Source organism: Adiantum capillus-veneris, chromosome 14 (assembly GCF_014529385.1).
Source record: "Adiantum capillus-veneris isolate H3 chromosome 14, ASM1452938v2, whole genome shotgun sequence".
NCBI lineage: Eukaryota > Viridiplantae > Streptophyta > Polypodiopsida > Polypodiales > Pteridaceae > Adiantum > Adiantum capillus-veneris.
The window spans coordinates 66452475-66587797 of record NC_140944.1 but is presented as its reverse complement, the minus strand read 5'-3'; the positions used below and the strand labels follow the sequence as shown (position 1 = coordinate 66587797).

The 135323-nt window shown below is 42.7% G+C and overlaps 1 protein-coding gene and 2 pseudogenes across 1 annotated transcript; 2 read left to right on the top strand and 1 right to left on the bottom strand.

The window, feature by feature from the left end:
- Window positions 1-15112: 15112 nt before the first annotated feature.
- On the bottom strand, window positions 15113-79828 carry LOC147442541 (acetylornithine aminotransferase, mitochondrial-like). Its single transcript, XM_086528697.1, has 3 exons — window positions 79221-79828; window positions 54817-55281; window positions 15113-15736 (listed from the first exon to the last, which is right to left on the bottom strand). The coding sequence occupies exons 1-3, from the start codon at window positions 79722-79724 to the stop codon at window positions 15212-15214; spliced, it is 1494 nt and encodes a 497-aa protein (XP_086384823.1). The 5' UTR covers window positions 79725-79828; the 3' UTR covers window positions 15113-15211.
- A 14648-nt stretch (window positions 79829-94476) lies between these two features.
- Window positions 94477-100214, top strand: LOC147442540 (uncharacterized; annotated as a pseudogene).
- Window positions 100215-104475: 4261 nt separating this feature from the next.
- On the top strand, window positions 104476-107113 carry LOC147442539 (uncharacterized; annotated as a pseudogene).
- Window positions 107114-135323: the final 28210 nt, after the last annotated feature.

Genomic DNA, 135323 nt, shown 5'->3' with positions numbered 1-135323 from the left:
TCTTTCTCTTCCCTACCCTCATTCCCTGCTAGCTCTCTCCACATTTGAAGGTGTTTGAGGCCTTGGGACTGAGGCTTGGGATATTTAATGCTTTTTGCAAAGTTTATGTTGAGCTCGTGATGCATGAAGCTTTCCATCTTCATAGCATCACCAAGGTCACAAGGAACACAAAGATTGTATTGTAACAAGTCTCTCTTGATGGGAGAATCTATAATACAACGTCTTTTGGAGGGGGGACCGGCTCCAAGTAAATTCGGTCCTCAACTATTGTCATGTTCTCTAATATTCTCTCTCTTGCAAAAGTATTATTCATGCCAAGTTAATTAAGTACTATGTTCATGTTGCTACCATCAATTAAGTTCACCCTCTATGTTCTTGATGTAATCTCACAAAAATGCTCACTCTAATGCTCTTAATTCCGCTATTCTCAAAGCTCATAGGCCATTTTCATTACATTGGTATCAGAGCATTTGGTTTCTCTTTCCTTGCTTAAGAAGAGAGGTCCTTAAGTAGCTGATTAATGGTTGATTTTGTTAATTATATTAGGGTAAGTGGGACTGGGATCTATTATTTGTTTTGTTGAGCCTACTATGTGGGATATGGTGTACACCTCGAGAGCTTTGGTCTTAATAATGGGGTCTTTTTAGACTTGCCTATGGCTTTACCATTATTGAGCCATAAGAAGTTCGACGGGAGCTATCCCTCGACAATTTTGCTATGTTAGACCCACCCCACTACTCTCTATAATTAACCAATTCGAGCCTTGGGTGTAGATACTTAAGTGCTTATTTTCAAAGGCTAAGAGGAGTAGCAACTAAGGTTTTTAGTTGCCAAAGAATACACTAAGTAAATACATAAGTATAATTAGCATGGCTGACAATAACCAACATAGTAGAATGAACATTGAAAACTTTGATTTTGCACATGAAGGTGCTAATGATGATGCCCCTATGTTTATCAATTATCTTGTTACTAGGTTGCATCAAGCTATGGGCAACCCTACTTTGCAAACGGAAGTTACTCAACAACTTTGTGCCTATGGAAATTTCCCTTCCTCTCAAAGGGGAGAGAGAGCTTAGGAGGCCTCTTGATGAGACCCCCAAAAGAAGACTCTCTCCCATACAAGAGGAGGAATCCAAAGAACAAGAAAGTAATGAATCCCTAAGTTCCTCTGATGATGTGGCTCCACGAAGACGGCGGTCTAGACGATCGCCAACTCCTCCCATGAGGAAATGGTCAATACACAGTCCTTCTCCTCCTCGTCACTCCGAAAGGGAAGAGAGGAAACAAAGGAAGAAAAGGTCAAGAAAGAGGTCACCCTCTTCTCCTTCTTCATCACCTTAGGTGACCTCTTTCTCCTTCTTCTTCACCTTCTGCCTCCCGTGACAAAAGCTATGGCTATTCCCCTATAGAATACAAGAGGGGAGGACATCACAAATCATACCCTGCATGGGTAAGATCACAAAAGATCAAGAAGTTCAAAGAGGGAGGAAAGAGTATCTCTTTTCTCACCTATGATGGCACCTTTGGTGCCATCCACAAAGTATTGGCCTTCATACAACAATTTGATGCGGCCTTTGGAGACGAGGGCTTCACGGAGTCCTCCAAGCTACTCCATGTAGCTATGCCTTTCCAAAAATCGGCTCGTCAATGGTGGGCTAGCCTTAGTGGAAACGGTGAAGCTCCAAAGACATGGAAAAATCTACAAGTTTCCATCATGAAGCAATTCCTTGCAAGCGATGCAAAGGATAAAGTACTTATTGAATGGCAAAGTTTGAAGCTTCTCTCACATGAGTCTATTCACAAATATGTGGACAAGTTTTGGGGTTTACATCTCAAGACTACTGTCTTCCAAAAGATAGACTTCGCCAAGCAAAAGGAACAATTTTGTGCAGGATTACCAGAAGAGGTCAACTCCAACGACTTGGTTCTATCACCGAAGTAATCATCCATGCCATGGTTGCTAATTCCCGCATCAATTTCCAACAAGGGGTTAGGCGGAATGTCAAATCCATAAAAAACAAAGACAAGAATGATGCAAAGGGGAAAACCAATGCCCAAAATTCTTCCCAAGGCACTTCCTACAACAACAACAATAGGTCCAAGGAGAACGAAGTTTCAAACATAAAAACAAACTCTCTCATGAAGAGCTTGAAGCTTTTCGCAAGGACCATAGTGTTTTAAGTGTGGGGTGCAAGGACATGGCTATCGTTCTTACCCCAAGAAAAATGCTCGCAATGAGATTCCTAGGGCTTCCACCATCGAAGCTCCAAAAGAATATGCTCATTGCAAAGGATCATCTCTCTCCTATGCTTGGGGAAAGGTAAGGGAGCATGATGCCTTCATCTTGTTTAACCCTGGCTCTACTCACAACTTCATATCAATGGAGTTGGCCACCAAGGTGGGCATTCAAGCTTTCGAGATGGAAGATATTGTAACGGCTGCCACAACCTTCAAAGGGACAGCAAGCCTCCATTATTCCCTTGATTGGGAAGTTGAGGCTTCATGTCCAAAGCTGTGTTGACAAAGAAAAATTTTTCATCTCTCCTCTCCAACATGAGGATGCTATCCTAGGGGTGCCATGGTTTGATCGCATGACTGCCAACATGAAGTTCCTTGAAAGGAGAATCTACGTCACCTACAGGGGAAAGAACATGTATATAGATGCTAATGAGTCTAGTCGTACTATACCACTTGTAAATTCACCAGCTTTTGATAAGTCAATAAAAAGCTCAATTTTTGCGTACATGATTCTTGTCAAAGAATCCACTAATGATGCTAATGGTTTATCAAATGAAAATGGCAAGAATCAAGAAGAGTTAGACTTGTCTACTTTTCTAAATGGATTCCAAGATGTTTTCATCGATGATATCCCTATGGACTTACTTCCAAAATGAGGAGATGATGACCATCGAATTGAGCTCCTACCAAGAAGCTCACCCCTTAACAAGCCTCCTTATCGAGTTTCCAAGCTCAACAAGAGGAGGTCATGAGGCAAGTACAAGAATTGGTAGACAAAAGGATGGTGAGGCCTAGCTCCTCTCCCTTTTGTTCTCCAGTCCTTTAGTGCAAAAGAAAGATGGTACATACTGTATGTGTGTGGACTATCAAGCACTAAACCATATCACTATCAAATTTTTTTTTTCATGTGCCTCGGATAGAAGATCTATTTGATAAGATACAAGGCTCTACCTAATTCAATAGGATTGACCTTAAAAGTGGCTATCATCAAATAAGGATAGTGGATGAAGATAACCTAAAGACCGCGTTTCGTACAACGTTTGGTCTTTATGAATATCTAGTCATGCCTTTTGGCTTGACCAATGCACCACCCACATTCAATCGTTTGATGTAGAAAATATTTAGACCCTCACAAGTTCACTGGAGTGTTCTTTGATGATATCATCATCTACTCCAAGTCTTTGGAGGAACACAAGCAACATCTCCAAGTGATTTTTCAAGCATTGAGGGAGAACAAACTTTTTCTCAACCAAAAGAAAAGCGAATTTTTCCTTCAAGAGATTCAATACTTAGGTCATATTTTTTCTCAAGATGGTATTTGTATGGATCCATCAAAGTTAGAGGTAATAAAAGCATGGCCTAATCCAAGGAATCTACATGGGCTAAGAAGCTTTATTGATATGTTTGCATACTATAGATGCTTCATAGCAAAATTTTCTCAAATAGCAGGACCATTACATGACTTAACAAAGAAGAAAGTTAAGTATTCATGGACTACTAAGGAGCAAAAAGCTTTTGAAAAGCTCAAAGAGAAGCTTACCTCCCAACCAGTCCTCATGCTTTCGGATCTCTCAAAGCCATTTAAGGTCCAATGTGATGCTTGTGGTGATTGCCTTGGCGCAGTCTTGCTTCAAGAAGGGCATGCCATAGCATATGAGAGGCGAAGGCTCAATACGGATGAAAAGGTCTTGGGCATTTATGAGAAAAAGCTTTTAGCTATTCTACATGCCCTAAACACATGGAAGCACTATTTATTGGGGACTCCATTCATTAACAGACCACCAAAGTCTCAAGTACTTTATGACGCAAACCAAGCTTTCCGACAAACAAATGAGGTGGACAAATTTTCTTTCGCAATTTTATTTTCATATTGCTCACTTTGCTGGTAAGCACAATCAAGTGGCCGATGCACTTTCACGACGACCAAAAGTCAATGCGGTGTCTATAGCAACTCCCAATGATCTATCTTCCATGAAAGATGAGTATACTATTGACCCTGACTTCAAAGATTTAATGTCAGCCCTTGCTTTGGGAAAGAAAGAGGGACCATTCACATTGCAAGATGGTTATCTTCTCCAGGGAATGGCCTATGAACTTTGAGAATAGCGGAATTAAGAGCATTAGAGTGAGCATTTTTGAGAGATCACTTTGAGAACATTAAGGGTGAACTTCATTGATGGTAGCAACACAAACATAGCACTTAATTAACTTGGCATGAACAATAATTTTTCAAGAGAGAGAGAGTATTAGAGAACACGACAATAGTTGAGGACCGGATTTAGTTGGAGCAGGTCCCCCCTCCAAAAGGCGTTTGTATTATAGATTCTTCCATCAAGAGAGACTTGGTACAATACAATCTTTGTGTTCCTTGTGACCTTGGTGATGCTATGAAGATGGAAAGCTTCATGCATTATGAGCATAACATAAACTTTGAAAAAAGCATTAACTATCCCAAGCCTCAGTCCCAAGGCCTCAAACACCTTCAAAGGTGGAGAGAGCTAGCGGGGAATGAGGGTAGGAAAGAGGAAGAAGAATCGTTCATAGGAGAAAGAAATAGTTCCTCACTTATCATCACTCTTCTTGCTTAGCATAGCATAATAGCATAGTAATGAAGATAAAGAAGATGGCAAGCTTAAGCATTGAAGCATGGATCTTGGTGGGATTTGCATTCCATAGCCAAGAGTGTTGGTGTAGACTCTCCACTTCTCAACAAGCTTGGAGAAGGAGATGGAGCTCTTGAACTTTGCACTCCACACAATGAGAGAATGTATGTGTGTGTGTGTGGGAGAGTATACCCCACTCTCATGCTTGGTCCACACCTCTCTCCCTCTCTCTCTTGTATTATTTAATTATTTCATTTGGACATGTGTCCTCTTTTTTCTCTTTGAGAGAAAGAACTTAATTATTTATTTTTATGTATTTAAATTGTCATTGGAGCCCTTTAAAACTTATCCAATAGCATTCAAACATATCATGAGGGCCACATGTGGAGGATCATTTGAACATGTGACTTCTATGCTCCTCCCTATGCGGGGCATAGAGGCATTCAACTTACTCTTCGAGGAGTAGACATACTTCTATTGGCCTACCATGAAAGTGGACATACAAGAGTATGTTTCAAAATGTGTGGTATGCCAAAAGACTAACTATGATAGAGGGAAAGAAACCTGGATTACTCCGGCCATTGCCAATCCCTAATTTACCATGGGAGAGTATATCCATGGATTTTATCTTTGGATTATCCAAGTCTATTGATGGGAATACGGAAATATGGACAATAGTCGACAGGTTTAGCAAGCAAGTACACTTTATTCCTGTCAAAAAGACTATTAAGGCACACCAAATGGCAACCATCTTCATATCTCGAATTTTCAAACACCATGGATTACCAACATCCTTCGTGTCAGATAGAGATCCTAGAATGACCAGTGACTTTTGGAAAGGTTTCTTTGAAAATCTAGGTACAAGAATGAATTTCTCTTCAGACTACCACACAAACGGATGGCCAAAGTTAGATAGCCAATCCTACGATACTCGATCTACTAAAGAATTATGTTACATAAGTAGATCAACGATCACAATGGGAGAAGTAATTACCCCTTGTAGAGTATGCGTACAATAATACTGTCCATACTACTACAAGAAAAGCATATTTTGAGATCATAGAGGGAAGACCTAAAAGTCCCTTGCTACTTAAAGTACATGGAAAGATCTTTGCTGTTGATGAGTATAGCCGTGACCCACAAGAATCTTTTCAAAAGGTTAAGGAGGTTATATCCATCTCTCAACAAAGGCAAAAAGTTGCTGCTGACAAGCACAGAAGGACCTTAACGTTCAAAGAAAATGATTGGGTCTTACTTACATTTTCCAAGGCTCGATTGAGGCAACCGACGGGCAAAAATCCTACGGGCCATCAAAAGTATTATGCTAAATTAGCAAAAAGATACTATGGTCCTTTTCAAATCTTGAAACCAATCAATGACATGGCTTATCAACTCAAGTTGCCCAACCATTGGCTCATAAAAAATGCTTTTCATGTGAGCCTACTTAAGCCCTACAAAGGAGAGCCACCAATAGAACCAATTATTGAAGACCCTCCAGAAATCGAAGACCAAGAAGAGGTGCTACAACCCGAAGCTATTCTTCGGAATGAAGACAAGGTACTACGGCACGGTAAGATTATCCGCGACGATATCTTATTAATTTAAAAAATTATCCATTTGAAGATGCTAGATGGATGCAAGGAATACAACTTAAGGATAGTATTAACCTTGTCAATGCTTACAATGCTGCACTAGAGTAAGCAAATGTAAATGCTTTCTAAATGAACAATGTTTTTGTCTTACAAGACTAATCCTCTTTTGTGCACAAATTTAAATAGTATGCATGCTTACAATCATGTTTGTGATGACGACATCACTCAAAAACCAAGTAGAATTTATCACTCTACTTTGGGAGTATGATATGGACTAAAGAGCAGACATGCTTACAGTAGCTATGTCTCCCAAGCACCAAATTGACTAGTCATCCATTCTGAAATGATGTCGCAGGGTGAAAAGGGATCCTCTATCCGCTAAGAAACGTAGACTAATGACTAAGAGTTTATCTCTTCTACCTCATAGTCAGGACGACTATGATTTCAAGAGAGAGGTAATGTCATAAAATCTAATATCTAACCAACCCAAATGAATTTCTCATATTAAACTGGTCATTTAATGTGGGAGAATAAATGGGAACAAGGGTTAGAATATAGACATGTGCTTATGGATCTATCTCAACAGGGGGTCAAGGTTAAAAGGGGTCCAAATGAGAGATGTTATGTTAAAGAGCAGTGCTACTGAATGGAGTTTAAAGACCGTAGGGTTAGCTTCATTAAAGACCTCCAAAAGTTAGTGTTCAAAAATCTTTTAACCTTAGGTAAGCTATGGATGACTTTGAGGTGGGAATCCTATCCAAGCATGAGGTGCTTGTTGGCTTGCTAAGTGTTAGTGGGAACTTTACCCAAAAGCTTAAGGTGTTTCTCACATGCTTAAATGAATAAGGTTCTTGAAGTATTCAATTCAAAGATAACTCTCAAAAGCATCAACGTTTCCATGCTTGATTGATCAAGTCTTTGAAGTATTCAATTCAACCAAATGACTTAATAAGCATAAAAGACACATGTTCAAATGATCCTCTTGTGGCCCTCATGATGTGCTTGACTGCTATTGGATAGGTTCTAAAGGGCTCCATTGAGAATTTAGATACATAAAAATAAATAATTAATTTCTCTCTCTCAAAGAGAAAAAAGATGACACATGTCCAAATGAAATAATAAAATAATACGAGAGAGAGAGAGAGAGAGAGAGAGAGAGAGAGAGAGAGAGAGAGAGAGGTGTGGACCAAGTATGAGAGGGGGGGTATACTCTCCCACACACACACACACACATTCTCTCATTGTGTGGAGTGCAAAGTGCATGAGCTCTATCTCCTTCTCCAAGCTTGTTGAGAAGTGGAGAGCCTGGCTATGGAATGCAAATCCAACCAAGAGCCATGCTTCAATGCTTAAGCTTGCCATCTTCTTCATCTTCATTACTATGCTATTATGCTATGCTAAGCAAGAAGAGTGATGATAAGTGAGGGACTATTCTTTCTACTATGTTCTCAAAGTAATTTCACAAAAATGCTCACTCTAATTCTCTTAATTTTCTGTTCTCAATGTTCATAGGCGTCTCTCTCTCTCTCTCTCTCTCTCTCTCTCTCTCTCTCTCTCTCTCTCTGCCACCTTGCGTTAATTTGCTTCCCACCTTTTGAAACCGGCCTTGAATTGGACAACTTCGAGGAAAAGTAAAGCTATATATTTTACTTTGAATAGGAAAGCGGGAGTTGTGGGCACGTGTGCTTTGGGTGGAGGGGGAGGAGAGACAAGGTAGGGAGATTGGAAAAGTAGGAGGGGATGGGAACTATATGTTTTGTTGAAACTATGAAGGTTGCGATACAGAAAGAAGCCCAGTAGGGCAATATAGCTAACGTGAACAATTCTTGCCCATTTGGACACACGAGGCCGGATCCCGTCAATGCATTGGAGATTTTAGTGCCTGGTCTTAACAATGCAGAAGATCGGCGGGAGGAAATCTACTAAGGTTCCACATAATGAAAGTGGAGCGTGTGCCATTTTTTGGCATGTCATAAGGGTATGAGCTAGTGTTGAGTACTCTTTTTGCTACTAACTGAAATTCCTAATTTTCAATCCTATCTCCAAAAATTCTCTCACTGGTAGAGCAACGAACTTGTTATTGCTACGATTGTGCACAATCTATGTTGATTTTTTTAATGGTGGTAGGAGCTGCTTGCCAAGTGGAAAAATCTCTGACCTAAAGGACACACTCCAAATAACGTCAATGAAATGAATTGAGACGTCGACGTCCGACCCTCTATTGCCTTTAAGATTGTTGGCGTCTACTAGACTCTTACCCATGCAATTCCTAGCAAGTGTAATTCTTTTGGGTTGCTAATATAATCCACTCACGATTTGAGTTACATTTAAAAAAAGATTGTTGGTGTCTAGTTCAACGAACTTATTCATTGCACCTTTATTCTTGCTCGCTCCTGAGTCCTGAATTTGATAGAAAGAGGGAGAGCGAGGCATGAAACTCTCGCTACTTCTAGGCTACATGGTCATGGATTACCTCCTTCGCCTGTCCTTGCATGGTCGTGGTTGAGCTCCATAACTAGTATTAGGATTGGACATGCACCTTCGTAGAATTTCAATGGACACTCGTATTTGAGGATTGCCAGTCCACATGGAATGGTAAATTTTCTAACAACCCAATGGGTTGTTCCCACTAATCTACCACGTGAAGACTCATGGAATCTCTCCCTAGCCTGCAGACTTGTTGTCATGAGCCAAACCTCCCCTTTTCTCTACCTGCACCCATTGGCCCATTTTCGTCTCCCCCTCCTGCGCCGCTAGCAATCGCCCTGAAATACACACAACCCTCCTCGCCACCTCCCCCAATGCCCCCATTTCGTTGCTTGCAAGGGGACAAAACAAACACACACACACACACACACACACACACACACACACACACACACACACACCTGCACTGGGAAAACGAGAGAGAGAGAGAGAGAGAGAGAGAGAGAGAGAGAGAGAGAGAGAGAGAGAGAGAGAGAGAGAGAGAGAGAGAGACCAATGTTGATCTCCGTCTCCTCCATTGCTTGCAAGCGAACAGTCGCCTTGTGCTGGAGCTTGCCGACCTCGATGTGCTTCTTCCCCGAATTAGTCACTATCTCTCTGTCCCCGTACTCCTCACCATCCATTGTAGAGCCAAAAGATCTCTCCCCGCCCTTGTCTCGATACATGGCACGTCTCTCTCTCTCTCTCTCTCTCTCTCTCTCTCTCTTCCACGCCCCTCTTCTCCCATGCAGCTTTCAAACATACAAAATGCCTTTCCTTGCATTTGCCAAGAGGAAATTAAGTTACTTTTTTTGGGTTTTTACACTATTTTTCTCTATTTTGGCACGGAATTTCTCTTTTTCCCTTGGCATTGAAAACGACATGATATTAGGGTAAAGGGGCCAATATAAGGCCACCTGAAACATGGGGGCCAATAGAAGGACATTCAATCTTGAATGATATGATTTATTTAATGGGATTAATAGATTTCAATGAAATTGATACAAAAGATGGCTCATATTAAGCTCTTGTCATTCCCAATGCCATCCCAATCATAGTTCTCATATTTTCTGGTGGTATTTTCCATTTACTTTGAAGGTGACCTTGTTTGAGACCCTGATTCGTTATTGGCCCCTTTACCCTAAGCTGTGAAACATTTTTCTCGAACACTGGCCCCATGGGGCCAACATACTCTCCATCCTTGCTTGGCTCCTTGCGACGTCCACATCAAACCTCACTTTCCCTTACAGGGTCCAACTATGAATCCATTGATTAATTAAACCCGAAGATTCCCACCCTAGCTTCGGTTGTTCCCACGGAGTCCCCCAAGTGCTCGATTTTTTTTTTCCCAAAAACTTGGGAAACCTACATATGTGAAACAACAGAGGTAAATTGACAAAAATCGAAGGTTTTTGCACCAAATTACACTAATTTTTTAAAATTTTGTAGGTTTTTCCACCTTCAAATATAAAATTTAGAGGTAAATTTCAAAATTTGTTGGTGTTTTTTTCGAGCACTGAGCCCCCCTCCTGCTCGGTCCACTTTCTGTAAAAGTTTATTAAATTGTCGGATTCCCATCCAATCTCAGAATTTGAAGGTAAAAAACCTTCAAGCCGTCGCCATCACTCCCCCTTGATCGTCGCTCCCTAGCCATGCGCTCCACCGTCCATCTTGTTCGCACGCATAGAAAACCTCTCCCTCACCTTCGCCTCCCCATCAGCTGCGTTAGCATGCAGACAAACGCGTTCTGCACATACTCCTGCTCCCCTCGTCTCCCCATCAACTCCACGAGCCTCTGCTTTTGGAGCCTGCCATTGCCCCCCATCTGCCCTCCAACCACCATCGTCGACTGCACCTGCCATATTATCCCCCTCTCGCTTCGTCTGAGGCCCATGTCCCTTTTTCTCTCGCTGTCTCTCTCTTGCAAGTAGGTCATGACGATAGTGAACACACAAAGGCATCTCTTTCTGCACCTTCGGCCTCACCTTGTTCGAATTTTCCTGTGGGCTGCAGGTTTGATAGCATTAAAAAATCTCTCTATCTCCATTCGCCTTGGGGGCTTGGCCAAAGAACCTGCCTCTGAACTCTCTCTCTCTCTCTCTCTCTCTCTCTCTCTCTCTCTCTCTCCACGTCTTCCGCCACAAGCCCTCACCTGCCTCCTTCTCTCTCTCTCTTTCTTTGACTACCCTTGCAACCACACATGGCGCCATCGCCCCGTCTGCACGGCCCTGGTCCACTTCAGTGACCCTGTCATATCTGCGAGTTCACAAAGCCTTGATCTCCTAGCAACATCACCTACCTCAGCTCATCATCGATAGTCTCTTGCGAAGACGCTGCAGCTCATCAAACACACGCATCGAAGGGCACCACCTGTGTCCACAACTACTGCCTGCACAATGCAAGAGCACTCTTTCCCTCCCGCCTTGATCGCTCTCATGCTCCTTCAACAGCAATTCTGCTCCTATTGCTAGTGCCATTTTACCTACAGTTGAGCAAGCTCATTGGGATAGTGAAGATGCACAGGTGCATGCATTGATCATGCTCTCTGTCAAGCACACCTTTACTCTTCACATTTATTTAGCCAAAAAAATAGAACAAGCTTGGGATATTCTAGCTGGAATGTATGCAGGTTGCAATGAGACATCATTTGTGTGCAAACAGCTAGAATCAAAGAGCATTCATAAGGAAGATGAAATGGACCTTTTTTTCTTGTTAAAATAAAAGATATCAAGCATTGCAGGTGAAGTCATTCCTAGCCATGCACTTGTGCATACTATCTTAGATGCATTATCAGATACATATCAGACTTTTGCTTCTACTTTGAGGTTTGTTGTACATTGCAATGATAATGCAATTAAATTTGTTTTGTTAGTCACTTTGTTGTTACAAGAGGCTATGCCACGAAAAAATAGGGCAAAGCAACCTGTTGTTGGTGAAGCTTTTGTTTTCGCACAAAGAAAATGTAGCGATCAAAATGATGCTACTTCCAATGTTCTTTCTTCAAATAGCAAACCATCTGTGATAAATACCTCTCATAACAGCAATGCATCTTTTCAATTTGATGAAAGAGGAAAGAAAAAGTTGTGTTGCAACCAATTGTTGGAGTTAGGGTTGCAAGGATGCACATACAGCTTGGAGATGGAGAAGAAGCTAAAGGCACACAATTGAGAATGTATTAGTAAGCGTGTCATTACAATATAAGATAGCCCTAGAGTATAAGTGTATATACAAATTAGCACGGAAAAAAACCTTGTAGTGAGGGAAAAAAGTGCCTTGGCGTTCATAAGTGTGTTCTTACTCATCACTACCATATACATGGTAACATATTATCCAACATACAAATTTATACAGCGACTAATCTTTGGCAAAACAAGACAGAGAATCGTCACCTACATCCATACAAACAAGCAAAACAATGTGTTAAGCTTGGATATGTTTTACAGATGTCAATATAACCCCTCTAGTTGTTATCCAAGTCTCCTTTTAAACCAAAAGATTGACCATATAATGAGGAAATGATTCTTTAAATAAGATTGTCAACATAATACCCATAAGACCAAAGGTTAGAATCAAGACAAAGCGTACATTTCCAAGGATTTTGTCTTAGTCCTCTTTTCTTTTTACCAAAAATAATACTCATGGTAGGTCTTATTCTCCATTAGTCCTATAGAGGAGTTTATGCACTTTGGTTCTCCAAGATTCCAAAAGTAATAATACCAAACCATAACTCACAAGAGAGTGGGTCAAGAATACACCAACCTCAACAAACACCTCATTCCCAAGTTTAGTAAAATATATACCAGTACATATTCCCTCACTAAATCACCACAACCAGAAAACCATGGTGAGCCAATGCACTGCTTTACTTAAACTTACATCCACCCAGTAGGAAAAAACAGTAAACCAAGAATTATTGGAGCATAGTGAGTCATATGTTTCGTTAAAAGTGGAATATTAAAAAGGTTCGTTGTATTGTAGGGTTACATTATATATCCTATAGTTCTCTTATTTTTCAAAGAATGGCATCTGCAAGCCACAAGTATTAATGAACAACAAGAAAGCAAGGAGATGCCCATTCATTAACTTACATGAATTTCTTTTTCCTTTTCTTGCCAGATGATTCCCTTACCCATATGGTGTCAAGAACCCAAAAACCAGAATACTTGCGCAACCAATCATCCCATTCAATCAATAGGAATCAAGACTGTAGCCATCTACAAAGTACATCGATCCCGTATTTAAGAATTATAAGTCAATACAATGTCATTAGAGGAGTACTCAATTAGTTAATTGATGCATTGGGGAGACATTACATATCCTAGTGCCATAAATTTCCAGGGAAAGCCAACTACAAGCCAGTAGAAGAAAAAGGCACGAGACCAACAAAAATAACGAAGCTTCAAAAACATCCAGCAATACAATGTCATTAGAGGAGTACTCAATTAGTTAATTGATGCATTGGGGAGACATTATATATCCTAGAGCCATAAATTTCCAGGGAAAGCCAACTACAAGCCATTAGAAGAAAGGCACGAGACCAACAAAAATAATGAAGCTGCAAAAACATCCAGCAAGGAAAAAAAATTGCTACGAAGATTTTCTTAACTGTATTCTGTCAAGAAACTATCAAAACTAGAAGATCTTGATAAGTAGTCAACTACATCAATCATCATAGTCAATTAGAAGGTATAACAATTTTGCCTTCCAAGAAATATCAGTGCAAAGAGAAGTGCCTAAATGATTCTAATTACTCATCAAAGAGGTGCATCTACCGGTCAACGACTTCAACAGGCCGGAGTCATAACAATTCATTAGTTATAGCATCCCTACAATGCAAGCTTTTATTGGACCAGCAAGTCATTCCGATACATTGCCATTAGAGGAGTAACAAAACCAAAAAAATAAGTTTTCTGGTGATTCTCTTACCCATATGGTGTCAGGAACCTACAAAAACCAGAAACACTTGCTAAGCAACATGAATTATGACAAAAACCAATTAAAAGCTAGAGCAGTCTTCAATACCAAGACTTAATGGAGCAAAAAGGAGAAGGAAAGAAGGTACTCATTGTAAGTACTCATTGTAATACAAATGCTTATTATCTTCATTTTATTTCAAGCAGCCTATTTTTCAATATTATGACCATATCCCCATGAATATTAGAGTTTATGTGAAGATTACCATCTGCAACTCTTCTATAGGTCCTTTTTTGGAAAATTTAAAATAAGGCCAACTCCAAGTACCATTAAGCTAAGGTTTATTCTTTAGAGAGAAAGATTAAGTGGAAAATGTTGTCCACACGATACATTCAAGATGTTTTAGCATTTATTTCACAGAATGAGAGAGGCAAAAGAAGCAAGAGTTGGGAGCTCTCCACCATTTCTCGCAACCTTGCACGATGATCCACAGGAGCCTGTCGATAGTGCAGAGTAACAAATGGTTTGATTTTTGTCAAGGAGGTAGGAGGCAATAAGTCCCCAATTGAGGATTGTCCCAAAATTTGATAGGGTATTCACTCTACCCAACAATGAGGGACAACAATTTGTGTTCCCGCGGTGACAGAGTGGGGAACCATGATAGAGAAATCCTACGAAAAGGAAAGAAGTGAGTAATATATACCAAAGCCAGATAGTGAACAACTTTTTGAGTACTTTTTCAAAGACTTTTTGGAGTGGGGATAGGAGTATTCATTTCCCGTGTTGTCCAGTTTACATTCCCGAGAGAGAGAGAGAGAGAGAGAGAGAGAGAGAGAGAGAGAGAGAAGAAGAAGAAGAAGAAGAAGAAGAAGAGAATTTTAACATCCTAGGAAACTATCCCAAGAGACCTTAAAGATCTATTCGACGAGGAGAGTTGAACTCAAGACTTGTTGTGTGTGAGAGAGAGAGAGAGAGAGAGAGAGAGAGAGAGAGAGAGAGAGAGAGAGAGTGCATGTGTGTGTGTCCTATCTTGTAGGTTCCTAATAGATCACTTAATTGGATGAGGATGGCAATACAAAAGTCCATCCACAGATAAGGTCGGAGCTCTCATGGTAGCTTACTACAAATAGATAAGAGGCTATGCCACAAACAAATTGTTGCAAGCCTCTACAAATCGGTGGTCCCATTTGTGGGTGTAAAGAGACTGTTAAATTGAAATGATGTGCGGTATTGTTCCACACATGGCCCCCCATGCAATACCTTCAGCTCAGAAAACAATTGTGCCACACCAAGTAATTGCCAAAAGTCTTGCTTATGCAGTTTCCATCATAGCAATTCAAGGTGAGCATTAAAAACTCAGCCAAACTCTCATTTTCCAAAATCTCTTTACATTGTCTACTGAAGGACAAACATACATTGTGTCAAAATCTCCACACCATCCTTGATTTCCTGTTCTGATATAATTAGAGGTGGCACAAGCCTCACCACATTCCCTTTACCTGCTGTTAAAACCAAGAGCCCCTTCTGAAGAGCAGCTTTCACCAACGGTGGAGCTGGCACATCAAGTTCCACACCAACAAGCAGGCCCGTGCCCCGAACTTCCTTAACATGCGGGTTATTGCCAAGCCTTTCCCTTAGTAAGCTTTGCAAAAGATGCCCTTTTGCAGCAACGTGCTTGAGGAATCCAGGCTCTTGTATTCTATCCAAGACGGCTAGCGCAGCATGACAAACAAGGGGCCCACCAGCAAATGTACTTCCATGATCACCGTACTCGATGGTTGTCGCCACGTTCTCCGACACTAAGACAGCGCCAATTGGAAGGCCACCAGCAAGAGGCTTAGCCACAGTCAACATGTCAGGTTGAACTCCATATGCCTCATGGGCCCATAACCGACCCGTACGACCCAGTCCACATTGCACCTGAACATTAGGGTGAGTAACAGCAGCAAGAAAAGTAAGGGAATCTGTGGTACTATTTTGAGAAAGATGACACCACTCAACAAAAAGAAAGAGCTGCATAATATGTTCTTTGAAACACCGATAGACAAAGAGAACAGTTGAGTACTAGTTTCCAAGTCTCAATAAAGCAAGCTTCTCTAGCTTACTTTGCCTATGCCTTTTCTAAAAGCATTTTAATTTGTGTACTCTTTTAAAACAAATAAGGGAATTTAGGTTTTTTCTTTTTTAACTCCTTTTCTTGTATACCTTGTTTTTTGTGTTTTTGTGAGCGTTTTAGATTCTCTTATAATTCGTAAGTTCAAACTTTTCCAAACTTACGAAGGTATATAAATCTATTCAAAAGCATAAGAAGTTACAAAATTACAAAGAACCATAGATCTTCAACCAAAGACATCTCATACACAAACATACCCTCTTTTCCCTATACGGACTTTAACCTCTGTCTTTTTTACTCATGACTGTGCTGGAGGGTTTTCGCTTCTTTACCTTTTACAATCTTCTTCTTTTGTGAGTCCTATTTGGGCCTTTTAAGTTTTTCTTGCACTAATCATTGTAATGCTCATTCCTTTCCCCTGTTGCAAGGGGTTCCAATAGTTTTCTCTATCTTTCATGGGTTGTGCACAGGAATTCAACAGATCATATGAGGAAGAGGCTATACTCCCAAGGAACCTGGGGCTGCTTGCAGAATTTCAACCAATTGACTTTGAAGGCACTGGCTCAGTGTTGGAGCGCAAAAACATGGAACTAACTTCTCATCTCATCAATTTTCTTGAGACCAGGACATCTCAAAATAGAGTGCCCCTTTGCTGTACGTGGGCAGGAGCAAAGGCTCCCAAGACCATCTAAGATCTCTTGTGTGGGCACAAGCAGAAGAGAGGATGCAACAAGGAAATTGTGCCGTACCTCCTCATTAATGTGCCCCCAGTAATTATAGATACTCTTTGAGGGAACCGACCCATCTTCTCGTTGTAGCAGGCTACAATGTCACTTTCACAAGACACACAGTTAGTACAGTTGATCTTTGGTCTGGTCTGGTTCACACTGGACGGACTTACTAGGCAGTGACATGTGGTAGGGATACCGACGGTGGTCTAGTGGACATTGTGGCCAGGTCACCACCACCACTCAGTTTGGAGATAGACTTAGGCGGCTGACATTTATGAGCCATTGGTGGCTCTTTATGGTTGTACATATGAGTAGTAGTGGTTGGGTCATCATTGATCTTCTTCATATATGGTCCAGCGTCGTCGTTTAGAGTAGCGAGTCTATAAACACAGCACATACCCACAGCACGTCTGCACCATTCTTGCACATCCTAGCGCTAATAAGCTACGCAGGGCTGAAAACAGCGAGCTCTCTCTCTCCTCTCTCTAGAAGCGCCAGAAACAACGAGCTCTCTCTCTCCTCTCTCTAGAAGCGCCAGAGCTTCTGCTTTTTATGCCCTATTTCCGCCAGGTGCCTGGGCCTACAAAAAGGCAGCAAGCGTTCCAGTTTTGGACACACGCCAAGAGCAGCAGAAGGAGTTAGCGCTGAGGATTCTGGAGCAAGTGCTCGCGACGGAAATCTACAAGTGTTCGTGTGACGACGGAGTACGGAGGTCACTTTTCCGAGCAAGGAGCGACAGGTATAATGTGTTGATACGCATTGAGAGTTGTTGCTTTGTGTGGTTTGTTTTGCAGGAATCTCCCTTCTTACGGGAAAGCCCCTCACGAGAAGTACGGCTTCACGCCTAAGTCCCTTACGGGAAAGTACGGCTTCGCGCCTAAGTCCCTTACGGGAAAGAACGGCCTTGTGCCCAAGCCCTTTACGGGAAAGCACGACCTTCGGGTCTAAGATTACAAAACGGAGGGGTTTCCTCGGGTTCTCGTGCTTGTATATGAATTCTCCCTGAATAAAGAATACTCTTGACAGGGGGGACCAGCCCATCTTCTGGTCCCCAATACTGTGTCGATCTTCTCCCTTCTCTCACATTTGCAAAGTATTTTATTTTCAGATTTCTAAGTGCTCGTGTACGCTCCCGTTTTGTGACAGCGGTATCAAAGCTTGGACTCCTCTCTTTCTCTGCAAAGAAGGACGATTCCAAGAAGAACGGGAAGAACCATGTCGAGCCAAGGGAGAAGCGTTGAAGAGGAGCTTCAACAAGTGCAAGCTCAGCTTGCGGATTTGCAACAAATCTTACTATTGCCAGATGTCCAAAAGCTCTTGGGCGGAATGAAGAAAACGAATGGAACCGATGCAGCCGGGCATCCAGACCACACTGTTGGCGTGAGACCACAGAAGGAAAGAGAAGAAGCACGTGCCGAGGTGCACAAAGGATCTTCAGATCGGAATGAACGGCCTACTCCAAGGAAAGGCCAAGAAAAAGCGCTCTCTTTGTTAGACGAGAGCAAGGACATCTCTATCTCATCTCCATCTTACTCTCCTGATTATACTTCTACTTCTCGATCGTCTCGTCAGAAGAAGGAAGATCGTCTCGTCAGAAGAAGGAAGCCGCTACTACTACTACCCTACATCAACCTAAAGATAAGCCACGATTCAAGAAGTATGGTCGCAAGTCTCAACATCGCATGAGAGTCTTCAAATCGGGCGACAAGGACATCAAGTTCGAAACCTACAACGGACGGAGAGATATCTCCAAAGCATTGTCCTTCATCAGACAGTTTGAAGTCGCCTTTACCAATGGGCACTTCACAGAAAGATCCAAATTGCGCCATGTGGGGATGCACCTCAAGGAAATGGCAAGTAATTGGTGGTTAGCCAAGATTCTGGAAGGTTCTCAGGCCAGAACTTGGGAGAGATTCAAATCTGAATTTTATGAACAGTTTCTTCCGCCTGACTTCGAGCAAGACATACGGAAGGAATGGGACTGGCTCGCCCAGAAGCAACATGACAGAGTAACGACCTATGTGGACAAGTATTGGTCGGTTCTTCTGAAGGTCACTCCCTTCATGAAGATTGCCGACGAGGAAAAGAAACGAAAGTTCGAAGCGGGTCTTCAACCGCAGCTTCGAAAGAGTATGAAAGTGTATCCGCATGATACTCTTCAGAGGATGATGGAGTCAACAATCATTGCTAAGGATTTGCACTCAACTGGGACGCCAAGAAAAATGGAGCATAGGACTTACCGTGCGAGACAAAGAAGGGTCTACGATGACCAAGGGGGCCAAGGAAGAAAACGCCCTCCATCTAGGGACAATGATCATTCTAAGAAGCCAGAGGGCAATGGCAAGCGAGCTAAGTATCTTTCTCCTACTCAACTTCAAACTTTTAGAGAGGAAGGAAGATGCTTCTATTGTGGCGAGAAAGGACATATGAAACCGGATTGCCCGCTAAAGCAGCAACGGCAAGAACAAGCCTCTACAAGGCAAGAGAAAGCAAGGAAGGAACCCGCTCCACCAAGCTCGACTCAATTCCAGATGTTCAAGGAAACACAGAAACAGAGAAAGGGAAGCGTCAACTTCTAAAGGGCTGGGGGTCTTTGAACAACCAGCGAGTACTTATTCTTTATGATCCAGGATCCACGGATAACTTCATCTCCCTGGATACTGCGGAACGTTTGTGCCTCACACCGGCTCAGCTTGGCACACCGGTTACATCCGGATCGGCATTCGAGGGGTTGACAACCAATGCAACTCCCATGCAAGGACAGATCAATCTTCGGATTGGCGAGTACAAGGACCGCGAATCATTTTTGATGGCACCCATCGAGGGATGTGATATCATCTTGGGTATGCCATGGCACTTCCACATGACACCTATCCCTGATTATGTGGAAAAGACCCTCACTTTTGATCATGGGGGTAAGAAAATAAAGATTCACGCTGATGTAGGAGATTGGCAGTTCCCAATTGTAAGTCATATCTCCATTAAGAAAGAAATGAAGAAGTGTGTTTCTGCTTACTTGATTTTTGCACGTGAGAAGGATAAAACTAGTGGGGATCCACTCTCTAGTCTGGAAATTAAGCGTTTTCAATTTATTGAAAAGTACAAAGATTGTTTCACGGAAACACTCCCTGATGAACTACCTCCGGTACGCCCGGAAGATCACAGCATAGATCTCATACCAGGTAGCTCGCATCCCAATCAACCCCCTTATCGGGTGAGTCTTGCTCAGCAAGAGGAAATTTTGAAGCAAGTCAACGAGCTTCTAGAGAAAGGGTTAGTACGGCCAAGTGCTTCACCCTACTACTCTCTAGTTCTACTGGTGCAGAAGAAAGATGGCACGTTTCGAATGTGCATAGACTATAGGTCTTTAAACAAGATCACGGTCAAGAATCGCTTTCCGATCCCTCGGATTGATGATATACTTGATAAGTTGTAGGGTGCAAGTGTCTTTAGTCGCATAGACTTAAAGAGTGGGTATCATCAGATACGGATCGCCCCGGAGGATGTCCATAAGAATGCTTTCCGCACAACCTTTGGACTATATGAATTTTTGGTAATGCCTTTCGGCTTGACCAATGCTCCTGCGACGTTCATGTTAAGTATGGAGACTAATTTACCCTTGTAATTTTCTGTGGTAAAAGCGCACATTTGTAAGGCCCCCATTATGAGGAGAAGCCATCGTGCGTGAAGGAAAATCACTCACCGGAAACCAAAATTTTCACGAACAAGAATTAGGGGCAACTTTAGAGGCCTCGCGGGCGGAGGCCCTCGAGACTTTTTTTTCGCCGGAATATTATGGCCGGACGGTGGCCGGAAAGTGGTCGGAAAACAACCGGTCGGTTGGCCGGTAGTCAATGGCCGATGGCCGGTGGTCGGAAGTCAATGGCCGGTGGCCGGTGGCCGGAAGTCAATGGCTGGTGGCCGGTGGCCGAATTCAAAGGCGGACTTGTCTTCTCAAGGGCGGCCACACATGGGCGGATTGGAGGGTCCGATTTGGACTTATTCGCACAAGGGCGGCTACACATGGCTGCCTCTCATAAGAGATGGCAGCCCTTTTGGCCTATAAAAGGAGGCCATTTCTACACACATTTCATAGTGTGAAGTTGATGCAACAAGGTGAGTGTGAGGTGGTGAGAGTGAAGCAAGGCGGGAGCTCTATTAAGGGTTTAATCCCTTTGTAAACCACTTCTTCTTTTGAAGTGCTAAAGCCATTGAGTAGATACTTTCCCGTGGACGTAGCCCACATTGGGTGAACCACGTATATCGTGTGTACTCTCTCTCTCTCTCTCTCTCTCTCTCTCTCTCTCTCTCTCTCTCTCTCTCTCTCTCTACTCTATAATCTCTTGTGTGTGAAATCTCTCTCTCTCCATTGAGTAATCTACTCAACAATCTATTTAGCTATGTCTTATTTCCTAACAGTTCAATCGCATGATGGACCGCATTTTCAGCCCGTATCGAGCTTTTACGGGAGTATTCTTTGACGACATACTCATCTTCTCTAAGTCAGAAGAGGAACATCGGAAACATTTGGACCTAGTGTTTCAAGAATTGCGAAAGCATGAGTTGCATGTGAATGCAAAGAAGAGCGAGTTCTTTCTCTCAGAGATACACTATCTCGGCCATATAGTCTCTCACAATTACGTGAGTATGGATCCTGCCAAGATCCGAGTGGTAGAGGATTGGCCTATTCCCACTACGGTAGATGATGTACGTAGCTTCCTGGGATTATGTTCGTATTATCGAAGGTTTGTCCGAGGATTTGCTCATGTAGCAGGACCACTTCATGATTTGATAAAGAAGAAGATTCCTTTCAGATGGGGATCGAGACAACAAGGAGCTTTTGATCGGCTCAAGTACTTGCTAAGCCATGGACCTATTCTGATAGTGCCTGACTTAAGGAAACCATTTGAGGTTCACTGCGATGCTTCAGGCGATTGCATCAGAGCAGTGCTAAACCAAGAAGGCCATGCAGTGGCCTACGAAAGCAGATGGCTTAAGGATGCAGAGCTGCATGCATCAATCTACGAAAAGGAACTTACGGCTGTGATTCACGCCTTATCCAACTGGAAGCACTATCTTCTAGGAGCGCAAAGGAAACTATCTGAGAAGCAGATGAGATGGGCAAACTTTTTGTCTATGTTTCACTTCCAAATCCTTCACACGGCTGGGAGTAAGAATGTGGTCGCGGACGCATTGTCTAGGCGGCCAAGGGTGAACGCTATCACTTCGGTGTATCACCAAGAATTAGAAGCACTACCGGATTTGTATTCGAATGATCCAAACTTCTCCACCGTTTGGGGAAAGCTACATCGTGGAGAGAATGAGTTTCTCTATTCCATTCGGGACGGTTATCTCTACCACCATCAGGCCATATGTGTGGCGGAACCATTAAGAAAGAAGATCATGGATGAAGCACACACTTCGCCTTATGCGGGCCATCGGGGTATTCTCCCTACGACCTTAGCAATGGAAAGATATTTCTTTTGGCCTAGCCTTAAAGCAGACACTGATAAGTATGTCAGGGAATGCTTGGTTTGCCAAAAAGTGAAGTATGATCGGCATAAGACGCCTGGGTTGCTACAACCATTGCCTATGCCTAATGAACCTTGGGAAAGTATTGCCATGGACTTCATCATGGACCTCCCTAGAACTCAGACTGGAAATGACGCGATCTGGACCATTGTGGACAGGTTTAGCAAGCAAGCACACTTTATACCAGTCAAGAAAACGATCAAAACAGATCATATGGCTAGGGTCTTTCTGGCACAGATCTTTAAGCATCATGGAATGCCTAAGTCTATTGTGAGTGATCGAGATCCTCGCATGACAGGAAATTTTTGGCGTGCCTTGATGGATAATCTTGGTACGAAGTTTTTCATCTGCCTACCATCCTCAAACGGACGGGCAAAGTGAGATAGCCAATTCCACAGTATTGGATATGTTAAAAGCTTATGTGTCAGACCGGCAATCTAACTGGGATAAATATTTGCCTCTTGTCGAGTATGCGTATAACAATACCATACACTCATCGACGGGGAAAGCACCTTTTGAGATTCTCTATGGTAAGCCCTTGCTTCCACCGATCCTTTTAACTAAGGATAAGATCTTTGCAGCAGATGAATTTGTCCGGGATTTGGACACAGCCTACGGGCAAGTTAGGAGAGCTATTCTACGCTCTCAGGAAAAGCATAAGAAAGCTGCAGACAAGCACAGGAGGAATCTAGACTTAACAGTTGGACAGTTAGTCTTACTCAAGTTTGAGAAGGCAAGACTTAAGAAACAAGCGTCTCATAAGGGGAAGGTGGTAAAATTTTCTACCCGTTATTATGGGCCGTTTAAGATCACTGAGCAAGTGAATGATGTCACCTTCCGATTAGAGCTACCGCCTAATTGGAGGATCCATAATGCTTTCCATGTCAGTTTACTCCGGCCGTATGTGGGACCGCCTCCGAATCAGCCTAGTGCTGAGGAAGCTCCTGAGGTTGAGGAAACAGAAGAAATACTCCAACCGGAGCAGATAGTAAGTCATCAGGAGCGGCCCCTCAAGTCCGGAAAAATAACACAGAAGTATTTGGTTAAGTTTAAGAACTATTCGAATCTAGATGCTTAGCGGATGACGCAGGAGGAATTAGCAGCTTATCCCGAGATACTGGAGGTATATGTCCAAGCACTACACTTGAGGTCAACTGTTTAGAAGCCAGAGGGATGTTGCTAATTGGACTATTTTCTTAATTTTTTAATGATTAATCTCTTTTTCTAGGATATTTTATTGTGTACACTAAGAATTGTTAAAAGATTGTAGCTACAGGAAGTGCCATCAAGAACAGACAACTCTGATGTGTCATTTGATGGGTGACGGTAAACATCGCGAAGGAGTTTCCGTAAGTTCGGTGGAAAGGGCCGGGTTACGAGTGCCCCTGATGCGTCACATGATGGGTGACGGGTGCATCAGAAAAGGGGCATTCCATAGGCTAAGGAGGAAATCCGAACTGAGTAAGAAAATACGCGTAAGAACGCAAGCACAAGAATAAAGATGGGTTCAATGAAGCTTTGCACGAAAAGCAGAAACATTCGCGGGAGGGCAGATGCTTTCCCGCGAGGAGTCTGTGTCTGCATTGCATCTGTGCCCGTGTTCTGCACCCGGGGATGCCTGGAATGTGTTCGTGTAGCATTGTTTTCACTAACTGAGTGAGTTTTTAAAGTTTGAACAGGTTCACACTTTATTTTATAAAGTGGCCGGTCACTTTTAAGTGACCAGCCCTCTTATAATAAAATAAAGCAAGGCTCTTTTAAGAAAAGCCTACGTTAAAAACCTAGCACTAATAAGCTACACAGGGCTGAAAACAGCGAGCTCTCTCTCTCCTCTCTCTAGAAGCGCCAGAGCTTCTCCTTTTTGTGCCCTATTTCCGTCAGGTGCCCGGGCCTATAAAAAGGCAGCAAGCGTTCCAGTTTTGGACACATGCGAGGAGCAGCAGAAGGAGTTAGCGCTGGGGATTCTCGAGTAAGTGCTGGCGACGGAAATCTGCAAGTGTTCGTGTGACGACGGAGTACGGAGGTCGCTTTTCCGAGCAAGGAGCGACAGGTATAATGTGTTGATATGCATTGAGAGTTGTTGCTTTGTGTGGTTTGTTTTGCAGGAATCTCCCTTCTTACGGGAAAGCCCCTCACGGGAAGTACGGCTTCACACCTAAGTCCCTTACGGGAAAGTATGGCTTCGCGCCTAAGTCCCTTACGGGAAAGAACGGCCGTGTGCCCAAGCCCTTTACGGGAAAGCACGACCTTGGGGTCTAAGATTACAGAACGGAGGGGTTTCCTCGGGTTCTCGTGCTTGTATATGAATTCTCCCTGAATAAAGAATACTCTTGACGGGGGGGGGGGACCAGCCCATCTTTTGGTCCCCAATACTGTGTCGATCTTCTCCCTTCTCTCACATTTGCAAAGTATTTTATTTTTCAGATTTCTAAGTGCTCGTGTACGCTCCCGTTTTGTGACACCAAGGTATGTCAAGTACGTTTCCGTCTCAAAATTTTTATACCCATGCTCCTTCGGCCCCTCAGAGCTTCTACACCTCAACCTCCAACTCCATGCAGCAACAAGAGCAGAGAGCACCTCGTCCCCCATTTCGTCCATCTAATAGGCTCATCTTATGCTATAGATGTGGAGAATATGGGCATTACCAAAGTAAGTGTCCTTTACCTGAAGGTTCTTCTCTTTGCCGACATTGTCCGGAGTCTTAAGGACCACAATAGTAAGGATTGTCCCAAGCAAAGAGCATCCTCATCTTCAGGCCCCCAACTTAGAACCAACAAGAATTCACATTCCCGAAGATCAATCTGATCGCAGTGAACACCACCCCTCAGCCATCACTTGCTACTCATACAGTTCGGCCATAACAAGTGGAGCCCGCTGGCGTACTCACTCGGGCACAAAGAGCAGCTCTTGGTCTCAGATTGCCAACAGGTCCATCTCGTCCATCTCCACTTCCACAACCTGACCAAACTGTCGAGCCCTTCATTGGTGCTAAGAGTAGGCCAGTCTCTATGCTTTCGAACATTGATGGAGCCTTCTTAGAAGCAGTGGTTAACTTGGACCAAGTCAGAGTTCCAATAGAAACCTAGATTAAAGGAGCTAAGCCCACAACCGAAGCAATTTTGAAGAACACCTTTCAACAAGTGTCCCTTTATGAGATGCTCCGGCTAGATGCAACCCTCAGAAGTGACGCCCTCTCAGTCATTCAATCCCTGTATCCACGTGTAGGGCCTAGTGGCGGGCACCTCCCTGTACAGCCCTCAGAGTCTTACATGATTTCTTATCCAGTTGCTCCCCTCACCGACTACAAAAGTCCTCGTCTCACTGTGTCTATTCTTGGGCATCAATTCTTAGGCGTCATAGTGGATGGTGGATCTGGGATCAATCTGATGCCAGAGTTTACTATGTGGGCTTTAGGTCTGCACCCTACCCGCCTTGCTCCATTCACTGTTACATTGGCTGACCAAAGGACAGTTTATCCGGTGGGCATAGTAAGCTTGGATTTTGTGGTAGTCGGTCTTCCCCACGTGGAGGGAGGATTTCCTTTGCTTATTGGTAGACCATGATTGCGGCATACTAAGGCACTCCACGATTGGGGAAACGACGCCATGTGGATACATACTCCTGGCCCCCTCATGCAACCACTTCGACTCGAAGGAGGTATGGATCCAGTAGTTCATCACATCTCGTTGTCAGTACAGTCCAACCCCGACCTCGAGCAGCCTATCCCACCTGACGGGTCTGACGAAGACCTGCTGCAATGGTTGGAAGCTACCACATCGATGTCGTGCTATGTGGTCTCTATTCAAGACGCACCTGTGCCTGTAACATTCTCTCTCCCGACTCCTCAGGCCAACCAATGACACAAGTAATACAGCAGAAAGTGTGCCAGTCATCAAAGCAGCAAGTGTGTTAGCCCCTGTGACCAGGATTCAAGTGTTCCTCTAATGGAAGCCATCGGCCTTGGTGAACCTATAACACATCACAGAAGAGGGAAGAAATCTCCTTTGCATGAGTTCGCCAACGTTCCACCTCGTCCTCTAACATCTCCCGGGTCTGACACCCCACCCACTGAAAAGCACTCTGCTGTGTTTGAAGACTTACCCTTCGAGGAGCTTCCACCAGGATGGTTACAAGAGGAGTATGCGGAGTTTCCAATCGATCAAACACCAGCCCATGATGTCTTGAAGCTCCAAGAGGAAGCTCACTCTTCATCTTCTGAGGCTCCCTCTCCAACTACACCTCCTGACCCGATCAAAGAAGTCAACCTGGGGACCCTGACCCTGACAACCCTCAGCACGTCCTCTTAGCAGCTTGCTTATGGGAGCGGGGAGCATCCCGCGTTACTCGATCAGGTAGTCTCTTTTATACACTCTTTTCAAGATGTTTTTTCTTGGTCCTACAAGGATTTGGAAGGGATCCCACCAGAATTGGGGGTCCATACTATTCCTCTGGTTGAAGGGGCTAAGCCTGTCAAAGGCCGAGCTTACAAGCTCAACCCAAAGTATGCAGAGGCTGTCAAGTCAGAGCTAGAAAAAATACAAGAGGCAGGGATCATTGTACCTGTGGAGCACTCTGAGTGGTTATCACCCATGGTGATAGCGCCTGAGAAGCAGTCCAATAAAATCCGTGTGTGCGTAGATTACCGTGCTCTGAACAAGGTAACTATTCCGGATGGTTTTCCCACTCCTTTCACTGAGCGTGTGCTAGAAGATGTAGCAGGGCATGTATTGTACAGTTTCATGGATAAGTTCAGTGGATACAATCAGTTGGGTATCCATCCAAGTGATCAAATTAAAACGGCTTTCGTGACTCCCTGGGGTATTTTTATCTACACTAGAATGTCGTTTCGGTTGAAAAACGCTCCACCTTCCTTCAATCAAGCAGTATATCTCATATTTTGTCCTTTACTTGCGGATCATCTTCGCATCTTCATGGATGATTTTTCGACCTTCTCAGGTGCTCAATGTTCAACCCCAGTGGAAAATCTAGAGGAGCACCTCGCTCGGCTCTCTGCTGTCTTCCTCAGGTGCAGAGAGGCACGCCTAAAGCTCAATCCTAACAAATGTCATTTTTTGGTCACTGAGGGTACACTTCTAGGCCATGTGGTGTCTGCGAAAGGTTTAGTGCCTGACCAAGAGAAGATTGTTGCCATCTTGAAGTTACCGCCTCCCATCAACCCGAAAGGTGTTCAAAGCTTTGTAGGCCACACAGGCTATCATCGCAGGTTTATACGAATGTATGGACAGGTGGCTCAACCATTGACCCGATTCACTAGTGCTACTGTACCCTTCCAATAGTCAAAACCGGAGGCTGAAGCATTTGCATACCTCAAAAAACGCCTCACTGAAGCACCTATTCTTGTCGCTCCTGATTGGTCTATCCCTTTTCATGTGCATACTGATGCCAGTCAATTGGCTGTGGGTGCTATGCTCACTCAGCGTAGTAAGGAGTACAACCTGGATCGCCCTGTTCACTATGCAAGCCACCTGCTCATCAGAGCAAAGCGCAACTATAGCACCACAAAAAGGGAAGGTTTGGCTATTGTGTATGCTATGCTCTACAAAAATTTCGCCATTATTTATTAGGGGTCCACTTCACAATTATTAATGATCATTATGCCTTGCGTTATCTGCTTAATAAGCCGCAAGTCGCAGGTCGAGTATGGCGGTGGCTACTCTTATTTCAAGAGTTTGATTTCGAGGTGATACTCAGACCCGGCAAACATCATGTCCTTGCTGACCACCTCTCTCGCGTTCAAACTGGTCAAGCAGCTACAAGGGTTGAGGATGAATTTCCCAATAGCAGTCTCTTTAAGGTGGATACCACTCCAGAATGGTACGACGATGTTTCGCATTTGCTATCTACTGGCTTGTACCCAGAGAACGCGTCTCCACTGCAGAAGAGACGACTGTTGTTGAAGTCTAGGCCATTCACTTTGATTGGAGGCCAGCTCTACAAGTCAGGACCACATGGTGTTCTGAGGCGGTGTGTCTCCCCTCATGAAGTTGAGTTTATTTTGGAGGATGCCCACAGTAGTCCCACTGGTGGCCATTACCCTGGTCACATTACCGCCCAGAAGACTCTACAAAGTGGTCTACGGTGACTCTACGTTTTTCGGGATGCAATTTCCTATGTGAAAGTATGTGATGTGTGTTAGCGCTTGGACCTAAACCAAGCAAGCAGTCCAACCGTCCTCTACAGGTCTCTATGGCATGGTTTCCCTTTGAGAGATGGGGCATAGATTTTGTGGGTCCAATTGCTCCCCCGGCCCAACCAGGTAACCGGAAGTATCTGCTGGTGGCTTCAGATCATGCAACCAAGTGGGCAGAGGTACTGGCAACAACTGATTGCACTGGCAATACTATAGCCAAGTTTCCATATGAAAATATTTTGTGCAAGTTTGGATGTCCCCTGGAGATCACCAGTGATAGGGGCAGTCACTTTGTTAATAAAATGATTTCAACCTTGCTCGTCAACTACAACATTTTCCATCATAAGTCTTGTTCCTATTACCCTAGAGCAAATGGGCAGGCTGAGAGCACCAATAAGGTTCTGATAGCCCTTTTGTGGAAAGCATGTCATCTCCATCCAGCATCTTGGGCTCAAGCTATCCACGGCACCCTTTGGGCATACCGAACTTCTTTCAAAGCCACAACCAATCACACCCCATTTCAATTAGCTTTCGGTTTGGAAGCGATGGCACCCTTCGAATTCAACTCAGGATCTCCGCGAGTAGGGAGTCTCCGTGCTAATAGAGATTTGGGATCGGCATCTGCCTCTCGTCTCTACCTTTCGGATGAAAGCCGAAGATTGGCTTCTCTGTCTCTGCAAGCAGAGCTACTTCGTCGCAAAGCATGGCATGATCGCCATCTCCGTAAGCCAAAAATCATACAAGGATCCCTAGTGCTACTTTATCAAGCTCGATATCAGAAAAAAGCAAAGAAGTTGGTTCCAGCCTGGCAAGGACCATACAAGGTGCAAGAGATTCTACCCCAAGGGGCCGTACAATTATCCACCCTAGGAGGAGTTCCGCTACCTTTAGTCAATGGGTCTAGGATCAAATGCTATCATTCTGTAAGCTGACGGTCAAGGTTCTCCGCGGCCTTTAGTCAATGGGTCTAGGATCAAATGCTATCATTCTGTAAGCTGACGGTCAAGATTCTCCGCGGCCTTTAGTCAATGGGTCTAGGATCAAATGCTATCATTCTGTAAGCTGACGGTCAAGGTTCTAGAATCAAGTGTTGATCTTACTCGCACCCTCCTCAACCCTAACTTTAATCTTAATAACCCTATCACTATCTCATATACCCTCTCCCTCTTTTGCTTTGGTAAGCATGCTTCTAGATTTTGTAAAACTCTCTCCTTCACTCTGTGTTAGTATCTCATGTACCCTCTTCTCTCCTTCGGCTGCTCTGGTTAACATGGTTCTAGATTTTGTAGGACTCTTTCTTTGGTCGTATTACAGTTGATCACTCTTGTCCTCAATTGTAGTTGGTTGTTCTTCGATTACCTCGCTCCTCTGCTCGCTTAGTTGACTTTGGTTTGGCCTACCCACTATCTCAACCCGACTAATGCCTTATTAAAACTTCTGATGATCTCTAGCGCCTCACATGGCGCTAAGTTCTTTTTGCTATTTATATAAGTCTCTGTGCTCTTCATTTGGGTATCTTGTGAGTGTGCCATTTACACGTTCATTAGCAATTTAACTTCGCATTTTCATCTACCACGGATTCTTTCAAGGGGTTAGATAACCTTATTCTGCGCATTCCTGTTAATCTTCCCATGTTGTGCTGCTGTTGCTGGTCCCTTTGCCTACTTGATGCTTCTGCCTTCGCCCATGTTGGCTTCGCCCTTGGTTCGCCCACAAGCTGGCCTCGCCTTAGCCCATGCAAGCCTCGCCCTTGGTTCGCCCTTAGACTTAAACCTTATTTGCTTTCACCCATTTAATTTGTCGCCCACTTTACCTGTACTTTCAAGACACAACAAAGGGGAAAGGGATACAGGCTACTAGAAAGCACCTGTATGAGAAGACCGACACCAGATTGGCCCCTAACTTAGGTGCCCCTTTCAGTATTCCTTTATTGTTTAGAAGAGGGAATAAACGTTGTGGTTCCCTACAAGCTGCCCCGCACAAGCTTGGCTGAATTTCAACTGTTCCGGCCCGATTTCGGCAGCATAACTGTACTAGGACCCTTCACAGTCAGTATTCCCACGCATTGAATGACTTTCCCGACGCATACGGGCACTTTGAAAAACCTGGCGAGAATCTGCAGCACACTGAATTCTCTGTTTTCAGCCCCGAAAATGTGCCAGATCACCTATACAGCGGTCCCCTCGCGTCCCCGAACCTCCTGGGGGTATTAGGGTCCGTTTAGGGCCAAAACCCTAAACCTGCAAAAATACACAGCAGACTGTAATTTACTGTTTCGGGCTCCGTTTCGCGTGCCGGTCGCATCCGTAGCAAGTCCTCGAGCTCCCGCACCTGTAGGGCTACTTGCCCTTTGAATCGGACGAGATTTCGAACATGAAACCTCTCCGAATCACCTATACCTGCGGGGGATTAGCCGCTAGCTAATCCAGTACCTGTGCAAGAGGCTCTTGCCTCAACAATCGCGCATGAACCCACACAACTGTACATTGTTCAATTGAAAAGCCCACTAGAGGGGCATAACATACTGCCATAGGGGAGAGAGAGGGCAGTGCGTAGCGTGCAGGGCATCACTCCTAGCACCGCACTGTACATAAGAGGGAAAGGAAGCACTCCATAGCTCTTAACCTGTGACAAAAACTGCAAATGAGCCCCTCCCTCCTTCAAATTCAGCCCCACTTCTTCATGCATGAGGAAAGTGCACAGAAATGTGCCACTTAGCACATTTACAACCTATTTCCCGTTTCGGGGTTGCCGCCTAAAAATCTCCCAACCGGTTGCCCAGTTGACTTCAGGGCAGAGTAATAAAATGTTCCCCTTGTCATTCCGGAGGTAATGACGCAAACACATTTTCAGGTCCCAAAATAGCAGTTCCCTAAATTTTAGGAGATGCTGCCATTGTATCTTTCTATGTCATCTGACCCCCTTTGTACACTGCAGCCACACCCAGAATTGAAATGTAGCCTCTGTAGCAAAGGATTCCACTTTGGCTAGTCAATGACCCCACTTTGGCTAACCATAGTCCTTGTCCAACCTTAGTGCTCTCTTGCCCTCAGGCCTGGACTCCCTCTGAACAGTTCCACACTAGCTATGCAATGCAAGGCAGTTAGATTTCCCGAGGGGTGCTTCCAAAAAGTGAAAATGAATAAATAATAAGAAAGAAATCAACAAAAAGGATAGATAGTAATCACACGCTGGTGACATACCCCCCTCTTGAAATCTCAAACGTCCTCGTTTGCATCTATGTCGTACATGCTCCTAGTCAACACTGATGTATTCAACACCTGTCGACACATGTACGACACATACATGCTCATTGTCAACCCTGGTGTATTCAACACCTCGTCGACTCATGTATTGCTTGCGTGTGAACCCTGTCCCAGTGACATAGTGGTAGCTTCGCACTCTGCCATTGCTTTGAGTCACTAACTTTCCAATGACAAAATGGTAGCTGCACATTTTGCCACTGTCTTATAGTACACGTTGGATCCCGTAACACTTTCGAGCATACCCAAACCGACAGTTTAAGAATGCAGTTACACATGTACTCTTTAATAGAAGCAATTACTGTATCCTTGACAAACTGACAAGAAATACTCACTTCTATAGCACTAACCAAACTTTTGGACATTCCATAAGAGCAATTGCCAAACTGACAATCTGTACAGCTCTAACATTCATGTAACAGGTATTTGATTTGAGCTCACTTTAAATACCATGTACATCATTTGTTTCAGAAGCCATTGTCACACTGACAATCCATTTAGCTTTGAAACTCAAGGGGTCAAGGTAGGTTGCAAATCGAAGGCTTCCAGGTAAAGTGATAACACAGTTGGTGACTCTGCAAGTTCACCTTCTTCCATCCACTTAGCATCCATTGGTGGATAGTTTCTGAACTTTACTAAGTATCGCCTAGCAACCTTGCCTTTCACTTTCCTTTCTTTGTGTGCCAAAATCTGTTCCGGGACCAAGATCTCGTCAAGTTCCTCGACTTCCGGCTGATCTTCAGCTGGCATATCTTCTGGCACATCACCCACATAGGGTCTGAGAAGACTCACATGAAATGCATTGTGAATCTTCCAACTGTCAGGCAATTTCAGCCTATATGCAACATCACTGATTATGTCGCATACTTGAAAAGGCCCATAGTAACGCATGCTGAGCTTTGGAAATAGTCTTTCCTTGCCCTTCATCTTCTTTAACCTTGCCTTTTCAAAGCGTAAAAGCACCCAATCACCAAGTGAATATACCACTTCACGACGGTGACGATCAGCTGCTTTCTTTTGCTTTGCCTGAGTCCTTTCTAAGGCCACTTTGACCTTCTTGTACATTCATCCATGTCCTGAACATACTTATCTGCTTCAAATATCTTCTCCTTTGTATGCAGTATGGGAGGAACTTTCTTGCCACCTTCAACTATCTCAAAAGGTGCCTTGCCAGTTGATGAATGCACTGTATTATTGTATGCATACTCCACCAATGGCAAATACTGCTCCCATTTTCCTTTATGCTCTGACACGTAGCACTTTAGGAGATCTAGGACAGTAGAATTTTCCTCTTCTGACTGCCCATCTGTTTGAGGATGAAATGACGAAGAGAATTTGAGTGTTGTGCCCATATTCTCAAACAAGCCTCTCTAGAACAAACTTGTCATGCGTTGATCACGGTCGCTAACAATCGACTGTGGCATGCCATGATACTTGAAAATATTGCTCATAAACAACCATGCCATCTGATCTGGCTTTATCTTCTTCTGGACAGGAATAAAATGAGCCTGCTTGCTGAATCTGCAAATGATGGTCCAAATACCATCGTTTCCTGTCTGCGTTCTCGGAAGATCAAAGATAAAATCCATAGCAATACTTTCCCATGGTTTATCTGGAATAGGTAGTGGTTGCAATAACCCTGGTGCCTTTTGCCTGTCAAACTTGACCTTCTGGCAAATTAGGCATTCTCGCACAAAGGCATCCACATCTCTTCTCAATGTAGGCCAGTAGAAGAATGTCTCAACCGCTTTAACTGTAGCATCGATTCCACGATGCCCTGCATACGGTGGGACATGACTCTCTTCCATAACTTTGCGTCGCAATGGCTTTGTGACATACAATCTGCCATGCATCATCATGAACCCATCTTTGAGAAGATAGTGTTCATGACGTTGTCCATCCATTAGCTGCTCGAAGACCCTTGCAAAATCTTCATCATTTGCATATTGTTCCCTCGTATCATCAAGCTCATGATGATAAGGAATTGACACGGCTGAAATTTGTGGCTTCCTTGACAAGGCATCAACCACAACGTTCTTCTTGCCTTCCACATGCACAATCTGAAAGTGGAACATGGACAAGATATTTGCCCATCGCATATGCTTCTCAGATAACTTAGCCTGTGTCAAGAAGTATCGCAAGGTCTGATGGTCCGTTTGGACAACAAAGTCTGCACCTAGCAGGTAGTGTTTCCAACTTAAGAGCGCATGAATCACGGCCTGCAGTTCTTTTTCATAGACTTGCATAGTCTTTTCTAGCCCTTGCAAGATTCTACTCTCATAGGCTACTACCCTGCCATCTTGCATTAGCACTATACCAATGCTACTACCGCAGGCGTCGCACTAGACCACAAATGACTTCCTAAGATCTGGCAACACAATGACTGGATCTGAAGTCATCTTTTCCTTTAAGAGATTAAAAGATCTCTTTCTGTGTCCATCTAAAGGTGACTACCTTCTTTTGAAGAGCATGTAAAGGTGAAGCAATCTCAGCGAAATTTCGGATAAACCTTCTGTAATAGGAGCATAGTCCCAAGAAACTTCGGACATCGTGCGGACATCGTGCACCGTCTTCAAATCTGGCCATGACTTGATCGCTTCAACTTTTGCAGGATCCATCTGACACCATCCTTTGAGACAATGTGTCCCAGAAAGTGAATCTTTTCTAGAAAAAATTCACTTTTATTTGCATTGATGAGCAACCTATGACTGCGTAGCTCTTTGAACACAATGGCCAAGTGATGCCTATGCTCCTCTTCATTCTTTGAGTAGACTATCATGTCATCAAAGAATGCACCAACAAACTGCTGGTGTGGACGGAAAATTATGTCCATCATCCTATTGAACGTAGCAGGAGCATTTGTGAGACCAAAGGGCATCACTAAAAATTCATAAAGGCCAAACGTTGTTCTAACAGAAGTCTTGTGCACATCCTCTGATCTAATGCGGATCTGATGGTACCCACTCTTTAGATCTATCCTGCTAAACATAGCTGCTCCTTCTAATTTGTCCAGAATATCATCAACTCTAGGTATAGGGAACCTATTCTTGATGGTATTCTTGTTCAGTGCACGGTAGTCGATGCACATACGCCATGAGCCATCCTTTTTCTGCACCAACAACACTGGAGAACAGAATGGAGATGAATTGGGCTGAATCAGCCCCTTTTCTAACAGCTCCTGTACTTGGCACATTATCTCTTTCTGCTGGGCCGCACTAACCCTGTACGGAGGCTTATTGGCGGTAATTGAGATGGTAATGAATCGGAAAAACAGTCACTATACTATTGTAAAAACATTGACCTTTCTTTATCCAACACAGATAAATTTGATTCATCACAATCTGACACTTCACGTGCAAAAACCAAGTACGCAGAAAGATGCTTTTTCATTATAGAAGTAATAGCAGAAGCTGATACAGTGGGAATAGACTCCCCTTTAAGCTTTACATCCAGAATGTGAGTCTTTCCCCTGCTCTGTACAATGATCTTTTTGTTGTAGGCATCCATGATTCCCTGTACACAAAATAACCAAGGAATACCTAACAACACATCACATCCGTCCAGTGGCATGATGTAAAATTCTTCAACATCTACATAGGACTGGATATGTAGGCGCAACTTTCTGATGATGGGTGTCACAGCCTCTGTATGGCCAGGACATGCCAAACCTGCCTCTGCCGTATACCCCATCTCTTCAGGTCTGATTCCCAACTTTGAAGCCAATTCTCGGGAAATGAAGTTGGCTTTGGCACCTGGATCAAAGAAGATAATCACTGTTTGATCCTTGACCTTTCCCCATGCTCTGCAAAGCTCACTTGCATCTGAATTTGGCTTGTCGCCCACTGTATCTGGCACTAGACCAGCCATGGGCTTCTTTCCTTTCCTGTCCTCCTTGTCTTCAGAATGAGCTGGCCTTTTCTTTGTAGGACAATTGTAAGCAATGTGGCCAGGCTGCTCACAGATGAAGCATTTGTTCTCTGACCTCAGGACTTTCTTTTGCTCTTCCGACTTGCGAGGAAAACGTCTTTTCCATTTCTTTGCTGGTCCCTTTTCTGATTCAGCCGTAGCTTTGCCTTTCCCTGCGTTGGCTGGCTCCCGAGTCCCTTTAGGAACCTCATTGGGAACGTGCTTCTTCACTGAATTTTTCTTGGCTGATCCTTCCTTGACGGCAGTATTGAATTCACAATCTTCTCCCTTGAGCAAACCATTGCCAGTGTTTGCTACCTCGATGAGCTGCGTCAAAGTAGTGACTTTGGTCTTCGTGCAATACTTTCTCAATCCTTTGGGTAGGCCACAACAGTATTTTTCAATCTGTTCTGTCAATGGCACAAACCTATAGGAAGTTACTGGAAGTAGAGCTTTCCAAAACTTCCGATTGTAGTCATCAAGATTCTTGCAAGTGGCAGCATTAAGCTGGTGCCATTCTGTCATGACATCTGCTTGAAAGTCATCAGATAACCATGCTGCTACAAAAATCTGCTTGAAGTAAATCCATGTGGACAGAGCTTGCCCTTGCAGCAATAAAGTTGTCCACCATTGTCCCGCATTCCCTGTCAAGAAAGTGGCTGCCTTGCGGACCTTTGAAGCCTCTATAAAGTTTCCCCTGGCATAGGCCTTGTCAAACTACTGGAGGAATGAGAGAGCCTTCTTCCTGTCATCAAACCCTGTAAAGGTCGTGAATGTCACACCTTTGCCACCTTCTTTGTACGGAGTTGGCTTCTCCATCGGCGTTAAGTTGTCATATGGAAGTGACTGAAACATGGGAGAACTGTTAGGGTTCATCTGTGTTCCTTGGCCGCTATTAAGTTGACCTGGATATGCAATATTTGGCTGTTGATTGGTAATTCCAGCCATACCAAAATTTGCCTGTGGCATCCCAAATTGGCCCTGAGTGCTTTGAAACCCTGGTTGCATGCCAATGACACCATACATGGGGTTAGGCATCATCGTTTGAGCACCCCCAAACACTGTTCCTGGCGTGTAAAACTGATTTCCAAGTGCATGACCAGCCATGCTCTGGAATACCGATCCACCTCCAAAATAGCCAGGGTGTACTGAAGGTGGTGGGAAGACTTGTTGCATAGCCTGTAGGTTGCTTCCCTGCCCATTAGAACCAGCTATAGGCTGCTGAAAAGTGGCTGGCTGAACTGGTACAGCTTGAAAGACTGGCATCTGAGCCACCTGTTCTTGCACCTTAGGCACAGGTTGTGGAGACTGCATATTCTCCGTCAAGTGTACAGGTGTTTCCATTGACTCTGCAGTATGAATCACCTGTGCTCGAGCCTTAACAGGCTTTTGAATATGATCCAGTGACCCAACTTGCTGAGACGGAAGAGGAGGTTGCAGAAAGGCTAAAAACCTCGGATTCTGCATTACTTGTGTGAACATAGCCACAGCAGTAGCCAACTGGGTCCTGAATATATCATCATCCGTCTGTGGTGGTCTTGAAGACTCACCCACTTCATGTGTCTGTTGACCCTGCGAAGAGGAAACCTCTTCAGTCACATCATCTGGTCTGTCAGCCATAATTGCAATTCCCTGTGTTTGGTCTATGATCCCCTGTGTCTTCAAGCCCAAAATGACCAAGGCTCACTTCTATGGGAAAAAGTGATTTAATCCCGGCAATGGAACCATGAAACCGGCCTGTACTTTCAAAAAGGGCGGTAGACCTTAGACTTAAACCTTATTTGCTTTCACCCATTTAATTTGTCGCCCACTTTACCTGTACTTTCAAGACACAACAAAGGGGAAAGGGATACACGCTGCTAGAAAGCACCTGTATGAGAAGACCGACACCAGATTGACCCCTAACTTAGGTGCCCCTTTCGGTATTTCTTTATTGTTTAGAAGAGGGAATAAACGTTGTGGTTCCCTACAAGCTGCCCCGCACAAGCTTGGCTGAATTTCAACTGTTCCGGCCCCATTTCGGCAGCATAACTGTACTAGGACCCTTCACAGTCAGTATTCCCACGCATTGAATGACTTTCCCGACGCATACGGGCACTTTGCAAAACCTAGCGAGAATTTGCAGCACGCTGAATTCTCTGTTTTCAGCCCCGAAAATGCGCCAGATCACCTGTACAGCGGTCCCCTCGCGTCCCCGAACCTACTGGGGGTATTAGGGTCCGTTTAGGGCCAAAACCCTAAACCTGCAAAAATACACAGCAGACTGTAATTTACTGTTTCAGGCTCCGTTTCGCGTGCCGGTCGCATCCGTAGCAAGTCCTCGAGCTCCCGCACCTGTAGGGCTACTTGCCCTTTGGATCGGACGTGAAACCTCTCCGAATCACCTGTACCTGCGGGGGATTAGCCGCTAGCTAATCCAATACTTGTGCAAGAGGCTCTTGCCTCGGCAATCGCACATGAACCCACACAACTGTACCTTGTTCAATTGAAAAGCCCACTAGAGGGGCATAACATACTGCCATAGGGGAGAGAGAGGGCAGTGCGTAGCGTGCAAGGCATCACTCCTGGCACCGCACTGTACATAAGAGGGAAAGGAAGCACTCCATAGCTCTTAACCTGTGACAAAAACTGCAAATGAGCCCCTCCCTCCTTCAAATTCAGCGCCACTTCTTCATGCATGAGGAAAGTGCACAGAAATGTGCCACTTGGCACATTTACAACCTATTTCCCGTTTCAGGGTTGCCGCCTAAAAGTCTCCCAACCGGTTGCCCAGTTGACTTCACGGCAGAGTAATAAAATGTTTCCCTTGTCATTCCGGAGGTAATGACGCAAACACATTTTCAGCTCCCAAAATAGTAATTCCCTAAATTTTAGGAGATGCTGCCATTGTATCTTTCTAGGTCATCTGACCCCCTTTGTACACTGCAGCCACACCCAGAATTGAAATGTAGCCTCTGTAGCAAAGGATTCCACTTTGGCTAGTCAATGACTCCACTTTGGCTAACCATAGTCCTTGTCCAACCTTAGTGCTCTCTTGCCCTCAGGCCTGGACTCCCTCTGAACAGTTCCACACTAGCTATGCAATGCAGGGCAGTTAGATTTCCCGAGGGGTGCTTCCAAAAAGTGAACATGAATAAATAATAAGAAAGAAATCAACAAAAAGGATAGATAGTAGTCACACGCTGGTGACATCGCCCTTGCAGTGCTAGACCTCGCCCTTGTTGGGCTCGCCATCAGTGTCGACCCTCGCCCTCGCTCCTCGCCCTTAGTTGCCTCGCCCTCGCCACTGCTCTGCTGGCCTCGCCCTCGCCCTGCTGGCCTCGACCACCCCTTGCCTTGGTGGCCTCGCCCTCGCCCTCAACCTCGCCATTGGTCTCCACATAAGTTAAAAAATTATAAAAAATCTGACCTGGCTTTTATTTTTACCTCACCTCAGCTAAAGATAGCCATCCAGCGTCGCGCGTAGCTCATGTCACGCACGTTCTTTGCAAATCGTTTTCAGCAAGGTTGCATATCATGAAAATAAACTTCTATCTCAAGGCTTCCTCTCTCTCCAGCGCCAGGATTTTACCAGGCTTAATTCTCTCTTCGTGCTCCTTGGCCACCCAAGCACTGAGTAGTACTATGAAACTGGAAGCTTTTGAACATAGTTAAATTCAAGCTAGACCTTGCTACAGTAACAATAGTAATGTACGATGTATTTGGGTGTGGTTGAGAACATGTATCTGGGTGTGGTTTAAGGAGCTCGCCTCAATTGCAGAAAATAGTTGTATTTGTATCAGGTGCTGTCATCAATTGCAGACTTGAGTTACAAACAGATTCTCTGGCATATTTCATCAATATGGTTCGTACTCGAAATCGAGAGCAGCACCTCCATTCGGAGCAAGAGTCCTCTGTCTCCTCTGGGGATAGCAGTGAGAGTAAATCACACTATGCCCCGAGTTCAGAGCAATTGTCCGAGGAATCTTCTCAGGAAGATTCACCCCAATCAGCCACTCCTAGCAAGGTCACCACTCTCCAGGTGCCCCGCTCTTCTGGTGCCATCTCGAAGATACCCTTACTAATGATCTATCACTTACAAGCGCCCAACCCAATACTCAAAAATGTGTTCTCTTAGCAGCAGTTACTACACCTAGGTCTCCAAAATCTAGCTCAGGCCGATGTGTCTTGCACAATTTCCAATGCCAAGCAAAGCGCCCTTTTATTTACTTTTCCGAACTAAATGGAGCTACTCTTACAATAGCGGATATTGGACATGCGATACTGAACTTACTTGCACCTTTGCCCACCACTAAAACCTTCTCCAATCTCTCCTCTGAAGACACTGCTGATGCGTGCCAAGAGCTTTTGCTGCACTCACATGCAGACTATCACAGGAATCAGCAACTGTACTCCATCTTACAATATTACTTTTTACTGCGCACACCGGAAAGAGCAAGTGGTTCCTTCCTTTCAATAATATGTGATGCATTTTTTTGTCTCTGTCATTGCTTGCCGTATCTGTTTCACCATCTGCACTTTCAGGCGTTGCAGGACAGGGCAAAGCGATTTCGGACTCAACGGAAAGGAAAAGGGGAGAGGTTCAATTGTTATGCAGCCCCTATTATGTATTGGGTAGTGCAAACTATGCAGCAGAAAGCAGATGCAACTATTGTTCTCACTCTGCAAGATGATGCCAAAGAACAAGGCCGATCCAAAATGTCCAAAGGGAAAGGCACTTTACGCAAGAGGGCTTAAGTACAAAAGGATTTGATGGAAGAGCTAGCAACACTACCGTTCTTTGAATCACAGGTTAAAATCTCTGACATCAATACCGCAAACCCAAGAGTTGTGAGCATGACCACTTCTGTGGCCACCTCTACATTTACACCACCTATTGTTAGTAGTGTTCAGGCGCCCAAACCCACGCTCCAATTGTGTCGGCAGTACCACTTACTACAACTCCTACTACTACTCATAGTGCAGGGGCACATAGGAGTACTGCAGGGACACCTAGCTCAGGGACACCTAGCTCTGGCCAACCTGACATGTTTGCCAACTTTGCGCCTCAGGCCGACAGACTGCTAGATACGAACAAAAGAGCAATTTCAACTATTATAGATGCAGCCATCTCCTTGCAACTGCATCGGGCTGTCTATGACAGTATGCAAAGGGAAGTGCGCAGCCACCTTCAACGATCGATGGATAGGGATATGTTAATTGCTCCGGCTCAAGATCGCATAAGAATTCTCACTCAACAGGTATAAGACCTCAAACACATAGTTCGCACTTTACAAATGCAGCTAAAAGAGGCAAATGATATGGCCACAGTTCAGGAACTTTCTCCTATGGTAAATTCAGTGTGTCCCAGTTGTGCCCAACATCAGTCTATAGCCGTTTCACAAACAGCTACATTTACAGTTCCAAGTTCTACGCAAGTTCCTGCTATGGCACTACAAACAGACATTTCCAAAGCTCATTCAGGGGATTCTCAAGCAGCCGAGAAAACACAACCTACTATGGAGTCGAAGCAAGCAGCATAGGTTTCCTCACAGTTTCATGGACCCTCCATGGCCTCCCCCTCCCAGTCCACCTCTTTCCCTCCTCCCTTCTACAACAGCTTCCCTGGGTTTCCACCAACTGTCCCACCTTCTCACCCTACTTAGTCTTTCCCTGGGTTCCACCTGTCCCACCTTCTCACCCTACTCAGCATGTTGCTCATGGGGTTGCTACTCCATATCCAATGTATCCTCCTCATGGCCACTATCCTCCACCATACACCTGGCCTCCATCTCCTTACCCACCTTTCTACCAGCCTCCCCCTCCCCCTCCATCATCCGACCACCAATAAATATCACCTCTTGGACTCTTCACCAGTAGTAGACCTGGTTGTAGATCCTTCAGTTCTCCACTCTCCTGGACAGGGAGCGGTATTGTGGCGAGCAACCTGTAGCAGGCTACAGTGTCACTTTCACAGGACACAGTTAGTACAATTGGTCTTTGGTCTGGTCTGGTTCATACTGGACGGACTCGCTGGGCAGTGACACGTGGTCGGGATACGGACGGTGGTCTAGTGGACATCGTGGCCAGGTCACCACCACCACTTAGTTTGGAGATAGACTTAGATGGCTGACATTTATGAGCCGTTGGTGGCTCTTTACGGTTGTACATATGAGTAGTAGCGGTTGGGTCATCATTAATCTTCTTCATATATGGTCCAGCGTCGTCATCTAGAGTAGTGAGTCTATACACACAGCACATACCCACAACACGTCTGCACCATCCCTGCACATCTGAGCCTGGACACCCCCATTGTACCAGTGAGTTTTGGGCTGGAGCTGAGTGTGCTGCCACGCCAAAGTCTGTATCGATTCTTTGAGATAGTGGAGTCCATATGTTCTGGTCTGCTATTGTGTCTCTGTGTTGATCAGCTGTTATCTATTGTTTCCTTTGTTTACATTCTGTTTTGAGTGAGATGTCAAGCACATTGCACTGAGAAGTACCCACTGTAGAGAGCACGACATGCTATCCGCGCTACACTCGTCCCAAATCTAGTGTCGGCTCAATCATGGTGATTTATCTAGTGTATTTCAATATTTATGCGCTCCCATCTTGTGACACTTAACTCTCTCGCTTGTTCACTTCAATTTGTCGTGAGATATTGATTATCTAAATGTTGCAAATTATGGTAGCATAGAGAGTTATACATATGTCCATGCATTTGCATTTATATTCTCTCTCCCTTGTAGAGCCATTACCTTAGCAAAGAAGTTGCTGCCTCTCACCTTGTTTATTCTATCCTAGGGTTTGTTTGTGTATGTGAGTGTGGGTTGAGATGCATTTCATATAATGTGCGTGGATTATGCAATCATGACACGTGGCGGCTAACCTGGCACTATGTACATATATGTAAGGCTAATGTGGTAGATCTTCAAGAGCATAATCAGCATCATTTCGCCGGTTAGACATCTTATTTTGCTAGATATTGGATAGCTTATGCAAGCAATGCCAACTTTTCGGGAGTGCTTATGCTTGTTCGGCATGAATTACAGCCAATTGCTGCTCACAATGACCCAAATGGAAGATGGATGGTAGTTCAATGTATTGTTGATGGGGAAGTTTTTGAATTTGGAGGGGTATATGCTTTCACAACCTCTGTTGATCGCGCAAGATTATGGAGTGATATTTCCTTGTATTTTTGGCACTCTAATGCATTTCTTTGTGGAGATTTTAACAATGCTCCAACCGCTCCAGACAATACTACTGGCCAGTCACGCATGTTGTGGATGGAATGTCAAGCATGGGAGATTTTAACAATGCTCCAACCGCTGCAAACAATACTACTGGCCAGTCACACATGTTGTGGATGGAATGTCAAGCATGGGATCATATGATGCGTTCTTGCAATGCACTGGATTTGTGTCACAAACTGATGACGTGGCATGACCAACTATCAAGTTGTTCCAACTTATGGACAATTGCCGAGGGGCCAAAGGAACACTAGGAAAATAAAACTGCTGACGTGGCTGCTGTACGGACGGCCATAAAACACGTTGATTGATGACGTGGCAGAATTGTATGGAATTCCGCCAGTTGTGTTGACTACTTTTTGCTGGAAGATCTCGCCCAAGGTGCTTTTGCAAGCATTGCTTTTAAAGTTTACTGCTTTTGGGGGCTCTGCTTTTAGCATCCCTTTGTAACAATAAAAGGGCCCAAGGGGCCTTAGTTGTCATGGCATCTGGACACAGAGTTTGAGAGTAGAGGTCCCTCAGGAGTTGTACTTTGCAATGATTAATGAAAAATAAATACCGAAAGGGGCGTCAGACTTTGGGGCCAATACCTCTGGGCACGAAACTCGACCGGGGCGTGTCTGACTCGGTCTATGCAGAGGAGATACGTAGACTTTTATGCACATCAGAGCTAGTATACACCAAGGACAGATATGCTAGGCTTGCTCTTGAGTCATCCAAACAGTTGGCATTACAAGGAGATACATCATGTTGGTATGCACAGATGAGCTCATTGTTTCAGAGGCATGGTTTCAGCATGGACAGGCTGCCCCCTTTCCAGTATTCTCTTGATGCACCATCTTTGGATCTTACACGGATGGAGATTACTAGACTCATTCGGTAAGATCTTATCCAGATCGATACCAAGAGGACATGGATAGAGCCATCACGGGAGTTGGGTACGAAGAGGGCTTTCTATAGAGAGCATCTTCTCCAACTCACGACAAACAGATTTGTCACACGGCCCAGCTACATGGACACACCTCTATCTCATGGGTTACGATGTGCCATAGGCCAGATACGCACATCTTCACACCAGCTTGGGATTGAGACAGGTAGATTCAAAGGCATACCAGCAGATAGTAGGATATGTCAATTATGCCATGCAGAGCCAGAGACAGAGTTTCATAACATATGTCACTGCACAGTCTACTATGAGATACGGGGATGCTTTCACTGTTTATTCAGAGATGGTTTTGACTCGTTAGATAGAGTCATGAGATATCAGGATCAAAGATGTCTCGGATTATTTCTACTTGAGATACAGAGACATAGAGACTCTCTACTGAGAGGGCATAGACAGAGACAGCCCCAGAGACGCATCTCAGATTTCTTTAGTCTGAGTACCACAGAGGCAGAGGAGCCACCACCACCACAGAGCTCGGTTCCCACCCATACACACCCCAGTGGTACTCTCATTGACCGAGCTATAGAGTTGGGGAGATCGAGACGACCAAGACTGAGGAGGGGAGCCACGCAGCACCGACGGAGATTGCGGCAGAGGATCCACAGGATTCTAGCACGACACCCAGAGTGTCGATCAAGATAGGCTTCATGCTACTGCTATATTGTATCATGGTGACACTTATCCCCACTTTGTACCTTTGTGGCATTATACCATTGCTCAGCTTACCAGCCATCCATAGGAGTCGGTAGCACTCCTATCTCAGTTTCTAATTTGCAGTTTTCTTTGTTTGTACGCAGACTTGGTACTAGACTCACCATTGTAATCAGTTTGGTCTCATAGGTCATTTTGGCCTTTTGTAGACGTTAATATATCATTTCATTTCATTTCTCTCTCTCTCTCTCTCTCTCTCTCTCTCTCTCTCTCTCTCTCTCTCTCTCTCTCACACACACACACACAAAGTTCAACGATTATGAAGTTTCTGTTCATGTGTTGCTATTGATTTCTCGCTTGGAGTGTCCAAGCCGGTTACAGTGGTATCAGAGCACAGAAAGATTCTTCTTCTACAGAGGATCCGATTCTTGTTTGCAGCACACCCCGGACTTATTTTGAAAGAATCTTCGTGACGCGACCCCGGACTTATTAGCTACTCCCACCCTTCGTACATCGCGCATCGGGCGTGCTCTCGTCTTCATCGCTCTGTCTTACAGGGCATAAAGCCATAGAGAATCCCAGATTACACATGGGTTCTCTCAAAGAATCTAATAGAGATAACACCGTTGGTGGGCAGGCAAAAGAAAAGTCGAAATCCGGCGTGGAAACTGAAGAAAAGAGTGAAGATTTGGACAGATTCTTCGTGGAAAATTTTGCTAGAGCGGAGTACAAACGTCAACTGCGGGTTGACACATCTGTGAAAAGATTGATAAGGTACTCCATAGACCTGAGACTTGCGAAACACCTGAAGAATTACCCGATTGATAAGATTTACTCGAGATGGTGTGTGGCCATTGCTTCTCCTCTCAAGTTGGGAGGAAAGCCGAAAGGACAGACAAGTGCAGAAAAGCGGAACCTATACTCGCAGAAAGAGATGGACAAGAACTATTGAAAAGAAGATAAACCAAAGTACCACCAGAAGATAAACTTGAGAGTTACAGAGCAATAGCCGAGTGCGGAAGAAAAGAAAAGATGAAAGCAGAACTGGTACCTCATTGCATGGGGACCGACCCGAATCAGATGAACAAAAGCACAAAACTTTGTCGCACATGGGGCAAAGTTAAAGATCAGGAAGCCCTCTGTTTCTTTGATGCAGGAGCCAAGGCCAACTTCATTGATGGCTCGACTTGGAATTACGCTCGATAGGCTAAGGCCACAAGCGGAAGCAGTTCTAGGGGCACACGGACGGGATGTTGCCATTACACCTGTCATTGGCAAACTTCCTTTGCATTGTCGGGGGTATTTTGGCATGAGGACTTTTATATCATGCCTTTGGAAGGGTGTGATGTCTTCCTAGGAATCCCTTGGTACCACAAGAACAATGTTGTGGTTGACTATAGGGCTAAGAAAGCGACTTTGACAAAAGAGAAGGGCAAAGAGATTGTACTTGATGAAATCCAGTTTTCTTTACTCGATTTTCTTGAAAGGACAGAATGACGATTGAAGGTCGAATATGTTTGACCTCGAAAGGGACGACAAGATTTTTTGCTATAGAGGTTGACTGTTTCTCTGAAGGCATACCAGGCGAGTTGCCTCCTTCACATCTTGAAGATCACATGATTGATTCCTGGTAGTACACCACCAAACCGGCCACCTTAAAGGGTAGGCCAAAATAAAGACACAATGAACCATAACAAATTTCCACATTACGAGGATCGATGATATACTCGACAAACTTCAGCATTCTACTTGCCAAATTGATATGAAGAGTGGTTATCATCTAATATGAATTGCTCTTGGAGACATCTACAAGACAGCTTTCAGGACGACTTTTGGGATTTTCAGAGAGTTTTAAAGGCACTGCGGAAGTATAAATTGGTTATAAATGTGAAAAAGAGCGAATTTTTTTTCCCCTGAGATAACACTTTTGGGGACATATCGTCTCTGCAGTAGGGGTAAAGATGGATCTGCCCAAAAATTGAGACTATTCGTTATTGGCTTGATTTGAAGAATGTTCATGAAGTTCGAAGCTTATCTCGGCTTGTGCTTATATTATCAATGGTTCATTCGGAAATTTGTAGAGGTAGTTTCTCCTTTGCATATGCTAACTCAGAAAGGAGTTTCTTTTTTTGGGACCGACAGAGATTGTAGCCTTTGAGACTCTCAAAGAAAAGTTGACTATTGGACTCGTGTTGGCCTTACCAGACTTGCAAAATCCATTTGAAGTTTATTGTGATGCTTGTGGTAACAAATTGGGAGCAGTCTTGATCCAAGAAGGCCATGTAATTTCTTATGAGAGAAGGATGTTTTTACGTCCTGAAATGGCTGCATAGATATATGAAAAAGAGCTATTGGCAGTGATCCATACTCTTACTCAGTGGCGACACTACTTACTCAGAGTTGACTATACAATCCTTACGGATCATCAGAGTTTACACTACTTCTTGTCACAAAAGCAGCTTTCAAAAAAGCAGATGCCATGGGCTACCCTCCTGTCACAGTTTCACTTCCAGATTGTCCATGTTCAAGGACAAAATAATTTAGTGGCAGATACATTGTCTTGGAAGCCCTTCGTTCTGGCTATTTACGCGATTCATCATAGAAGCTTCAAGGATATGGTTGATCAGTACGCCACGGATCCCGACTTTGTTGATATTTGTTTTAAGATACAGGATGGGGAGACAGTTTCATGCTATTCCATACAGGATGGCTATTTGATGCAGAAAAAGTTTTGACACAGTGCCATTGTCCACCATTTACAAGCCACCGTAGCATAGATACCACCTTGAAGTGCGTGAAGCGTTACTTCTTCTGGACGAGGCTTAAAAAGGATGTGCATGACTTTGTTCACAATTGTTTAGTATGCTAAAAGATCAAGTTTTGACAAGCATGAGGCACACGGACTCTTATAGCCTTTACCCATTCCCACTTGCCCCTGGGAAAGCATTGCGATGGATTTCATCTTTGATCTCCTCAAGACTCAAAGTGGGCATGATGGCATTTGGACGGTCATCAACACATTAAATAAACAAGTCCACTTTATTCTGGTAAAGAAGACAGTTAAGCCCGATCATTTGGCGAAACTATTTCTCACAAATTTTCCAAATATATGGCATGTCCGAGTCCATTGCTTTGGACAGAGATCCCCAGTTCACTAGGTTGTTTTGGAGGGCAATCAAGGAGACATTGGCACATGGTTACAGTGCTTGTCCTCATTCCACCCGCAGACATATGGGCAATTTGAGATAGCCAATTGATTTTGGATTTTTTGAAGTCTTATAGCTCGATCAAACGACTTCATGGGAAGAGTATTTGCCCTTGGTTCAGTTTGCCTACAACAACACATGGGGAAGGTGCCCGTTGAAAATTCTAGGGTGCTAAGAAGGTTCCTCAAATTCTAAGCACCAAAAATAAGATTTGTTTGAAATAGATCTTTTTGAAAAAAAGGTCTAGAAGGCATGGAAGGCCATCTAGCAGTTCAAAGGAGGAGAGCTCGTCCTCTTTTGAAAAATGACCAAATCAACAACAAAACCTGGAGTTCAAGGAAGGGAGTGAGGCCGTCAGGTTTGCGACGTTTTTAGAGTACCAAGATACCCATAGACCCCTTGAGTTTGTACAGCAGTTTGACGTCGCCTTCTCTGGAGGACAGTCCTCAGAACAATCCAAGGTGTGAAAGGCGGCATCTTACTTGAAAGGAACTGTATCGACATGGTGGTCTACTATGTTGTTACGCAAAGTAGCACTTGCGACATGATTAAAATTCAAGACAATTTTCACGTCAACTTGGATATCAAATAAATAGGCAACAGATGTCATCACGGCTTGGCATCACTTGCAAATGACTGACAACGATACATTGAATGACTACTGCCAGAGGTTTTGGGATACTTATTTACCAGTGTCTTCGTTTCGGAAGATTACTTTGAAAGACCAGATTGAGCGGTTTTCTTGTGGTTTGCCAAAAGAGAATCAAGACTATTGTTTGAACCAAAAGTCTAGCTCTATTCAAAGACTTATGCAACATGCTAAGGAACCATTTGGAACGCATGCCAGCTCATTGACTTATGGACAAGATAGTATCCACCTCAACAAAGCAAGAGTCCGCCAGATTGAAAAGAATGAATCAAGGGAACCGCATGACAGCTCATCATAGGATTCTGGAGAATCAGAAGGTTCCGACGAACTAAGGGAACCAGATGCAAGTTCATCAAAGGATTCCACAGAAAGGGGAACAAATGATAGTGCATCTTAGGGTTTCGGTGATTGAGATTGAAGTGCCAATGGACAGAGGAAGCTAGAGAAGCTACCCACAGGTCCTAGGGCACAAGAAAAGAAAGAAAAAAAGGGAATTAGCTGGTAGATCAGAGATTTCTTCAGACTCAGGATAAGATTTTTTTTTTTGGAAAGAAGATCAGTATGATCTAGATCTGGATATTGCTTTTGCCAAGGTGCACGAGGCTCTTCAGAAGTCTCAAGCACGGCATAAGAAGGCAGCCGACAAGATTTGTCGCAATTAGCTGTCGCAATTAGCAGTTGGAGGAGGATGATTTGGGTGCTCTTACGGTTTGAGAAGGCACGCCTTAGGAAACTCGGATCTGATGATATCCCCTTCTCAAATCAATTCTGCTAAAGCAAGAGGATCCTTGTACTTTGTCGAGAATATCATCGATCCTTGAGATAGGGATTCTGTTCTTGATGGTGGTTTTATTGAGAGCTCTATAGTCGATGCACATTCTCCAAGATCCGTCTTTCTTTAGTAATAGCAATACCGAAGAGCAGAAAGCTAAAGTGCTAGATTGGATGAGACCCTTTTCTAGAAGTTCTGTTACTCGGTTCATTATTTCTTCATTTTGGGCTAGGCTAACTCGATGAGGCCGGTTCAGTGGTGTGCTGCTAGGAATCAAATCAATCGTATGGTCCTCCGGACGAGGTGGAGATAACTCGCTTGGTAGGCCTTCTGAGAAACAATCAGCCTGTGTGCACAGAAATTCTTGTCGTTCCTTTTCCAATTCAGACATATTTGATTGTTGTTCATCACACAATTCTTTCAAGAAGATAAGAGTAAACAAAAAAACTAAATTTCATTAATTTGGAAATGGCCGAAGCCGATACAAGTGGGACGGACTCTCCCTTCAATTTTACATTGAGTACAATTTTCCTGCCCTTCTCATTCTTCAAAGTAGCTTTCCTCGCCTGATAATCAACCACGGCATTTTTCTTGCGTAACCAAGGGATTCCTAGGAGGACGTCACACCCTTCCATAGGCATGATGTAAAAGTCCTCGTGCCCTAAATACCCCTGACAAGTGTAATGGCAACATCCCATCTGAGTGCCGCTTGAACTGCCTCTGCCTATGGCCCCATTCTGTCCGGCGTAACTCCAAGTCGAGCCGCCAATTCATGTGAAATAAAGTTGGCCTTGTCTCCTCTGTCAAAGAAGATGAGGGATTCTTTATCTCGTACTTTGCCCCATGCGCGGAAAAGTTATGTGCTTTCATCCATCTTATCTGGGTCAGTAGTCCCCACACAATCTGGTACCAGTCTTGCTTTCATCTTTCCTTTTCTGCCACGTTCTTCGGCTGCTCTGGAACTCTCTGGCCTATCTTCTGATCGTCCTCTATGTGCCTTTTTAGGGCACCTTGCCAATATGTGTTCTTGTTCTCCACAGTCAAAGCACTTCCCTTCCTTGAGGTATTCTGATTTTTGTTCCTCGATTAGTCAGGGTCGTGCGTCCTTCTTTTCTGTCAAATTCTGTCCGGTCCTTGGTGTCAAAACTTGTTCAGTGCGGTAAGTCAGGTTACCCGAATGCATAGCAAATCCTTGCTTAGCATGTCCTATCAATTGTTGTATGGACTTGGACTTCTGCTGAAGGCAATAATCTCGGATCTCTTTGGAAAGTCCACAGCAAAATCACTTGATTTGCTGCTTAAAAGTGACCTTAAAAGAAGAGGCAAGTAGAAAAGCATCCCAAAATCTCTCACAGTAAGTATCCAAAGTGTCGGCCTTGGACGTCCGAAGATGGTTCCAAGCGGTAATCACGTCTCGTTTGTACTTCTGAGTCAGCCAAGAGGAAATAAAGAGTCGCTTGAATTTAACCACTTTGTCGGGGCTTCTTTCCTTAAGAGAAGAGTGGACCACCATGTTTGTGCATTTCCTTTGAAAAATAATGCTGCCCTCCTAATTTTGGAGAGCTCTGAGTAGCACCCTCCAGAGAACACTATGTCAAACTATTGAATAAAGGCTAAAGCCTTAGGAGCATCTGGAAACCTTGAAAATATTTTGAACTTTACTACCTGTCCACCCTCCTTGAATACCTTGGTCTTTTTGCCCTTGTCGTCGAGAAAATCATGTTGGTTGGCGATGTAAAAGTGCTTCTTCTTGGAATAACATATGGTCATCCGAGTCCAAACTCTCAAAAGAGGAAGAATCCTCGTCAAAACTGTCAGAAAAATGTTAAGATCTGCGGTATGGTCTGCTTTTCTTTGCCTTCTTCTTGTTCTTTCCAAATTTCTCGTTCTTTCTTCGTTTCTTGCCCTTTCTGTCCTCATCACTCGAATCAGAAGAGGAAGAGCTATCCGAATTGTCAGAGGAAGATGAGGAAGAACTGGACAATCCTTCGAAGCGTACATACTTCTTCTGTTTTCTTGCATTCGCAAAAGAAGATTGATGGCCCAAATAACTAGGGTAGTCAGTTCCCTTGTGTTTCTTCGGTTGCTTCTTCGCCCTCAAAAGTTGGTTGACTCGTCTTTCTTTTTATATTAATGCTTGAGCAAAGTACAATTGCCCGCAGGTCCTCTTTGCTTGAAGGCTTGTCACCACAACTGAGCTAGAGTGGCCCGAGGGTCTTATTTAAAGGCCCTTGGCCATGGAAAAGCAATTACATGAAAAGCTTTCAAACTCAAAAGCAGCTGGCGCTAATTTCAGCCAACGTAATTTACAGAAATCCATATGCTGCCATGTCAGCTTTAGTTGCTCACTATGGGAGAATCTTTGAAGCACCACCCCCCCCCCTTACCCAAGAAGCCCGACAGGCGCGTCACCGTTTTCTATCGCATGTTACTCCCATCATCTCTGTACAAGAAGCTCATAATTTGGAAGTTGCGCTCACTGAGGCGGAGTTGGTCAAGGTAGATGGAAATCTCTTGGTGGGGAGGTGCTTACTGTTGAATTTTCATGTCCTTTTGGGACTACCTTAAGGAACCATTATTAGCTATGATGCATATGGCTTGGGAGAGGCAGGAGGTCCCCCTTTCATGGAAGGAAGGGCTATTCAAGCTATTGCCAAACCATGCATTTTGTGAACAGTTTTCCCACTGGAGGCCTAACACTCTTATGCCGATGGTCTACAAATTGATGGCCAAAATGATAGTTTATCGTATTAAAGAATATCTACATCAAGGACTTCATCAATCCCAGTATGGTTTCATACCTCGTCGGCACATTACCGACAATTTGGTGAATGCCATCATTGGCATGGAGTATGCGATATATACTCAGCAAGATGTATTAGTCATGCAAGTTGACATTGAAAACTTCTACAGGTTTGCTTGGTGATTCTCTCACAAATGCCTGGGCTTTGAGGCACTTTGTTAGACAAGGGTGTCCTCTTAGTGCTTTGCTTTATGCAGTTGCTTCACACCCATTGCTGATGCATCTTGAGGCCTCACTTCCTCGGGCAGTTTGCATGGTTTGGCTCTACCTTTTGGGAAACAATTTATAGGTCAAGCTTATGTTGATGACTCTCTTGTCATGCCCAGGAACAATAAGGAGGATGTACAACAGATTATGTATGCTCTACATTTATTTGGCTTGGCAGTTGGATTGCATGTTAATTTTCGTAAATCCAACTTGCTCCCTCTAAATGAATGTGATTGGCACAAGCTTCTATGGCCAGGGGAGGTGGTTCCCCTTCAAGTTATAGTTCACCACCTAGGATATCCGATTGGTTGGAATGTCTCCGCGGCACAGAAACTAGACTGGGTGCTCCAAAGATTGCACCTAAAGCTTAGTTATTGGAAATTATCAACATGGCCATTGCATGTACATCTCAGGATTGTCCAATGCATTATTATGGCTTATGTGCCGTTCTATTTACCGCTCTTATCCTAGCCTCGGCACTGTCTTGGATCTCTAATGTCTTGTATGTTGGAGCATTTCTGGCGCACATCCTCCCATAAAAGGGATTGCGGTTTTTGTCCATGGATAAGTTATGCACACCTAAGCGATTGGGAGGGACTAACATTTTGGATTTACATCGACATGTGTGGGCCCGGAAAGCTATGCTTTTGCCTGTTTTGGTGGAACAGCAACAACCTTGGACAATTATGGTTTCTCATTTGTGTCATGACATTGTCACGCCGTCTTTTGGTCATTGGCACCCTTCGTATTGGGAAGTTGTCTTTGGGCAGCTTGATGGCCATATTCCGGGATGCTCCCTTCACTTCATCTTTTCTTGAGGATTGGAAGGCCGTTACCTCGTTCTTATCCTGGCATGGTCACCAATCCCCTCGAGGTAACTCACTTCGATTGGAAAGTGTTCACTAGATGTGGCATTCTCTCCTACGATGGTGCAACACTCTCCCAGCCGACCATACTTTCTTTCGCAAAAAGGGATTTGCCAGGTTGATCAAGTGGTGGATGACTCGGGATAGGTTCTTTCTTTCCCTGCTGCCCCTCTTCGTTATATGAGCTGGGACCTCATTATCGGCATTGGTGGCAGCAAATTCAATTGTTGCTTGCTATTGTTTCTCCAATACCTCCATTACTGGGGGACTCTCGGCTCTCCGATTGGCATCTTGCTCATATTCGGTTGGATTGCATATCGGCGGGGTCGGTTTATGCTTTACTACAGTTTGATGCATGGATTCTGTCTCATGGAAATCAATTATGGTCGCTCTCCAAGTCTCAGTTGTGGTGGCATGGAACATTATCTCGTATTTGGAAGAATCCCCTGCCACTCAAGGGACTCGTTTTTTTATCGTGATGCATGGTGGATGCTCTGCTAGTTGATTCTGTGTTGCATGCGCAACGCATTGCTTCTTCGCACTGTGTCCCATGTCATGGAGCTGATGAGTATGTTACACACTTGCTTTGGGATTGTTGTTGTTCGTGGATTTTCATCACGCAGGTGTCCTTTGCTCTGCACCTTCATTTCCCATCCGGAATCTTTCACAGACGGTTTTGGATTTTTAAAGTCGTCCAACTGTCACACTCTCTGTTTGAGGTCTTCTTCAATTGGGTCAGATTTTGGGTTTTGTGGCCCATATGGCATCAACATAACTCTCCAATGTTTCATGCGCTGCAAATTGACCCTTTCCCTTACTTCAAGTTTTTGCTTAGACAAGCGCTTCGCTATGCTTATGATGTGGGAGACATCACTCTTGAAGCCTATAGGATTTTCTTTGAATGGTTCTAGACTTAGAAGTATCATGATACTCCGTCTTTTGTACTTCATCATCGTGGGTTTTCCTCGCTTTGAGGTTTCCCACTTGTAAATTCAATTCAGATTTACAAAACAAAAAAGTATGTGAGTGTGGGTGCGCACGCGCCCTTGCTAGAGCTCAAGCTCTGCCTTGCATCTTTTCATCTTCCAAGATTGCTTCTAAACATGTGAGTGTTTCAAGGCGACAATCAAGTGACTACTTCAGAGACAAATTATTTTGTGCAATAAATCCACAATTTGATACTTAACAATTATGAATGGTTGACCTAACAAGCAAAGTATTTATCAGACACATTCTAGGCTGTTTCTTTCTAGACAGTGAGATGCATAGTCATCAAAAAAATCAATCTATTTGTTTTCACTGGGCATAACGGCTACAAAACCTTTGGTTCTCCATGCACTAGTGCCAAGGCCGATATGAATGCCCCTTGCAATTATGTTTAAACATGACGGGTCATCAAAACTTTAAAATCTGAAACAGCTACGCTATCGAGATTGGGGTTAAGTCACATGGTTATGATGTTCCTAGATGATCGAGGCAATGGAACATAGATGAGATAAGTAGCTTATAGAATTAATCATGTCAAGGTCAGAAGACGTTTAGAAACAAGCTTCAGAAAACAAGTAATGACGCAGAGAGAAAACTGAAATTAACACAAGATAGAAGGCTTGCCGAAAGAGCTGGTAAACCCACAAGTCTGTCTATATCATGTCAAACGATCGGATACTCTTGTCCTACTTACAAAATGCAGTATAAATTGCAAACAACGAGAGCCCTAATGTTGAACATTCCTCTTGTCAAAAGCCATCTCTAACAGGACGCACAACAGGTATAGCTGTTAAAAACAACTATAACAAGAAGCCTAGCAGGTTAAGTATTTGTGTGGGTGAGTAAAGATCCAGGCTCAATTCTCAACAGCATAATCTATAGCAAGCTTACCTAAACTTGTAGCATAAGCTGAAAAGCATGTTCAAAAGTTAAAACGGTTACATCATCATGTATGGTTAAAGAAAGACATTGCTTTAGAATGAGATACCTCATCAAAGACTAGAAGAGCTCCACTTTTGTCACAACAGTTCCGAAGACTTCTGAGAAAAGAAGCTGCAGCTGGGTGTATTCCCCCCTCTCCTTGCACTGGCTCGACAAAAACTGCCGCTGTTTTGCCCTTTTGAATGGCTGCTGCTGCTGCTTGTGAGTCTCCAAACTCTACAAACTGCACACCCGGCATCATAGGCTCAAATGGAGCACGATAATTCTTCTTGCTCGTGAGCGCAAGGGCTCCCATTGTCCGCCCATGGAAGCTATTTGTAAAAGCTACAAACTCTGTAGCTGGATGGTCTTGTCCAAATTTGAACCACTGTGGCTTACTTCCCTCCTTTGCTTTATGTCGTTGGTACTTCCGAGCAAACTTCAAAGCAGCTTCATTTGCCTCCGTACCAGAATTACAAAAGAAAACACGGTCAGCAAATGATGAATCCACCAGACGTTTCGCTAGTTTCACCTGCACAATGCCCATACGCGGGAAAAAGTGAATAATGTTAATACATCAAAATGGTGTAAAAATACAAATGCTAATCAAAAACTGCATTCATAAACGAGGCTTAATAGCACGAACTACATTACCATAAACTAACAAACTAAAAGTATGGAATATGACTGACACAGATTCAACAATGATTAGACAACTGCAAATGCACCAGTGGGTGGATGAGTGTTAGTGTGTCACACATTCTAGGGCTAGGGCTAGAGCTTTTTATAAGAGTGAGCTAGGTGTATGCACGATGGCTGCTAGTTGTCAGACCTTCTGTAGCACAATTTGGAATCCTATTCTTCAGGTTCGACCCAGTCAACCTTCAAGTCGCAAATCACAGGACACAGTTAGTACAGTTGGTCTAGGCTGGTTCACACTGGACGGACCCTCTGGGCTTGGGAGTGACACGTGGCAGGGTACCGACGGTGGTCTGGTGGACATCGTGGCCAGGTCACCACATGGCTGACATTTATGAGCCGTTGGTGGCTCTTTATGGTGGTACATATGAGTAGTAGCGGTTGGTCATCTGGATGGATCTTCTTCACCTCTGGTCCAGCCACGGAGTCGTCTAGAGAGAGTCTATACATAGAGCACCGATCGACCATCCCTGCACATCTGAGCCTCGACACCCCTTTGTACCTGAGAGTCCTGGGCTGGAGCTGAGTGTGCTGCCACGCCAGGGTCTGTATCAGTTCTTTGAGATAGTCGAGTCGTTTGTTGTGGTCTACTGTTGCTGTTGTGTCTCTGTGAGCTCAGTTGTTGTCTATTGTTTCCTGTTTTCAGCCTGTTTTGAGTGAGATTGTCACGCACATTGCACTGAGGAGCACCCACTGTAGAGAGCACGACACAGTATTTGCGCTACAGGTGCTCTCATTTTGGCGATCACGGTGGGACCTCAACTGAAATCTCAATCTGTGAGGTGCAAATCTTGAAGCTAGTTGGGTCTATCTAGCTTCGCCTACCTTACCTAGCTTCCCCGACCTTGCCTTGCACTGTTCTCCTCTCGCCTGGTCCAACTGGTCTAGTCCTCTCTCGCCCTAGTCATCTCTCGCCCTGGTCCAACCTGTCCTCCTCCCTGGTCTAGACATCCTCGACCCTGGTCTAGTCCTCCTCGTCCCTGGTCCAGCCTGGTCTAGTCACTTGCCTAGTCTAGTAGAGTCTAGACCAGTCTTCAGCCAGTTCAAGGTTTTCTTGCCCAAAGCTTGGTTGGTTTGGTGGTCGTTGCATGACCCATACAAGGCGGTCAGTTGAGCGTCAAAGCGCACTCCTGAGTCCTCTGAAGTACTACAACAGAAGACGACCCTTGGAACCTGTTAGAAGTCCATCAACCTCATCACCCATACCTCCACATACGACATCACCCATTCCTCCCTCCGGTTCCACATCTTCCAGATCACCTTCTCCAGTAAAGCTCTCTCCTATTCTGCTACAGCAGGCTACTGAGCAACAGGCTCAGCAAGGGGCAAGGGGCCATGGAGCCGTTGGCTAGCGTTTTGGCTAAGGTAAACATCAAGTTCCCTACATTCAAAGTACTCTCTTCAGAAGATGCTGACGACCAAATCACGAAGATCCGTACACTGTGCCACGTCAACAGGCTGCCGCAATCACGGAGGTCTGTACAACGCTGCCCTGTCAACAAATCCACGCAAATTGGGCCCTTGCTTTATTTTAATGCTCTTCTGTCCCCTGGGCCCCATCGAACGGAACTCGATAAGTTGGAACAACTTATAATATCCATTTGGTATGCCATGTCAGCACTTTGTGACACGAACAAGGAGGTCATGTAACTTCGTGCAGAAATATTCTTGAAAGCCTGCCAAGTCCTTGGAGCATGCAGTTGGGTAGCAATTGAATTCCACCACTGCATAGCATTATCTTTAAGAAATCCCGCAGCTCGAGAAATCTTTGATTCTTCTATGTAGTTCCCAAGGCATAGATGATGTCAAATTGTTATGGAAACTGCAAGGCTTTCTTCCTACCTTTCACTCCAGAAAAAGTGAAAATTTTTTATTTAGTTCCCCATCCTTGAAATCCTTTGATTCATTTGGTGCAAACCCCGGAAGTGGATAGTAGGGATATCCATACAGGATCCAACCATTGTATCCAAGAGGTGGTGGTGTCACAGACTGCTGACGTGTGAAGCCACTGAAGAACGGAGCCAACCTGCAGACCCCGATCGAGGGGCCTAAACCCTAGTAGCAGCAGCAGAAGAAGTTTCACCAACTTGCAAAGTCTTGTCGAAATGGCCTATTTTAAAAGAAGAGTTCCCACCAACTTATGGGACCCCATCCGATGGGGCCCAAGTGACCTAAAGAGATTAAATAAAGCAGGACCCACTTACAAATACACACAAATCGTGGAGCCTGCTAACGTGGCAGTTGTACGGACGCCCATGTTTTGCACTACAATGCCACGTGGCAAACTGTACGGAATTCTGCGTTTCATGCTAGTGGGTGATGACGTGGAAGGCTATACGGAATACCCTGAAATTGCGCTCGCAGTTTTTGGACCAGTTGCTTTTGAGTTTGAAGCTTTTCATGTAACCGCTTTTCATGGCCAAGGGCCTTTAAATATGAGCCAAGGGCTCATTCTCTGGCATGCTTCCAGGAGAAGGTGCAAAGGGTGGAGTACCGGCGTTGTATTGAGTTCCAGCAATATAAAGAAATACCGAAAGTGGCGCCAAGGTTTGGAGCCAATGCTCTCTTGGGGTGAAACTCCGCCACTCCCCCTCATGTGTCGTGCACTCTATTTCTTTCAATTCAGTTGTTATTTGAAGTGCTTAAAGTTATTCAGTCTGTTCTTTTCCATTGACACATGGTGCCCGTCCCTGTAACAAGTGGTCGTGGTGGGGGGTGGTGGCAACGACGATGACAAAGACGGTTATACTATATTCCTGAAAACTCCCCAATTGGAATAGAAGACTGAGTGGGTTGTAAGTTAGAGGCTCTTGTACTTTCTCGTGCCGGAGGAGGTGGTACTCCTTAAGGCATGAGAGGGGCAACATGTAATTTCAAAAACTGTTGAAAGCTTTGCAAAACCGGGAGATTTCGTTGAGGATGCCGCGAAAGTATGTCGCAGAGCTCGTCGAGGAGAAACTGCAGGTACTCTATAGAATCAAGAAACACCGTCTTGCTCTATCTGTGCTTGGGAGGACCAGTATGCTTTCAGAAAAGCACACGACTAAAGCTTTGATATCACTGTAACTAGATGGATGGCATCACGTGCCAACGGAAAATAATAGACTGAACAGACTATTAGGCACTTGAAAACAAGTGACATAAAAGAAAGACTTCACACGAGACACGGAGTGGTGTAGTTCTACCCCCATAGTGCACTAGCCCCAAACTGTGGTGCCCCTTTTAGTATTTCTTTATATTGCTTCAACGATGTACAACACTTGCGGCTCTGCTCTGTATCTCCCACGGGTAGAATGCTAGAGAGTGAGCCCCTAAAAAATATTTAAAGGCCCTTGCATCCAAAAGTAGTGGGTTCTAAAAGCTCTCGATCCAAAAATCCAAGCCCCCTTTGGGCTGTTCATACAACATGTCACGTCGATAGTATCAGTGCAAATCGCGACGCAGATCGCAAGAGTTCTTTCTCGGCCATAGTTCCATAAGTTGGTCGGGATTTGGGTTTTTAATCCTAACCGTTTTTAATAATGAGGCCACTCCGCAAGATCCTGTAAGTAGGTAATTCTTCTGTCTTCTTCTTCTGCTAGGGTTTAGGCCCCTCGACAAGGATCTGCAAGTCAGCTATAGTGGCTTGGCACGTCAGCAGTTTGTGACAGACATCTGGTGGGTGTGAGTTAAAATCTAAGAAAGAGGATGAAGTCTCAACAATCTATTCACTATTGCATCCTCTCTAACTTCGCTACCGTTCCATGCCAAAGGCTATCTCAAATCCACACCTCATGCTCGTCAAATACGACCACCATGCCATGTCCACAAAGTTCATGCAATGACGAGATGTGATACCCAAGACGAGACACATAAGATATACATTCCCCCTCTGCCGTTTGGAATAAGCTCCATAGCCCCCTCATTGTACACAGGAGCCAATGATTTGTCTCCAAAGTTCATTTCGCCTTTGTATGGGCTCAAATTGTACATCAAATCACTCATGTGCCTAGCAACACCAGTATCAATAATCCAATCACGGAAGTCAACCAAGGTATACTCTCCCTCCTACTCCAAAAGTATTGATCCTAAGATATCTCCATTTGTATAGCAAAGGAAGGTGATCTCATCAAATCATTGCTAAAAACTCTACTTTTTGCAAAAGAAATTTCCTCTGGTAATGACGGTTCTCACCACGATGATTGCAACGGAACCTCTGAGAGCAACCCGTAGGCGGCGGATAACCCTACACTGCACCTGATCGGTAATAGAGGGGTTGTCTATGAAGGAGAGGGCAAAGGAAGAGAGTAACCCGTAATCGGTGGACAACCCTATACTGCACCTGATCAGTAATAGAGGGGTCGTCTAGGCAAGAGAGGGCACATGAAGAGAGCAACCCGTAGGCGGCGGACAACCCTACACTGCACCTGATGTCATAAAATCTAATATCTAACCAACCCAAATGATTTTCTCATATTAAACTGATCATTTGATGTGCGAGAATAAACAGGAACAAGGGTTAAAATATAAACATGTGCTTACACATCTATCTCAACACGAGGCCAATGGTAGCGGGGTCCAAATAGAAAATCAAAGAGCAAGGCTAGCCAACAAAGCTTAAAAGACCTTAGGGTTAGCTTCATTAAAGACCTCTAAAGGTTAGTGTTAAAAATCCTTTGACCTTAGGTAAGCTAGGGTTGAGCTTGAGGTGGGAACCTAGCCCAAGCTTGAGGTGCTTGTCGTGCTTGATGACTAAGGTGCTTGAGGTGCTTGTCGTACTTGCTGACTAAGATGCTTGAGATGCTTGTCGTGCTTGCCGAGTAGGGAGCTTGAGGTGCTTGTGGGAACACTACCAAAGCTTGAGGTGCTTTGTCATGCTTGCTGACTATGGTGCTCGAGGGTAAGGTGTTCAAAAAGTCAAATCCAATCCCTACTCAAGAGGGGGCGAGCCCTAAAGCTAGGGGGATGAGAGAGCACGCACGCACACACACACACACACACACTCAAGGAAAGCCCAAGCCTCAAGAGGCAGCAAGGACACATGTCAAGCCCCTACCCATGTTGCCCTCATGGTGTGCCTAAAGCCTATTGGTTGGCCTCCCAAGGAGTCCAATGATAAATTAGTTAATTTAATTAATTGTTTTTGCATTTATCAAGTCCTCTCTCTCAAAGGGGAAAGGGGGACACTTGTCCCAAGGCTACCCTTGTTGCTCGATATGCCTCTTGCGTGTGATTGGCTAGGTTTGGAAGGGTCCAATGAGCTACAAGTGTGAGCTACAAGGGGGGGTCGACCAAAGCAAGAAGGGGGTCTGCTTGGGGGGTATACTCTCCCACACACACTCTCATTGTGTAAAGTGCAAAGTGCAAGAGCTCCCTCTCCTTCTCCAAGCTAGTAGAGAAGTTGAGAGCCTACACCAACACTCTTGGCTATGGAATGCAAATCCAACCAAGAGCCATGCTTCAATACTTAAGCTTTCCATCTTCTCCATCTTCATTACTATGCTATTATGTATGCTAGCAAGAAGAGTGATGATAAGTGAGGAACTACTTCTTTCTCCTATGGAATGTTTCTTCTTCCTCTTTCCTACCCTCATTCCCCACTAGCTCTCTCCACCTTCGAAGGTGTTTGAGGCCTTGGGACTAAGGATTGGGATGGTTAATGCTTTTTGCAAAGTTTATGTTATGCTTGTGATGCATGAAGCTTTCCATCTTCCCTACCCTCATTCCCCGCTAGCTCTCTCCACCTTCGAAGGTGTTTGTTGAGGCCTTGGGCCTGAGGCTTGGGATAGTTAATTCTTTTTGCAAAGTTTATGTTATACTCGTAATGCATGAAGCTTTCCATCTTCATTGCATCACCTAGGTCACAAGGAACACAAACATTGTATTGTACCAAGTGTCTCTTGATGGGAGAATCTATAATACAAATGCCTATTGGAGGGGGACCGGCTCCACATAAATCCGGTCCTCAACTGTTGTCATGTTCTCTAAACTCTCTCTTTGCAAAAGTATTGTTCATGCCAAGTTAACTAAGTACTAGGATTATGTTGCTACCGTCAATTAAGTTCACTCTCTATGCTCTCAAAGTAGTCTCACAAAAATGTTCTCTGTAATTATCTTAATTCCGCTATTCTCAAAGTTCGTAGACCATTTCCATTACATTGGTATAAGAGCATTTGGTTTCTCTTTTCTTGCTTAAGAAGAGAGGTCCTTAAGTAGCCTATTAATGGTTGATTTTGTTAATTATATTAGGATAAGTGGAACTGGGATCTATTATCGGTTTTGTTGAGCCCACTATGTGGGATATGGTGCACACCTAAGGAGCTTTGGTCTTAATGATGGGGTCTTTTTAGACTTGCTTACGGCTTTACCATTATTGAGCCATAAGAAGTCCGAAAGGAGCTATCCCTCGGCAACTCTGCAATATTAGACCCGCTCCACTATTCTCTATAATTAACCAATTCGAGTAGTGGGTGTAGATACTAAAGTGTTGATTTTCAAAGGCTAAGAGAAGTAACAACTAAGGTTTTGAATTGCCAAAAAATACACTAAGTAAACACATAAGTTTAACTAACATGGCTGACAATAACCAAGAGAGTAGAATGAATATTATTAACTTTTAATTTTGCACATGAAGGTGCTAATGATGATACCCCCATGTTTGTCAATTATCTTGTTACTAGGTTGCAGCAAGCTATGGGCAACCCTACTTTGCAAGCCAAAGTTACTCAACAACTTCGCGTTTATGGACTTTCCCTTCCTCTCCAAGAGGAGAGAGAGCTTAGGAGGCCTCTTGATGAGACCCCCAAACGAAGACTCTCTCTCATAGGAGAGGAGGAATCCAAAGAACAAGAAAGTAATAAATCCCTAAGTTCCTTTGAAGATGTGGCTCCACGAAGACGGCGGTCTAGACGGTCGCCAACTCCTCCCAAGAGGAAACGTTCAACCCACAGTCCTTCTCCTTGTCACTCTGAAAGGGAAGAGAGGAAACAAAGGAAGAAAAGGACGAAAAGGACAAGAAAGAGGTCACCCTCTTCTCCTTCTTCTTCACCTTCCTCCTCTTCCGACGAAAGCTATGGCTATTCTCCCAGAGAATACAAGAGGGCAAACCATACCCCGCATGGCGAAGGTCAAAAAAGCTCAAGAAGTTCAAAGAGGAAGGAAAGAGTGTCTCTTTTCTCACCTATGATGGCACCTTTGGTGCTACCGACAAAGTATTGGCCTTCATCCAGCAATTTGATGCGGCCTTTGGAGACGAGGGCTTCACGGAGTCCTCCAAGCTACACCATTTAGATATGTATTTCCAGAAATGGGCTCGTCAATGGTGGGCTAGCCTTCGTGGTAACGATGAAGCCCCAAAGACATGGTAAAATCTACAAGTTTCCATCTTGAAGTATTTCCTTGCAAGCGATGCAAAGGACAAAGTGCTTACCGAATGGCGCAGTTTGAAGCTTCTCTCTCACAAATCTATTCACAAATATGTAGACAAGTTTTCGGATTTACATCTCAAGGCTACTGTCTTTCAAAAGATAGACTTTGCCGAGAAAAAGAAACAATTTTGTGCGGGATTACCTAAAGAGATGGCCAAGTACGTTAACTCTCAACGGCTTGGTTCTATCACCAGAGTAATCCACCACACATGGTTGCTTCGTGCACCAATTTCCAACAAGGGACTAGACGGAATGTTAAGCCCATGGAAAACAAAGACAAGAGTGATGAAAAGGGGAAAACCAATGCCCAAAATTCTTCCCAAGGCAATTCCAACAACAACCACCGGTCCAAGGAGAAGGGAGTTTACAAAGGTAAAACAAACTCTCCTGAAGAGCTTGAAGTTTTTCGCAAGCACCATAAATGTTTTAAGTGTGTGGAGCAAGGACATGGCTATCGTTCTTGTTCCAAGAGAAATGCTCGCAATGAGACTCCTAGAGCTTCCACCATCGAAGCTCCAAAGGAGGATGCTCATTGCAAAGGATCACCTCTCTCCTATGCTTGGGGAAAGGTAAGGGAGCATGATGTCTTCATCTTGTTTGACCCTGGCTCTACTCACAACTTCATATCAACGGAGTTGGCCACCAAGTTGGGCATTCAAGCTTTCCAGATGGGAGATAATGTAACGGCTGACACAGCTTTCAAGGGACAGCAAGCCTCCGTTCCTCCCTTGATTGACAAGTTGAGGCTTCATGTCCAAAGCTATGTCGACAAAGAAGATTTCATCTCTCCTCTCCAACATGAGGATGATATCCTAGGGGCACCATGGTTCAACCGCATGGCTGCCAACATAAAGTTGCCTGAAAGGAGAATCTACTTCACCTACAGGGGAAAGAACATGTATATAGATACTAGTGAGTCTTGTCGTACTATACCACTTGTAAATCCTCCTGCTTTTGATAAATCAATGAAGAGCTCAGTTTCTACGTATATGATTTTTGTCAGAGTCCCTAAAAAGTCCTAATGTTTCATCAAATGTAAATGGTAGGAATCAAGAAGAGTTAGACTTGTCTAATTTTCTAAAAGGATTTCAAGATGTGTTCATCGATGATATCCCTATGGACTTACCTCCAAAACGAGGGGATGATGACAATCAAATTGAGCTCCTACCAGGAAGCTCATTGCCTAACAAGCCTCCTTATCGAGTTTCCCAAGCTTGACAAGAGGAGATCATGAGGCAAGTACAAGAATTGGTAGACAAAGTATAACCGGCCCGTACAACGTAGAGGGTGGTACTATTTCAATTACCTGTTAACTTTACACAGAGCACTGAGAAGGGAAGAGAACACAGTTACGTCCAGCGACTAGAATGTCACTGCGCACACGAGACCGACACCCTGTAGGCCCCAAAGACTGGCGCCCCTTTCGGTATTTCTTTATTCAAATTAAAGTAGACGATCCGACCACTTCGCACAAGCTTTCACAAAGCTGTCCAAATCTGGCGAGGGCTGAAAACGCAGGTTTCCGACCGGATTTCGACAACATAACGGCGCAAAAACCCCTGTAGGTCAAAAACACCTGTCTAGGACGGATTCCCTCGATATCTGGAAGCTTTCTGGTGAGCTGTCACAGAAATTCAACGGGCTGTAATTCTCTGTTTTTCACTGCCGGGAGCCCAAAAGCCTGTACACACATCCCAAGGCTCTCACGAGGCTCCCCCGATGTTCCCTTGCAGTTTAGGTGCGAAACCCTAAACCTGCAGAAAAACACAGCAGGCTGTAATTCCCTGTTTCGGATCGTTTTTAGCGGAGCAAACACGCCTACGCGTGTCCCAAGGGCTCCAGCACGCAATGGGACAGTTCCCCTGTAAATTGGACGAGTTTTCATGCGAGAAAACTCTCCAAACTCGCAATCTTTCGTGATGGAACTGTGCGTACCTGTGGGAGATTAGCAATTAGCTAATCCAGTTCCTGTTCAGAAGGCTCTTGCCTTGGCAAACGCGCATAAACCCCCAGAACTGTACATAGGTCAAATGAGAAGCCCACTAGTGGGGAATAACATACTGTACGTAGGGGAGAAAGAGAGCAGTATGTAGCGTGCGGGGCATCACTCCCGTCACCATACTGTGCATAGAGGGCAAGGTAAGCATTCCATAGCTTTTGTACCTGCTACAATCCACCTGAGGCTGAAAACGGCGCCCCCTTTGTTGATATGCAGCTCGTTTTTGCCTCCCAGAGTGGCAGAATCGCTCACAGGCTGACACGTCGCCCAGTTTCCGAGTTTGGGCTTTCCCTGCTAAAAATATCTCAACTGGTGCGTCAGTTAACTTGGCAGCAGAGCAATAGAATGTTCCCCTTGTCATTCTAGAGCTAATGACGCGAACACATTTTCGGATCAAAAATAGCAGTTCCCTAAATTTTAGGAGATGCTTCCATGGCGTCCCTATCGGTCTCCTAACCATCATTGAAGACTACCATTTGACCAACATCTACAATGTGGGTTAATTTACTGGCCCCTTTCAACTTATAAAGTTGCAGTGACTTGACGAGTGGCCCAAATTCCAGTTTGGCGCACACGAGCTTCCATACTCAGTGCTAACTGGCCCGGGCAGTCCCTGTCTGACCGACCTAGATCCCCGATGTGAGAAACCCATTTGGCTGCAGCCGTTTCACACTGGCCATGCAATGTCCACTTGCACCTTTTCAAGGGTTTTGGGACAAACAGTAAAAATAAAATAAATATATCTAATACTTATTTACGGAAGGCAACAGGAGAAATACACCTCCTGGTGACACACCCCACCCTTGAAATACTGCAAGCGACCTCGCTTGCATGCCAATAATACATGCAGATATCTCCTGATATCACATATATTCTATGATGGGAAATCCAAGATATACATGCTTCCGGAAATGTAGCGTTGGACGATTAAACAATCCCACCAACCTGGCTACGGCACATATATCAAGCATAGAAGTCTTCTAGTGTACTCTTGAGCACAAACTTCTCTAGCTAAATTCTGTATGGAAAGAGTAGATACAATTGCTTAACTACTCTCTTGAGCATCATGAACCATGCTCTTGCCTTGCTCCAAAAAGGCTGCATCAAGTCACTGTGGGTTCCATTTGAAAGGCTTCAAGATACAATTGCAATAGCTGAGGTGAATCAAGCAATTCAAACTCTTCCATCCATTTGGCATCTAACGATGGATAGTTCTTGAACTTCACCAAATAGAGTCTTGCAACCTTTCCTCTAACCTTTCTTTCTTTATGTGCCAATATCTGTTCAGGAACAAGGATTTCATCCAATTCTTCCACTTCGGGTTGTTCCTCATCAAGCATATTCTCTGGCACATCACCAACAAAGGGCCTTAGAAGGATGACATGAAAAGCATTATGTATTTTCCAGCCTTCTGGTAGCTTTAACCTATAAGCTACTTCGCTGATCTTTTCTGAAATCTGAAAAGGACCATAATATCGCATACTGAGCTTAGGAAACAAGCGTTCCTTGCCTTTCCTTTTCCTTAACCTGGCCTTTTCAAAGCGCAAAAGTACCCAATCACCAAGTGAAAATACAAGTTCACGACGGTGACGATCAGCAGCTTTCTTTTGCTTAGCCTGAGTCTTCTCAAGAGCAATCTTTATCTTCCTGTATGTTTCATCCATATCTTGCACATACTTGTCTGCCTCAAATATCTTGTCTTTAGTCTGCAAAATGGGTGGGACTTTCTTTCCTCCTTCCACTATCTCAAATGGTGCCTTACCTGTTGATGTATGCACAGTGTTATTGTAAGCATATTCAACCAATGGGAGATGGTGTTCCCAAGTTGCCTTGTGCTCTGAGACATAACATTTGAGTAGGTCCAAGACAGTAGAATTTGCCTCTTCTGACTGTCCATCAGTTTGCGGATGAAACGAAGAAGAGAACTTGAGCGTAGTGCCCATGTTCTCAAACAATGCCTTCCAGAAAAGACTCGTCATACGTGGATCCCTGTCACTGACAATTGACTGAGGCATCCCATGATATTTAAAGATATTGCTCATGAATATCTTGACCATCTGTTCTGGCTTTATCTTCTTCCTAACAGGAATGAAATGGGCCTGCTTACTGAACCTACAAATGATAGTCCAAATCCCATCATTTCCTGTTTGCGTCCTTGGAAGATCAAAGATAAAGTCCATTGCTATACTTTCCCATGGCCTATCAGGGATCGGCAATGGCTGCAACAATCCCGGTTGCTTTTGTCTGTCAAATTTGACTTTTTGGCATACTAAGCATGATCTTACAAATGTGTCAACATCTTGACGCAAAGCTGGCCAATAGAAGAATGCCTCAACCCCTTTCACTGTCACATCAATTCCATGATGCCCAACATAAGGTGGAGCATGACTTTCCATCAAAATCTTTGGCCGTAACTGTTTAGTAACGCATAACTTTCCATGCATCGTGAGAAAGTCATTCTTAAGCATATAGTGCTCATGATGTTGCCCATCAACAAGCTGGTCATAGATCCTTGCAAAATCTGAATCTTCAGCATATTGTGTCTTCATTTCGTCTAGTTCACAATGGTACGGAATTGACACTGCTGAAATTTGGGGCTTTCGTGACAACGCATCAGCCACCACGTTCTTTTTCCCTTGCACATGCACAATCTGAAAATGGAACATTGACAAGATGTTTGCCCATCGCATGTGCTTCTCAGACAACTTCGTCTGTGTAAGAAAATATCGCAAGGTTTGATGATCCGTTTGGACAACAAAATCAGCCCCTAGCAAATAGTGTTTCCAACTAGTGAGAGCATGAATTACTGCCAGCAATTCTTTCTCATAGACTTGCAAGTTCCTTTCAGTCTTCAAAAGAATTCTGCTCTCATATGCGACTACTCGGCCATTCTGCATTAAAACTGCACCAAGACTATGGCCACACGCATCACATTGAACCACAAAAGGTTTAGAAAGATCTGGCAAAATAATTACCGGATCTGAAGTCAGATTCTCTTTCAAGTGTTTGAACGCTAAAATTTCCTTGGCTGTCCACTTGAAAGTAACTCCTTTTCCTTGCAGTGCATGGAGTGGAGAAGCAATCTCAGCAAAATTTCGGATGAACCTCCTGTAATAGGAACATAAGCCTAGAAAGCTTCGAATGTCATGTACGGACTTCAAGTTTGGCCATGACCTAATTGCTTCCACTTTAGCGGGATCCATGCGTACCCCATCCTTTGAAACAATGTGCCCAAGGAAGTGAATTTCTTGCAAAAAGAACTCACTTTTCTTCGCATTAATGAGTAGCCTATTCTTGTGTAGCTCATTGAAAACTGCGGTCAAGAGATCCCTATGCTCCTCTTCAGACTTTGAGTAGACAATCATGTCATCAAAGAAGGTACCCACGAAGTTTCTATATGGTCTAAAAATTCTGTCCATCATTCTATTAAATGTGGCAGGAGCATTTGTGAGACCAAATGGCATGACAAGAAACTCATAGAGACCAAATGTTGTCCTGAACGTAGTCTTATGGACATCTTCTGGTCTAATGCGTATCTGATGATACCCACTCTTTAGGTCTATTCTTGTAAACAATGACGCTCCCTCAAGCCGATCAAGAATGTCATCTATCCTCGGTATGGGGAACCTGTTCTTGATAGTATTCTTATTCAAGGCGCGATAGTCAATGCACATGCGCCATGAACCATCCTTCTTCTGCACTAAGAGTACAGGCGAACAAAAAGGGGATGAACTGGGCTGAATCAGCTTCTTCTCTAAAAGCTCGTTGACCTGACCCATAATCTCTTTCTGCTGGGCTGCACTAACCCTGTATGGTGGTCTATTCGGTGGACTAGAACCTGGCACAAGATCTATAGTATGATCCTCAGGTCTCTCAGGAGGTAACTCCCCTAGCAAAGAGTCCGAAAAACAATCACTAAAACCACTCAAAAAAGTTAACCTGTCTTTATCTAAGGTAGACAAATTAGATACAACTTGAGGTACTTCTTTTGCAAAGATCAAGTATGCAGAAAGATGATTCTTTATTACAGATGAAATAGCAGAAGCAGAAACAACTGGAACAGACTCGCCTTTAAGCTTTACATCAAGGACATGAGTCTTTCCTCTATGTACAAGGGTAATCTTTTTGTTGTAAGTATCCACCATAGCATGCAACCTGTAACACCATGGGATACCCAATAACACATCACAGCCCTCAAGCGGCATAATATGAAATTCTTCCGCATCCACATAGCTCTGAATGTGCAGACGAAGCTTTCCCAGAATGGGAGTAACAGGCTCTGAATGTCCTGGGCATGCCAAACCTGCTTCCCCTGTCATACCCATCTCCTCTGCACGAATGCCCAACTTTGATGCCAATTGTGATGATATGAAATTTGCACGGGCTCCTGGATCAAAGAAAACCAGCACTATTTGGTCTCTAACTTTGCCCCAAGCTCTGCACAGCTCCGTGGCATCTGTGTTTGGCTGATCTCCAACCAAATCTGGAACAAGTCCTGCACTCGGCTTTGGCTTCTTCCCTTTATGGTCTGACTTGTCATCCTTATCCTGTGACTTCTTCTGTGGGCACTCATTTGCAAAGTGTCCTTCCTGTTCACAAATGTAGCATTTCTTGGCCTCCCTAAGAGCTTTCCTTTCTTGAAAAGTTTTGCCAGAAAAATGCCTTTTTTGTCCTTGTCCTCGTTCCGAAGAAGATTTAGACTTCTTCTTGGACGTATCAGCTTCTTGAGTGGAGGGCTTCTTTGCAGGAGACTCAGAAGGCTTTGCTGCAACATTGCCCTTGGCTGTAAACTGTTTGCCCTGGGCCCCTTTCTTGTGGCTATTAAATCCATCGGAATCTCCCTTCGACAGATTGTTGGCCACTCTTGCATTCTCTATCAATTGAAACATATTCATGACAGTAGTCTTTGTGCAGTAGTCCCTGATTTTCTTGGGCAATCCGCAACAGTACTTCTCAATTTGTTCTGACAAAGGCACAAACCTGTAAGAGGTGACTGGCAACAGTGCGGCCCAAAACCGTTTATTGTACTCTTCCAGATCCGCACAGTGTTTAGCATTCAACTCGTGCCATTCCGTCATTACATCCACTTCAAAAGTGTTTGTCAACCATGCAGGCGCAAAAAGTTGTTTGAATTGGACCCACGTTGTTGGGGCTTGACCTTGGTTCAACAATGCGGTCCACCATTGAAGCGCATTCCCTTTCAAGAAAGTGGCAGCCTTGCGTATCTTTGAAGATTCCGTGAAGTTGCCTCCAACATAAGCTGCATCGAACTGCTGTGTAAAGGTCAAAGCCTTTAATTGGTCCTCAGTTCCTCTGAAAGTTTCAAACTTCACTCCCTGCCCACCTTCCTTGTAATCCTTAGGCTGACTCAAAGGAGCCACATTATCATAAACAGGTGCCTGTAGCAGTGGTGCTCCATGAGTGTTCATTCCAGCACTCGCATCAACTGTTTTCCCTGTCATATCTGCATTTTGTACGCATGGCTGCGAAAAACCAGCCATACCAAATTGTGTTCCAGGCACTCGAAACTGGCCGTAGGCACCCTGAAAACCCGGTTGGACACCCATGTTCGCGTACATAGGGTTACCCATGCCTGTTTGCATTGTCCCAAACACATTCCCTGGTATATAACCTGTGGAAGGTCCAGCCATAGCTTGAAACACTGAACCACCTCCAAAATAACCAGGATAAGTATTAGGTAATGGAAGGGTCTGACACATAGCCTGTTCATTGCTCCCTTGACCATTCACAAACGGTTCATGTCCAGCTAAAGCAAGTTGCTTTGGATCATTGGACACCGCTAGTTTCTCAACCACATGGGCTTTCCCTCGATCATCATGAGTCCTCTGCGCATTGGAAATCTCCTTTTCCTGCAACGGCTCAGTCATGCCCTGTGTAGGAGGCTGAAAACCCTGTGTCGGAGCCTGTAAGAATTCCTGCATCCTTGGGTTGTTAGCCAACTGCTGAAACATGTCCATGCAACAACGCAGTTGAGTTCTAAACAACCTGTCCTCTTCTTGAAGAGTTGAAGGAATTTTCTCTATGCCATGTGAGGAAGATCCCTCTTCAGGTACTTGGTCTCTCTTCTCTGCCATATCGACAAGCTCTGTGTTGCTTTCACCCACAACAATCCACGCTGCACTTTTTGAAGAAAAAGTGACTATCCCGTCGATGGAATCGTATAACCGGCCCGTACAACGTAGAGGGCGGTATTATTTCAATTACCTGTTAACTTTACACAGAGCACTGAGAAGGGAAGAGAACACAGTTGCGTCCAGCGACTAGAATGTCACTGCGCACACGAGACCGACACCCTGTAGGCCCCAAAGACTAGTGCCCCTTTCGGTATTTCTTTATTCAAATTAAAGTAGACGATCCGACCACTTCGCACAAGCTTTCACAAAGCTGTCCAAACCTGGCGAGGGCTGAAAACGCAGGTTTCCGACCGGATTTCGACAGCATAACGGCGCAAAAATCCCTGTAGGTCAAAAACACCTGTCTAGGACGGATTCCCTCGATATCTGGAAGCTTTCTGGTGAGCTGTCACAGAAATTCAGCGGGCTGTAATTCTCTGTTTTTCACTGCCGGGAGCCCAAAAGCCTGTACACGCATCCCAAGGCTCTCACGAGGCTCCCCCGATGTTCCCTTGCAGTTTAGGTGCGAAACCCTAAACCTGCAGAAAAACACAGCAGGCTGTAATTCCCTGTTTTGGATCGTTTTTAGCGGAGCAAACACGCCTGCGCGTGTCCCAAGGGCTCCCGCACGCAATGGGACAGTTCCCCTGTGAATTGGACGAGTTTTCACGCGAGAAAACTCTCCAAACTCGCAATCTTTCGTGATGGAACTGTGCGTACCTGTGGGGGATTAGCAATTAGCTAATCCGGTTCCTGTTCAGAAGGCTCTTGCCTTGGCAAACACGCATAAACCCCGAGAACTGTACATAGGTCAAATGAGAAGCCCACTAGTGGGGCATAACATACTGTACGTAGGGGAGAAAGAGAGCAGTATGTAGCGTGCGGGGCATCACTCCCGCCACCATACTGTGCATAGAGGGCAAGGTAAGCATTCCATAGCTTCTGTACCTGATACAATCCACCTGAGGCTGAAAATGGCGCCCCCTTTGTTGATATGCAGCTCGTTTTTGCCTCCCAGAGTGGCAGAATCGCTCACATGTTGTCACGTCGCCCAGTTTCCGAGTTTGGGCTTTCCCTGCTAAAAATATCTCAACTGGTGCGTCAGTTGACTTGGCAGCAGAGCAATAGAATGTTCCCCTTGTCATTCTAGAGCTAATGACGCGAACACATTTTCGGATCAAAAATAGCAGTTCCCTAAATTTTAGGAGATGCTTCCATGGCGTCCCTATCGGTCTCCTAACCATCATTGAAGACTACCATTTGACCAACATCTACAATGTGGGTTAATTTATTGGCCCCTTTCAACTTATAAAGTTGCAGTGACTTGACGAGTGGCCCAAATTCCAGTTTGGCGCACACGAGCTTCCATACTCAGTGCTAACTGGCCCGGGCAGTCCCTGTCTGACCAACCTAGATCCCCGATGTGAGAAACCCATTTGGCTACAGCCGTTTCACACTGGCCATGCAATGTCCACTTGCACCTTTTCAAGGGTTTTGGGACAAACAAGTAAAAATAAAATAAATATATCTAATACTTATTTACGGAAGGCAACAGGAAAAATACACCTCCTGGTGACACAAAGGGATGGTGAGACCTAGCTCCTCTCCCTGTTATTCTCCAGTCCTTTAAGTGCAAAAGAAAGATGGTACATACCGTATGTGTGTAGACTATCGAGCACTAAACCATATCACTATCAAAAACAGATTTCCTGTGCCTCGGGTAGAATATCTGTTTGATAAGCTACAAGGCTCTACCTGCTTCAGTAGGATTGAGCTTAAAAGTGGCTATCAACAAATAAGGATAGTGGATGAAGATATCCTAAAGACCGCGTTTCATACAACGTTTGGTCTTTATGAATATCTAGTCATGCCTTTTGGCTTGACTAATGCACCAGCCTCGTTCAATCGTCCAATGGAGAAAATCTTTAGATCCTACCACAAATTCACTGGAGTGTTCTTTGATAATATCATCATCTACTCCAAGTCCTTAGAGGAGCACAAGCAACATATCCAAGCGATTTTTCGAGCATAGAGGGAGAACAAACTTTTTCTCAACCAAAAGAAAAGCGAATTTTTCCTTCAAGAGATTCATTACTAGGTCATATTCTCTCTCAAGATGGTATCCGTATGGATCCATCAAAGTTAGAGGTAATAAAAGCATAGCCTAATCCAAGGAATCTACATGAGCTAATAAGCTTTATTGGTATGTGTGCATATTGTAGACGCTTCATAGCAAAATTCTCTCAAATAGCAGGACCATTACATGAATTAATCAAGAACGTTAAGTATTCATGGACTGCTAAGGAGCAAAATGCTTTTTACAAGCTCAAAGAGAAGCTTACATCCCAACCAGTCCTCATACTTCCAGACCTCTCAAAGCCATTTGAGGTCCGATGTGATGCTTGTGGTGATTGCTTTGGAACAGTTTTGCTTCAAGAAAGGCATGCCATAGCATATGAGAGCCGAAGGCTCAATACGGATGAACGGGTCTTAGGCATTTATGCGAAAGAGCTTTTAGCTGTTCTACATGCCCTATACACATGGAAGCACTATCTATTGGGGACTCTATTTATTCTACGAACCGACCACCAAAATGTTAAGTACTTCATGACGCAAACCAAGCTATTCGACAAACAAATGAGGTGGGCAAATTTTCTTTCGCAATTTTATTTTCATATTGCTCACATTGCTGGTAAGCACAATCAAGTGGCTGATGCACTTTCACGACGACCAAAAGTTAATGCGGTGTCTAAAGCAACTCACAATGATCTATCTTCTATGATAGATGAGTATGCTACTGACCCTGACTTTAAAGATGTAATGTTAGCCCTTGATTTGGGGAAGAAAGAGGAACCATTCACCTTGCAGGATGGTTATCTTCTCCATGGCAATAGGCTATGTGTTACCTACTCGCTTCGTGAGAAAGTCATGTATGAATCCCATGCTCCATCCTATGCGGGGCATAGAGGCAATCAACCTACTCTCCGAGAAGTAGAGACGTATTTCTATTGGCCTACCATGAAAGTGGACATACAAGAGTATGTTTCAAAATGTGTAGTATGCCAATAGACTAAGTATGATAGAGGGAAGCAACCTGGACTACTCCAGCCATTGCCTATCCCAAATTTACGATGGGAGAGTATATCCATGAATTTTATCTTTGGATTATCCAAGACTATCCATGGGAATACGAGAATATGGACAATAGTCAACAGATTTAGCAAGCTAGCACACTTTATTCCTGTCAAAAAGACTATTTAGGCACACCAAATGGCAACTCTCTTCATATCACAGATTTTCAAACACCATGGCTTGCGAACATCCATCGTGTCAGATAGAGATCCTAGAATGGCCAGTAATTTCTTGAAGGTCTCTTTGAAAATCTAGGTACAAGATTGAATTTCTCTTCGGCCTATCACCCACAAACGGATGGCCAAAGTGAGATAGCCAATCTTACTATACTCAATCTACTAAAGACTTATGTTACTTGTAGGTAGAGCCTTGTAGCTTATCAAACAGATCTTCTAACCGAGGAGGTACGGGAAATCTGTTTTTGATAGTGATATGATTTACTGCTCGATAGTCCACAAGCATGCGGTATATACCATCTTTCTTTTGCACTAAAAGGACTGGAGAACAAAAGGGAGAGGAGCTAGACCTCACCATCTCTTTGTCTATCAATTCTTGTACTTGCCTCATGATCTCCTCTTGTTGAGCTTGGGAAACTTGATAAGGAGGCTTGTTAGGCGGTGAGCTTCTTGGTAGGAGCTCAATTCGATGGTCATCATTCCCTCGTTTTGGAGGTAAGTCCATAGGGCTATCATCCATGAACACATCTTGGAATCCTTTTAGAAAATTAGACAAGTCTAACTCTTTTTGATGAAACATTAGGACTTTGAAGAGACTCTTTGACAAAAATCATGTACACAAAAATTGAGCTCTTCATTGATTTATCAAAAGCAAGAGGATTTACAAGTGGTATAGTACGACCAAACTCACTAGCATCTTCTTTCCCCTATAGATGAAGTCCTTTCAAGGAACTTCATGTTGGCAGCCATACGGCTGAACCATAGTGCCCCTAGGATAGCATCCTCATGTTGGAGAGGAGAAATGAAAAAGTCTTCTTTGTCGACATAGCTTTGGACATGAAGCCTCAACTTCCCAATCAAGGGAGTAATGGAGACTTGCTGTCCCTTGAAAGCTATGTCAACCGTTACAGTATCTCCCATCTCGAAAGCTTGAATGCCTAACTTGGTGGCCACTCCGTTGAAATGAAGTTGTGAGTAGAGCCAGGGTCAAACAAGATGAAGGCATCATGCTCCCTTACCTTTCCCCAAGCATAGGAGAGAGGTGATCCTTTGTAATGAGCATCCTCTTTGGGAGCTTCGAAGGTGGAAGCTCTAGGAGTCTCATTGCGAGCATTTCTCTTGGGGCAAGAACGATAGCCATATCCTTACTCCCCACACTTAAAACATTTATGCAGAGTTACCCGGAACGCGGAACGAGAACGGCGATGGGCCTCCCTGCGGAACGAGGGAACGGGAATGGGTCCAGAACAGGAATGGCACAGAATGGGAGGCTAAAATAATACCCAGATATTGTTTTTTTAAGCGTTATGTGTTTGAATACAAGTAGTACTAATGGTTTCCCCTTTGCATCACTCTTATCTTTGTTTTCCATGGGCTTGACATTCCGTCTAGCCCCTTGTTGGAAATTGATGCGCAAAGCAACCATGGTGAGGTGGATTACTTCGGTGATAGAACCAGGCCGTTAAGAGTTGACGTACTTGACCATCTCTTCAAGTAATCCCACACAAAATTGTTGCTTTTGCTCGACAAAGTCTATCTTTTGAAAGACAGTAGCCTTGAGATGTAAATCCCAAAACTTGTCTACATATTCGTGAATAAACTCATGAGAGAGAAGCTTCAAACTGCGCCTTTTGGTAAGCACTATGTCCTTTGCATCGCTTTCAAGGAATTACTTCATGATGGAAACTCGTAGAGTTTTCCATGTCTTTGGGGCTTCGCCGTTGCCATGAAGGCTAGCCCACCATTAACAAGCCGATTTCTGGAAATGCATAGCTACATGGCGTAGCTTGGAGGACTCTGTGAAGCCCTCGTCTCCAAAGGCCGCATCAAATTGCTGGATGAAGTCCAATACTTTGTCGGTAGCATCAAAGGTGCCATCATAGGTGAGAAAAGAGACACTCTTTCCTCTCTCTTTAAACTTCTTGAGCTTTTGTGACCTTTGCCATGCAGGGTATGATTTGCGATGTCCTCCCCTCTTGTATTCTCTGGGAGAATAGCCATAGCTTTCGTCGAAAGAGAAGGAAGGTGAAGAAGAAGGAGAACAGGGTGACCTCTTTCTTGCCCTTTTCTTCCTTTGTTTCCTCTCTTCCCTTTCGGAGTAACGAGGACTGTGGGTTGAACGTTTCCTCTTGGGAGGAGTTGGCAACCATCTAGACCGCCGACTTCGTGGAGCCACATCATCACAGGAACGTAGGGATTCATTACTTTCTTGTTTTTTGGATTCCTCCTCTCGTATGGGATAGAGTCTTCTTTTAGGGGTCTCATATTAAACTGATCATTTGATATGGGAGATAAACGGAAACAAGGGTTAGAATATAGACATGTGCTTACACATCTATCTCAACATTGGTAAAGGGGTCCAAATGAGAGCTGGTCTGTCAAAGAGCAAGGCTAGCCAACGGAGCTTATAGCTTCATTAAAGACCTCCAAGGTTAGTGTTGAAAGTCCTTTGACATTAGGTAAGCTACGGCTAAGCTTGAGGTGTGAAACCTGGCCCAAGCTTGAGGTGCTTGTCGTGCTTGATGACTAAGGTGCTTGAGGTGCTTGTCGTGCTTGGTGAATAAGATGCTTGAGGTGCTTGTTGTGCTTGCCGACTAGGGAGCTTGAGGTGCTTGTGGGAACACTACCCGAGCTTGAGGTGCTTGTGGGAACACTACCCAAGCTTGAGATGCTTTGTCATGCTTGCTGGCTAAGGTGCTTAAGGGTAAGGCGTTCAAAAAGTCAAATCCAATCCCTACTCAAGAGGGGGCGAGCCCTAAAGCTACGGGGATGAGAGAACACACACACACGAGGAAAGCCCAAGCCTCAAGAGGCAACAAGGACACATGTCAAGTCCCTATCCATGTTGCCCTCATGATGTGTCTAAAGCCTATTGGTTGGCCTCCCAAGGGGTCCAATGATAAACTAGTTAATTTAATTAATTGCTTTTGCATTTATCAAGTCCTCTCTCTCAAAGGGGAAAGGGGAGCACTTGTCCCAAAGCTACCCTTGTTGCTTGATATGCCTCTTGCATGTGATTGGCTAGGCTTGCAAGGGTCCAATGAGCTTCAAGCATGAGCTACAAGGGGGTGTTGACCAAAGCAAGAAGGGGGGCTGCTTGGGGGATATACTCTCCCACACACTCACACTCACTCTCATTGCGTGAAGTGCAAAGTGCAAGAGCTCCATCTCTTTCTCTAAGCTAGTAGAGAAGTTGAGAGCCTATTCCAACACTCTTGGCTATGGAATGCAAATCCAACCAAGAGCCATGCTTCAATGCTTAAGCTTGCCATCTTCTCCATTTTCATTACTATGCTATTATGTATACTAGCAAGAAGAGTGATGATAAGTGAGGAACTACTACTTTCTCCTATCGAATGTTTCTTCTTCCTCTTCCCTACCCTCATTCCCCGCTAGCTCCTCCACCTTCGAAGGTGTTTGTTGAGGCCTTGGAGCTAAGGCTTGGGATAGTTAATGCTTTTTGCAAAGTTTATGTTATGCTCGTGATGCATGAAGCTTTCCATCTTCATTGCATTACCTAGGTCACAAGGAACACAAAGATTGTATCGTATCAAGTCTCTCTTGATGGGAGAATCTATAATACAAATGCCTATTGGAGGGAGCACCAGCTCAACTTAAATCCGGTCCTCAACTGTTGTCATGTTCTCTAAACTCTCTCTTGCAAAAGTATTGTTCATGCCAAGTTAACTAAGTACTATGATTATGTTGCTACCGTCAATTAAGTTCACCCTCTACGCTCTCAAAGTAGTCTTACAAAAATGTTCTCTCTAATTCTCTTAATTCCGATATCCTCAAAGTTCATAGGCCATTTCCATTATACCTGATCGGTAATAGAGGGGTCCTCTAGGCAAGAAAGGGCAAAGGAAGACAGAACCTGCAAGGGAAGAGAAAATTCTTCGAGAAAGAAAATGCTAGGGAGAGAAAACAAGCACACACACACCCCAAAACGCTGGCACTCAACTAGTGACAAACAAATCCGGAACTGCCCCCGCCTCCCCCATATTTGGGAACTACCAGGCTGCCCTACCTCCAAAAATATCCCACGACCAAGAAAATAGGGACCAAACTGGGAATCAGCCCACAGGTGGAAAACCACTGCCACATGAAATACAAAAAAATGCCCTACACCTGGCCCACCAAGGGGCAAGCTATATGACACTGCCAGCAATACCAGGTGAGAAACAATGGCTGGAAAAGGCCAAAAATGAGAAAACTACCTAACATAGGCGAGGCACAGCTACAGAACAGCCTTCACTCTCCTTGATCAGCCCCTCGTAGATATTGGGGCACTAGTAGCTCCGCCTTTTCTACCCAAAGAGGTGACAAACTTCAACAAATTAGTGATTGAAGGATCATACTTTTTTTCTTCCAGGCAGTAGGTTTCATAAACAAATTATTGTGGCTTGATAAAGCCTCCTTTGTAGGCAATGCATGCTGATTATCACTTGTGTTTTCCCATACAATGTTGCATAAGACAATAATAGAAGAAATGCAGCTAGTTTTGATGACGACTACTTCATTTTCTGTTTCTTGCATGGCCCCCAGTGTGATTAATTCAATTTCTTCTTGAATTTTGAGAGGCTTTCGGCATTTTTTGAGAAAGTATCACTCTGTCAAGGCCAAAAGCAGGCAGCTCTTATTCTCCACACTTGGTCCTTGGAATCACAAGGAGGTCATAAATCAGACAATATGATAAAGGAGCAAAGACAGCATCTGTTTTGAAAATAACAGAGGCCATCCATGAATTACATGTGGCTCACGAACAGGAAGTGTGTTTCAGGAACGCGTGACTATCTTCTTTGAGAATTTTGAATGGTGAAAGCTAGTCCTTTCACAGCCTTCAGCTCAAAATCTTGAAACACCTGTTCTACTAACAAGAAATTACTTCCACAAGAAGGCATCTTCTCAAGTTCGAACAAGGTTACCTGCGGCTCTGAATGATAAAGGTTGCTAACATGAGCCAAAGTAGAAGCTTGTTCAGTAACAGCCTTCACCCAGCTTTGATCACCATGGCCCAGAGCATTCACTGCTATGCCCGCCGACATGTCCAAATACTCATTGCCCTCTGCATCACAAAGCTTGCATCCATGGCCCTTTACGAAAACGATAGGGAACCGATCATAAGTCCGAACAAGCAATTGCGCCTCAGCGTGCATAATATTCTGGCTTGAGACATGTTGACCCAATTCAGCCGCATCTGCCGAATAAGCAGCAGCGGCAAGCTCAGCTGCATGCAGTTCTTCGTCTTTTTCACTGCTGGGTAGAGTGTCTGCAATTGTTGCACGCGAGCGTACCAAGGTGAATGCGATGACCTTGGAGGTTGGGATGGTTGAGTTTTTCAAAGAAAATGAAAGTTTGGCGCTCCATGACAGATTCTCCCTAGTTGGGCAACCCGAGACATGACAGAAGGAAGCTTGCGGGACAGCCATGAAGGCCCAAGGGTCCAAGTGGCTGTTTTAGCAGAGAGTTTGAACGTGAGATGGTTACCAAGCCACCAGAAAAATTGTTGGCTGCGAAAAAGTGACACTGGACAAAATCTTAGACAGCCGCGACCCCTCTCCAAGGATGGGCGGGCGGGCGGGCGGGCGGGCGATCTAGTGACGGCTCAGCAATGCAGTAGCATCAAACCAATAAGGTAGACAGAGGAGTTGGAATCGCTATCACTTTTTTAAAATAAGAACACTTCAGTGTGTAACACATGCATGCCCACCCCCAAAAATGACAGGTAGGCATGGAGGCAGTGTGTAAGCAGTCTCAAATACTACTACATGCGAAAATTTATATTCTCTCACACCCACATTAAGTCTAGGAGATTAAAACTATCAGTTTGCTAAATTTTCTCTTCTTTTTTTATGGGGATATAGCTTGTATATACATTTTCGCTTTTGTATATGATGCATCATAAATTAAAGCAGATCTTGAATAAAGTGAGACCAACATTCTTGCACACATTAAGAGAGTTAAATGTTCTAAAAAGAAACTAAGTTTGTTTTTAGCCTAATGCTAGAATGCTTACAGATCAAGACCATGGCCCATATCCAGTAGATGTGTACAAAAGGACACCACGTGAGGATTTGATTCCATCTTATTACATCTACACCATTGCCATTTGGGATCTCCTACTAGCTAATGGCAACTCAAATGCAATGTAGCCATCATATTAAACTAGGATCTCTTTGACTTGGACCACTTTGAATTCTTTACTTGATGAAGCGCAATGTATAAATTGCTTTGCAAGGGCATTTAATCATGTCAATAACACTAACGTGGACCACTTCGGCAAAGTTGGCATGATTGTCTTCCAGAGCTGTTTTTGGTTTCTTTCCCACACTATTGTATGCATTCTACCTATTGCTTATGTCAACCTTGTAAACAATGGTTAGTATTCTGTGTCATAAATATAACATAGTTATTTAAAATAATCATAGAACTAGAAAACATTGCTTATTCATGTCGTCATCCACATATTGCCTGTTATACTGTCCCATACGACGAGAATAAGCACTATATGTTATACCTTCATAAATTAGGATATCATTGGTCACACTCATCATCAATCTCATAAATGTTAAGTCCAACTCCATAAACATTGTCGCGACAGAAAATCATCATATACCAAGTCCAAATCCAATTTCAAATATAAGTCCAAATTCCAATCACTTTCATTATATACCCGGGATAACAAAATCATACCGTTTACAGTGGCGGCCAACCATTGCAGCATGATTTTGTGATTAGTGTTGCCTCAACCAGCGAATCCACACCAATGAGACGTGATGTCTAAATCGGCGAATCTGCACTAATGCTACCTAAATCGACAAATCTGTATTAAGTTTTGTGATGCCTAAATCGACGAATCTACACTTAATATTGTTTAAAATAATGAATATGCAATTTGTCGGTGCGCTTCTTAAATCGGTGAATCTGCACTCGTGCTGCCTAAACCAGCGGATATACATGTATAGCTTGTGCTGCCTAAACGGTGAATCTACACCAAGAAAAGTATTTATACACTACCTAAATCTGTGAATATGTGTGCACGTGACCAATGGAGTAGACAAGGCATAAAAAATACAAAACATATATCTGGTACCAAATTGGAGTAGTTTGGAATGGTGAAGTGTGTACTAAATGTTGACAATGATCTCAAAACAACTGAGCTCATGTAAGTAGTTGTAAGATAATTTATCTCAGTGTAGATTTCAATGAATGTAAGTACAGTGTCATAACATTGGAGAAGATTGAATTTACAATTTATAGCACAATAAAAAAAAGTGAAGGGGCTATGTCGCCTAAAAGTGTGATTTCTTGTTGTAAAGTTGCTTGGGTATGAGAATATCCGCAAAAGGGGTTACTTGAAAGAAACTAACTATAAAAAGCATTAATTTGTCAAACATATATTAACTAGAGGATTATCGCATAAGGAGATGTTATGAAGGGTGGGGAAATTTGGAGATGCTAAGATAAAGAAAGAGGTGAAACAAGCACATGGGTGGTGAACTAGATAATATTGCATTCAGATCTAAAGATACATAGAGAGAGATTACTTAGTAGAGATAATTAAAATGATCTTGCTAGATGTATAATATAAAAATACATTGATAAATCTCATACGTGGAGGGTTTCTGATATGATAGCATTGTATTAAGCTTTATTTGCAAAAGTGTTACTCAAAGAAAAAGCACTAAAGGTGATTGCTTGTTCAATTTACCAACAATTCAACCGGATAGTAAGTACATTGACATTTGAAAAGGCGTAAAATTGATGTAAAAAATAGTATTGTTTTCCAGTAAAAGAGAATGAGAGTAGTTAAATTTAAGCAGATAACGAAGGTGTTATATGAATTTTTAGAATGATTTATGAGGTTGGGATGATCAATAGATATTGGTCTTACTTCAGAGAGATACTAGTCTTAATCAATAATTGTTGGGGTAGGCTAAAAATAGGTTTCTAATGAGTCTCTAATTAACTCTGAATGGTGTTGTAAATAAATGATATGAATTGCCACCCACTTTTGGCAACATCACTTATCTTTATAGTCCATAGGTCAAAAGCCACATAGGTTTTGGATTCGTCATTTCAAGATCCATCAAAGATCCACTTAGGGTTAGTTGATGGATACACTTTCCCTTAAACATTTACAAATTATAATTAGGGTTGTTTGTATGAGACAAATCATGGTTTTACTTGTGAATGAAAATGGGCAAACAACATAAACTTGATCTATTACCAATGTACAAGGATGATTTTCCTCATCTTAGTCTAAAGCCAACAAAAATTTGAATTTATCAATTTGAGACCAGCTTGTGCAAGAATAAAGACCAATAGCAAATGCATTATCCAAAAACCAATAACGAGGAATTTATCACTGCCATTCCACAAAGGGATACAATTGTTTGATACAGTTCAGGTATCATGCTACGTTATTTTCTACCATCGTGAAGAAGAACAACGTAAATACATATGATGAAGTACTCAAGAGAGTCAATGCCATCCTCTTTGATGTGCTCGACAAACACTCTTTGTGTGTGTGTGTGTGTGTGTGTGTGCGCGCGCGCGCGCGTGCGTGCACGTATACGCGTGTTAATCATTGCAGTGGAACTTGTCGTAAGAGGGGATGATCATTGCAGTGAGAAAAAGAGAGAAATTATTTGAGGGTGGGTAATTATACACAAATCTCCAAAGGTTATAGAAGTGGAGGGGGAGAAATTTATGGATATAGGGGAGTCCCAAGGGGATTATCAAGTGTATGTCCATATGTGTAAGAGAGAAAAACGATAGGTGCGAGAGACAAAACAAATTGGTCAAACCTGGCTGCGTGTGCTACTATAATTGGTATAAAGGATCTCCACTTTTAATGTCGTCAATTGTGACTTGGGGCAATCATTGCAATTGAGCCACTCATTCCCAATTTGGCCGCTTTCTCTAAAATACATTTGTCAGATTTTCAAATATGCTTCTATGATAGATGTCATTGGATTTGTGGGACGATTTGTCCTATTACCTTCGCTAAAGCAGCCAAAAACATCAAGAGTCATTCCAACCAATACAAGGAGATATGTGATGCTAGCTACCATTTATGATTGAAGGCGATAAAGGCACCAAACAAATGGGCATGGCACAATCTATCTCTCCAAAATGTTTGAAAAGCGGCAACAAAAGTTGCTCTAAAGATGGATAAAAAAACTTTGAAAAACCTTGCTTAATTGAAAGCTTGTAAGTGAGATAAGAGGAATCTACAAGCCATCTCCTCTATCTATCTAGTTTCAATTTGTTTCTATCCAAAGTAAAAAGTGGATGAAGATTACAGAAGTTGGAGCCACCTCCTGAAACAAAGACCGCAAGCTTCTTTCTTCGAAAACCCGTATCTTTAGCTTGCCCACTCTCACTGTTGAAAGCACTTACACAAAAACCTGCATGAGCCCACAATTCTCCCACCAACCTTGGAAGACATACAAGCTTGCAGTGCAATGCGACCAAAGGAAAGCCTCGAGAATGAGGTGTGTAGTCTCAACCGCACTCAGGTACCTTGTTGGGTGCAGCTTGATGGCGTGAAGAGATAGAGGACAAGGTGAATTTGCAGTTTAGACTCATTTTCTCATAGCATGTCCTGGCATGCTCACAGTCGAGAGAGAGAGAGAGAGAGAGAGAGAGAGAGAGAGAGAGAGAGAGAGAGAGAGATCATCTCTTCTATGTGAGGATGTAAGGACATGGGTCCTATGGGCAAGGCCACCGGCACGGCCGGATAGTGTGTACGCTAGGGGGAGGCTATAAGATAGCACGGTTGGGTGGAGACTAGCACGCGCATTACCACGCCCTTTCACTGGTATCCGAGCTATTTTTGGGAAAGGGGAAAAGCGGGTTGCATGTGCATGTGACGCGTTGTTTCTCTCCCACCGATCTGCAAACAGGGACGGCTCCGCTGTGCAACAAAAAGAAGGCAGGCATAGTTCTCTGTGCGCAACATGCGAAGACAGACAGCGACAAGCGACCGCGATCGCCCCATCTACGCCCTCCACAGCGGGCAACTCAGACAAACTCGACCGGCAACTCTACGACATCGAGGCTCCGAAGGCTTCTGTTGGTTACGCGTGTAGGAAGGCCCGCTTAACCCTTGCATGAAGGAAGGTTGAACCCACCCCATGAGGGTAAGAGGCCAACACTTTACCATCAAACTATTGACCCTTGTTGTGTATAACAAGGATAGATAGCATACTTGTGTTGAAAAGAAAGCTAGAAGGAAAGGGAAAGCTTTAAACTTCAAGGAAGTAGTTTCACCCTTCCTTTTCACTTCTTGGAGGAAGGCAAGTTTTCCTCTAAAAATTCTTTTTTCCTCAAGGAGGTAACTTCAAAGTGAATAGAAGCCTTCACAAAAAAAACGAGTTTTTTGAATGACACGTGAAGCGCTACAATTTTTGTAAGGCGAGGTTCGCATACAACACAAATCGCGGAGACTTCAAGCTTCACAAGGTACAAGTTGACGTTTTTTCTCTCTCTTTACATTAGTGTGTGTTTACCATGGCCAGTGAGGATATCCCACCTACATACACTTTTGATTTTGAGCACATAGATCAAAATCAGGGCACCAGGGTGCTGTTGACACTAATATGCATGACGATGATGATCTAGGAGATCATGGCCTTGTAGATATGGCTGCTTTCAAGACTTTGGAAAATCGCCAAAGTGTACTTGAATGCAACCTCTCTCACTCAATGCAAATGTTACAAATCTTATGGAGCTACTTGTGAAATTTATGAATTCATAGACAGCTCAAGGAGCCATAAGTGGCACGGTTCAAGGAAACCAAGCTCGCACGACTCAAGGAGTCCAAGAGACAAGTGCTTCAGAAGATGCCAAAAGGTAGCAATGCATTACTTAAGAATACCACAATTCTTGAGTTTCACGGGGAAGAGCGTGATCGCCAACAAGGATGCGGTCAATACGTTCTTACACAAATGGAGTGATGTTCATATATTGAGACACACCTCGAATATAAAGACGGCTGTGGAAACAAGTCTATCTCTTGAAGGCAAGGCCTATAAGTGGTGGATGACATCTCCAATAGATGTTCATCCTCCGTCTTGGGCTATGTTTCAACCTTCTTTCTCCAAAGAGTTTTTGGACTCCAATGAAGAAGATAAGAATTGGTTAGCATGGAATGCATGTCGCATGTCTGGCCTCTCTCTCACACAGTACGTTTCAAAGCATCGGGAAATCTAGAAGGTCTAGATGAGTTCCAAAAGATACGGGCTTTTAATAGGGGTCTTGACAAAGACTATCGTCTTCATGTCAAGACCCAACATCCAAAAACTTTGGAAGAAGCCATCAGTCGTGCCCAAAGATATGATGATGACCAAGAGAGGAAAGGAAATGTTCCCTACTCTAAGAATAATTTTGCTAAGAGCAATGTGCCTAAGAGCCAATGGCGAGGTAGATCTCCCACACGTTTCAAGAGGAATAAGAGATAGTCTACCTCTCCATGCCCACAAGAGGCTAAGAAGCCTAAGCAATCAGGAGATACTCCATGTGGGTCTCTCAGCACTGCTGATTTTGAGCGTGTAACAAAACACAATTTGTGTTTTAGATGTCTTTCGAACCAACATAATAAGAAAGATTGTCCTCTTTTGCAAGGCAAAGAAAAGGCCATGCACACGGTGCAACGCCTCGCATTAGATTCATCTCCCAAATATTGCATTGTAGAGGTTCTTCATTAGATTCATCTCCTAAATATTGTGCTTCAATGTGGCAACCCACCTTTGGTCCCCATGATTTGATTTGCATGCATGGCACTATGCAGAACGGACAATGTGTTAGTATTTTAGTGGATGATGGTGCAACTCATAACTTCTTGAACTATAAGCTAGTCAAGAAATTGAAACTTACACAGACTCCCTGCTTCCACAAGTCTATGGTGGAGTAGATGTTTGGGAATGATAAAGAAGTATGGGACACGGTAGTTCAAGGGGTTGAGCTTATTGTTCAAGATCATACAATGACCCTTGACTTCCAAGTTATGAACATGGACCGTACTGATGTAGTTTTAGGACGGGAATGGCTACATGGTTTCGGAAACACATTGCACACGTTATGAACACAACTCCTTATCCTTTATGGCCAATGGTAAACATGTGCTTTTGCTTGGTGAGAAAAATATACCATCTGCACCTCTTATATGTACAACTGAGCTTTCTATTTTGCAGAAAGCAGATTTAATAGATGAAATCTTTTTGTGTTACTGCTTGTCTCCAGCTCTTGTGAATTTTCAAGAGAAATGTGCTGTGAATTCTAGTAATGGTATGCAAAGTGCAATGAATTCTAATGATAAGCAAAGTGTTAACAAATCTAACGGGCAAAGTGCTCTCAATTTTAATTCTATAGAGCAACCTACAACTGTTGTAAAACAAACATCACAGGAATTACAAGATTCTCCATCCCAGCATAACTCTAGTTTACTTTCTCCTTTTGCACGGCAAAAGCTGACTCACTTACTCACGGAGTATAGTGATATATTCTCAAGTGATTTACTGCTGGGTTTACCCCCCACACGTGATGTGCAGCATGGCATAGATGTCTTGCCATGCACTAAACCGGTGAGTAAACCACCTTATCGTATGAGTGCTAAAGAAGCTAAGGAGGTTGAGAGTCAGTTAGCTGACTACCTCGCCCGTTGTTTCATTAGACCTATCACTTCGCCTTGGGCATCACCAATTCTATTGGTAAAAAAGAAAGATGGTACTATGCGCATGTGCATAGATTATCGTGGATTAAATGCCATAACCATCAAGAACAAGTATCATCTGTCTCAAGTGGATGAGTTGTGTGATCAACTCCATGGGGCAAGATACTATACAAAGATAGATCTTCATTCAGGATACCACCAGGTGTGTATCCTTTTGCAAGATATCTCCAAAACTGTCTTTAGAATACTGTTCGGGCATTTTGAATTTTTCATTATGCCTTTTGGTCTAACCAATGCTCCAGCTACATTTATGACACTCATGGATAGTGTCTAACGTCCCTATCTTGAAAAATTTGTTATGGTTTTCCTTGATGACATTCTCATTTACAATAAGACTGAAGATGAACACATAGAAGACTTACGATTAGTGTTCAAATAGCTACGAGCTCACGCGCTATATGCTAAGCAAAGCAAGTGTGATTTCTTTAAAATAGAGATACATTACCTCGATCATGTGATCTCTTATTCTGGCATCAAAATGGACACTGACAAGGTCGTTGCCATTCTTCGATGGCCACATCCCAACACGATTGGGGAGCTTCAAATATTTTTAGGCATGGCTAGATTTTATCGACAGTATATCCGTGATTATGCCAAAATTGTTGTTCCTATGACGGATCAACTTAAAGCAAAAGCTAAGACCTTTTCTTGGGAAGAAGCCCAAAAACACAGTTTTGAACAACTCAAGGTAGCTATAGCCACTGCTCCCATCCTAGCAATCGTTGACCCACTTAAGCTGTTTGTGGTAGAGACTAATGCTAGTGATAAAGCAATTGGTGCGGTACTTCTCCAAGACGGAAGACCTACAGCATTTGAAAGTAAAAAGTTAGATAGGAGCTCAACAGAATTATTATGTCTACGAGAGAGAGCTCTATGCCCTAATTCACGTTTACGAAAGTGGCGACACTATTTACATGGTGCCGAGTTTGAAGTAGTTTTTGACCATGAGAGTATCAAATGGTTTACTACTCAAACAGACTTGAAGGGTCGTAAAGCTAGATGGACAGAAATCCTTCAAGATTATGATTGTAAGCTCCGATATCGCAACGGGCGATATAATGTAGTAGTGGATGCACTAAGGCGAATGCCTCAGATTAATTCACTTTCTTTCAGGGAAATAAAGAGTGGATTTGTGGAGTCACTATGTGGCAAGTGTGCACAAGATCAATCATATGCTAAAGTGTGGAGTGCGGTTTTTAAAAGGGATCCCTCACACTCACATGTCTCTGTACAACCAGATCAACATGTCTCTGCACATGCAGATAAAAACTCCAACACACAGAGCTCCACCCCTACTCAGGAAGAGCTTAAACGATGGAAGAAATTTTCCATTGATGATGGCTACTTACTCCACGAGGGTAGAGTATGTGTGCCAAAGGACTCAGACACTAGGTGCCAAATCTTATTTGAGTGTCACGATAGTCCAAGTGTTGGTCATCCAGGTATTCGTAAGACGTATGCCTTAGTTCGACGACAATTTTATTGGCCGGGCTTACATCATGATGTTCAAGAGTACGTACTAAACTGCCAACAATACCAAGTTGATAAGGCAGAGCGCCTCAAGCTAGGTGGCCTTTTACATCCTTTAGAGATTCCACAAGGTAAGTGGGAGAGTATCTCTATGAATTTTGTAGTAGGACTACCTACTACAAATCGTGGCCATGATGCCATATGGGTAATTGCAGACCGTCTCACAAAGATGGGTCGATTCATTCCCATTAAGACTACGGTTAAGACACCGGAATTAGCATGGCTATTTGTAGAGCATATATATAGACTCTACGAGCTTCCAGCTAGTATCATTAGTGACAGAGATCAAAAGTTCGATAATCACTTCTGGAGAGCCGTGTTTCAATAGTTGGAAACTAAAGTTAATTTAAGTACGGCTGATCATCCAAAAACAGATGGTCAAACCGAAAGAGTTAATCAAGTGCTAGAGGATATGCTACGAGCGTACGTTAGAAAAAAGCAATGCAATTGGGAAGACTACTTACCTATATTGGAATTTGCTTATAATAGTTCAAAGCATGTGACTACAGGGTTTAGTCTATTTATGCTTTTATATGGATTTCAACCTTAATCACCCATTACAGTGGGGTTGGCTAAGGAGAAGATACAACAAGCGAAGGATTTCTTCAAGACCATTTTGACATGCTTCGAGTTGCTCAACAGAATGTTAAGCAAGCTCAAGATCGATATAAGAAGTACGCAGATGAGCATCGTCGTCTTGCTACTTTTGAAGAAGGAGACAAGGTTTTCCTCAAAGTTTTGGAGCATTTAGAAATTTTGAAGATGGGAAAAGTTGCTAAAATTTCACCACGCTATTGTGGAACGTTTACCATTCTCAAACATATAGGTGAAGTGGCCTATAAGTTAGCTCTTCTAGAGCACTCACGAGTTCATCCTGTTTTTCATGTTAGCTATTTAGGAAAACAGCTAGGACATAATGATAATGTCATTGACACAGGTGTGTTAGTTGACCTTATCAAACCGCCAAGCATCCCCCATGAGCCCAAAAAGATTTTGGATTCTCATGAGCTTCGCACCAGACATCATGTCAGACGACAGGTGTTGGTAAAATGGCTAGATAGACCTGAAGAAGGTTCTACATGGGAGAATGTCTCCGCACTTAAGAAATATTTTCCTATGTTTGTTTTCGAGGATGGAAACGATTTTCCAAGGGGGGGTAAATGTAAGGACATAGGTCCTACGGGCAAGGCCGGATAGTGTGTACGCTAGGTGGAGGCTATAAGATAGCACGGTTGGGTGGAGACTAGCACATGCATTACCACGCCCTTTCAGAGGCGGTGGGGGCTGAGGCATAACATGGCATCTATCACTATGTGGTTGGTTGAGAGAGAGAGATTTGAGGTGAGTGTAGGTGGACGCCAAAGAGGGAGAAAGTGCGGACAGTAATTGGGATGATGATGAGGTGAAAGCTCAAATGAACCTAAGCAATATAGGTGTATAGGTGGTAATTTTTATGTATTTATTTATCTATTTTTATGATTAGGTGGGTCAACTACACTCCGCATGCCTATGATTGGCGGTGGCCTCTACATGGGGAAGTCAGTAAAAGCATGGCTGGTCGCAAAGTCTTGAGGGCTGCATGGCGATTGAAGAGGCTGCAACGAGAGAGAATGAGGGGGAGAGAGATGATTGAACGTTTGTGGTTAATGAGAGAAATTTGTGTGTGAGAGAGAGAGAACCGGAGTGATTGGCAACTAAGGAGGATAGGTGAGAGTGTGTGGGGAACTAATCATTAGCAAGCGACGCTACAAACCAATTATTTGATTGCGACTGTAATCACCAATGTCATAAAATCTAATATCTAACCAACCCAAATGATTTTCTCATATTAAACTGTTCATTTAATGTGGGATAGTAAATGGGAACAAGGGTTAGAATATAGACATGTGTTTACGGGTCTATCTCAACATGGGGCCAATGGTAAAGGGGTCGAAATGAGAGATGATCTGTTAAAGAGCAAAGCTAGCTAATGGAGCTTAAAGACCTTAGGGTTAGCTTCATTAAAGACCTCCAATGGTTAGTGTTAAAAGTTCTTTGACCTTAGGCAAGCTAAGGCTGTGCTTCAGGTGGGAACCCGGCCCAAGCTTGAGGTGCTTGTCATGCTTGATGCCTGAGATGCTTGAGGTTCTTGATGACTGAGATGCTTGAGGTGCTTGATGACTGAGATGCTTGAGATGCTAGGGTTGTACTTGAGGTGGGAACCTGGCCGAAGATTAAGGGGCTTAAGGGCCAAGCTTGTGGTGGGAACCGGGCCCAAGGTTGAGGGGCTTGTGGTGTCACAAAAGTCAACAAGGATCGCTACAAGGAGGGAGCGAGCCCTACAAGTAGGGGCATTAGAGAGAACACACACACCCTCACACAAGGAAAGCCTATACCAAGGACACATGTCAAGCTCCCCTTCCTGTTGCCCTCATGTTGTGCCTAAAGCCTATTGGTTGGCCTCCAAAAGGATCTAATGATAATTTAGTTAATTTAATTAATTGTTTATGCATTTATCAAGTCCTCTCTCTCAAAGGGGAAAGGGAGACACTTGTCCCAAGGCTACCCTTATTGCTTGATATGCGCTAAGCATATGATTGGCCAGGCTTGAGGAGATCCAATCAAGTGCCAGCTAGTGCTAGAAGAGGGGGTCGACCAAAGCAAGGAGAGGGCTAGCTTCGGGGTATACTCTCTCTCTCTCTCTCTCTCTCTCTCTCTCTCTCTCTCTCTCTCTCTCTCTCTCTCTCTCTCTCTCTCTCTCTCTCATTGAGTGAAGTGCAAAGTGCAAGAGCTCCATCTCCTTCTCCAAGCTAGTTATAGAGAAGTTGAGAGCCTACACCAACACTCTTGGTTATGGAATGCAAATCCAACCAAGAGCCATGCTTCAATTCTTAAGCTTGCCATCTTCTTTGTCTTCATTGCTATGCTATTTTGTATGCTAGCAAGAAGAGTGATGGTAAGTGAGGAACTATTTATTTCTCCTATGAAAGTTTCTTCTTCCTCTTCCCTACCCTCATTCCCCGCTAGCTCTCTCCACCTTTGAAGGTGTTTGAGGCCTTGGGATTGAGGCTGGGGATGGTTAATGCTTTTTACAAATTCTATGTTATGCTCGTGATGCATGAATCTTTCCATCTTCATTGTATCACCTAGGTCACAAGGAACACAAATATTGTATTGTACCAAGTCTCTCTTGATGGGAGAATCTATAATACAAAAGCCTATTGGAGGGGGGACCGGCTCCACATAAATCCGGACCTCAAATGTTATCACCTTCTCTAAACTCTCCCTCTTGCAGAAGTATTGTTCATGCCAAGTTAATTAAGTATTATGATTAAGTTTCTACCGCTAAATAAGTTCACCCTCTATGTTCTCAAAGTAGTCTCACAAAAATGCTCTCTTTAATTCTCCTAATTCCGCTATTCTCAAAGTTCACAGGCCATTTCCATTACAACTAAGGTCAGCCAACAGAAGTAAACAACATACTTCATGGTATAAAAAAACATATATGCATACTTGCTAATCACACTTATACATAATCAGAGCTATACGCTAATAGAGAGAGAAAATGAATACACATTGGCCGATCGGACATAAATGGCCATAGCTCATAAAGAGCACTTGAATAATTAAATATACATACATGTGATGTCCTTTTGCATAACCCTTAGTTTTTTCCACCTGTTAGCTACAAGAAATAACGAAATATAAATTTCCATTACAATAAATCCCTCTCAAGAGGGGTTTTTTTAAAAAGAAAATTTGTTTGATATATTTCTTAAAAACTGTCAAAAGGCAATGATGATAATAGGTTGTTGTCTTGACTACACACGGCCCATCATGCAAATTTAATGACCACGATTTGTTTTCCATCCTTACTAATTATAGATCTTAAATATACACAAATCCTTTCAAACTAATTCACAAGTGAAAAAATATTTACTTATAGGCTATCTTAAATTTCTAGATAGCAATGGAAAGAAATATTTATTTATTGAAAAGCAGGTACAATCTACCCAACCAAGCAAGGAGGAAATTTCCCCAAAACTCACACGAATCTTTGTGCAAATACATTGAATTTTTAATACTCAAAAATCGTTTCAAAACTTTTTATTTTAATATTGAAACCTAATTTTATTTCCTCTATTACTTTGTGCGCTATCCAAAATAATTTCCATGCTTCTCAGCTTTTGTGAACCTCCGCCATGCCATGCTCTTTCTCAAGTATTGATTTCATTTCTCTCAGCTCCTATGAATCTCCCCCTTCCAAGCTCGTCCTCTCAATTGTGCCTTGCTCTTCTTCTGCGTTATTCTATTCCTCAACTCCCACCATCACTGATTTGAAGCGATTGCAGAATGGGTAGGAAAAGCACTTTGAGCTCATGCAAACCTTCATTGAGGTAGTTCTTTTCTCTTTATTCCTTGCCTCAATCCATCCATGCGTGATAAAATCTAATGAAATATTACTACCTTTAACGTTTTTATAGTCAGCATTCATGACGATTTGCTGTCTTCAAAAGCTCCCACTAGCCATCTACGTCAGTGTGGATGGCCTGAGGCAAGAAATAAATGATTTGATAGCCCACATGTTGAGGTAATATGACATTTAATAATGCAAAGAAACTTTAGTGAACCCCTATTTTGCAAACTAAATTTAATTCCATAACATCATCTCTTATCTACAAATTTTTTACTTTTTTTTTGTAACCTGGTTAAAAATATGTTATTCTAGCTTGTGATTGCTACAAGAGAACAACTTAGAAATTTATAGAATTATGAATGGCATCCACAATCCTCTGCTTCTTGGATTGATAGGAGGCGATATGAAGGTTGCATGATGAGCCATGCTCTTCTCAACCTTTTGCATCATGCTTGAATTCTATGTATGGAAAAGTGGAGGTTAGGATGCATAGAGATTTTGGGTGATATTCGATGGGTTATGTGTGAGTGTATGCACTCTTCTTCCTTGCACAAGCTTAATGCATGGGAGATGGAGACGTGTTCATGGTGGATTGACATGGCTGTTGTAAGGCAAATTTTGGGTTGAGAGAGAGAGCTTTATGATACGATGAGAGCTAGTGGCACATCTGTCTGATTAGCCTCTCCCTTCTATTGTTGGTGGCACATCCGACATGGAAGCTAGTGAGTTCAACTTTACATCACATTCAAGGATGCTTTTTGGAAAGGATTTAGATTTTCCTTTTGTATTTTATTGTATATGTTTCATTGTGGAGGGTTTTGACATAGTTTTTTGTCCTTCAGCTGCAAATACTACTTGCAAGGGAAAGGAGTTGATTGTTGAGACCATGAGAGATGAGGGCATGGATAGAGATTTTGGTGAAATATAGCTTGTTTGTGCATTGGTTTTCCTTGTTCATGCTTTGTTGTTAGCTCACTTTATTTGGATTTTTGTGCACAATCACTCTTGGCACTATAGTTGCTAGGATAAGTATTTATTTCATCTACATTGTGGAGAATCTCTTGCATTCTCTCAATGCATGGTCATTTTTGGAGATTATATTGCTATTCCTCTTGATTTTAGGGCAGTGTTCACCATTCTATATGGATCCCTATACATGAGCACATGATGCGGGCATGCTCTGCATCGACCTTGTGTACTCATGGAGGGAGAACAATAGCATGGGAAACTGATTTCATTTTTTGGATCTCCCATTTGGTGGATCTCTCTTGGTTTTGAGTGATGTGAACCTTTGGGACATGTGTATAGAGGATCATGTTTGTGCAAGCATTCGACTTGCATATTCAACATTGTCAGACTCTGGTTGTTAATTATGGTTTCTATGGTAGGTTTGTGCTTTTATTGTGGATATTTATACAATGATTGACTATCTTTAGTGTGTCTACTACTTTAATTTTGGAAACCATGTACAAAATATACGATTGGTTGCATTGAGAGGTTTTTCCATGCATCGGAGATGGTTATTGATCATCGCATTGTTGTGTTCCATCATGGAGCTTATGGGCAAGTCATGAGCTTTGGTGGCCGTGTTGAGGTAATGCCCTTCTAAATATGCACTTTTTGCTTAGTCATCATTGGGTATTATTGTCTTGTTGTGCTTATTGTAATGCATTGTGAGCTGCTAGCATGCAGCCACCTCTTTGCGGGAGAGAGCTTGCACCTATTCAAATGATTCGGTATATAACCTTTAACTTCATTCATGATGCATCACCTCTTGGAGGCATCCCAAGCTAGATCATCATTAGGGGAGCCATGGCATGGCGGCATGCAGCGGAGTCATTCCTTCATTGCTTGTTTTGTCGAGCTACTTTGTAGATGCGCAGGGTTTTTGTTTGAAGCTAGGATGTTGCATAGCTCACGTATTGGTGGCATGCTTGGCTTTGAGGTGGGTGTGTGCTACGATTTATATTGATGAGGCTTTGATTTCAAGATATTTGCAACCATTGCTCTGCTATAAAAAGAAGAGCATAGAGGGGACATCCACCTCCCTTGACATTGGAGATGAGGGTGATATGCCATTGCATGTTAACACCTTTGATGATTAGTGAGCCTTCCCCTCTCTTACTTTTCCCTCTCTATTTCATATTTCTATCTTGTTTTTGCTTTTTCATCGCTTCTTTGGTGCCACTGTTCCATATGTATCATGGACATATATAGAGACAAAAAATTGATACATTACGAGATTTTGATGTGGTTTTATGTTGTAGGTTATGTATTGCTTTCATGTGCATTGTGGGAATGATTGTTTCCTTGTTCATAGTGCATTTCTAGTGTATGGTAAGAGGATAGTGATAACCATGGTTTGTGATGGACAATTCGATGTGTTGACATTGGCAACAAGGAATGTCAAAGGCACAATGTCTATATTGATGACGAGTGTATTCCTCATAGTGACTAGTAGAATTGACACATTTGATGTTCTTGTGAATGAGAAGGATTGAATGCTGTTATTTTATATTCAATATGTTGTCTCTTTGTATTGCATGAATCCCTCTTTTGGATGTAGTATGTAATAGTTGGATTAAAATCTAATTCAATAACTTTTTGATTGTATGAGCATTATTGGGTCGAATTTGGTGTCCTTGAAAGTTTGAACTAAAAATTGTAGCATCTATTGATGTCATTGTTTGTATACTTACATTTATTGAACCTTCAAGCTTTGTAGCTACCTCATTATTATAGAAATCCCTCATTTTGATTTGATTTCTTGTGATTTCTCTTCTAATGTTCTTGATCATGTAGAGATACATTTTGGTGTCATCAAAAAGAAACTTACAATTGATGTTGTTGTGGATAACAAGAATTGATATAGGACATTGCACAAACATGTGACTAAGCACACCATATAGTGGAACACATAGCACCACATGAACATAATCATTTAGCCATTTGCTTGGGTCTTTGTTTTCTCGGGAGGTCTTCTTGGGCTATGGCAAGACCCCAATGGAAGCAACCTTTTCAATATTCTCTTGAGTCTTCTTTCTTTCCTTCTCTTGTTTTGTGGTCTAACTAATGAAATGTTTTGTCGTTTGTATGATAAACTCATAGTGTATGCTTGCATGTTTAAGGTACTTTACACACCACCACGAGTGTGCCCACCATTGCTAAACTGCAAGGGTGTGGTTTTCTGTGGTAAACAATTGAGCTTGGGAGCTTAAATCTTGATCTAATAGATTGTGTGCTTGTTGCTACAAAGGAACCCACTTTTTTAATTATTCACATTTATCAATCATGTAGTGTGCAAAGCCCCCTCCACCTATTTACACAATCATGATGGAAGGCATCAAATTGTGAAAACACCCTAAGTTCTTGTTTCTTATCTAGTTTGTGCGCTGCAATAAGTAAGGATTGCAATGGGATCGTGAATTCTGTAGAACTTGCAAGTATAAAACTCTGTTCAATGAGGGTCAGGCTACATCCTAGTTCTCTTGATTGAATTGAGTTGCATTGTCTAAGTTGGGGCTTATCTAGAGGAAAAATACCACCATGTTGGCTTGAAAAGGGAAGAGATTGAGCTAGATAGCTTGCAATAGTAGGTCCTCTTGAGTTCTATGATGTAGCATAAGGGTTAAAAGCTTCCAACACTCAAGGTAGGGGTCATACTACTTTCCTTGGGTTTGACAATCTAGAAGATTATTCCTTAGAGTACTACAATGTTCACACAACCTTCTTTTATTGTTGTTGCTGAGGAATATGATTGCAGACACTCGAGCCTAGGAGCTGCCATGGTACTTGCCGACAAATGTGTGGAGGATTTTAGAATAATTGGTCTTATTTTTTGCAAATGTTTCTGAAGTTTATGTGGGTTATCTTGTTTTAGCAGCACTAGGCTTATCATAAAGGGTTTTTTTGTGTGCTCTTGATAGCTGAAAATTTACCAAAAACAACTTTGTGTCTTAGAGGTTTTAATGAAATCTCATTTTTTTAACACAAAGCTGCTTTTGACTCTACATTGGGCCAAGAACTCTCTTGCGGGCCCGAGGATAGAGTAGTAGGCTCTAGAATCTCTTGGATATTGTGATTATGAGACAATAGGAGATAATAAAGTTTATTAAAACCTTGGTTTGACCAATTATTGCTTCAATTCCATTTTTGAACCTAGATATCATTCGAAATTGAAAAAACTTGAGTCAAGATCGTCTCTTACAATTGGGTGATACCAAAACTCTGGCACGCCCTGGACCACTTGTAGATTCCCCTCTAGGAATGAATGCTAGACTCACTAAAATGGTGATAAAAATGTGGGTACATGAAATTATATCGCTAATTGACCACAAGACCATGGTCGACACATGGGAGTTGGTGGGTGTCATGAACCATCTTTATCATATATTACTTCATTTAAAATGTAATGCAATGTGAAGAGTAGGGTTTTGGAGTGAGCTTTTGAAACAACCTTTCTTCCTCTTTTTCCTTAAATTTCATATTTAATAAAAACTTGAGCTTTTGGGGCAAGATTTCTCTCTCTCTCTCTCTCTCTCTCTCTCTCTCTCTCTCTCCCCACTTTATCTCCTTTTCTCTCTCTCTCTCTCTCTCATCCCCCATGTAGCAAGATTGCCTATTGAAAACCCTCCTTTTTTTTTCTCACTATCAAGGCATCTATTATACTCAAAATGCCAGGATTAATCTCAAATGGGTGATTGAAAATATTGGTTGTCTTTTCCCATGGTTCAATATGGCATTTTAAAGGATAAAATTGTCTGAATACCTACTCTCTTTAGTGGTATAGTAGAGTCCCTAGCTGCTAGAGACCTCTACCTATTACCTGTAAGCTCTTCACAATTTTACTTTAAAAGATGTCATTTCCATGGCCTGTATGCAATGAGGCATAGGTGAAAGTAATCTTAACTTTTTTTGGTATGTTACTTTTTTTGGTCTGATCCTTTACTCTTCATGCCATGGGTTGGCCCGCTTTTTTTCCCCTTATCCTTTTTAGGTGACCCCTCTCTCCCTCTCTTCCTCTCTCTTTTTTCACTCAAGTATTATTCCTCGCTCTCAAACTTGAGGCATGGTTCCCCCACACGAAAATGGGGATGGGTACACATATGTTCACAAACATGTTATATAGCTGATGAATAAGAGTCGGTCGGCTTTGCTGTCAAGAATACTATATATATGTTTTTAAAAACAAGGGGGTGTGGCTCGCCTTCAAAGTTATCGTCTTAAAGGTTTACCTACCTTGATGTCATGGCACGCAGTGCCCTAAAGATTACCTGCCTCGCTCACAGGCCCTAGCCCCTCGCATACCCTATCTTCCTGGTGCACGATACACCATCCTTTTTATAACCAAAGCTTCTCTCTTTAGCTATGTCACAGAGAATACTCTGCTGCTCCTTGAAGCCCCATTGTCTCGCATTGCCCTCCATTTCAAGCCCTTTAGAAGGAGAGGGAGAGGGAGCGAGACAAAGAGAAAGGAATACCCTTTTTTGGCTTGGGCACATCAGACCCTCATCCCTGAAATCGGGCATGTTTGGGATGCTAGTTATTGGCCTTGCAGTGTCGTCAGCAGCAATCATCGTGCTCCAACTTGGACTCTTACCTCATTGTGTGCGTGCATAAGCCCTGTCTCACTTCCGACAGATGATTCAGAGTAGGTTGCTATGGGGGGGGGGGGGGGGGGGGGGGGGGGGGGGAGAGAGAGAGAGAGAGAGAGAGAGAGAGAGAGAGAGAGAGAGAGAGAGAGAGAGAGAGAGAGAGAGAGAGAGAGAGAGAGAGATCTCCTTACCCTTGTATATTTATTCTCCCACAAAAAACCTCATTCTCCTCGCGTATAGATACCTGCATGCTCTTTATCTCTCATGCTCTACTTTAATCTGCCAACCTATTTCATGCTTGTTCTCAGACCATGAGCTTTGTACACACCTCGAAGTGGATGCTATGATCCAATGCTTGACACTGTGTTTTGAAGGACTTGCCTGGACCATGTGTGTAGCCTTCGTGGCTGTTTTTCTTACATATTGTATGTGGTGCCTGCTTATTGTGCCTACCTCATAGTCGGTGTAGGATATTAATGCTGCTAAACATAATGCTTGTCCTCCTTGAGTATGAACCATGATTTATATGCTCAATTTTTGTACTTGGTTTTGGATAGTCGGTGCTTTCAGTTTCAAGCCTCGGAGGTGATGCCTTCCCGCACTTTTTTGTAGCCTTATAGGAACCTTGCATATGACGACTGCACTTGGGCTCTTGCTTCCCATGAAACCACACAACCCCTTGGCCTCATGCACTATGCAGGATAACACTACATGAAGCATGAGTCCTTTGAGTCCTATCCTTCCTTCATTTTCATGGAATCCATTTGCATCTATTAAGAATGCCTTGGGGCTTACAAAAAGAGCTTGGGTATTGCACACTGTATTATGGCACTGTTATAGCACCGTTCATATATAAAGGCACATGACTACATTTTCAGGCTATGGTTACCAAAATCAGCATGCTTTAGTAGATTATGTTTGTCTAAACTCTCTCTACCATGTTTTCTTGCCTTTGCAGGATGCTGGCAGTTGGGATTCAGCCCTTGCCCTCCTTGGGTATGTGTCCCTCTCTCTTGCCCCTCCACCTATCGTGCAAGGTCTGCTCCTCTACATCAAGGATCGAAGCTTCCATCAGACATTGATTGAGCTCAAGAATGCAGCTATTGCATTAGATGACCACACTGTTCTCTTGCTGCTTAACCTTCTTGATTTACCAGCATGGTTTTGCCTTTACTCTTTGGTGCAGGATACTCCTCATGGTGCCGTACAAAGGCTTGAGAGTTAGCAACAAATCTAAAAGCAATTGGCAAGGAGGATGAACGGGAGCACAAGGAATGGGTTGAAAACTCCTTGAAGCTCATGAGGAGATTCATGAACAACCATGGGAAGAATCTACGAAATGACCCAATGGTTCGACAAAGGAAGCAGCACCTTCTCAGTGGCTATGAAGAGGTCTCTCTTGCCCCTCAAGTTGAATCAAGTAGCTCCCTCATACCAACATACTTGGATGAAGAGGAGTTGGAACTTGCCAAGCAAAGTTTTGCAACTAGCAGCTCGACACTCAACCTCTCAAAAAAGCCCCTTGAATCATATACCAACCCATATATCCCTTGCAGGTTTTTGGAGATTATGTTGGGGGATGCAAACCACAAACGCTGGACATTGGGTAACTTTACACTCATGGAACTGCTTTCTGAGGGACTCCTCTTACTCTTATTAAATGGTAAAGACAAGCTCTCCTTGAAACTTGGTTTACAACATGTTCTAGAGTCGAATGCCTCAAACATTATTGAGAGCTATTTATTAGCCACCCCCTTCACCATGTCAAAATTTGATACAAATAGGTGTAAGGCATCTTCTGGGTGTGTTGTTGGGGTGAAAGGTGTGATCTCTACTATTGATAGGGAAACAAACTACACCACACAAATTTGGAATGTCCATCGCCCCTTTATGAAGTGTGGTTGTGAACATGTGGGTCAGGCTGGCCATTGCAAGAATGGGAATATATTCTGGTTTGACCATACATTGTGGATGATGATGCATCATCTTCCTATCTTCTTCCTGGGCTCAATAAAAATGTCTACTATTGCCTTTCTCTCTTGGATTGAGAAAGAGGCCCAAGAGGCCATAAAAGCTTTTCTGGTTCACCTTTTTTACAGGGAAAAGTTAAAGGATTCTATCAAGAATCTTGTTTTTTTTAATTAAAAAGTCTCAATCTTGAGGTTGATAACTTTATACAACAGGCCACTATTCCAGGGAGAGACGTTGGAGATGCAAGAACAAGTAAGCATGCTTGAGGAGGTTCCGCAAAACAGTTCCGAGGTCGAGGACGAAACCCGTACACCCCTCAAAGATCGGTTGGTTCCAATGCGACCAACTCTCGATGGTCGCTAGCCTCTCCTGTTGACTTAGCTAATAGCTCTTGCACACCATTCACACCCCCACTTATCCTGCCTACTCCTCACAAAATTCTACACAGCTCCCCCCCCCCTCGTACCCGCCCCTCCTTTAACCCACCGTGTGTAGCTAGCACAAAAGCCCTATTGTATGATTGAAAGCTGAGTGTACTTCCTTGCTATTTGCTATAGGTTATCAGAGATTTGCATGGAAGGCTATGCTTTGAGAAAAAACCTCAAAAGAAAGGCATCTTTGTTCCCATCCATTTTGTTAACCCTCTGCTAGATTTATGTAATGTCATGATCTTTTTTGAACTTTTTTCCTTTGGATTGAATATTTTCACCACTCAACTTTGAAACGATTGTCTCTTTACAAGGACGTTCACGCCCCTTTGAAGGTGAAAATGTGTAATGCACATAATGTTTTCACCTCACATAAGGAAACGACATACACATGTCCGTGTAACCAATTCAATTCACACGTGGACCCGACATGGGGACATGTCCTAACCACTAATATTAGCGCTTTTATGTTGCCAAACTTGGCTCAATTGTGTGGCTTTGGGCTCTCACATATAGCTTCTACTCCACCCAACATGGGGCAAGCACATGAGGAACTTTGTCGTGTCTTGGACATACTCATGCATACCATTTGCATTAAACTCCCATCAAGCCTTACACTTGGTGATGGATGTGAAGCCCTACAAGGCTATTATTTCAATTTCCTCCCCCAAAAAAAAACATCAGCTGTACCTGACCTCCACAAGGAAATTGTACAACTCAAGCATACCTTTTTCATCTCTTGCTTGGATAAGGCATCAAATAAGATGGTACTTTTATGTAAAAATTTCATTGTTAACTAGGCTAACAAGAGATTGCACGGTAAGGACTTTACATTGTACGCTCAAAACATCAAGGATACACTAGCTCAAATTTTCTCATTCCTCGATTCCATTGTATCTTTGAGCAATAACGATCTCCCCTTCTTAACCTCCTCGTTTAAAAGCCATAAAAACTTATTTCGATGGATAACATGTGGCTCTACATGCTGCTATATAGAGATTTTCCTCCTAATGGCATGCTTCTCAAAAACGTGCACAACACATTGAGCTAAAAACTTAAACCAAAAAGCCTTATTATGCAATAATCTCCCATGGTGGATTGTGGACTCAACTTATGAATGTGCCTTAAATCTACCAAAGCATGCTACCACCCTATATTCAAGGGACATGAAGAAGTGCTACGAAAATATCCCCCACCTCGGGGAACATGGATTGATCCACCACATAACTAAACTCATACAAGCTGCTTTTTGGGCTCAACAACCATACATCTCGTTCAAAATATTCCCCACCCAGTGCACAGAAGGAACATGGTCTTCTCACTCATATAAAGCAGGGTTATCATTCACCTTAGACCAAATATTGGAGATCAATTCTTGGCTCATCAATAACATGTACATACAAAACCAAGGATTGGTTTATCGCCAAAAAACTGGGATCCCTATGGGGCTTGGTTGCTCCCCCTTGTGGTGTAATCTCTACTTACACTCGTTGGAATTTGACTTCTTGGCGAGGATCCTTAAATCTTCCAACCCATCTCCCCCTTAAGAAGTAGGGGTCACCCTTTCGATATTTTGATGACATTCTCATGATTGACTCAATGGACCCCCTATACTTTATTAAAAGCCAAACTATCTATCACGATTGCCTCTCCATTGAAAGAAAGAATAGCACAAATACAAAATTCGTCAATCTTCAATATCAATTGATAAGGGAAAACTCATTAAGCATCTCAATAGAAAGGAGGAAAACCTCCCTTCCAACCCATCAAATTTCTTCAACGATCTAGTAATCAACCCTCAGATTAGGCTCATAAGATCATACTTTCACAGCTAAAACCATTCCTCTTTTGCAACACCTACCCATTAAATGCTACATGGGACATCCAAGCACTTGTCCAATATATTTTCCGTAGTGGGTTTGAAAAAGCTAAGCTCTGGAGCCTGATTAGAAACCATTTGTAGGGATATGCAGCTTCCTCCCATACAAGCCTACTAAGCGAGGTCTTGTTACACCTAAAATATGGAGGGCACTAGGACCGGGCCCAGTGCCCCCTAAAGAGGGATTAAACACTCCTCCTAGTGTGGGTGGAGGAGGGTCTCTCTCTCTCTCTCTCTCTCTCTCTCTCTCTCTCTCTCTCTCTCTCTCTCTCTCTCTCTCTCTCTCTCCCCCATTTAACCCAACGGAAGCACCTCTTACATTGGATGGACTTCTTAGCAAAAAAAAACCCCCTTATGGAAGGCCCCTCACATATACACATAAACTATATATGACACCTTACGAAAAAGCAAAACGAAGGGGACATGGCAACGTGAGTGCCTTTACTACTCCACATACACACTCTTTTTAATAATACCCTTCCACATGAGAAAAGAAATACCCCACTCCCCCCATCCATCTCTTTCTCTTGGAGGGAAACAAAAGGAGAGAGCACATATTAAGGTGTCCTTTACGTTTGCACCTAGGGAGAAGAAAATTACCACTTGCTGCAAAAACATCACACCCCACACTGAGGCCCCAAATCGCTTCTTCTAATCAGGTTTTGTGAGTCTATTGTTTTATTGCTTTGTGCATTAGATGGACATCTATAACATGTAGAGCATCTCATGACGCCCGCCTTCCACCTCATGGACTAACAACCTCTTGTTTTGTTTGTGGGTGATGGTGGTAGGTAATAGGATACTCCTTTGTCGAATACACATGCATGGAAACCATGGATCCTCCATGTAGCAAGATTGCCTATTGAAAGCCCTCCTTTTTTTCTAACTATCACGGCATCTATTGTACTCAAAATGCTAGGATTAATCTCAAATGGGTGGTTGCAAATATTGGTTGTCTTTTTGCATGGTTCACTATGGATTTTTAATGGATAAAATTGTCTGAACACCTACTCTCTTTAGTGGTATAGTAGAGTCTCTAACTGCTAGGGACCTCTACCTATCACCTGTAAGCTCTTCACAATTTTACTTTAAGAGATGTCATTTCCATGGCATGTATGCAATCGCGTATAGGTGAAAGTATTCTTAACATTTTTTTGGTATGATCATTTATTCTTCATGCTATGGGTTGGCCCCCTTTTTTTCCCATTATCCTTTTTGGGTGATCCCTATCTCCCGTTCTCTCTTTTTTCACTTAAGTCTTATCCCTGGCTCTCAAACCTAAGGCATGGTTCCCCCACACAAAAATGGGGATGGGTACACATATGTTCATAAACATGTGATATAGGTAATGCATAAGAGTCAGCCGACTTTGCTGTCAATTATATTATATATATATATATATATATATATATATATATATATATATATATATATATATATATATATATATATATGCTTTAAAAACAAGGGGGTGTGGCTCGCCTTCAAGGTTATTGGCTTAAAGGTTTACCTACCTTGATGTCGTGGCATGTGGTGCCCTAAGGCTTACCTGCCTCGCTCACGGGCCCTAGCCCCTCGCCTACCCTATCTTCTTGGTGCACGATGCGCCATCCTTTTTATGACCAAAGCTTCTCTCTTTAGCTATGGCGCAGAGAATACTCTGCCGCATCTTGAAACCCCATGGTCTCGCACTGCCCTCCATTTTGAGCCCTTCAGAGGCATGTTCGAGATGCTAGTTATCGGCCTTGCAGTGTGATCAGCAGCAAACACTACACTCCAACTCGGACTCTTACCTCATTGTGCGCGTGCATAAGCCCTGTCTCACTCCGACAGCTGATTCAGAGTAGGTTGTTGCAGGGGGGAGAGAGAGAGAGAGAGAGAGAGAGAGAGAGAGAGAGAGAGAGAGAGAGAGAGAGAGAGAGAGAGAGAGAGAGAGAGAGAGAGAGAGAGAGAGAGAGAGAATATGTGTCACCCCTAGCAATGTTTGCAAACTCTCCATAGATAAGCCTAGTAGTGGGATTGTCTCAAGGGCAATCCTCGGTATAGAATATTGAACGGTGTGCCCGTGAAAAACCCACCACCCTCTTTTTCCTTGCACTCGTTTTTGTGTTGCTTGCAACTCATCCCTTGCTCAGATTCTTGCTAGTCTCTGCTTTGATTGAAGCTGGAAGAGTGGAAAAGGCCTCTTGCTTAATAGAAAGGTCATTCATGTATGTCAATTACGTATGTTATAAGGAGATCACTCAAGGTGTACGGCATGTTCATGACCGCCTACTTACCCAGATTTGCAGTGCTCATTTGTGGCAATGTTCAATCACCGGGCTTCAATCCTGGGGAGGTGAATGGTGCTTGAATGGCTTGCCTACGAGAGAGGGCAGTTTCATGTGTTGAGAAGCATGGCCTACCCTCCTTGGGCATGGGCTATGTCTACCCTCATCCTAGACAACATGGATGTTGTGTGTGATCATGATCTACCTGCAATCTCACCAGCAATGCTGCAAGGGGCTTGATGATGAGCACTTCAACCTCTCCAGGGGTGCATACATGCACTAGCCCGCAACCTCTGACAGTTTTGTTCAAATAGAGCAGGCCTACTGTTGTATAACTGTGTTAATTTTTGACTATCTGGTGTTGGTGCTGGGTTGGTCACTGTATGTAGCATAATCTGTCGTTCTTAACATGCGAAGGCTTTTGACCCTCTTATTTCACTTTGTATCAATTGATTACCTAATATGTGGACCCATGTTCTCTTTTATCTACATAGGATACCCAATAGCAGTATATGTTTCTCTTTGGGCAGAAATCCCAAAACCTTCTTACCCTTGTATATTTATTCTCCCACAAAAATCCGCATTCTCCTTGCTTATAGATACCTACATGCTCTTTATCTCTGGTGCTCTATTTTGATCTGCCAACCTATTTCATGCTCATTCTCAGACTTGAGCTTTGTACACTCCTGGAAGTGGATGCTATGATGCAAAGCTTGACGCTGTGTTTTGAAGGACTTGCCTGTGTAGCCTTCATTGGTTGTTTTGCTTACATATTGTATCTGGTGCCTATCTATTGTGTGTACCTCATCGTCTGTGCAGGATATTAATGCTGTTAAACATAATGCTTGTCCTCCTTGAGTATGAACCATGATTTATATGCTCAATTTTTGTACTTGGTTTGGATATTTGGTGCTTGCAGTTTCAAGCCTCGAAGATGATGCCTTCCTGCACTGTTTTGTAGCCTTATACACACCTTTTTGCATATGGCTGATGCACCCGGGCTCTAACTTCCCATGAAACCACACAACCCCTTGGCGTCATGCACTATCCAGAATAACACTACATGAAGCGTGAGACCTTTGGGCCCTATCCTTCCTTCATTTTCATGGAATGCATTTGCATCTATTATGAATGCCTTGGGGCTTACAAAAAGAGCTTGGGTATTGCACACTGTATTATGGCACTGTTACATCACCGTTCATATATATAGGCACATGAATACATTTTCAGGCTATGGTTACCAAAGTCAGCATGCTTTAGTAGATTAAGTTTGTCTAAACTCTCTCTACTATGTTTTCTTGCCTTTGCAGGACGCTGGCAGTTGGGATGCAGCCCTTGCCCTCCTTGGGTATGTGTCCCTCTCTCTCGCCCCTCCACCTATGGTGCAAGGTTTGCTCCTCTGCATCAAGGATCAGATCTTCCATCAGACATTGATTGAGCTCGAGAATGCAGCTATTGCACTAGATGAACACACTAACCTTTACTGCTTAACCTTCTTGATTTACCAGCATGGTTTCGCCTTTACTCTTTGGCGCACGACAATCCTCATGGTGCCGTACAAAGGCTTGGGGAGTTAGTAGCCAATCTAAAGGCAATTGGCAAGGAGGATGAATGGGAGCACAAGGAATGGGTTGAAAACTCTTCGAATCTTATGAGGAGATTCATGAATAGCCATGGGTAGAATCCACGGAATGACCCAATGGCTCGACAAAGGAAGTGGCACCTTCTCAGCGGCTATGAAGAGGTCTCTCTCACCCCTCAAGTTGAATCAAGTAGCTCCCTCATCCCAACAGACTTGGATGAAGAGGAGTTGGAACTTGCCAAGCAAAGTTTTGCAACTAGCAGCTCGACACTCAACCTCTCAAAAAGCCCCTTGAATCATATACCGACCCATATATCCCTTGCAGGTTTTTGGAGATTATGTTGGGAGATGAACACCACAAACCCTAGACATTGGGTAACTTCACACTCATGGGACCGCTTTCAGAGGGACTCCTCTTACTCTTATTAAATGGTAAAGACAAGCTCTCCTTGAAACTTGGTTTACAACATGTTCTGGAGTCAAATGCCTCAAACATTATTGAGAGCTATTTATTAGCCACCCCCTTCACCATGTCAAAATTTGATACAAATAGGTGTAAGGAATCTTTTCGGTGTGTTGTTGGGGTGAAAGGTGTGATCTCTATTACTAGTAGGGAAACAAACTACACCACACAAATTTAATATGTCCATCACCCCTTTATGAAGTGCAGTTGTGAACATGTGGTCAGGCTGACCATTGCAAGGGTGGGAATGTATTATGGTTCGACCATACATTGTGGATGATGATTCATCATCTTCCTATCTTCTTCCCGGGCTCAAGTTTAAAAATGTCTACTATTGCCTTTCTCTCTTGGATTGAGAAAGAGGCCATAAAAGCTTTGCTGGTTCACCTTTTTTACAGGGAAAAGTTAAAGGATTTAATCAAGCATTGAGTTTTGTTTAATCAACAAGTCTCAATCTTGAGGTATACAACATGCCATTATTCTAGGGAGAGACGCTGGAGATGCAAGAATAGATAAGCGTGCTTGAGGAGGTTCTGCCAAACAGTCTCGAGCTCGAGGATGGCAACCGTACACTCCTCAAAGATCGGTTGGTGCGACCAAATCTCGATGGTCGCTAGCCTCTCCTGTCAACTCGGCTAATAGCTCTCGCACACCATTCAACACCCCCACTTATCCTGCCTACTCCTCACAAAATTTTTCACAGCCCCCCCCCCCCCCCCCCCCCCCCCCCCCCCCCCCCGTACCCGCCCCTCCTTTAACCGATAGTGTTTAATCAACAAGTCTCAATCTTGAGGTATACAACATGCCATTATTCTAGGGAGAGACGCTGGAGATGCAAGAACAAATAAGCGTGCTTGAGGAGGTTCTGCCAAACAGTCTCGAGGTCGAGGATGGCAACCGTACACTCCTCAAAGATCCGTTGGTGCGACCAAATCTCGGTGGTCGCTAGCCTCTCTTGTCAACTCGGCTAATAGCTCTCGCACACCATTCAACACCCCCACTTATCCTGCCTACTCCTCACAAAATTTTTCACAGCCCCCCCCCCCCCCCCCCCCCCCCGTACCCACCCCTCCTTTAACCGATAGTGTACAGCTAGTGCAAAAGTCCTATTGTATGATTGAAAGCTGAATCTATTTCCTTGTTGTTTTCTATAGAGATTTGCATGGAAGGCTATGCTTTGAGAAAAAACCTCAAAAGAAAGGCACCTTTCTTCCCATCCATTTTGTTAACCCTCTGCTAGATTTATGTAATGTCAGGGTCTTTTTGAACTTTTTTTCTTTGGATTGAATATTGTCACTACTCCAATTTGGAATGATTGTCTCTTTACATGGACATTTGATGCCCCTTTGAAGGTGAAAATGTGTAATGCACGTACTATTTTCCCCTCGTATAAGGAAATGACATAAACATGTCCATGTAAGCAATTCCATTCACATGTGGATCCAACATGGGGACATGTCCTAACCATTGATATTAGCACTTTTATGTTGCCAGATTTGGCTTGATTATGTGGCTTTGGACTCTCTTATATAGCATTTACTGCACCCAACTTGGGGCAAGCATATGAGGAACTTTGTTGCATCTTGGACACACTCATGCATACCAATTGCATCAAACTCCCATCAAGGCTTACACTTGATGATGGATGTGAAGCCCTACAAGGCTATTGTTCCAATTTCCTCCCCCCCAAAAAAAAAACATCGGCTGTACTCTAACCTCCATAAGGAAATTGTACAACTCAAGCGTACCTTTTTCATCTCTTGCTTGGATAAGGCACCAAATAACATGGTACTTTTATGTAAAAATTTCATTGTTAACGAGGCTAACAAGAGATTATAGGGTAAGGACTTTACATTGTATGCTCAAAACATCAAAGATGCACTAGCTCAAATTTGCTCATTCCTTGATCCCATTGTATCTTTGAGCAATAATGATCTCCCCTTCTTAACCGCCTCGTTTAGAAGCCGTAAAAACTCATTCCAATGGATAACATGTGGCTCTGCATGCTGCTATACAGAGATTTTCCTCCTAATGGCATGCTTCTTAATAACGTGCATATCACATCTCAAACAAAGAACTAAAAACTTAAACCAAAAAGCCTTATTATGCCATAATCTCCACATCCAATCATGGTGGATTGTGGACTAAATTTATGAATGTGCCTTGAATCTACCAAAGCATGCTACCTGTTCCCATATACATGTGGTAGTGATGTGTGTGAACACATTAGGACCACCGGGGCATTTTTTCCCTCTTTAGGAGGTTTTTTCCCCCGAGCATTGTATATACGCCCATTACTCTAGGGCTATCTATCTTTCAATTGCACACTAAGTAATACACTCTCTATTGTGTGCCTTGAGCTTCCTTCGTCTTCTCCAAGCTGTGTGTGTTTCTCTGCAACCCTAATTCCAACAATTGGTATCAGAGTAGGTTGCATCCTCCCGGGCTTAGTCGCCAGTTGCTCTAGCACACGCCTGCTCACTTTCTCCGATTTTAGTGAGCTTTGGCAAGCATTCGCAGGTCGACAAAAATTTCGGGAAAGCTCATAGAGCTCGGTCTGCTGAGATTTTTGATTTGGGCTCATTTCGGCCTCCGTTTCCACTATACGTAGTATTGCATAGGCTATTTCGTCATTTTGTGCACAATTTCTGTTAGTGCCGTTTTCTACATAACAGGTGCCTTATAGTCTTTACGGTTTCTGCTATATAGCACGTGTTGTTCTCGCTCGGTTTCTCCTATTTTTGGGCAGTTTTCACATCAGGTGCAGCATTTACCATGGCTGACAACAACAACACAGATGTGTTCAAGATGTTTGCTGCTGAGGAAAGGTTGGATGGGGACAACTACCTTATGTGGGCTTATATGATGCAACATGTACATGTGTCAAAGGGCGTCTGGAACATTGTGCAGGGCATTGATGTACGTCCTGGTTCTGAGGATGTAGGCGATGTTGAGGATGTTGCAGGTCTTGCTGCAAGGATTGCTGCTGTTAGAGTTGTTTTGCCTACGACAAAACAAGCTCATTGGGATGTTAAGGATGCGTAGGCTCATGCATTGATTGCGTTGTGTGTGAAGCGCACCATTGTTCCTCACATTCGTTCAGCAAGATCTGCAAAACAGGCTTGGGATATTCTAGCAGGTCTTTATGCAAGCCGCAATGAGGCTAAAATTGCTTTGCTGCGTAAAGAGTTGGAGTCGAAGATTATGAATGAGGAAGATGATATGGACACTTTCCTTCCTAGTGTCAAGGATATCAATGAGCAACTTATTTCTGCAGGTGAAGTCATTTTAGACAGTTCCCTTGTGCAGATTGTTCTTGATGCCTTACCAGATTCCTACTAGACTTTTGCTAGTACTTGGAGACTGATGACCCAAGGAAATCATGAAGTTGTCAAGTTTGATGCATTATGCACATTGCTGTTGCAAGAGTCACTTTCTACAAAAAACAGGACTAGGCAGCATGCAGTTGAACAGGCTTTTATTGCTTCTCAAAGAAAGGGTGGTAGCAGTAATGCAACCACTTCTTATGGTTCTGCTGCGAGTAGCAAAAATTCTGTTCCTAATGCTTCTGCTGGCAGCAATTCGTCTGGAAATTCTGGTGATAAGGGCAAAAAGAAGATGCGTTGCCATTATTGTAAAGCTAATGATCACTTGATCAAGTCGTGTCCTAAGTTGAAGGCCAAAGAGGCTAAGAAGAAAGAGGGTGGTCCCACTGCAAATGTTGGTTCCACTACAAATGCAGCCATTGTTGAGTCTTCTGTGAAAGGAGACTGTAATGCTGATGTTGATGCAGAATGGGCTTTTAGCGCAGAGTGCACTTACAATCCTATTGTCCATGATGCATGCTTGTCAATTGCTGCAGATTCACATGTGTGGTATTTCGACAGTGGTGCTACAAAGCACATTACCTCACATCGTGAATTATTTACCTCTCTCGAGTCTGTCCCTCATGGGAATTCAGTCACTTGTGCCAACAATGCCTCTTATCCAGTTCAGGGAGCTGGAAAGATTGTGCTTACTGCTGCTAATGGCAGTTCTTTCACACTTGTTGATGCACTTTATGTACCTGGGATCAAGAAGAATCTCTTGTCTGTATCCACACTTGCTAGACTTGGACTTGTAGTCAAATTTGTGGATGACAGATGTACAGTTCATGATCTCAATTTTGGTGATGAAATTGTTGCATCTAGACTTTTGTGCCGTGGGTTGTATAAGCTCACTTTGTATGACAAATGTGGACAAAATTTTGCAAATGCTGTTGCAGATTCAAGGGCTATTTCAGATGCAAAACTTTGGCATGCACGTTTTGGACATCTAAATTTTGGCAGTTTGCTGTGTTTGCAGAAATCTGATATGGTTGCTTCTTTTCCGCCTCTTAAAGCACCTGTCAAACATGTTTGTGAAGGCTGTATTTTGGGTAAGATGCAGCGTTCTAAGTTTCCAAAGGATGGTTTAGTTCGGGCCACATGTAGGTTGCAGCTTGTGCATAGGGATGTTTGTGGGCCCATGCAAACTCCGTCCTTGGGCAATTACCTGTACTTCGTGACTTGCATTGATGATTACTCTAGGCCTGCATGGGTATTTCCACTTAAAGCAAAGTCCAAAGTTTTTATGTGCTTCAAACAATTTCTGGCTATGGTTGAAAATGTCTCGAAATGTACTATGGGCACCCTCCGTTCCGATCGAGGGGGGGAGTATATGTCTCATGAATTTAATGCATTTCTGGCTAGTCGTGGGATAAAACACCAATGTACAGTGCCTTATACACCTCAACAAAATGGTGTTGCTGAGAGGAAAAACAGGTCACTTACGGAAATGGCACGATGTATGGTCAAAAGTCAAGCTTTGCCACATTCTTTTTGGCTTGAGGCCATCATGTGTGCCACTTATGTACTTAACAGGTGTCCTAGAAAGCTTTGTAGTCTATTACTCCATATGAAACATGGCATGATAGAAAGCCTTCTATTGAGCACACATGCGTGTTTTTGGTTGTTTGGCATATGCTTTGGTGCCACAAACACATCGCAGAAAATTGGATGATAAGGCTGTCAAATGTATTTTTGTTGGTTATAGTGCTGAAAGCAAAGGTTACAGGTTATATCATCTGCAAGAAAAACGTATTCTGGTTTCACGGGAAGTAGTCTTTGTGGAAGATTCTGTTCAGCCCTTGCTGTCATGTACTAGAGACAGTAATGTAAGCTCACAGGACATTTATGACACTTTGTTGCCTCTTTTCAGTGGTGGAATACGAATGTAATTTCCAATGAGGCAAATGTACAGCCTATGGGGGTTTCTAAAAATGTTATAGATTAGCCTATTACTGATGCAGATGTACATGATGTACTTGATGAGGAAAGGGCCGAAAATGAGCAGGCTAGAGGTATGCCAAAATGGCTGGTGCACACTTTGCGTGACAGTAAATTGGATGCACCTTTGTCTAGTCGTACTCGTTCAGGCTCTCACCATGCATCTTATGCATCAGACTGTTATGCTTTGGCTGTGTCTAGCTTACGTGATGTTGAGGAGCCTCTGTCTTTTGATGAAGCACAAAATTCAAAAAATTGGATGGCTGCCATGCAATCAGAATATGATGCACTTATAGAAAATGACACATGGACTTTATGTCATTTGCCTCCTGGCAAAAAGGCCATTGGTACGAAGTGGGTTTACAAGTTGAAACGTAAGCCGGATGGTGAGATCAATCGCCATAAGGCTTGACTTGTTGCAAAGGGTTATGCACAGCAGAAAGGCATAGATTATGAAGAGACTTTTTCTCCCACTTGTCGTATGACTAATGCACGTTTTCTATGTGCATTGGCAGCTCATTTTGGTGGGGATGTACATCAATCAAACATTGTTACTGCTTTTTTGAATGGTGACATATTTGAGGAAGTTTATGTAATGCAACCTTGCGGTTTTGTCATAAAACGACAAGAGGACAAAGTGTGCAAATGTAAGAAGGCTTTGTATGGGTTGAAGAAATCTCCTCGTGCTTGGTATGAGAAAGCTGATACTCATTTGGTTAAACGAGGCTTTTGTAACAGTCCAATAGAAAGCACATTGTATGTAAAGCATGAGGGTGATGTACTTCTCATTGTGGTTCTTTATGTTGATGATTTGCTGATTTGAATGCTACTTTCAAGATGAAAGATTTGGGGCTGTTGCATCATTACTTGGGTATATAGTTTAAGCAGTGTGATGGTGGTATCGCCTTGTGTCAGAAAAGTTACATAGAGACATTGCTATGTAATCTTGGACTTGAGGATTGCAAACCTATTGCCACTCCCATGGAAACAGGTTTGAAGCTGAGTCTACATGATGATGGTGATTCTGCTGATGTCACTCTTTACCAAACTGCTGTTGGCTGCCTCATTTATGTATGCAACACGAGGCCAGATATTCAGTTTGCAGTTTCACATGTCAACAGATTCATTCATAGCCCAGGGTCTAAGCATTGGCAGGATGTCAAGAGGATTTTCCGCTACCTTAGTGGCACTTTACACCTTGGCTTGTTTTACCCCAAGGGGGGATCATTGCCGCCAGACTTACATGCTTTTTCGAACTCAGATTGGGCTGGTTGTTTTGACACGCAAGTGTCCACAAGTGGGTTTTGTTTCATGCTTGGCAGTTCATGTATATCATGGTTGAGCAAGAAGAAACCTACTGTGTCCACTTCGAGTTGTGAGGCTGAGTGCAAGGCAGTCTTCACAGCTATGGTTGAGTGTGTATGGCTCAGACGCCTTATGGCTGATTTGGGTGTTGGACAGGACACTGCCAACACTATCTACACTGACAGTCAGGGCGCACTGGCAGTTGCGAGGAACCCAGTTTTTCATGCTCTCACAAAGCACATTGAGGTGCATTACCACTATTTCAGGGAGAGGCTCTCAGCAGGAGAGATCAGCTTGGCTTATGTGCCAACACGGGACAACATTGCAGATCTTTTCACAAAGGCATTGTCTCGTGAGAAGCTTGAAGCTTTCCACAAAGCTTTGGGCTTACTCCCCTTTGTGGACTGATCATGTCCTCAGGGCATGGAACTTCCCTTTACTCATGTGCCCGCTCTCATTCACCGCATCACTCCAGGGGGGATTTGTTACCATATACATGTGGTAGTGATGCCGGGGCATTTTTCCCCTCTTTATGAGGTTTTTTCCCCCGAGCATTGTATATACGCCCATCACTCTAGGGCTATCTATCTTTCCATTGCACACTAAGTAATACACTCTCTATTGTGTGCCTTGAGCTTCCTTCGTCTTCTCCAAGCTGTGTTTGTTTCTCTTCAACCCTAATTCCAACACTACCACCCTATATTCAGAGGATGTGAAGAAGTGCAACAAAAATATCCCCCACCTTGGGGAACATGGATTAATGCACCACATAACTAAACTCATACAAGTTGATTTTTTGGCTCAACAACCACACTTCTCGTTCAAAAGATTCTCCACCCAGTGCACAGAAGGAACATGGTCTTCACAGTCATATAAGTCAGGATTATCATTCACCTTACACCAAATATTGGAGATCAATTCTTGGCTCATCAATAACATGTACATACAAAACCAAGGATTGGTTTATCGCTAGAAAAATGGGATCCCTGTGGGGCTTGCTTGCTCCCCCCTGTGGTGTAATCTCTACTGACAATCGTTGGAATTTGAATTCTTGATGGGGATCCTTAAATCTCCAAACCCAGCTCCCACCCTTAATAAGTCGTGGTCACCCTTCGATACTTTGATGACATTCTCATCATTGACTGAATGGACCCCCTATACTTCATTAACAATGAAACTATCCATGTTGATTGCCTCTCCATTGAAAGCAAAATTAGCACAAATACAAAATTCCTCAATCTCCAATTATCAATTGATAAGGGGAAACTCATTAAGTATCTCAATAGAAAGGAGGAAAATATCCCTTGTGCCAACCCATCAAATTTATTCAATGATCTAGTTATTGACCCTCGGATTGGGCTCATAAGGTCATACTTTCACAGCTAAAACCAATCCTCTTTTGCAACACCTACCCATTAAATGCTGCACTGGACATCCGAGCACTTGTCCAAGTTTTTTGCCATAACGGGTTTGAAAAATCTAAGCTTTGAACAATGATTAGAAACCATTTGTAGGGATATGCAGCTTCCTCCCATACAAGCCTACTAAGCAAGGTCTTGGGACACCTAAAAGCTCGAGGGCACTAGGAGGGGGTCCTAGTGCCCCCTAAAGAGGGATTAAACACTCCTCCTAGTGTGGGTGGAGGAGGGCCTCTCTCTCTCTCTCTCTCTCTCTCTCTCTCTCTCTCTCTCTCTCTCTCTCTCTCTCTCTCTCTCTCTCACTTGTCCCCCTTTAACCCAAGAGAAGCACCTCTTACATCGGATGGATTTCTTAGCTAAAAACCGCCCCCTTGTGGAAGTCCCCTCACATATACACATAAACTCTATATGACACCTTACAAAAAAAGCAAAAATAAGGGAAGAGGGCAACATGAGTGTCTTTACTACTCCACATACACACTTACTTTAATAATACCCATAACTAACCAGTACCCTTACACATGGGAAAAGAAATACCCCACTCCCCCCATTCGTCTCTTTCTCTTGGAGGGAAACAAAAGAAGAGAGCACATATATAAGATCTCCTTTTCCCAAGACATTTGCACCTAGGGATAAGAACATTACCACTTGCTGCAAAAACATCACACCCCAAGCTCAGCCCCGAAATGGCCTCTTCTAATCAGGTTTTGTGAGTCTATTGTTTTCTTGCTTTGTGAATTAGATGGACATCTATAACATGTAGGAGCACTCATGACACCGGCCTTCCACCTAATGGACTAACAATCTCTTGTTTTTTGTGGGTGATGGTGGCAGGTAGCAAGATACTTCTTTGTCTAATACACATGCATGGCAACCATGGATCCTCCATGTAGCAAGATTGCGTATTGAAAACCCTCCTTTTTCTCACTATCACAGCATCTATTGTACTCAAAATGCTAGGATTAATCTCAAGTGGGTGGTTGAAAATATTGGTTGTCTTTTCATGGTTCAATATGTCTTTTTAAAGGATAAATTGTTTGATTACCTACTCTCTCTCTCTCTCTCTCTCTCTCTCTCTCTCTCTCAAATTTTTGAGTTATGCTATGCTTTTTAGCAGTAGCATTTTTGATGTGAACATGTTTGGGGAAGTTGACTCTTATCTTTTATTTTTTACTCATGGTCTTTCAGCACTCGCAAGGGTTCTTCTTCTTCAACAAGGTCCACAACCATTATAGAAAATGATCCAAAATCTCCAAAGTATGTAGATAGCAACACAAACACTCCACCAACAACATTAGAAACCATGATTATGGCATACTTGGGATGGTTGCAAGAGACTATATACAAGCAAGGTGAAGACTTACATGCACTTGCAATGGAAAATGGCACGCTAGGGGTTCTTGTTATTGATGCATTTCAAGAGGACACTTGAGATGCAAACAACACGTTTGATGCAACTTGAAGAGGAAGTCAAAGAATGTAAACGCTCTCTCATGAACTTGAATGCTTTTTGAAGGAGTGCAGTATGACTATGTATTGAAAGAGAATAAATTTAACACCATGAGCCATTGATGTATGTGACATGAAAAATGTATGCACAAACAAGTCTTGGGATGATGTATGTGGTAGCAATGTGGTTCCTAATTCCTCTCTCATGCAAGCTACGGCCCAACAAAAGAATGTCAAGAATGTGGACCTTATGTAATGACCTTATATATGGAGAAATAACTAAGCATGGTAATCTCAACCAAAGGGAAGAGAAGTTATCTCTTGTATAGATTTCAAACGGGCACCAATGTTTATTCAAATGGATGACAAAACTCCAATATGATGCACCATTGGAAACTAAATGGAAAGATTTCAAGAAAGTTATTTGTTCTTTTGCCAAAGAATGCTTTGCCATAAATCATGGCCATGGTATCAACAAAGATAGATCATGTGTGGTTTGATAAAGAATGTCAAGATGCTTCAAAGTCCTTGATAAAGCTAGATGCAACTATGGACAAAAACAATTATCAAAGTCATTTGCATATATATATATATAAGGCATTGATTTAAAAGAAGAGAAGAACATGGAAAGTCAAGCCTCAAATTTTTCAAGTCCAAGAAAAGGCACGCTTATGTGGAAGATTTTGGAGAAACTTGAAGGGCAAGCGGGTTGAGGGTTTTAGTAACTTGAGTCTTATGGATATGTACACATATTATAGGTAACTATACGAGAAACAAAATGCTGTAAAGATGTCATTGTATGGTTCAGCCCCATCTATGCCCTCTTTTTTTACTATTGAGGACGTGTGCGACATGCTCAAAAAGTTGGCCACTCGCAAAGGGGGAGATCTTCAAGGTATCAAGCTGAAAAAAATTAAATGGACGGGAAATAATATACATGATTGGATGTCTGACATGTTCAATTTTGCACTTCAACATGATACGCCTTGTGATTGGAGCACTCACTTGGTCAAGCCTTTGTATAAAGGAGGGGATGTAAAGAATGTAAATAAGGATTGGGTCTCTAAAGGAAAAGTTGTTTGGGTGCGTAATGAAGATAAAATTGAGTGATTGGGCTGAAAAGAATGGCAAGCGTGCAAAAGGACAAGCGGGTTTCCATCGATGTCATAGCACCATTGACCATCTTGTCACTCTTCGTGTTCTCATGGAGGAAAGCCGATAGTTAGTCAAGCAGTTGTATTTTTGCTTTGTGGATTTTAAGAAAGCCTTTGATATGATTCCACGTAATAACTTGTGGAGAAGGATGAAAGAACTTCAAGTGCCAAGTGAGTTTATACTCACGGTTTCTCAAATCTATGAGAAGGCGATTTGTCAAATGTGCATGGGAAGAGGAATTTCAATTTTTTTGGCAAGCATTGTTGGGGTTAAAGAAGGGTGTCCATTGTCACCAACTCTTTTTGGTCTATGCATCAATTAATTGGAACAAATAATTCACCAAAAGCTGAGCACTCTAGTAGTGTGTGGTACTCAAACTCTCAAACTCTCAATGAGCATAATGTACATGATCTAATTGACTCTTCTCCATCGTCCAAACACCCTATCTTGCATCAAAGGGAGTGGGATCTAAGTCGAATGTCTTTGATAGTACGTATCGCTAACAAGGGGATAGGCACAAGCATATAAGAGTGAGTACGGTATAAACTCCACAACCCTTTCCATGCCTGTAACCTCAATTGGAAGAGATCCCCATGCAAGAAGTAGGAGCATATATGGTGTTTGTGTCTTAACTTGGAGAAAGTTTGTAACAAAATGCTTTAGGACATTCTCAAACTCTTTCCAAGTAGACTTTGAGATGCTCCCACCCCACACTTCAACTCCATAAAGAAGAACCGGTGTCACCAATGTATCAAAAAAGTACTTCTTGAGAACGTATCACTAACAAGGGAATATGCACAAGCATATAAGGGTGAATATGATATGAAGGGGGTTTGAAATCCACAACCCTTTCCATGCCCATAACCTCAATTGGAAGAGATCCCCACTCAAGAAGTAGGAGCATATATGGTGTTTGTGTCTTAACTTGGAAAAAGTTTGTAACAAAATGCTTTAGGACATTCTCAAACTCTTTCCAAGTAGACTTTGAGATGCTTCCACCCCACACTTCAACTCCATAAAGAAGAACCGGTGTCAACAGTGCGTCAAAAAAGTACTGCTTGAGAACACAACATTTGATATTTCCCGTATTATAGCTTTGATGATGCCTATTACTATTACTCTATTTTTAGTCAATGATATCAAGTTTCTTTTACATGATGCCATGTAATGATTGCAAAGTGGGTTCATTATAGTAGAGTGATTGTGTTATATTCTTATTCTATGAATTGCTCCATGATGCTACGACTATGTTCTTTGATGCCATGACGATTGTTCTATTATCTTGTTGAGAGTACATACAAGAATTTGGGGCCCCTTTATGTTCTTTTCATACCAGCAACCTCCCAACACAAGGACATAAATTAATCAAATAAGTCTAAGTAGATGAGTTAAGGAGATTCAAAAAAATGAAAAACTTAGTTTTGTCCACAAAGGTAGATAAAGCTAAGAAGAGGAACCAAGGCAGTTTGGGAAAAGGGACAATAATATTGTAAGTCTTTCTTTAAACACATTTATAAATATTCTAAACTTAGATTAGTAGCAAGGTGTTAAACCCTATGTTTGCCTAGTCCATTGGTCGTATACATAAATTTGCATGTTTAGGCTATAAAAATTTCATCATGGTGTTGATTCATCCGTTTAAGCAACACAAATTTTTTTATTTAGTAAAAATTCATTGATTTAAGCAGTCCTAGTGTAAATTTGTGGGTATAAAGAACACAATCTCAATGCAAATTTGTCATTTTAGGTAGCATAACCTCAATGCATACTAGGGGGGTCACTATATGTAAACCCTCGATTTCATATGCATTAAAGACTATTTTAAGAGCCCTTATCGATAGACTCGAGGCGTCCACTAAGAAATATGTAAGATAACACGTGCGAACAAAATAAGGGATTTATAATTAGGTACAATTACAAAAAAATGTACTTACATAAAGGGTTTTTTTAATTAAGAAAGTGAAAATTTTCATACATAAGGGCTAGTTTTTTTTACAAACATGCATACATAAGGGATACATATAATACTTGAGAATATATTATTTAAATACCTCTTGTTCGCATGTGCTATATGCAATGTTTACATAGTGGAGTCCCCGGATTGAGAGATTTTCCATAAATAATTTCTATTCAGTATGCATAAGCCTCTTTTGTTTGGTACCCTTCTATATGTCAAATAAGGGTAAAATTTATGGTTGAAAAAACCCTTATGTTGAACTCAGATGTTATAATAACCTAGTATTTATGAGTGACCAACACCCCCCCCCCCCCCCCCCCCCCCCCCCCCCCTCCCCCCCCAAGTGCATATTTTTTGATTTAGCACACATTGGTGATTCTTTTAAATTTAGGTAGCATGCACAATTGGTGTCAATTCATCAATTTAGGCAAAACCAAGTACGTTTACAAAAGATAAAGTGCACTAGTTAAAAGATTTTTGGGGAGACCAAGATACAAGAGCAATGATAGTTTTCATAATTTTCATGGAAATGCCATAGGCAATGTTCCAACTTACAAAATCCTTTACACATCAAGGGGTCAAAGTGGTATGAATACCCCTCCAAAGATACAAAGTAGTTAGCAACGTACAAGGAAATTTCATCTTCAACATCAAACAAGGGTGTGCGACGGTTGTAAGCAGTGGGGAACTTCTCATCAAGTCATCCACAGATCCATGGAAAAATGACCTCCATAAGATACTTTGACTATTTTGGGTCATAATATTTTGGCTCATATGACCGAATGCAATAGCATGAGTCATATCCATTCTTCGAGGACTTGCATCTCGTATCTCGTCCACAAGGAGGGTGTTCGCTTCATTGAACTATGGATGCTTGTGCCACACTCTTCTTAGAAGCTTTCAAAAAACATGCTTGTCACTGAACTCCTCCAAAATTGCTGGCACATATCTTAGTGTGGGAGCCCACATCCCACATTGAGACTGGTCAAAAATATCTGTGACAAAGAAATTAAGCAGCTAGAGCAGCTATACAAATAAGAGTACCAAAGCAAAAAACACAGTACCAAAGTAGCAAAAAACCAAAGTACAAAACAATACGAAATTATGCAGAGTACCAAAGTACCATAGAACCAAAAAACTAAAGACACGAACATTCCAAATTTTGTACACAACAGTAAATAATATCAAAAGTACCAAAGTAAAATATAGTACCAAAATGTGTACAAATCAATAGCAAAGTGCAAAATAGTACCAAATTAGTAAATCCAATTTGAAATTTAAGGGATAAATACCTTAAAAGAGGTCTTTCATCTTCATCAATTTAGTGAAGCAATCATTCATTATGGTCATCAAATTCTTCCTTTGGTGACCAGAGCATCACATAGCATCTCTTCCTCAAGTTGATGATGAAGTCCTCCGCATCAAGTCTGACCACAATATTTCTATTGGGAGACTTGCACACCTTGGGGCCTATATCCCATTGGGAATGGATAATCCACAAACCTTTGGGTTCTTCAACACAATCCTTCTGTAGCACTCCATTGACTACCAAAACAACAAGGAACCTATTGATCGCCACCATTACATCTACCGGCATTGATGTATCCGATTGTTCTTCATTTAGCCACCAACTGTCCTTGGCTATAGTACCACTAAACTATATGAGTAGAAGAACACAACCTTTTTGCAATAGTAAAGTTGGACACTAGGCACCATACAAGTTTACCAATTTTTGACACTAGGACATAATAGTAGGACATGACAATTTACAAACACATTAACATATTTCAAGAGTAGAGTGACATGATACCAAAGGCATTGACATAAGCAAAGTGGTTGGTATTTCATATTAAGCCAAAAGAAAGTACAAAATGCTTTACAAGAGCTAATTCTTGTAGGTTTGCAACGACCAGCGGGACACTTTTCTAGATTTCACATTGAAAAGTTGGGAGAGAGTGGCTGAGTTAATGGTATCACTTGTTTCTGAGGGCATTGCATCAGGTATCTCCTCTGCACCTTTGCCTTCCCCCAAACCTTTGGTCTCCTCCGCGCCTTAAGCCACCTCTGCAGTTTTAGCCCCTTTGGCCTCCTTCATGCCAAAAGCCTCCTCCGAGCCTTTGGGCTCCTCGGCACCTACAGCCACTTGTGCACTTTTAGCAGGTTTCACCACCCACTTTGCCTTCTTCCTCCTCTTTCTACCCACCTTCTCCTCTACAAATTTCTATGTTGCATCCAAAAACTCTGCCACTGAGAAAACTTCCACTGCCTCCTCTTCAACCGGCATTTCTTCATTGATCTTCTTGCCTTGGTCAATCTCCATTTCAACAACTTCCTCAATCGAATCACTTCCTCCCTATTATTTCTCTTGCTATCCCGTTCCCTCTTTACCCTATTTAACCCTCTCTTGAAGTTCGTCTTTGAGCCGATCTTCTCCCAAGCTTGAGTCCACAGTGCCCTCATACCCTTTGCTTTCCACTGTTTTGGCATCAAGGTCTTGTAGTATATCCTACACTTCAACTTTCAACTGATCTTCTCTCTTGCTTGAATGTATAGTAGGCTCAGCCCCTTTCCCTTCCAATGTGCTGGCATCAAGGTCTTGCAGTATTTCCTGCACTTCATCTTTTAGTTGATATTCTCCCAACTTGAGTCCACAGCAGGCTCAACCCCTTTCCCTTCCACTTGTGCTGGCATCAAGGTCTTGCAGTACTTCTTGCACTGACTTGTGAGGATCTTCCTAGAACATGTGAGTTGCATCTAACTTACTGTGACTACGGAGATCCTTATGATCCACTAGGGTGTTGTCATGGGTGTCTGCACCAAAAGATCCTCTCTACATATATACAGGAAGATGAAAAACAAGATTATATCATCAATTCAAATGAATGTGAGTATAGTGTCCAACACAACACCCCACTTACTCTTCAATAATAACCTCCCTGACACCCATGCCTTTGCGTCCTAAGGGATTGCGGTGTTGCAATGTGCCTTCATGCAAATAACTTTTGGTCTCAACATAGTTTCAAAACACAGTGGATGATACTGATGCTGACAGGGAAGCATGAAGGTACCAACCATGTTAGAAGCCTCCAAAGCCTCCCCATAGGCACACAAGTACCAAACACATGAATTGTGTTTTCAATGTCCACAACATGAGGCCTTGGAAACAATGTGCATGCCATTCCCCTCTTCACATCAACACACATCTTGCTTACAAAATTGTAATGGTATTGGTTTTCTAGGCACTCATTGTAGAGCTTGGCATACTCCATCTGCAAGACAAACATACTCTTTTAACATATCTACTAGAAAAAAAAATTAGCAAGGAAGAACACAAACAATACCAAAACAATATAAAAACAATGCCAAAATAGAACCAAAACAGTACCAACATACCACTAAAACAATATCAAATAACTTGTAACAAAAATATTTCAAACCAGTACCAATTCACCAAAATAGCTCAAAATAGTACCAAATGAAGCATAGTAAACACCAAAAAAACCAAAGATAGAACCAATATAGCACCCAAGACATATTTAATAGTGCCCAAATAGTACCAATGCAGTACCAAAATATTCCCAAATATCATCAAAAGAAACGAGGAAGCACCAAAAGTACCAAAGAAAATAACAACATAGCACCCAAGTCAAACCCACCAACAATATGCCCTATAAGACCAAAAAATCTATAACTAGAAAGTACCAAAGCAATACCAAAGGAGGTGAAAACAACACCAAATGAACAAAAAAGCACCCAAAGTACCGAGGATTGTGCCAACATAGCATCCAGTAAAAAACAAAATGTATGGTATATGAGTACCTAGAAGTACCAACCCAATACCAAAATAGTTGAATGGAGTACCAAACGTAATAAAGAAGCACTAAAATTTGTCAAGGAAAGTACCAACATAGCAGCTAGTGTTTAAAAAAGTACCCAAACGATTATATAAAGTAGCAATACAATTCAAAAAATTACCAAATCACTATAAAAATATTTCAAGAAAGTACCAAAATAGTCTTAAGCATACCAAATGAACAAAAATGCTGCAAAAGTACCATGGATTGTGCCAACATAGCACCTAAGACAAAACCGCCAACACCTTATAAGACTCAAAATTTAGTAACAAGAAAGTACCAAGGTAGTTCAAGAAAGTACCAAATGAAATAAAGAAGCACCATAAAGTACCAAGGAAAGTACCTAGATAGTATCTAGTGTTAACTAGAGTACAAAAAAAGTTAGAGAAAGAACCAAAACAGTTTAAGAAAGTACCAAAAACACCTAAAAATGTCAGCAAATAAACCACTCAAGAAGTCAAGCATGACAAATCACCAAACCTTGTGCAAAACAAACACTTTCAACAGTCATACACAATGCAATAAGCCAGAAATACAATACCTCCTGCTGTTGAACCTCATCTTTGAGCTTCTAGATATGTTCAAAAACCCTGTGTCCGGCCTCAACATGTCTGATCTCTTCATCAAGGTTAGGGATTTGCTGTTGCAACATAACAATGCGTGCTTCTAGGGTATTAATGTCCTCCATTAAACTTTTGGCCATGCTCTCTTTACCTTCATATACCAGTAGTTGGTCCTTGTTTGCTTGAATAGAGGCCTTCATGTCTGTTAGGCTTGTCGATCTTGTTTGTGACATTGGTTTTAGCAGTCTTTGTTCGCAATCTCTCTAAATCAGGTAGGTAGTTAGCCACGACCCCTCTGCTAGCTTGCTCTGGTTCTGTGCAGATGTTTCTGCCGCTTTGATTCATCCATTCCCTCTTATCTGAATGTAGGAAACTTCTAGGGGAGGAACCGTTTTGCCTACTCCATGCCTCAATTTTACAGTCAAGCCCGTCATTCCTAGATGCTATCATCTACAACACTCCTTACCCAAACCGGGCCCATGCTACTCTATGTCCTACTGGGTCTTTTTTGCTGCATGGCATTTCTCGAAAGTGTAGCACCTAGCAAATTTTTTGGTCAATTCACCACACGAAGGGGGCATCTGATAAACTTTGGAGAATAGAAAGCTACAGTCTTCCACCGGATGTGGCTACAAATGGTTTAAGTAGATCTTGCTATTCTTTCGGTACTTGTTCTTGAAAACAATCAACCATTTCTCGGGTGGTAAGTCTTCATCAGTCAGTTCCTTAAGAAGTTTGCCTTCTAAACTGCCGTACTCCTCAAGCAGGTTTTGTGTTGTGTAACAAAACTTGGTTTCTTGCGGGTACTCTTCCATTTTGTTCTTACTTGATATGTGAAAACCATCAGAGAAAATTGTTGAGATATAGATTAAATGTGATGTAATTTCCCTACAATACCAAATGGCATGCTCTAGAGTATGAAATTTAGTATTGTACATCTAACTTCAAATGTTACATCAAGCACACGGATGAACATGCAATGTTTAATTAACACAAGCTTGATGCCAATGAATAGTGTACCACATCTTGACTTGCTAGAAAATTTTGATGTAATTTCCCTACAATACCAAATGGCATGCTCTAGAGTATGAAATTTAGTATTGTACATCTAACTTCAAATGTTACATCAAGCACACGGATGAACATGCAATGTTTAATTAACACAAGCTTGATGCCAATGAATAGTGTACCACATCTTGACTTGCTAGAAAATTTTGATTCAGACAGGCTTTTTCCAAGGTGTTATTATAAGGGCTTCAAAAGGACATCCAAATTCCAAAGTCATAAGAGGATCTCCCATAGTGTTGGGTTTATTGGCAAAAGAAAACTACAAGGATAGTTTGATTGGAATCACTTAGCTTTGTATGAGGGACAAAACATTATTAAATAGGAAATTTTATTGAGTAGGTTTGACTTGAGGACTTCTGCCATAATGTCCTTGTATCGTGCTAAATGATGGTTTTGAACAACTTTGATTTTTGCAAATTGCTTCCACCTTGTCACAAACTACATGAGATGCTCATCAAAAGAAAAATTCTTCTAGGCAATATGATGAGGTTTTATTTTTGTGTGTGAGAGAGATTTTTTTGAAAGTATTGAGGTTGAGTATATTAAAGAAATGGTTTGAAACAAGGTTGGGTTATGTGATGGAGGCTTGGTTAGAAAGCTGAACTAAATTAAAGGCTAGAGATGAGGGAATGTGTTTGGATTGAAGCCCTCTTTTGGGCCGGGATAGCTACCACAAGTTTCACTAAACTTGGTCTAAATTTAAGGATAGAGATGAGGGAATGTGTTTGGCTTGAAGCAAGGCTTTTTGTTGGGATGGCTGGCAAAAAATTCAATTGTATTTGATGTGGTTGCCAAGAGTGTTTGATTTCATTATGTAAAGCTTCATGCAATGGGTTAAGTAATAGACAAGAGGTGAGATAAGGAAGGGAGTGAGAGAGAAGGAAAGGGAGCCCAAGGTGTAGTAGCTTCATTGAGAGGTAACTTTTAAGAGAAGGTTAAGGTTAGCCAAATTCTTGTTGCAAGGGTTGAGGCAAGGTTTGAGAGAGAAGTCAAAGCTCCAAAGCATAGGGATTGAAAGATAGGCGGCAAGGCTAGGAGAGGATATCCACTAAGAGGGATTTAACCTAAAATAAATTCACTAAGCAAGGTAGAAAGGAGAGTAGGTGGTATCGAGTGGGCTAGTAGTAGGGCTAGAAGAAGAATCCTCCCTATGTGAGTTAGATGTAAGTTTGCAAAATCTAGACAAAAAGCCAAGCATGGATATGTTATAAGGTAACTTTGGAACTGGCCCTATAACCCTAGTTTATGCTTCATATGGTAAGAGGAAAACCAAATGTAAGATTGAATCAAGGAAGAAATCCACAAATGGAGAAGGCAGAGTCTAAGAGGGCCCTCTATGTTTAAATCAAGCTAGTGAAGATATTTGATTGCGATAATAGAGCAGCAAGAAAGGTGTTGATAGGTCTACGGTTGGAAGGGTATTCCTGTGGCTATTGAGAAACACACTTCATAGCTACATCAAGATGAAAAAAAAAGTTCACTTAAATGAGAGAGATATAAAACATCAAAGTGTATTGGTACTCTCTTATCATATCTTGCATAATAAAAAAATATCTCTTTCATGATCATAAACTCGCCAAAGGTATAAAGGTAAACAAAAACTAGCACATTAAAATTAGACTAATGCATGGTCAATTTTCATTCTTCATGGAATGCATCCATGTTCTATAATGCATGGACCTTTGATGAGCATTTTACAAGGAGCCATCACATCGCCATACTGGGTTTGGAAGACTATGAAATTGGCAAGTCATTTGACAAGGTGATTAAAATAAACACCATAGCAATCAGACTAAAAATAAGAAACTTGAACTAAAAGAGAATAGAAGAGATGAGACACAATGGGGTAGGAGTCCCCAATCAGATGTGCTAGCCCCTAACATAGACGTCCCATACTACACTTTTACTTAGTTTGAGTTGTGTGTACAACTGCTGGTGTGAGCCCAGTAGAAAGCACAGTGAGTGCATAATGGCTCACCCCTAGCTACATATATATAGTCCCCTAGTCTCTTTCTCTCTAGGAGCTCAAAAGCACAAAGTCATTTGCTTTCAAAACTTGACGTCCTAAAAAACAACCCTTTCCAAGGTCGTGTGACAGATCAAGCATGCAAAAAGTAGTTCCACTAACATATCTTATGCTCAACAATGCCAAAGATAAGCAATTATATGATGTTTCCAAACTAACCCTTCAAAAGCATCTGTGTATAATAGAACACCTTCTCCTCCAAGATTTGTACCAGACTCGCCATGAACATCACCCCATATCCCACCTACATCATACACACATAAATAATAAAAAACGCCCTAGAAGCAGAAAGTATGCCCACATCCCCTCCAAAACCCCCCCTCCCCATCTTCACTATCATCGGATCTGACAGCTTGTAAAAGGCCATTATCTCCGATCCGTTCCCTTGATGCACCATGTAGAATTGATCCGCTTCCCCTAAGCCATATGTGTAGTTTAGTGTCACCCATGTTTCTTGCAGCTGGCTATGGCAATCTGTGAAGTTCAGCAGCATCCACACCTTATCTTGTGGATCATAGGGAGACGGCACTCCACCCGCTTGCAACAACAGCCAAAGGTGCACTTTGGGCAAGGGATTTTGCAAGTCTTTTGTACCGACGACGGAGATCTAGTGCAAGAGTGGTTGCACGAGATATAGCAAAAAGCACCATTGTTGCACACAGCGGTTGCCTTCATAGGTGGACAGAGAGTGGATTTTCTTGGTGATGCATTGCATTGTGGGGCGGACAGAGACTCCGCTTGCAAAGGTGTGCATTGGCATCCTCTACCTCATCGCAAAAGCAAGTGAGCCTGTAGGTGAAGGAGTGGGAGAGCTTGATCTCACGCACCATCATGGTAGCCGGCACGTTTTCAACTCCACAAGCTCATTGGTCATTTGTGCGTGCGCGAACGGTTGTGCTGCTCTTTAGTGTAGGTTGAGTGATTTTTTGGCCATCGATGCAAGGTTTTTTATAGCATTGTAGGTGAAGGAGCCAATCTCGTGCACCATCATCATAACCGGAACGTTTTCAACTCCACAAGCTCGTTGGTCGTCCGCGTGTGCGCGGACGATCGTGCTATTCTTTAGTGTAGGTTGAGTGATTTTTTGGCCAATGAATAAAGATTTTTTGTAGCATTGCTCAACAAGAGAATTTCTAACAAGATGGAACAAGATCAATCATGCTACTCTTGAACCGATGGTTTCACCACCTGCACTGCTACACACCTTTTTGACAACCTTGTTTTCGACAGAAAGCTAATACTTGGATAGCAGGATCATACAAAAATACAAGGTATTTAAGAGGATTTATGACTAAAATATAGACCCTCCCCCCCCCCCTTTTTTTTAATTACCCAACATGTTAGGGATCAGTAGTTCACACTGCATTTTTAAGGTAAAAAGGGAGAGTAAGAGCCTTTGATCATCCGCACGTATGTGGACGATGGGGAGACTCGTCTTCCCCCTTTTTTTTCAAATATTTTTGACACAAACATAGGTCATGAGTAAAAATCTCCACTAAATATCCCAAATTTTTGGAAAAAAGGGGAGGTAGCAACTCCCCGATCATTCGCATGCATGCGGATGATCATGGAGCACTTTTCCCCCTTTTTTCCAACTTTTATTAGGAGCACCCTAATCATCAACATGCACGTGGATGACCAGGGAGATCATGTCCCCTTTTTTGTCCATAATTTAAGATATTTTGATGGTAACTATACTAAATTTAACCAAATTGATGATATTTGTTTTTACTTTGGACTTTAGATGATGATAAAACAAGTGGGAGATGGACTCCTCTATTGTCTTTGATTACATTTGGGAAGGCCCAAAGGCACTTGAACTTGTATGCCACTCCTTTGACTTCTAACTGATTATTGACCTTTTATTGAGGCTATTTTTGACAAGTTCATTGAATTTTCCATTGAGAAAATTGCATATAGATGTCTTTGTTGAACTTGCATGAGACTTAGCCTTGTTTTACTATACAGATGTAATAGTAGCATGTGTGGCAGAGGGGTTTTAGGAGTGATTTGATGCTTATTCTAAGATACCACCTAGAAGTAGGAATGTTTAGCTAGGGGATGTGTGTGAATCCCTCTCGAGATACTTGCATAAATAGGAGGGGGTGGAGCTGAAGAGTTTGGAGTAGCTTTTCGAGAAGAGCTGAAGGGACATCCAAAGATTTATTCTCTAGGAACTAGGGTTTTACTTCCTAAGTAGGAGGGAATAATCTTAAAGGAAGCTTGGGCAAAGATAGAGAAAATTTTAGAAAAATGCTACAATTTTTCACAAAAAATTTTAGGAGCTAGCCAAATTTTATCATTTGAGACATATGACTAGCCTACCTACTACCTGAAGACCTATTTCATTAGTCTCAAGAAAGTGATGGTTAGTATGCCAGTGGATGCAGAGTATATTTTTGTTTGAGCAGTACCATAGTAGGGGAGAATAGCACTTTACTAGGAGATTCAATTGTTTTGCCAATGCAATGCTAGATAAATGATGGCAGGTTAAATATTTCTACCCATATAGGATACTTTGCCAACAATTGTTCATTAATCATCTTGATGGGGTAACAAGGGATAATGTGCACAATCTTCCCACAAACAACAATTGTAGAGAAATTCAAAGAAACCAGAGCTAGAATAGAAAATTTTATTGATCGCAAGACAATTGAAGCCAAATTATATGTTGTTGGCTATAACAAGCACATGTGGAAGTTGCCAGTCAAAAATAGTTGCCCAATTCTATTGAGATGTATGTAGATATTCAATCTTCTTTATCTAAAAACTTTGCTCTTATTTCGAACTTGTCTAATTCTAATGCCTATTGGAATGTGAAAGAAATTTGATACGCCAAGCCTCTTATGGTTAATAATCATAGTATGTTCCAAAATGATGTATTGCACTTGATTGCCTTAGCTAATTAGCATGGAAATCCTCACATGTGTTGGGACTTCAAATGCTTTGGCATTCAAGCATATATAAGAAGAGTTGAAAAAGGTGTAGAAAAGATAAGAAGGCTTTTAGTAAGAGATGCTATAGAATGTACTGTAGAGATTCATGGACATGATGTAAGGCACTTGAGATACATACAATAAAAGATTCTATAGTTATTATTGCGATGATTCATAGGGACATGATGTAAGAAAACTGGAGAATCTTGGGGAACCTAGATAAGCTATAAAAAAGAATGTGATGCCCTATTAGTACATAAAGCTAGACTTTTTTGTTGCAGGAAAATAACTACAGGAAATTCATGGAAAATCAACAAGGTACTTTGCTAGGCTTAATAAGAAACATGCATGTTAAAGAAAATATTGTGGAAATAATCCAAGATGATGCCACTAATGTTAACATTCCCAAAAATATTATGAGAGCTTGTATGCATTCTTCTGAAGGCATCTTGAATGTCAAGACTGGCAATTTTTTTGGGAGAGAAGACACTATGGATATCATTTTAGGTGTTGTGGATCCATGCATTGAGTAGTACAATGCTACCAGAATTGATCAAGTATTTGTGACCTTTGATCTAAAATGGGCTCTTCTAAAATTTCAAAATGACAAAGCTCCATGTATTTATGGCCTATCAAAATAATTTTCTTGGCATAATAGAAAGATCTAGAGTCATTGATAATTTGGAACTCCCAATCTCCCTATTTGAACTTTGCTTTACATTGTGCTAGATGTTGGAAGCTACAAAGTTAAAGGGAAGATTGTTAACACGACAAAGGGAAACTTTTCCACATTTGACAGAGTTGAGGGGATGTGGAGAGCAGGAGGTTGACTAGCCACAATAGCAAAGGAAGGACGGGAATAAGGGTTGCTGTGATGAATAAGTTGAGGGAAATTTGTGTTAAAACTCTTATTAAACCTTGAATCACTGATGCACGTGTCCACTTGTTGACAACCCTTCAACAAAGTCAATAGATACGGGGATCCTTTTCCTTGTGCGAGAACAATATTAGATGCCTCTTTTCTAGCAATAACTTCTTTTATCAAAATTTCCTTGTATGCACATGATAAAGATCTACATAGAGTAAACCACTCAAGGGGTGTTGTTAGTATTTGGCTATGCAAATGAGTAATTGTGGTATGACTTGCTTTTGAAAATGCCTTACAAAGTTATGCATATGTATGGTGGGAAGATTCTAACAATTGTTTCAAAAATGTGGAAGCCCATTCTAGGGTTGTTAGTTTATGGATTGAAAACCATACCATTGGACAAAGGGGGTTCTAGAAAAAAATATATTTAAGTGTGCCTTTTGAGCTTGCATTGAGTCTTTGCTATGCAGAGTAATTTAGACAATGCCTCTAAACTCTAAATCTACTTTATGGGCTAATCTTTTCTTAGCTGAATAACTTAATAATATGGTAATACTAGCTCAAAAATACACTCTTAAAACACAATATGAATGCAAAAGCACGGAAAAAAAGCTCACAAAAATAAAATCCCACTTATCTCCCACTTTGTTGCTAGTTTTGGCATGGTTTATGGTAGAGATTGTACTTGAGTCTTTTGCTCAGTTTACAAGGGAGACTCTGCCAGATTTCTCCCACGTTTTCTCACCATAGTTTCTTGACATTCACTTATGGTTACAGATATGTGTGAGAATCTACAGTGATGACTCAAGAGAGACGATGGTCTCGTAGTTGTCGATACATGTGATGTTGGCATCATGGTCACATAGAGCACATTAGGGGCCATTGTTTCACATGTATGAGACAACATTGGAGATCTATGCGTGGTTTTGACACACGCTAGACTTCATATGCCAGTGATGGTGATGTCATGTTTGATTTTAGCTTTCCTCCTGCTTACAGGTTTTAGAGAGGTGACACTTCTCCATGTTGATTGCTAGATGAGGATGAAGTCTTCCATGTCACACCACATCATGACTGGTTTAGCACCTTCTCTAGTGGGAGCTTTGGTTGTGTGCACTTGGTTGATGGTTGACATTGCAGGTGCAAGAGATGTTTGCTTATCATTGCCCAATGGTGCATCATATACGCTACGACATGTGCGCTATGTTCCTCAGCTCAAATAGAGTTTGATTTCAATGAGACAGATAACAGATTTTGGGTGTCAGATACTGCTTAGTAAGTATTCATTCTAGATGCATTTCAGTTCATTAGTGATTGCTAGGGAAGCCTATAGTGGATTGGCATATCCTATGCATGTGTTTGAGGTTCAAGATGACATGGTCTCGGTTTTGTTGTTGGCATGCTTTGAGCGAGAGACAAGACATGTCTCCTTTGTGGGTGAGCTCCACCATGCTCACAAGATAGAGCATTTAACTATGCACGACTTGACAATATACTCTGTAGAGAGAGAGATAGAGCGGCAATTCTCTAGTGAGACACAAGAGGTGTTGTCAGAGTCTATGGTAGAGGTAGAGCGGGTCTACTCCCTAGAGGCATAGGTAGAGATGATAGACATGGAGTTCTTTGATATGATCATGCTAGAGGCAGATGAGTTGGTGCCAAGATGCACATTTTTGCCTATGGGTGAGAGAGACATAGCCATCCTAGTATTGGCATTAACACATCCATACACGATGGGTAATCCTGATGATGCAGTGATTGCAAATACAATAGGGAAGGCAAGTACAGCCAAGTTTGCACATATTTTGTCAGTTTTTGAGTGTCTCATGTACAACCTATTAGTGTTGAGGCTTGACTTAGCAGCTGCAGTGGGAGCATTTGAGGTAGGGATTGTCAGGCATACGATGACAGACACTAGCATGATGCATAGTGAACTTCTGTAGACCAAACAGAGTTGTCTACGGGATTTACATGCAAGCTCTAGTGTGGATATGCACGCTTGCCTATCACTAGAGCGAATACCACTGCATGTAGATTAATTAAGTGAGCCATTGGGCATAGGTTGAAAGAGTATCTCACCTATTTTCTTATACATACTAGTAGTTTTGATCGTAGGACCCACTTATCGGCACATTTGCCTTTAAGTGGGACACTATCTATCCAATCCTAGTAGGCTAGGTCCTTTTTCCATATGCTCGTACTCATCAAGTTTTGCTTAACCCTAACAAACACTACACCCCACTCTTGCAAAGATGTTTACAATGACTTGCACAATGCTCATGGCTCATAGTTATCATGGATATTGTACTCTTAGGATACTACTGATACATCTAGGCATGGAAACACTGTTCCATCATGGTGGTTCTACCTAGATTCATCACCATGGTTCACAAGGTTTTTTTAATCTCCTATGCTAAGCATGAAGGTAGTAGGACCCACTTATCGGCACATTCACCTTTAAGTGGGATATTGTTGGGGTAAAGGCCTCTGTGCCTTGTCCGCCTACCCAATCTATGGACGCCCGTCCACTGACCACCTTATTCTTTTGTACATATACAAAGAATAAGGGGCATCTCATTCTTGAGTCTTGCTCCACCCACACACCTTGCACTCCTTCTCCTTCTTCCCCTTGACGCACACACCACACCACACACATTCCACACTACACCACACTCAGAGAGAGAGAGAGAGAGAGAGAGAGAGAGAGAGAGAGAGAGAGAGAGAGAGAGAGAGAGAGAGAGAGAGAGAGAGAGAGAGAGAGAGATAGAGAGAGAGAGAGGATGGAGAGGAATGGAAGAATGATTGAAGATGCCCTCACACAGAAGAGCAACATAAGACATCAAAATTTTTGTATATTGTACAAAATTTTAAGAAACGGTACATACTTTCACAAAGAGAGAGAGAGAGAGAGAGAGAGAGAGAGAGAGAGAGAGAGAGAGAGAGAGAGAGAGAGAGAGAGAGAGAGAGAGAGATTCATCCTATTATTAAAATAAAGATACAGTCCAATGGTCAAATTCATCTCACTATTGAAATAAAAGATTTCAATTGAAAGAAATGTTACAGCCCAATACCATTCATCAATATAGAAATTCAATTGAAAGAAAAGTTCAGCAGCCCAATGGAATTTATCCAAGGTACGTTGGCATGCTTTGAACTAGGCCACCCAACTCTCTACATACAATTTGTTTTTCCCTTTGTTGCATTACTTTGTGTCCGCCTAGCAAGAAATAGAATTATGAGGACTTATTGTTAGCATTCTCCTCCACTATGTCATGTCAAAGTTGAAGAAGGTTGCATTTCTCCCTTATTGTGATCATTGTCTCAAGGTTGAGCTCTTTTTCCACCACCTCCATATCTATGGCAACGCTTTTCTCCAAGCCCGCCGACTCTTGATCAATAGGCACATAGCAGTCTGCAAGAAACTGAGAGTGCTTGTACCAAAACTAGGTGAGAAGTGATTGTGTGCCGATCATGTAATTGGAAATCAAAGTGTCAAGTGTAATCTCATAGAATATTCCATCCACCTCTTTCACATACCACCCTTGATCAAGAAGCTTGCCACAAAAGTAAGAATAAATAGATTTACATACTAGAATAGTCTTCGCGACATATATGTGGTAGGTGTGAAAAATCTCAACAAATAAACTAATAGGAAAAAAAATTGCTAGATTCACCAATTTGGTGGGTATAGAGTTTGGAAAGACCTTTGCAAATCCCTATATAGCTTACTCTGGAGAGCTCCACTCACTATTGTGTCCGGTACTGGCCAATCCACGAAGTTCTAGTTTGTTGGTAGAGGAACCTTAACCAACATTTTTATTTCTATGGTTGAGTTGGTAGAAATGGTTGTAGAAAAAAAGGCCCTCATCTACAAGGCTCTTACTTGATCTTCCAACATACTGTAAAACACCAATGTGAGAATGGATTACAAATATGAGGCCTATAATGCACTCCTTTGGCTCCTATTCCTTGTACAAAGAAGGATAAACATCTGTAAGTGCAATACCTAAATGTAAAGAGGACAGAAAGGTCTAAAAGGAACACAATAAAAGGAAGGATAAGAAACCACTTACAATTGGATCGTGGGTAATGCACGATTGAGACATTACCACCATTTGCAATCACATCAAAGTGAGTGAAGATATGTTGAACTAAAACCTCTTTTGTAGTCTTCTTACCAATCTCCACTTTAAAATTTAGCACTTGTGCTTTCCATGCGAAACAAAAAAGATTTGATGTAGAGGATCTTTTTCTCCTTCTTGGTTGCATTA

What these genes read in the sequence shown, in the direction of transcription:
- LOC147442541 (XM_086528697.1), bottom strand. Translation starts at nt 79,724, where the DNA reads ATGGCTGTCCCGCAAGCTTCCTTCTGTCATGTCTCGGGTTGCCCAACT. An exon ending in TTTATCATTCAGAGCCGCAG is followed by an intron (nt 55,282 to 79,220) that starts GTAACCTTGTTC and finishes GGCATTGTGCAG; the next exon opens with GTGAAACTAGCGAAACGTCT. An exon ending in CTCTTCTAGTCTTTGATGAG is followed by an intron (nt 15,737 to 54,816) that starts GTATCTCATTCT and finishes CCTAATGTTCAG; the next exon opens with GTGCAATGTGGACTGGGTCG.